Genomic DNA, 144,179 nt, shown 5'->3' on the forward strand with positions numbered 1-144,179 from the left:
TTTGTTGCAATATTCTGGTGATAATATGAATTAATATGATTTGGCAGATGATTTGAAATTATTGATACTGATGTAGATTGTTCGGCATGATTGTAGAACAGGTCCACATTGTTTCTTTTTTAATTCTTTTCTTTCATATTTCTTTCGTCTTGCACCTGCAGGTACCGTCATTAATACTGTCCCTATGACGGTTTTGTTGGTGTTTTCTCCTCTTCTTCTTTCTCATTCTCTTCTCCGTGTTGTGTGTATGTGTGTGTGTGTGTGTGTGTGCACACGCTTGTCCAGGTGCACTTGCGTGCGTGCATAGTGTGTGTGTGAGTGTAACAGCCTGTGTTTGACTTTCTTTCGGGGAACCTACTCCCACAAGCATCTGCTTCTACACTCTAAAAAAAAAAGAAAAAAAAAAAATCCGAGTCAGAACTGACCCGGAACTGGGTCCGTTGGGGTCACACACCGGTCCGGGTCAAAAATGACTTGGAATTAATTTTTGGTCATGGAGACCCGGAATGGTGTCACCCTGATCCAATTCACGACTCTGGATGGGATCATATCTGACCCCATTACTTGTCATTTCTGACCCGAAACGGTGTGTGACCCCAACGGACCCAGTTTCGGGCCAGTTCTGACTCGGATTTTTTTTTTTTTTTTTTTTTTTTTTTTTTTTTTTTTTAAAGAGTGTATGTAGGTTCCCACCACACACAATTTTATTTATCCGTCATGAATGTAATGTACTTGAGAATGATTTCAATTGATTTTGTGGCATGTAAGTGCTATTTGTATATACTGAACTTATAATTTATGTGTTACTTTACGTTGTCATGGATGGATGGTGAAAACAATAACACCGTATGATTTGTGTGGAAAACTTAAATGAAATGAAATGAAAAATGTATAAAACTGAGTATCCTTATCGCCAAGCACTGCTGTACATTATAATGTGCCAATGTTTTTCCCCTTCACAAAACTTGGTGATGAGTGGTCTGTGGAGCCAGAGGTGACAGATGACATTGAGGCATTCACATGCCCTAATTAATGTATTGCCAGGCCCGGGAGAAGTCTATTATGTCGCCTGCGGCATCATGCTGAGGCAGATGGTGGAAGGGGGCGAGCAACTGACGACCAAATCCAAGGTGGATTTGGACAGGCAGTTTTCTTTCGTTATATCGAAATTTCGTTATAACCAAACAGTTAAACAATAGAAAATAGCTGATAATGATGTGGTCTGAATTTTTAGTTCGTTGTAACCGGAATTTCGCTATAACTGTGTTCGTTATAACGGTACGTGCTCTGAATACAGCATGTAGGCCTACAATATAGGCCTGTACATGAAATACATGACATGTTATATGTAGGTCCTACATGTTTAGGGGAGAGTGGGGTGAACTGGGACGCGGGAGAAGTGGGACACCTCTCATATCTCAAAAAGTTTTGAACTAATCAGGGAGGTCCCTGAACTAATTAACTTTCACGTCTTATCGCATGTTAGGCATTTGGCATCAGTGAACGAGCACATGGTAACTTCTCTGCCACAACTCTGCGGGAAAGTTCATTTCTGAATTATTTTTTCGGACACTTTTTGTAGTTTTTTGCATTCAGTATGAAGTGCTTTCTGAATTCATCGTACAGCTTTAGCAGGCACGTAGCACGCTATATGTAAGCCTTGTACGTTAGTGCCAATAATTTGCCAAAAGATTTTGGAAAAATCAGCTACATTTTGATGTTGGCCGCCATTTTGAATTTTTGGAATGCTGGGGTGAACTGGGACATCATCGCTGTCCCACTTCTCCCTGTATTCAAAGTTATGCTAAAGATATCAAAGATTTTCTTATTTTCTTTAAATTTCAGATTATTTTAATGCAACTTTCACTTATGGACCATAATGGATATAACGTTTTGGGATGAAACGCTTCATGAGTAAGTATTCAAATACTCTCACACATAGGTCCTACACACATACACGCATTAGTACATGATTATGCTTGCAATACTGTCTAGCCTATTGCTACTGTTTGTCATACTTTACCCCAACCAATGTCCGACTTCTCCCAGGGGGTTCACTAAGCCTTTTTTTTTTTTTTTTTTTTTTTTAATAAAATCAACAATAGCACAAATATGAGATTCACTTTTAGCAACAACCCATCATGATGTGGCCTAGCGTCAGTAGTCTTTGGATCCGTGTCGTGAGTACCCAATTCTAAATATATCAGAAAAGTTGTAGGAGAAAATTCAGCAAAATCACAACTATCTCCCCACCCTCCCCTACTAACTTTACTGTCTCACTTGTAAAACACAAATCATTTTTTTTTCCCTGTTACCAGCCTACATCTATGAATAAAGAAACTATTTCATTAAAAAAGATATTTGCTGGCTTGGTATTTCACTTGTCTTCTCTTTGGAATTGAACAGTTTTGATGAGTTAGATTTTGTGCAGAATTAATTGCCATTGTTGTTACAGTTGTACAGGGTTTTAATTCGTCCTTCGCAGAATAGATGCGATGAGTTATGAGCAACACTAGCTAGACTCCATATAAATAAAAAAAAAAAAAAAAACACTAGCTAGACTCAATTACCAGTCGGTTCCCGGAAAAAAAAAATGTGCGCATAAACGCAACCTTCGTTATCGTTCGCGTTCACACCTGTGATTCACACGATCGAGTCCATGTGCATCAGACGGAACGCCGAGCATGGCCGCTTCCCTGAAATCGAAGTAAGATACTCATGTTTCTACTCTGTGATACTTAATTTGATTAACAAAATAATGAAAATGTGATCGAAAGTGTCATATATATTAGGTTAGTGTTTGTGGTCCGAGGAAATTATCAATAGGTGCTGTGTTGGATTTAGAGTCTTGTGTCGAGCACGATGCAGCATGTCAGTCCCACTCAAAAGAATTCATGTTGGTGATAGGTTTGACCACACTCGCTCATCAGTGGAATGTAGGTCTGACCACACTCGTGTTTTTATCTCGTCCGTATTCAGCATACATGTTCAGAGGTGTTAATTAGCCGAAAAAAGTTGTAATCGTATCATTAAGGTATCATTTATTTAGTACAGTACTTCAAATAACGAATTAAAGGGACCATTTTAGTTTTGCATAGTCTCTAGCTAAAATTTACCTCGTGCTCAAGCATTGTCAAGAGGCAAGACTAACTCAAGAGAGAGCCACAGTTTCAATTGGTTTGTTGTTATTTTGATTCGATTTTCAAGGTGTGTGTGTCACTCTATTGTGAATATTTATGCCCAGTTGTACTCGATGGATGACCTCGTCCAAAGTCGTTGTAAAAATTTACCCTAATGGCCGAACGCCTATGAATGATGGTCAGATGGTAGCCCGACCAGACACTGTTACGCTATGCGAAAACAGCGTCTGACGCGCACGGCATGCAGCCTCGAAGTGAGGAACCTCAACACAACTACAAAACTTAGGAACATGTATACTTTTCTCCTTTAAACAGAATACTACAACTCACGTTAAATGCATGTTTCTATTACAGAAGAATAGTTCGCCACACTGGGTCCATGGAGACCACTTGCGATAAGTCCGTGGAACAAATAAATGACACTTTCTGGCGCAATTCCTGACCGTTGGGCTTCGTCGTTGCAGGATTCAAAATGGCGCCTTGACTTATGCGCATGCGTGACCGGATGTGCTCCAGAGCGAGCGCGTGTGCGTTGAAAGTGTCGAACAAACCTTGGCGTCTGCTACACAATAACCGTGGTATGGAGCTCAATGTTCCTCGCCCGACCAGACGCCAGCCGCCGCCAAGCCCAGTACAGTTTATAGCTGTATACTAGTAACCGTGCGTACGCTGCTTGAGTGTAGCAGCACGGTCGACAGCGCGACCTTTTGAAAGGGCATTCACATCACGTGACCACCCGATATCTAAGCTTGGCCTGGCGTGAAAGATTGTGTACGGTGTGGACATGCTGGATATGATGATCAATTTCGGTAAGTTTCATTACGTACATTTGAATATATATAGCATCAGATGTAGAGTAAATATTGAAGAGTATACTCGATGAGTTTGAGGTGACAAAAATGATCGTAAGTATCAAAAATCAAAGCTATCGTGATACGATTACGTCGCTCTCCTAGTGATTGGTGGTCGCGCGCGTACAGCCCTGTCGCGACGTACCATGTACAGCGACTGGGCTGTGTATAGTTAGTCAGATGGTGGTGCGCCAGTTAGACAGAAAGATTCGTCTGTCCGGAGGACTCTTTTTATATTTTGCCATTGACGCTGTCCTCCGTAGACAGACGGAAGGTACCAGTACCCATTGCTGTGTGGATATTCTTAACCACTGTCTCTATGGAAAATTGGGCGAGGTACCTCACCCTTCTCGATTACGTCTAATTCACGGCCCTAGGTCGGCAAATTTAAGCTTTCCCTGCAACTGATTGACAAATTGCCCTACATCGACGTAAATAAGCACTGAATTGATCAGTGTTTAGTAGTAGCCATGATAAAAAATCATGGGCGTACATACTCGAGCAGGATTCGAACCTATGACCTCCTGATCACCGGACAGGCGTCATCTCCACTAGACCACCGAGCTTTCGCCCGACAGCAAGTGTTGGTTCTAATCCTTATAGCATGCAGCGGGTACTGCTTTGTTATTCAAATTCATGAAATTCTTCCGTCGAGATGTTTTCATTGCAACTGATTGACAAATTGCCCTACATCGACGTAAATAAGCACTGAATTGATCAGTGTTTAGTAGTAGCCATGATAAAAAATCATGGGCGTACATACTCGAGCAGGATTCGAACCTACGACCTCCTGATCACCGGACAGGCGTCATCTCCACTAGACCACCGAGCTTTCGCCCGACAGCAAGTGTTGGTTCTAATCCTTATAGCATGCAGCGGGTACTGCTTTGTTATTCAAATTCATGAAATTCTTCCGTCGAGATGTTTTCATTGCAACTGATTGACAAATTGCCCTACATCGACGTAAATAAGCACTGAATTGATCAGTGTTTAGTAGTAGCCATGATAAAAAGAAAAAGCACTCAATTCAGTGCTTATTTACGTCGATGTAGGGCAATTTGTCAATCAGTTGCAATGAAAACATCTCGACGGAAGAATTTCATGAATTTGAATAACAAAGCAGTACCCGCTGCATGCTATAAGGATTAGAACCAACACTTGCTGTCGGGCGAAAGCTCGGTGGTCTAGTGGAGATGACGCCTGTCCGGTGATCAGGAGGTCGTAGGTTCGAATCCTGCTCGAGTATGTACGCCCATGATTTTTTATCATGGCTACTACTAAACACTGATCAATTCAGTGCTTATTTACGTCGATGTAGGGCAATTTGTCAATCAGTTGCAAATTTAAGCTTGTATAGTTATATCAACTATGCAAGAATAGACTACACTCACCAGATTAATGAATAATCCAACATTTCGGTAGAATTTTCAACGTAAAACACACATCAACCAGCCCGTCGCATCGTCACGTTCAAACTGCAGAAACATACGGTATGAATCTATTAGCCAATCACATGCGAGGTAGTTTCTACGTGTTTTTTTTCACTAAACACGTACCTCGCATGTGATTGGTTTACAGATTCAAAATGGCGACTTACTGCTAGCGAACGGTGATGTTGCGATATGGATAAAATTCCTGCATTATAACCGAGTTACTGTGAGTATTTCGATTGCACAATGTGAGAAATTAACCCCAAATATTGCTGCATAATGTTTCATGTCATGTCAAACTTGTTTGAAATTGAATGTAAAAAAGCAGTCTGAAATTCGGTTTATCGTAACGTTTGATCTGTGCGCGTTGCTCCACACAGGGGCTGGGATCATTGACTTCGGTCTGTATACGGAGGGGATCCGTGAAGCCAGACGCAGTCTCCGCAGAACATTCCCCGACGGACAGATACAGACCGATCTTTCGGTCAATGCGCCAGTGTGCTCCTGTTCACTGTAGACCTAGTCCACAGTGTAGTGCTCTGTCGTCGAACCGGCCTCGTAACAAAGTCTAGTAGACGGGGTCTAGTATAGTCAAGAGCTAGACTCCAGAATTTTCAAACCCTGTGTGTATCCTGTACAGGCTGTAGCCTGTACATCGATATACAAGGATATGCTGAATGAGTGCAGCTCAGAGTCAAAAGGGTTGGACAAGAGGCAACAAAGTGGGTGGTGTTCTCTTCCGCAATGCCACAGAGTCTACAGATTGGGGTGGAAGACTTGCCTATGGTCATCAGTCAGTAATGCGTTGGGTAGATGCCAGTTGTAAGCTGGGAGCAGAGTCTTGAGGCATTACAGAGTTGTGGAGGCAGGGCAGCTGCAGCTTCTAGTACGGGTTGGAAGGCTGCTACATTGCTTCCACAGAGCAAGGGAGTACCTATTTTCTATGGCATCACAAATTTCAGCATTGTGGTGGTTATGGATAGCCCGATATGACACATCCTTTTCCAGTTGGGGTAGTCAAAGCTGGAGGTGCCAGAGAGGAGCGGGGTTAATTGTACTTGGCAAGGAGCTGCTTCCTGTAGGGGATGGAGGGAGTGTTGTTTGCCAGAGTGTGAAGGAGGATCCTGTGTTCAAATCTGTCCGAGGGCAGTGTGAATAGCTGTCATAAGGAGAGAATAGTAAGGAGATCTACTTGAAGGAAGAGAGGAAGGATGCCTGTCAAAAGGAAGACATGCAACTTCATTCACAGCACTTTTTGGGAGGCCAAGGAGTTTCTTGAAGAGGAGAGCCTGTGCAGAGTCAAGCTTTCCCCGAGAATGCTTGTTGAGCTTCACAACATCAACTCCGTACAGCATCCTGAGGATACAGTATGCGGACCACAGCTTTGCAATGGTGGGAGGCCAAAAGTTGTTCCACCAAGCTGATCCTCCTTTGAGGGAAAATAAGGTGTTACAACGTATATCCCTTTGTGATGATGTTGGGAGCCGGGTCTTGAGGTTGCATTGATTTGGTGATGCCTACATGAGGATGGTGGTTAACTTCCTGAATATGATAATTCAATTTGTTCAGCGTTCAGATACCAGGTGTGTGTAGTGTTGTATTTGTGACTGTAGACTAGGATGGCACTCTTCACTGGGTTGATCCTGTATTTCCAGGTGGTAGCATAGGTGTGGATGATGTTGATGTGGTCTATATACTGTATACGCTATATATTTCGCGTGGGTTTTATTTTCGCGAATTTCGCGAGTCGGGAGCTATTCGCGAAATTAACAACACGCGAAAATATTACCTTCCAAATAACTATACACAGCCCAGTCGCTGTACGTAGGTATGCGTACTTACAGCGTCTGGTCGGGCTACCTTCCAAAATGAATCCCTTGCCTTGACGAACATTTTACGGCTTAAACAGACCATACTGGCTAAGCTTGTTTACGTACATATAGCATGTCCACGTTTAACTGTATACACAGCCCAGTCGCTGTGGTAGCATTCGTTGCTAGTAAGTTGAAAATTCACACTTTCTTTGCCACTTCATATTTTCTCTGGTCCCCCAATCGCGAATTTAACCACTCGCGCAAATGTGTGACATCGGCAATTCGCGAAAATTTATGTACGCGAAAATTATAGCGTATACAGTATGTACATCCTTTTTATAGACAAATAGGGAATAAGTACATTTTCTGGGATGTATTATGTTCACTGTAAGTAATTTATCTTGACTCTCTTCTCCTTTTGTTGTCTGATTATTGCAAGTTTTCGGGTGTCACATCGCATTGAGGCCTTCTACACTGGTGGAAAGGTTCACATCTCATCAGACGGGAAGCACATTTTCTGTACCCATGGTGACGCGGTAAATATTCTCAACTCAGAGACGGGAAAGACAGCGCACAGCATCAAAGATGTGAGTAAGAAATTGTAAGGAGTAAGTGTGTAATTTCATCTGCCTATTTGCTGTGAAAGTTTGAAAGTATTTGATTATGAGCTGGTGTACCACAGATATGGTTAGCACAATGTTGATTATGATGTGATGGCAAAGATGACATGAAAACTTATTACACATGTACAAGCTGTTATGGTATTTATGGCAAAAGTCATAATGATAATGATAATGATAATGATAATGAATAGTGTTATAAGTAGTAAGAATGTTAATGATCTAGTTAAGTTGATGATGATGTAAATTGATAACAATGATGATACATGTAAGTGAATACTGATGATAATGATTTTGTCAGTATCAAATGTCGATCAGCCATGATTAGGGTAAGTAATAAGTACAGGAGTAACTCAACACTGGTACACTCTTTCTCCCACTCTATTACTTACACTTGGAAAGGGAGATTCTAGTCTATTGCCATGTAAGTAACTCTAAAAATGCATTCTCTTTTAGGATGGCGCTGATGAAGTCACATGCTTTGCTGTCAGTGAGGATGATGAGGTAAGGAAAAGAAAAATCTTTGACTTTTTTCGTTGTTACTGCATGCCATTTTTACTCTGGAGAAATGTAAAATTTGATGGAAGCTTTGTGCAAGATTGTCTTGTGGATACTAGTAGTCTAAATTTGCAACAATTTCTGTCTATTTTTCCATGTCGTGTACATGACCCCCACAATCCTTTGTTTCGTTAAATTGACACATTTTCTCATAACGTCAATGTGGCTCTACGATTGTGAATTAATTTGGGTTTTTTGAAAGTACACTTGTCAACAAGAGTGCCTGGTCACAAAGCTATGCAATGTTTTGTTTGTTTGTTTGTTGTTTTTTCCTTGAAAGTGTGTTGGACACATACACATAAGCATTTTGTTTGTCTTATGCTTGACTGTAGAAATACAAATTAGGTATTCTGTCAAAAGTTTTACCAAATGATAACTGTGATAATTACTAGTAATGACATATCTGTAGAATACATTTGATTATATGATTTGTGCAAATGATTTTATTCTGAAGGAAAGAAAGAAGGAAAAAGGCTACATCAATTAAATACTTTTCAGTCATGCTTATAGTGTTGAAGGAAGTGTGCTCAAAACTTTTCAGTCAGACAGCAGATGGATGCCAGAAAAATACAGAACAAAAATAAAATAATACTTTTCAGTCATGCTTATAGTGTTGAAGGAAGTGCACTCAAAACTTTTCAGTCAGACAGCAGATGGATGCCAGAAAAATACAGAACAAAAATAAAATGATATAAAATAAAATAAACCAAGACTTCTACATCAGGATGGAGGTTACATTTTTTCGATGCTATTACATAGGATAATCTACCCTTAGGCTATGATGGGGTTTACCGTTATTGAAGTACTGTTGTGTTCTCTTTTCTAGATCCTTGTGATTGCTTACAGAAACTCCTTACTCAAGCAGTGGGACTGGAGGAATGGAGTGTGTACAAGAACATGGCAGGTAGGTGTCGGGCAGTGCTCCACACTAAATATGCCCAAAGAGCAAGTAAATTTCTTACTTTTGGTAGTTTTTCTTGCCCGAAAGGAAAATCAGCTTGCCTGAAACTAGGAGTAAGAAAGGCATTTAAGATAGTAATGTATTTCTCATTTGTCACTGCCACTGAGGTCTTTTTGTTGCATTTCAAGTTTTTTGTCTTGGGTATGGGCAGTGAGTTTGTTCCTCATCATGAATTTAGATACTTTGCAACAAAGTCAGACATAACAGATAGATGGGCATCATGATGATTTTTATGAACATCTCATTTTTCTTTTCAATGATACTCCTTGTCTCTTTGTTTTTTCTTTCTCTTTCCAGAAAAGCTATAATGGATTTTATTATTCACAAATCTTGATTCATGAAAACTAGTCAAGTTATGAAAATCCCGTGAACTAAACCACCATGCAGTATTGGGTGTATACAACAGTAACAATTAAGTTATTGACATACAATTAAAGAGCCCTGTAGGTTAGTTACATCATGGTTGAATATATACTTCAGCTTAGGTAAGTGGAAGAAGGGCTTATATCTTCATGAAATAGCTGTTTTGTTTCATTTTTTTTTTCTTCACCCAAGGCTGCTTGTCACTCTTTCTAGTGCATTATAAACTGCAGTGCTGCACAACGTAGAATTGTTGTATGCAAGGATACGTGCAAGTGGTCACTCTTTGACTTTTTAATGTCGTGTTATTCAGTCTCTTCACAAAGGTCCTGTGGTCAGCATGGCCTTTGACCCAACGTCCACTCTCCTGGCAACAGGCAGCAGTGACAGCACCATCAAGCTGTGGGATGTGGTTCGCCAGTACTGCACCCACAACCTCAAAGGCTCCCGGGGTGTTGTGAGGTAATCCTTCATGGGGAGTGCTTTTATACCACAGATACAGTCAAACCTGTCTGCAACAATCGCTCGAGAGAAACACAAAATGTGATCATTGTAGACCGGCACAATGTAGCAACCATCGTGATGGACATCATCAGTGACCACGTATTACATGTACAGCACACCATGATACTACTACATATCTTTCTGTAGATGCAACGACCAACTGTGCTTAAGTAAGCTAGTCGCTGTGCCAATGTGCACTGCTAGGCGGTTGTTATGAGCAGTTGTAAATCCTCCAGTGAAAACCAAACCTGTGGTCTGTGATCACGTAAGGCAGATGGTCACTACATACAGGTTCTTAACTACCCATTTTCGTTGCTGGGGATTCCATGTGGTCGCTTTGGGGAGGTGGTCCTTATTGACAAGTAACTTGTAGTTGCTATAGAGCATTTTTAATTGTAATTCTTTGAAGGAAGGTCATATTGTCATTGAGACGAGGAGACGAGGAGTAAATGCGGATGAAGGCTTTTTATTATTTTGTTGCTATGTTGACAATTTATGCTCAGTGACTCTATATCTGCCTGCACAAAGTGACCATTTTTTCTGCCTTTGTGTTGTTCTCTTTTGTAGTCTAGTCCAGTTCCATCCAGACCCAGAGAGACTGCACCTCTTCTCTGTATCAGATGACAACCACATTAGAGTCTGGGATTTGCAGACTAGCAGGTGGGTAAATGTAGGCCCATACATGTTCCTTGCCTTTTACCTTTTATTTGTGCAGTGTTGTGGACAGTACCATGCATTGCAGAGGTCAGAGTGATTGAAGGAAAGCAGAAGTTATTAAAATGAGAAAGAGGCAGTTTTGAGCTTGAAGAGGTAGTGTCATGTTCATGCCACAACAAAGGTTTTCAGCTCCAGTTCATGCAAGTTTTACGCCACGAATGTGTCTGGTTTTATAGTGTCCAATTGGGATCCGAACCTGGTTTTACAGTACTTGATTGGGATTCGAACCCATAACCTCCTAATTGCTAGACAGGCATCACATCCACTAGACTACCGAGCCTCAGTCTGATAGCCTGTGATGGTTCTTACCCTTACAGCAGTCGGTATTGCACATTTATTCAAATTAATGATTCTGGCATCTTTTTTTTTTTTTTTAATTGCAGCTGATTGCCATTTTACCCTTCTTCGATGTAGATAAAACACATAAAAATCATTGATGTGAACTTGAAGGTTTGAGGTGATAAATGTGAATTATAATGATGTCATTATCTCACACCAGCTGCTTGTCGGTGCTGGAGAGCCATTATGGGGCAGTGACCGGTCTGGCTTTCACTGGGGATGGACAGACACTGCTGTCCAGTGGGCGGGACAGCGTGGTGGTCATCTGGGACCTGGTTAAGAGGGAGGCCAAGAAAACCATCCCAGTCTTTGAGGTATGGCTGTGGCTTCTGAGTAAACAACGGGAATAACAGAGAGTGAAAGACTTAATTTTAATTTACATGTATGTGTATGTGTGTGTATGGCTTTGGTGGTAAAAATAGATTTGAATTACTCTGATGATGTCTTTCTCAAATTGTGATTCTTTGTTATCTGATGTTTGGGAAGAAAAAAGAGCAGTAATTTTTACATGGGGTACCAGCTAATAAGGACACATTCTCTCATAGATTAGAAATGCACTGTACCATCAAAAGATGACTTTTAAGCTGATGATATCCATTCTTTAGGACTTTTGTACAGTGTTCACAATGGCAGTGTCCCGCAATGACTCCGCAGCTATTTTACAACATCTCTGCGACTGGTATGAAATGACTGTCAGTATGAACACCAGCATCCATCTTAGTTCAGTGCGGTGTAGTCGCATCCTGCATCAGTCTTGACAAGTACTAATTTACCCTAATTCACCATCAATTATGTGTTAAACAGGAAGGCATCCTGCGTCTGTCTCGCATAAAGTTCAAGGACCAATGTGAATAAGATAGAAGTTATGTTACTTTATGTGAAATAGAAGTGAATGGTTTTCATTTCTTGACTTGATGTTACTAACATACTATGATTGTTATTTTTTGCATACAGATATTTTCATAAATAAGATAACAGACATTTTTGCGGGTTGTTGTTTTCGCAATTTCAGACAAAGACTATTGTGCACTAATACTCTAGCATATTGTGAAATTCATGGTCCAACAGTCGTCTGCAAAATGGTGAAAGTTAAACACCGCGAGAATGATAACAACTTATGCAGTAATTGCTCCAATGAATCTTTTTGGTGTAGAGAGGTTTGCAGTGATTCAATTTGAGCATGTTTTATCCTTTAATACCAGCCCCTTGAAGCTGTGATTGTCCTCCCTGAAGGAGACTTCCCCATACTCACGGCTAAACGAGACGAGAAAGGTCCTACCTTCATTACTGCAGGTGCAAAAGGTAAATAATTTGTGTGTGTATACATTGCGTATGCGTGTTTGTTTGTTTGCATTTGTGTGTGTGTCTGTTTGTTTGATGAAGTGGTGCCAAGTGAAGAGAAACAATTTGATTTACTGTTATAAGAGAGCAATTATATATATTTCCATCTACAAATATGTTATCAGGTATGTTTTTCATGGAAATGAAAGGCTTGAAATGAAAGAAAAGAACAGTGTTGTATACTCCATATATTTTGCGAGTCATTCTTTTCACGAATCTGGACTTCCTAAACATTTTTGTGAGTGGTTAAATTTGTGATTGTGGAGTGCAGCAATGGACACAGCAATGTACATGAATTATTATTTTCATGTTTCTCAAATTTGTGAAGAGCACCTGACTCGCAAAATTCTCAAAAAAAAAAAAATTAACCTGCAAAATATATGGCGTATACAATATTTCATTCAAATGCCCTATTTGCCATAATTTGTTCCTTTCATTTGTCCTCAGTAAGCACACAGGTGATGCTTTTGATGTGTACCTACGTGAAACATGATATCTTACATTGCTTACCAACAGGAAATGGAAGAGAGTGCATTACCTCCATAATTTTCTTGATCTTGTAGGTATTTTGAAGGTTTGGACTTCCTCTGGTCGCTGCCTTTTCGAGCAGAAAGGGAGCCCTCTTGAGTTGACCAGGAGACAGGCGCATCAAGCCCCAGAGGATCAAGACGACCTGGCAGTAGTCACAGGGGCGATGCTGTGCCCAGAGACAAATTCTATCGTCGTGGTTACCTATGACCACAACATCCTTTTCTTTGGCATGGAAGAGCTCAAAATGAAGAAACAAGTAGGGAAAGAGACTTTTTTTTTTTTAGTGCCTCCATGATTGGTGGTATACCAATGGCTTTGCTGACGAGCCCTGTTTCATAAAGCTGTTCATAAAGTTACGAACGACTTACGTACGACTGGTGATCAGTTTTGATGTGCTATACTTATCAGAATTTCGATAATTCAGCACAAGAACTGATCACCAGTCGTTTGTAAGTCATTCATATAAACTTTACAAACAGCTTTATGAAACACCCTCCTGGGGCCCATATTGTAAAACTAGCAGATGAAATCAATTTCAATTATCATAAAACTGGCAGTAAATTGTAATTGCAATTGCCAATGTCAAATTGCGATAAATCTGTGAATGGTTTTAGTTTTATAACACTGACTTAAAATGTACACATAACTTCGAAATCTTCATTTTACACACACACACACACACACACACACCAAAAAATACTCAAACAAACAAAAAACAGCAACCATTTTTGATAACCTTGAAATCACTGCATGGTAAAGAGTCATATTTCTTCTATCTAATGATACCGTGTCAACCTGTGTTGGTATTATGGATTAACGTGTATGTACAGTGTGATATACCAACATTGCCTATGTGTTGGTATATGGATCATACAGGGTTTCATATACAACCATTGCCTCACTGTCGGTATATGGGTATATGGATTATGTAGGGTGTCGTATGCCATCGTTGCCTCCGTGTGGATATATGGATTATATACAATGTACGGTACCATATAACGTCATTGCCTTCAGGTGGGTATGTGGATTATGTATGGTGTCATACCAATATTGCCTTCATATTGGTTTATGGATTATGTACATGTACGGTGTCATATAGCGACACTGCCTCCTGTGTTCATATTTTATATGATCTACGTATGGTGCCATGTGCCAACATTTCCTCAGTGTTGGCATATGGATTATGTGTGGTGTCATATACCAACATTATCTCCATGTGTATAATGCCATATACTGTAAAACTAGGAATGTTTGCGTGCATTTTAATTTCACAAATTTCATGAGAGCCAAAGATGCGCGAAATTAAAATACACATGAAAGTTCTTGTCTACAATTTACACATTGAATGTTAGAGGCAACTCACAAGAATTTCAGGTTGCGAAAAAGTCCGTCGGCTCCAATTCACCAAAATTTCATTCCACAAAAATATAGTGTTTTACAGTACTAACATTGCCTCCTGTGTTGGTGTATGGATTATGTATGGTGTCATATACCAACATTGCCTCAGTGTTGGTGTATAAAGCATTGGTGTATTAGGAGAAGTATCAATGATTTCTTGTTTGTCTCCGGTAGTTTGTCGGTTACAATGAAGAGATCCTCGACCTGAAGCTGATGGGGAAGAACGAATCTCACCTTGCGGTGGCCAGCAACAGTGAGCAGATTCGGGTGTTTGACCTTACCTCTGGGGGCTGTCAGATTCTCACTGGACACACAGGTAAAGATTGACTACCTTAAACTTGTTAAAATGTGTGTGTCAAAGCAGGGAGGTGTTAGAAAAGGAGAGACAACTCCTGCTCTCCTTTGAAGTCATGCGCGGCACCGCCGAGAAGTTATGCGCTTAACTACAGGTGGAAATCAGGTGCTTGGACAAAAGAGAGCATCAATAATTGGGACTAGCGCTCTCACATCCAGAAATACTTGCCCCTACTGCATTTCGCTCTCTCTCTTTCAATGTGATGGCAACAAGGAGTTTGTGTACCTTGAATTGGAGCAGCGAATCAAAATGCAGTGTAAAACTGACAATTTTAACAGCAAATAGTTTAAAAGCACGCTGGAGCACGCTTTAGCGGAGTACTTTATTTGAAAGATCAAAATATCCCAGATTAAAGGGTAGAAAACTAACATGCGGAAATGTGCGGATTATAGAAAAATATTAGGTTTTTAAGATGGCCTAATTTTCATTTCATTTCAATTTGCGCATTACAAAGAAACTAGAAATACATGTTTATAATATTGAATTCTTTCCTAAACTACTCTTAATCAATTCGAGTATTTCATTTAAAATTTTACGGGGAAATAAAGCTTGTAATTCAACGAAACGTGAAATGCGTTTTTCGTCTCCGAACTTCGCCTTCCAACTAGAGCGGTGCAGCGCATGACTTCAAAACGTATAGTGGAATGCTAGACATCCCATTGTAACGCTTTGAACCAAAACATGTGTTTGCATGAATTACGAAGAGTTGTCTCTCCTTTTCTAACACCTCCCTGGTCAAAGCCACACTTGTATTTTACCATTCACACAAGCAAAACAATCTATAACTGTTTTGTAACTTGTTTTGGGTTTATCTACAAGTTATAGCTACCTTGCTGAGCACATGGTTTTTCCCAGTATTTTTACTCAGAAAACAAAGAGCGAACCACCCCCCCCCCCCCCCCCCGCCAAAAAAAAAAAACAAAAAAAAAAAACAAAAAAAAAAACTCACTCTTTGGGAAATACATATAGTCATTACCTTTGAGTTCTTACCAGCAGGTGCAATATTAGAGCAGTGTAGACTAATCTGTATATGTTTCTTCTTTAAATTTGCATTTGTTATTGTCCATTTATGTGTCAGTGTGACATGCAGTTCCTGACTCTGAAAAAACTGAAGGAAAATTTGTAGAAGGTGGCAAGTTTTGTTCACAATTGTCGTATCATTGAGAAATATCCTCCCTCAGAGAAAAGACAATATGCATTGGTGACTGTCTATATGCATACACATTAATCCCTTTTCCTTGTGTGATAGGGGAGGGAATTGATTTTGTATTTGAGCATGTTCCAGAAAAGTTTATTCATAAATTTTGCAGGCAAGTAACAAGGGAAAGCATATTCTTTGGAAGGCTTCTTTTTTTTTGGTGCTTTGTAAATGGGTAAAATCTATTTCCAAATCCCTCTATGTTAGTAATCCAGGTGATTAATAGTTTGTTTAGTTCTTCTCCTTGTTGTATTTCACCAGCCCAAAATCGGGATTGAATGTCTTTCATATGAAGTTCTTTACATTCTATTCTAACCACCTGCAGATATTATCCTGGCCCTGGATGTTTTCAAGAAAGGCCTGAAGCTGATCAGTAGTTCTAAGGTAAGAAGAGCATTTTTTGACTGACATATGACTTTCTACAAGAGACATGTATGTGGCCTACTTTCAGCACATTAGTTGTGCAGATTTTCGTTAACAAATGTTTGGTGGTGGTTTATGTGTTGGCAAGAAAGAATGAAATCAACTAACTATTAACTTACTCAGGATTAGAACCCAGTGTAATCCAGCTGAAGTTACCACAGACATATCTTATGTTTTTCTAAGCTGTATGGAAATCTACAGATTCTTCTTTTAAAGGAGAAAAATTGACTGTATTTTGTGAAGGAGGAAAGTCTTGCGTGATGGTTTTACAGGTTGGTTAAATTTGATGGTAGTTTTGAAACGCATGGAATTGTTGTGGATGGCTAGATTTTCATTGTGATGACCCAAGAGAATGTCATCATCAAGAAAAGTCTGTAGTCTAGTTTTGATGAAAGTTTTAGATTTGAGCTCTACAACTCAAGTGTCAAGTCCTCTACCTCCCACTAGGATAATACTGTGCGGGTGTGGCAGATGGATGCAGCAACCCACCTGGTATCCTGCCTGGCTGTTGGTGCTGGCCACACCCACTCTGTGGGAGCTGTGGCAGCTGCAAGGTGAGATGGTCTTCCTCCCCTGTGGACAGACGTTCAGCTTGTAGCGTAGCAGTGGAATGTTTTGTGCCTTTCACTGCTGAGATGTGAAGTCATTAGGGCAGCTTGGTTGTGGATAGTAGTCGTCTCAAGTCAAGTTGCTCTTTTTTCTTCTTTTTTTCATATCACTCTTTCTGACACCTGTTGTCATTCTACTTGTCACTTAATGTATACTACGTTCAACTTTGTGCTGGCAATACTCAGCTATGCAGTTGTCAAAAAATGGTGTGGTGTCAATATCAAGTGACAAATAAAATAAGCCAAAAACAGTAATGCTGCATGTGAATAGGACCATGAAAGTTAGGACCAGACTTGATGTCGAAGTGCTGTATTACATCTGCACATGAACTTTAGTTGCAAGATTAAGATGAAACTGCTTGCCCTTCTGGCCCGTAGAAGTAAAAATATTCTTTCATTTGTTTTCTTTTATTTTGCTCACTGCCTTTGCAGCCTGTTAAGCTATCACATGCTTTTTGTTTGATAAAAATCTGAAATGCCACACTCTATTTATTGCATGTTTTTAATGACATAAACTTTTGGAGTGTATATATTTTTTTTTCCCCAAACTCAAAGTTGTCTAGCAAACCTTACTTATGGAGATTACTATTTTTCCTATGCTACCTTTCACCTGTAAGAATGCTCATTCAAGTGGCATCCCAACTGGAAGATAATGTGTGTGGTAAGCTGTGAGTAAGAGGACATTCCTTTCGTGCAAGTAGGCTGTAATTATGTGGTTGTACCAAGATTTATTTGTTTTTAGTTATTATTTTTACAATGTATTCTATGCTTGCACAGACTGTCATCCAAGTTCTGTGTATCTGGAAGTGAAGATTGCACACTGAAGGTATGGAAAATACCGGAGCACGCATCAACAGACGAGATCAGCAAACCAGTCCACATGAAGGTTTCCTTTACAGAAAAAGCACATGACAAGGTATGGTTTGATTTGTCTTACAAATACAGTGTCTGCTATGCAGAAATTAGTAAATCTTTTGAGATCCAGTAACCATGGAGACCATGCTAATCTCATGTATACATACTGCAAAAATTTCTATCGTAATTTATTTTTAAAAAAGGAAACAAACAAACAGCCCGCAGTTGTGGAATTAATTGTTTGGTGGGGAGTGAGAATGTTAGAAGTCACCCTCCCACTGGAGGTTATGCATTTGTTTAAAGGCTATGTGGCACAAAAAGATTTAAAGAACTGCTGCTTCTTTACCTTTGCTTGCTTCTGGCTTATGTTGAATGCATGTGCCAGGTATGCGTTAATTTCTTGTCATTTTTTTTTTTTTTTCAATGATTGCTCAAATCAGCAATCATGTCACACTTGTAGATGTAAAAGATTCAGAGATCTAAATATATTAATGATAAAAGCAAGGCTTATATAGTGCAATTCAAACTTGAAAATGATTTGAATGCATATTGCAGCATAGTACAAATAATAGGAGTGAAAATTACAATACAGCATAGAATATGCTAACCAGCGATAATTATGTTACATAAATTTAACACAATGTTTTGATGTTTTTCTGACACATGTACGCTGTTTATTCTGTGTAGGATATCAACTCTGTTTGTTTGTCCCCTAATGACAAACTGTTGGCCACTGGATCCCAGGACAAAGTGGCCAAACTGTGGCATATGGAGAAGGAAGTACTTCTTGGGTCATTCAGGGGTCACCGCAGGGGGATCTGGTGCGTTCAGTTTTCTCCTACAGACCAGGTTTGTTGCCCTATTCAGTACTTTTTTCATGTTTGTTTAATAGCAAGTAAAGGATTGCTTCCATACACGTAAGAGGTTTTCTAGTCTTTTAGCCTGCAGTGACAACTACTGTTTTGATGACACTACCAGATGAATGTATGATGCTGTGATGGTTCTTGTGGGTAAGTGAAGAATTGTTTGTGCATGGTTCAATATAAGTGTAACCCTGAAAATTAGGTAAGGCATGATTGTGGCTTGTCAAACAAGTCACAAGTGAAACTAGATGTAAAGCAGATACAGTTCACTGTATTGAAACCAAATTCTAATTACCAGCTTACATTTTTTTCGTGTAAGGAGTGATGTTAGATACAAAGATATAGTTGGTTCAATATGCATCATTTCTTCCACACAGGCATTGGCGACGAGCTCTGCCGATGGAACCATCAAAATATGGGCTCTCTCAGACTTCAGCTGCGTGAAGGTGAGGAAAGATTTGATGCTTTGTAGTTCCAGCTAGCAGTTGTAGACATCCTTCTTGTGTGTCAAATGATACAGTCATGTATGTACCTTCTGAGGCTTGATCAGAATGATTGTACTTTGAATTGCCCTGTGACAGGCAGTTTGGTCCAATGGACTGAGGGTCGAGGGTTCAAGCCTCATCATGACACATGTGATGCTTGCATACAAAGTCCATTGCTACCCAGGGAGACATATCACAAAGAATTTAAGTCAATCTGAAAAGATCAGATCAACTTTAGATATGGTATGCTGTGTGTGTCTTCAATGATTTTTCTAACTTCCTGATGAGAATCAACATTTTGGAGACTTTTACATCCAGCCATTGAAATACAGAATAGAATAAACACATAGGAGTTTTCCTATAAGTTTTTATTACGATTTGAAGTGGCATCTGAAAGGCTAGTACAACTGATCACAAAAACCAGTGGCATAAACGTACCATTTATTTTAAGTCACTCTTTTAAGATCGACTTAAATTCTTTTTGATGTACCCCCAGGTATAGAATTAGGTGTCTGTGAGATATGATTCTTTTTTTGAAAGTTTAATATTTGGGGTAGGGGTTCTGCATTCACCATGCAAGCACTTTATGTGGCATTGGGACTATGATGCCTATGATTGCATAGTTTTAAAAGTATTATTTCATTTCAGAAATGGTTTGTGTTTGACACTTCTTATTGTTTTTCTGCAGACGTTTGAAGGACATGATGCCTCGGTCCTAAAAGTGATTTTCTTGACACGAGGGATGCAGCTCTTCTCAAGGTAAATGTTTTGCAAATATCATTTTACTGCATTACGATTACAACAGGAAATGTAAGTCTCAATAGCCAAGTCTCAATACTATGAGAAGATAATTTGATATTGTTGAATAGAAAACCAAGTTGTAATAGTATAATCTGGAACATGTACAATTTGATGATGATGATGATGGTGGTGGTGAAGAGCATTTATATGTCACCTTTGTCTGTGAAGAACATTCAAAGGTGCCCAATGTGTTGCATTACATGTAGGGTATGACTGGTGCAGCAGTTCTAGATTTATATTTATCTGTTTTAAGAGATTTACTTAATGCTGTCTAGTCTGTTAGTAATCCTCCATCATACTTCATTAAATTCACCAGCCCTTAAAGGTATTAGCCCACATTTGTAAACCTGCAGCAATTGGTCTCATAGTTAGCATGGAGTTTGGGTATGATTGCAGTAACACCTGTGCAAAATTTTGTTCCAATTAGTCCATTACTTTCATAAAAATAAATGAAAATGTACCGTAATACGTATGCATGCGTATAACGCTCGCTAGCTCCGGTCCACGTACATGTTACATGTACAATGTACGTAGCTATAGCCCGCGCTCGTAATTCGTTTTTGGGTCGGGTTGACCCGGCTTGAAAATTGATTTTAAAACGATGATTTTCTCTCTTTTATCGAATGGTATAGACAAAGAGCGACAGGTGAGGTATGTTACTGTCATAACTTGTACTTGAAGTCATATTGGACCTGTTTTATGCAGTTTTGATTTTCGTGGGTTTGCAAATGTGGGCTAGTACCTTTAACTACCTTGAAAAAAAGTGACTCTGGAAAAAAAAAATGAAATAAGAAATGAAAGAATAATGAAATTGCAATTAGGAATGGCTGTGGAATGCCTTTAAAAAAAGGGAGATATGTGCTTGACTGTATTTTTCCTTTTCTCCATAGTGATAGAATTTTTCTGTTGGATAGATGTCAGACAGTATAGGCAGAATAAAGCTTTTTGAGGGTGGATCGTTATCACGGTAATTTACAGTATTTGTTTGTAGATTGTGTGAAAGTGGCAGCATGAGTTTCACAACTTTTGTTTTATATATAGCTCGAAGTGTTTTTTTGTTCATTTTCAACATCAGTACTAGACTCAGGCGGCAAAGTTCAACATCTTGTTGAGATTAAGTTGTCACAATGTTAAATAGTGTCTTTGAAGTTTATGAAAGGACTCCATAATTTTGTTGCCGTTTTGACTAAATCTGACTCTTGACTGTCTCTAATTACTACCAGTGGGTCAGATGGTCTGTTGAAGCTCTGGACCATCAAGTCCAACGAGTGTGTGAAGACGCTAGACGAACACGAGGACAAGGTGTGGTCAGTGATTGCTGACCGGGCCGAGAAGAGACTTGTGACGGCCGGAGCAGACTCCAGTATTTTGATCTGGGAGGTGGGTACTTATTCTAAATTTGTCCCTTTCAATATCAAGTTTTCACTGTGAAAGATATGTCCATCCAAGGAGTCAGATTACATACCCTTACTGTGTATAATTCTTTACAATGATACACTTTTTTTTAAACTGTTGGCCAAATTAAAAGTTGAATTATTCAGTGTGTGTATTATTATCCAATGTTTGTATCATACACCACCTTTTTGTTCTTAATTACGTGCAAAGAAACTAGATCTAGCTCTAATCATAAGGATGTTGTTCTGCATTTAGTAATCTCAGATACACTCACACAATCCTATCACTAAAACTGCAGGATGTGGCATAAAATTTGCATAAATGTAATTGCTTCATTTGGACTGGAGCTAAAACAAATGACTGACACTTGTGCTCTAAATTTTGTTTGACGCTACCCTGAGGATAAGCTTTTACTCTCTGTCATGACACTGTGATGTATTTAATTAATACATGTTGTACGTCAAAAGCTTAGGAGAGCATGCCACTCGTGTTAAAGTCAGAAAATTTTGCATGGACATTTTTGACACCTCAGAGTGGGTAATATCCTGAGAAATGTTTGTAAGCTCATTGAATCTTGTGTTCATGTTATGCAGGATGTAACCCAGATTGAGCTGGAAGAGCAGGCAGAGAAGGAGGAAGATCAGATTCTCAAGTGAGTACCACCCCCTCCCCCCCCCCCCACCAAAAAAAAAAAAAAAACACAAAAAAAACAACAACAACAAAAACCAACAACAACAAAACAAATCAACAAAAAACAAACAAACCAGCCTCAAGGCATACTGCATGCCTACTTTCCATTGGGCTGCAATGTTTTGGTGGTATGCCATTTACCACATAACACATATACTTTGCAGTGAAAATGATTTTGTCCCTTTGGTTTGACGCGTTGGCCAGTTAGTTCTAATCAGCGTTTAGTTGTGCAGTGGTCGTAATTTGAAGAAAGGTGGTCCTCTTTTGAGATCAGTACTTATGCCAAGAAGAATGTGAATTGTGCTGAAACGCAAATCACATGGGCCCCAAACTTCTCACGGTGGAAAACCGGAAGTATTATGTGCATTATTGGGAGCCAAATTGCAGTCAACTCACAGATAACAGATTCTTCAAATGTCAAGGGAGAAAAATTCTTGCTCCTACTTATAGAGTGTTTAGCAAGGATCATCATCATCATTATCATCTCCACCACCACCATCATCATCATCATCATCAGCAGCAGCAGCATCATCATTATCATCAGCATCATCATTATCATCATCATCATCATCATCATCATCATCAGCATCATCATTATCATCATCATCATCATCGTCGTCGTCGTCATGAACGCTGAATGATTGCTTTTATTCTTTACTATCATACTCTACTGTATGCCCCCCCCCAAAAAAAAAAAAAAAAATTACAACGGGACCCTCCGCAATGATAACTTTAAAATTATTGAATCAATCTTAATACAAATTCAGGGTATGAAACAATAACTCATTGCCCATATCTTACAGAAAACCCCATTCGATTAGCTTCAGTGGTCAAAGAGAATTGAGGAATTTTGTAGAGGATGTCGGGGGAATTTCTTCCCTCCAAGTTCTGTCTATTGTATTCACACACAAGATCATCGAAGTGCTAAACTTGGAAGAATCAGACTTATGACATGCTTTACAACAATCCACATTTCTCTGTGACCGCTTTACCAAATCGAATGGGGTTTTCTGCAAAATAGAGCTAAAATGTTATATTTTAAGACCCTGAAGTAGCATTTAGACAATTTAATCATATTGGGTGTTATCAATGCGAAAATCTGATTGTAATTTTTTTGGGGACATACTGTACATTGATATTTTCATCTGTTCTCTCTGTGTAACTATATATCTTTTTGCGCTCCAACTCACTGTTTATCTTTTATCTGACCATCTGTCTGGTGACAGGGAGCAGGAGCTGTCCAACCTGCTTCAGTCTAAGAAGTTCACCAAGGCCCTTGGTCTAGCCATCACTCTTGACCAGCCCTTCAAGGCCCTGGGCATCATCAAGAGTAAGTCAGGAAAAGGGATCTTAATTCTATTTCTTCGTTTGATTCTGCCCTTTAAGCAGGCCTTCATCCACAAATCATCCCAGTTTTCATCTTTTGATGGAAAATGGTATCAGATATATGTATATGAAATGTTAAATATACATACAGTGGACTCCTATTAAAACAAAGTCCTCTGGACTTGCAATTTTCTTTGGTTAAATCCAAATTTTGTTGCAACTGAGCAAATAAACATAGAGTGGATAATGTTGCAGCCTGAATTTTTATTTTGTTGTAACCGGAATTTCATTACAACAGTGTTCGTTATAATGGGACTGCTCTGCACTTATTTATGCTTTGGTTTTTTAAATGAAAGCAGTTGTATTCTAGAAGGAATTAAGGCTCTGTTTACTTTCTCTATCAGTGCAAAGTGTGATGTCATAGCCATTCATTGCCATGGAAACTGGTTCTTAACAACCACACCTGGCCCGAACGTTTATGTTCGCACCTGGTTTCAACCTAAGCTATATCAAAAGACTGTGGCATCATCAACCCATCAACCCATAAAGATGTCTATTGGCAACTTGCATTCAGAACAATTAGATTTTTGTCAAAATTTTTGTGCATTTTTGCGTCAAAGTATTTCTCTTGTTCGTTTCCTGCGACTGGTAAAAATCAGCAATCCTGGAAGGTGCCAGAGGCCTCGATCAACTGGAGAGGACAATGGGAAAACTCAGGGCAGACCAAATAGGTAAGATTCAGATTCAATCCAATTCTATTCAACATTTTATTTGTATATAGAATTTTATGTACAAATAAGATGTTGAATAGAATTGGATTGGTTGAAAGAAAAGAATGTTCATTTTGTAATGTGTAGTATGTCGAGACTTTAATACATTTTTTGAGTGAGTGTCAATATGTTGATAGATTGTGGGTTGAAGTAAGAGAATGGATTAATGTCAACACGGGGTTAGAAATAACATTTACGACGGAAAATAAATTATTTGGTTTTGGGGGTATTAACAATTCGGCATTGAATTGTATTACCATGCTTGTGAGATATGAAATTTATGTTTGTAAAATAAGAAAAATAATACCTCGTTTTGATTTATGTAAATATAGTATAAGGGAATATTATGATAAAGAGAAATTTATTGCAAGAAATAATCAAAAGTTGCAAGTGTTTCAGAAAAAATGGTGTCTCTTTAGACACCTTTTTTCTTGATGTATATTATATTGTATTGAATTCGAAAAAGTATGATGTTATTTCAAATATGATGTATTACGTATACAGATGAAAGAGAATAATAAATATCCCAGTGAGGGGGGGAAAAAAAAGAAAAAAAAAAGATTCAGATTCAAATTTATCTTAATTGGTCTATTGTAGGACATACAAATATTGTTTCCTTTGACATTTTTACCAGAATAGTACAAAAACAAATCACACGACAGTTACTCATTTCCATGATAGTCAGAATTGATCAGATAACTGCAATACTCTGAAGATATAGGTGTGGTGCTTTTATGTGCAGTGGCATATGGGAAGCCATGCTTCATATTATTCTATTAATAGCTCTCTGTAAAATGAATTCTTTATTCAATGATGGCTTGGATCTCTTCATTCTTGTATCCTCCTTTAGCCGCCATCTTGAAGTTTGCTCAGGTCTGGAACACAAACTCCAAGCACTGCCACGTGGCCCAGTCCGTTGTCGCCATCGTCCTCCGCTCCAATGACCCGGACGACCTCGCAAAGTTCCCTGGCATGCGGACAATACTGGAAGGCCTCATTCCATACACTGGTATGATTTGAAGTGTTATTACTTGTCACAATTTTTCTTTCTTGTTCTTCTTCTTCTTCTTCTTCTTAATTTTTTTTTTTTTTTTTTTGGGGGGGGGGTACCCTGAGCTCAATGTTGACTGCATTAAGTGAGGAAAGTCTCAGAGTGATTTCAATCTTGTCTACAGTTGTTTTATTATGTAGTAGGTCAAATTTGAAAATCTGATTTCAATATTTGTAATGAAAATGGAACTGACTGTGTCTATTTTATCATCCTGATGTAGTATACAAATGATGCAAAGGACGGAGTGGATCGGTGAGAATTGGATGCACAAGTGTAACTTTGGAACTGTTTAAACCCAAGAGCGCAGCGAGTGGGTTTTAGACTGTTCCAAAGTTAAACGATAGCATCCAATTCTCACAGATCCACGAAATAGGCCTGTGCATCATTAGTGTTATAAAATGGGCCTGTAAATTCATGAAATACAACCATTTTCCCCATCATGCGTCTGGTACACCTACAACACTATACAAGACTTCAGCCATGCATTGGGATTTTACCGGACGCATGGCCAAGCATTCGGATTTTACCAGACGCATGGCTCAGTGTGCATCAGTAAAAAATGATGTATTACAATTGACCAATCAGATTGCAGAGATTCAAAAGCCCATTTTATGATAGAGTATCGCAACTAAACAAAGGTGTCTGCTTTAGTTTAATCTTACAACAAAGTAGAAAAAAAGAATGGCAATGTATGATCCTACTTCCCTTAAACATGGTACTCCTTGTGTTCCACAGTTTTTTATTCAATGTTTGGGTTGCTCCCCCAATGCTTTCAGTGGTCTTCATTTCTTGTACAGATAGAGGGAACTCTACTTGGTTTTGGTTCAGTCTTGAACACCTTTACATCTCACAGAGAAGAATGAACGCAGTACTTGGCTTTTGATCAAATTGCCAGTTTTATGATTCAAAATAAGTATGTCTTAAACCCTTCTTTTTATTAAAGGGAAGATAAACCCCAAGAACAATGTGGATTGAGTGAAAGCAGCAACATTAGTAGAACACATCAGTGAAAGTTTGAAGAAAATTGGACAATTGATGCAAAAGTTATGAATTTTTAAAGTTTTGGTGTTGGAACCGCTGGATGAGGAGACTACTTGAGGTTATGACGTGTGAGTGGACTACAATATCAAGAAAATATAAAGAAAATACTACAAAAATCCATTTTTCATGAAAATTACAAATTCCATCAACTTGATATTGACATATGTTAAGGGTAGCAATTATTCCCCCTGCTTTCTGAAAGCTTATGGTCCACTGCTCTTTCATAATTCTAGAAAAGTGAATTTTTGTTGAATATCCTTTATATTTTCTTTGTATTGGTGTCCACTCATACGTCATATCCTCTAATAGTCTCCTCATCCAGCGGTTCCAACGCAAAAACTTTAAAAATTCATAACTTTTGCATCGATTGTCCGATTTTTCTCAAACTTTCACTGATGTGTTCTACTAATGTTGCTGCTTTCACTCAATCCACATTGCTCTTTGGGTTTACCTTCCCTTTAATGGTCCTCAGACACTGAATAGACTGTATGTGTTCATTCAACTCTTTGTTTCAGAGCGACATTACCAGCGCCTGTCGAGACTGACCCAGCAGGCCATGTTTGTACAGTACACTTGGCAAGTCATGAGGAGGGCAACTGAATCGTGAGTTTCATCATTTTCCCCCCCTTTTTTAGCGATTGGATTGATGATTTTGTTGTACATGTACAAATATTGCGCTGTCTTTTCCTGTAAGGATGATATTTGTGCATGCCAAACCATATTTTGTGTAGTCATGAATGGTTACATATATTAGGAGAATGAATGATAATCAGTATAGATTATGAATAAAAAATGAAAATCTTGTTTTGTTACAGAGTAATTAGAAAAAAAAAAATTGTATATAGTATCTACTCTGTAAACACCAGTGTTTGATTTATGGTTTTCCTCCTTCACACACATCAATGAAGTTAAATATAATCATTTTTTCTTCCAATTTTGGCAGGTCTGGTGGACATTTGGAAGAGACTCCATCACACAGGAGGAACATTGAGGATAAATTGCTTGCAACTCTGCCACCAGATGACGACACAAGGATAGGAGATTTCTTCCTGGACAAATCTGGTGTTACTGATAGGATAAGAGATTCAAAGGACAATGAGGAGAAAAGTGATGAGGACGAAGATGAAGAGATGGAGGAAGAGAAGGATGAGGAGGAAAATGATGATGATGATGATGAGGAGGAGGAGGAGGCAGAGGAAGAGGAGGCGGAGGAAGAGGAGGAGGAGAAGAAGATTAGGAGAAGGACTAGCAAGCATGTAACACCTGCCAAAAGTGTTGAACCAGTCAGAATGAGATCTAGGAAAGTGGCGGATAAAGAGATGGATGAAGGTGGAGAGGAAGAAAACGGAGATGACAGTGAGAATAGGACCAGCAAGGGGAAAACATCAGCTGAGAGCTCTAAACAGGTGTCGACAGAGACCAAGGAAGCAGAGGATGAAGACTTGGATCCGTCTGATGAGGATGGAAGTGAGGATGAGCCGCCCGTAAACGCAGCCCAAAATCCCATCCCCTTGAGTTCATTGGACAGTGATGAAGATGATGAAGATAAAGATGAAGATGATGATGGTGATGGTGATGATGGTGGCGGTGAGGATGGAGGAGATGGTGCACACAATACAAGGGAGGATACAACATCTCCGAAATCGAGGAAGCCGACTGGCAGAGTGAGCTCAAGGACCAGGTCCAAACATTCTCTGAAGAGCCCAAGGGAGAACCCCAAAGGTGATGCAAGGCACAGTGATCCCACAAGCAAAGTCAAGAAGGCGATTAGAGCAGGAAAGGAGAAGGTATGACGTCAGTCTTTCTCTTCTCACATGACCTACCAAAAACAGCCACCAGAAATCTTGTGAGGCCTAGATGGCATTTAGTGTCTGAATAGTCAGTTTTATGTTTCCCTAAGCAAACTACCTCCTTGTTTACAATGAGAAATAAAAAGAGTTTATTTATATCTGTGAATATAGTTTGAATATATGAAGGTTCCACTTCTTTATGTACAATAGTTTAATCTTTTTCATTTGAAATGCTGCTGTGTGTTGAAAATATTAAAAAATGAAAGAAGTTTCTGCCATGTTTTTACGACTTCAAATTTTACTCAATGTGATTTGTGTTGGCAGCAGGAAACAACATATTGCAGACCAAGAATACATACAGTGTTTCATTTTAGTGCAATATATTAGGTCACGATTACTCACTGCTATAATTCTTTCATTTCGTTTCAAGTCACATTTTGCCCCACTGATGAAGTAGGTTCTCTTGTCGATCACTCTGCAGACTCCAGCACACAGTGGGCGAGCCTCGAAGAGGAAGGCATCTGCCAAGGCTACACCAGCATCAGAGAAAGTTGCCAGGAAGTCGACGCCCAGTCCCTACGGCAACAAGCTGAGATCGAGAAAGAAGGTCTCGTCGAAACCTTGAACTCCACAACTTTCGCATCAGCTCTGGGAAGATCATGTTATATTGTGATACAGAGGGAGACCAGCACATGACAATGATCTTTTTGTGTGGTCTCATGCCTGTTTTGGAAGGAGAAAACATTTGTCGGGTGCAATAAGTGAGGTTACCATAGCAACAGTTGGCATGCTCACATCCGATTGGTTCTTGGTGAGATGGGTTTGTGGTGGTCATACCTACTGTGGCTACAATCTTCATAACTTAACAGAGCCCTGTGGACTTTTTATTTTCTTCCTTTTTTTTTTTGGGGGGGGGGATTACTGTGCCCCAGGTGTAAAGGAAATTTTCAAATCATAAATTGGTAGATTGTGGAAACCTGTGTTCTAGCATGATAGCAATAATCAACTGCTGCTAAGAGCAACATATTTGGGATCCCCCCCCCCCCCCATCTCAGTCCAAGGCACAACTTTATGCGCCAGATTCGTACTGTTTAGTACAACAGAGTTTGGCTGTAAAGCCTCAAACAGTGATTCTTTTTTTCTTCTTTTTTTTTAATAAATTTCAAAGTACAACATTAAAGTGGAATACCTTGGGTATGTAATATTCCAATACCCCTTCCTATAGACACATGCCAGGCAACTCTCTGACTTGAGGAGGGAAGATTGATATTTGTTTGGACAGAACAACTTAAGTTGCAGTGCCAGACTACAAAATGATGCTTGAATTGTTTCACAGAAACCTTTGTTTCTTCTTCTTCTTCTTTTTTTTTTTTTTTTTTTTTTTTTTTTTTGGGGGGGGTGCTTTTTTGTTTATTGGTTATTATGCAAAGCTAAAAGATGTAAACCATTTCCTGAGTTGCCAACTAGTATATATTTATGATACTTACTTAGTTTTGTTTGTTTTTTTAAATCAAAAGCATTGAAAAAAAATCGAATGAACCCCCCCCCCCCCCCCCCATATTTCATTCATCACTCCTAGTGCGTTCCCTTTTGCCATTTTTAAACCAAAATCTGATTTATGGATTTCAAAGTGGTCACAAGAAATCACCTAGATTCCATAATTTCACAAAATAAACAAATGAAGTCTTGTTTCTTTCGTACATGAAATGTGGGTAGAAAATTGGACTTGACATGTATTTATGCTTACTGTACAAAACCACAACAATAAAGATAATCTTTTACACAACGTGATTTTGTTTCTGGAGAAATGTATTTTAATCTTGGCATTCTGATCATAATAGAATATTTATACTTATAATGTACAGGTAACTCTAAATGTAATCTTCTAGAATTCATGTTGTATTTGGTATTCTTTCACACAATCATTTTTCTGTGGAACACAATATTTCCAAAAGATGTGCATTTAATTGCATTGTACTCGAGGCCTAAAAACAAAATACACTTGCACACAGTAGTGTGTGATGTAATCATACACCACAGACACACATGAAGACAATATTTCCAGCTGACACACAGGACTGAAACCAGGACTATTCCAGACCAGGACTATTCTGCAAGTCAACAAATTTAAAATTTCTCTCATTCCGTTGAAAATGCACTTGCACTGTGAAAACGGCCAATATTTCATAACGTACATGGAATTTGTAAAAGATGTGTGTCATTAAAAAGTTTGGTAGGTATTTAGAGCATATTCAAGTAATTGTTTGTGTTTACAAAAAAGAAAGAAAGAAATAAAATTATTTGTTGTATACATGTGTACAACGTACCATAGAACGATGAGCATCAAGGCCACATACAGATGTACTTGTAGCAGTACAACGTATTCAGTTTGGGCCACAGCATGGCATTTACCATAACTTGTTGACCCTTTGATTGTTTTGCATTCAATACAAAAAACAAACAAAAAAAAACCTAGAAAAGTGTTCACACTTAATACAGCTTAACATTCAATTTGACCTTAATATGTAATAGAATACATGTACATGTATTGTCAGATTTTAGAAGGCAAAAGGTACATATGTAAAACCATAAAACATATTCATCTCATTCAGATGGACTTAGAGTTGTAAACAAAGTGGAAGGTTATTTCAATACACACACAGCAAAGAAAGTATACTGTGCAATGTGTACGAAGTAAAATCCTTCCCTCTATACAATTATCTATTGTTTTTGCTGATAGTAGAGTTATAAATTTTTATATTTTTTGTCAAAGCTAGTGGCTTCACAAGTCCTTCAAAACCTCTCTGCACCATTCCTTCTATATACTGATATCTTACAAACTACACTTGACAATCATGACACAAGTTTAAATGGAAATATGTAAGGCACGGAAGAGGTCAACCCTGTATAAAGACATTCAAATGTAAATGTAAGGAAGCTATATGTATAAATGTACTTTAATTTGATAGATTGTCATATAAATTGTAGTGATGTAGTGACATTGAACTATTAGCCACTGCCTGTTTTCCCATGTTAACGGCACATAGTCCCAGTGGTTGTGGGGGCGCTGTTGGATGATACTGCCAATCACCGTTAGCATTGATACACAGTGTACGAAGATTGCCGAAGTTGAGATGTCATCAAGAGTAAAGTGCGTAGGTGTTGCTAGGTAACGTTGCCTTCATTGTCTTCTCTGTGCATCACGCAGTCTGTAGTGATGCCAGGGTGTGTGCTTATGTGCTTCTTAGTATGACATCACAAAAGCAGTTTGCTCAAGCTGTCATCCCCCTCAGCCGAATCATGAGCCAAACTGTGATCAGACCACTGACTCCAGTGGATCAGACTTTTGGACTCAGGGAAATGGGTCATAGCGTAAGTGCTAAAGAGGAGTTGATAGCATGCAATGCAGATCTCTGTAGGAAACTTGCGCTGTGTGCCTGCGTACACATTCTACTAAACCACCAGGTCCATGTGCCTTTAACAGACTATTCTTTCTGATCATATGTGTCAAAATTCCTCCTGCTTTTACAAGAAAGCACTTTCTTTTTGAATTTCACTAATGTACAGTGTACCATGCTTCAGACATGGACACGACTACAATCACTTTGAACTTAAAAACTCATCTGTTTTATGACACAAATACAATGGTTAAATCAAGTAGATCCACATCATATTCACTTCTTCATCTGATATTTAAAAAAAAAAAAAGATTGTAACTTGTTCCATAATATGCCAACAGCAGAAGTGAGGTAAACATAATGAACAGAATATTTGTTACCCTCACGAATACCTGCATACTGCATACAAAGAGAACAAACAGTTCTGTGTTTACATTCTGACTCTCAGTCCTTTCCTTGCTTCATGAAGAATTACAATAACATTCTGCTCTCTTGGTTAACACAATAAGACTGAGAATTTTGCTTATAAAATACAGTAATATGTAAAGCTACATTGCATGTCACTGTTGGGTAGTAACACACTGGACTTTCTTTGCGACGCAAGCCCTTCAAATATAAGTCCGATCAAGTCAAAGAGTCAATTCTGGGAATGTTCTTTGGTTTGTCTTTTACAATTTTCTTTTTTTTTTTTTAGCTGCTTGTACTTAATAACTTTGTGCACATCAGCATTGATATACAAGGCTAGTTCCCTCTCTCTTTTATGGGGATTTGAAGAGAACAGTGCAAGAGATTACGATGAAATACTACAATGAAGAGAGAACAAGTCTCAAGAAATGTCTCGGCAATTTATTTCAGCTCTTGATTGTCCATTGCTTTCAAATGAAACTTGTCTTTGCAACAACTGAAGACGTTGAATGCAATTCATTGCCTGAGCTGCAAAATCAAACAGAACTGAGATAATACTGCATATTTTTCCTGAATAGAACTCAGTTCAACTTGTTTTCTACCTCAACATATTAAAAGAGTCCTCATTCCTATAATGATGACTTTAACAAAGACAACACAAGGGAAACTTGCACTGCTGTAATTGATCGGCTGTAATAGACATCTTTATGCACATAGATATCTACTAACACTCTCACAAGAGGTAGTCACACTGCTCAAACTTCCCTAATATACATACATGTTGCAATGTGGTGTACATTGTTACAAAATACAGTTTCCTCTGCTTAAGTCAAATCTTTAGGGACTGAAGAAAAAACTTTGGCTTTGAGAACATTTGACTAGTGAAGGATGAAAAACAAACAAAAAATAAAAAGGCATGGGTCCTGGAAAAGATGTTCAACTTATTCTAAAGCAATATTAGACCTATGTGACTTTGACTCGTGCAAAGCGTACTGTAAATGTTTCAAATGCAGCATATATAGGCCTACATTGTACAGTATGTCTCATGAATGAATGACCAGCCATGCACTGCAAGGCAACAACCTATGGCTACTTTAGTGCGAACTGAATACGGTGGGTCAAAAAAAAAAAAAAAATAGCTCTGGCCATGTGCATGAAAGGGTGCCCACACAGGGTGCAGACGGGGGTTCCATGGTATGGCAACTACCCTTGGTACTACATGTATAGCTAAGCATTCAACTTCCACAAAGTCGATGCATGTTAAGCAGGGTACTGTGGTAGTGATCATCTTGCTTCAGTTGAATAATACAAAAGTGGACATTTTCATGAATTTCCTGCAACATGAACATTTCAGCTGTTAAAGTACCATTATTATTCAGGTGCCATATTTTTTTTTTTTTTTTTTTTTTTTTTTTGGGGGGGGGGATTTGGTTTGTTTGTTTGTTTTTTTTTTTTTTTTTTTTTTTTTTTTGAACACATTAAATGGAGACCCAAAAAGTATTGTTTATATCATGGAACACGTTTTACTTTTCAAGGAAGGCAGTGGCTAGTGTGGAATCAAGTCTTTGAAAATGCTGACAGTATATAAAAGCACATATCAATGCTCCATGACCAATTAATTTTTAGAGAAAGCAGAATTTGTGTGATTTTTCTTTGGACTACGTTGGCAAAGGAGCACGGCATTTACAACATTTGGTACAAAACTCATCAGCTGACTGGAGTTTTGAGGGGATGTTAAAAATTCATGTAGAGTGTGTTGTCTTAGTACAATGTACATACATTTGGCTTGTCATGAATATTTTCATTACTACTTCAAGCCAATATTGCACAAAAATAAAACTGCTCTTGGCACATTTCTAGTCCTCATGACATTCAAAATAAAACAGTATCTAATGGTTGAATCTAATATTGCTCAAAAAGTTTCAGGGACTAGAAAAGTTTTGAGAGCTTTTCCCAAACAAGACAGAAAACATACATACGCACAGATCATTTTCGAGCATGAATTGTACATTGAAAAATGGAAGAATCACATATTACACAGAATCAATAGCAATAAATTCATTCTCCGACTTCTTTATCTTTCTTTCAAATTTTCCAAATAACAATAATGACAAAAAAAAAAAAAAAAAACTGCTCACTTTAAAGTAATGCTTCACCTGAAGACCAACAGCTTTTCCAACATTTCACAAATCGTGAACATAGTCACACACACTAAATTCCTATTATTGAATATCCCTGCATTTAAACTTTGAAAGGTTTACTTTCTGTGCGAGTGCAGAATAATGACAGGTCTAGAATAACACAAACACATGAACATCTACCGATCATTGTACTGAGGATGTGGTGGTATCATGAAGAACCTCATCAGGGACCTGAGAATGAAGAAATGTTGCTGTGCTCCCTGTCACAGTGCAGGAGGTATGATTTAATAACCTTCATCACCTGATGTCACACCTAAACAGCCCATCTACATTATCTGGATGTTTGCAAAATACAGTCACACAAATTGTGTTGTCTGTATTTTGTTGAAATACATGTAGGTGACATGTAGTAAGGATGCACAGGCATTGGACATGCTGCTTTCTCAGCCATCTGGTTGCTCTTGGCAACCAGAAAAGATGCAGTCACAATCCATTAGCAGGAAGATGACTGAAGTTTGTTCTACGTAGATCACTTACGTAAGTAGCACTGGACCTTATCAAGTTGACGGTTCATGTACACTGATCATCCATAATTATGTACTGTAATGTCAAGACTTTGCATTGTTCATTTAACCACCACTTATTTTGTTTAAAAAAAAAAGAATCCAATCATCACTGGCAGCAGCACAAATAACATTATTATCATACTCCCCATCATTATTATCATCATCATCAATATCATCATCAATAATTCTATTCCCATAATACATAGCATTACCGGCTTTACTATAATTGATGTTAACATCATCACTATCATCCCCGTGGATGCCATTACTAGAAACATCATTGATACTTCCATCAACCTCATCACCACTTAATCATCACTGGCATCAAAAAATCTTTTGACCGCTACTCGCAGCGTTATTAGCATCACCTTCGTTGATGTTACCACCACCAAAACCATCATCATCATCACCATCCTTATCCTCATCCTCCTCCTCATCATCATCCTCATCATCACCATCGTCATCATCACCATCAGCATCACGATCTCACCATCGTCATCATCAGCATCAGCATCCTCCTCCTGATTATCATCATCACCACCAAAACCACTACTGTCAACATAATACCATTCAAAACTTGCAAGATCACAGGTGAGGCTGTCCCATTCCCTACTTCTGGCTAGGAAGAAAAATGGACCCCTATGGCACCTGTTGGCTGGCACGGCTAGCTGAGTATTGCATTGTTCCCTGCACAACAAATCAAGATCTCACATTGACATCCCAAGGCACTATGCATGTGCTAGAAGCTTGCGGTGCCCCCGAGTCTCCTGATTTCCTCGTATGAAATCCAGAAGGTCAACGACCACGGTGCCTATCAATAAAAGACACACACATGGACAAAAAAAAGCCCATCGTCATTGAAGTGGGAAGATAATATCATGGGTACAGGTAGTTAGCAAGAGGAAATTTGTAAAACTTTGGCACAGAGAGGACGAGGGGAAGTCACTTTTAGTATTAAAAGCTAGCACAAATTGTGCAGGGGCGACAATTTGTGCCGTTGGCTCTCTGCACAATTTGTCGCCCATTTCAGGGGGCGACAATCTGTGCAGGGGCAACAATTTGTGCCACAACAGGAGCCTCCATAATCCCAACAAATGAATTTTCCACACCAAGAATTTTTTTATTCATTAATTCTTTTTTTACAAATCTGTTAATTTGTTTACCACTCTCACTTAATATCTTGAAGAAGCCTTATCACAGAGAAATTGTGCTTTAAAAGTTCCTGTAAAACCAGACACAGACTTCTTTCCATACACTGTGAAATTAGAAATTTTCATGTACATGGAACTTTCACAAATTTTGCGATGAGCCAAGGTTTGTGAAAGTAAAAGTACATGCCAGATTGTTTGTCTACACAATGCATTGTATTCCATTGGCAATTTGTGAAAGTTTTAGGCCTCAAAAAAAAAAAAAAAAAAAAAACTAGAAATGTCGCTACGGCGATTGGTGTATGCCTCCACCATAATACATGGTTCTCCTAATAGGTCTATAGTACAATGTCTTGACAATGTGTGATGACAGTTTCACACAATTGGCAAAATATTAAAATGACAGGTTTGCCACAAATGTGCTGAATGTTCACTTTCCTAGAACTAGGTTCAATTGGATGAATGATTAAAACGTCAGAGTGCAGGTATTTGGGGGAACTGATGATTTTCACTTGACTTTTGACCCTTTTACAAGTTTATGCATTGAGTAATTTTCAAGGTATTGAGAAAAAGTATTATTTCAGTATCAAATGGTAAAACAGTATTATCGAAACCTGGCCTTTGACCTTTGACCCCACAGTTCCAAAGAGAATCACTGTTAGGTAGAACATGCATAAATATGTAAGTTTCACGACAATACCTTGAGTTATTTTTGAGATATGGAGGAAAAAGTGCAATTTAGCACTTTCACTTGACCTTTGACCTTTTGAACTTTGACCTTTTGGCAAGAAACTTCCCTCAGAATATATATTGGGTTATACATGCATACATCAAGTTTTAAAAAAATCCTTCAGGCATTGCATAAATATAAGGAAAGTAGTTATATTTTGAGGAGTTGACCTTGACCTTTGACCCCCTGACCTTTGACCCATGACCCCCAACTTCCCTAGATAATCACTGCCCATCGGTACAAGCATATATACTAAGTTCCATGAAGATACCTTGAACCATTTGCGAGATATGGAGAAAAACATGAAATTTCAATTTTTTTTTCACAAAATAACCTGTGACCTTTGACCTTTGACCCTGTGACCCTAAAATCCACACAAAGTATCATCCCCCAAGGATATACCCTCATACCAAGTTTGATGCAAAACCACCACACGGTTCTTGAGATATCGACAAAAACAAAACGGGACGGACGGACGGACGGACGACCCGAAAACATAATGCCTCCGGCCACTTCGTTGGTGGAGGCATAAAAAAGCTGTCGGCTCAAATTTGTAAAAGTCTTATGGCTCAAATATTTCTGGTTTTATAGTACCAGTATATTTCAGTCTGTGCCTGCATATTTCAGAGGTTCTAATTACTCACCATTCTGGCCCAGATGGGAAAGAAGCCTTTGTACAGGGACCAGAAGCCTTCCTGCTTGACGGACTTTAGGAGACAGTCCATGGACGACTTGTAGAGGAGAGGGCGCCCGCTATGGTCGGTACCCTGGTTCATTATCCTCGTCTTGATGACATCGGCTGGGGTGCTCACTGTTGCTGCAACCAGACCTGAGCATATACTGTAAGAGAAGAAGAAATTGGTAATAGCACATGCACCCTTATGCAAGGAGAAACTAGTCCGACCGAACAAATTATGCATCACTACATTCACACACACTCACACATATATGCACACACACACAACTGCCCATACACAAATCTAGACCAAGAGTGACATCACAGCTTCAACATCTATTTGGGCCTTCTTCATTTTTTAAATCTACTATGGACAACTTAAGTAAATACCATCATCTCATTCTTCAAAATTTAATCTGCAAATGACAAATAGCACACATAAAAGAATGAATGCCATTTTGTCTCAAATGATGCGGATGAGCATAATTTGATACTTCCTCCTGACAGTGAATAGATGTTTATACATGTACAAGGTCTCTCTTTGCTGAAGAATTAATCCCTTCCCCCCAAAAAATCTCACGTTTCCACAGACAACACACAGGACCCACAATGTTCCTGTGGGTATTGTGCTAAGTGAGATATGCACACATTTCCCGAAAGAGGTGAAATCTTTTAAAAAAAGTTTTTTTCTTCTTTTTCAATAAAGAAAGTAAGTTTTCACACGTGGCTGGTAAGATGAATTTCATGTTTTCAATTCCATAGAATAAAAAAAAAAAAAAAAAAAGGCATTAAACATAACAAGTGAAAAATTATGCATGCATTTATTTTCTTGTTGCATGAAATGGGCACAAATTTCCACACCATAAATATTTCCAATTAACAGCAAATCCATCTTGATTGTCTGTTGCTTCAGAATTTCCTGGTACCCTTTGGAAGATTAATAATAATAATAATAATAATAATAATAATAAGTACAGCATTTGTAATGCGCCTTCGATCTTGTAGCCTATTCTGAGGTGCAGAGGGACGTAATTACAAAAAGAATAACATACATCGTAGTCATAATTGTACATAAGGTTGAAAAAGAAGAAAGAGATAGATAGAGATATACACCAATTGAAATTCAATCAAAACAAGATGCGAACATAGCTTTTTAAGATTCTAAACGTTTTGCAATTTGACAAGAGCTTACTGTAAAACGAGGAATGTTCAGTACATTTTGATTTCCTGAGAGCCAAGATTCGCCAAATCAAAATGCACACGAAATTTCTTGCTTACACTACAATATGCATTGAATGCTAGTGGCAATTTGCAAAAATGTGATGCCACGAAAAAGACAGTTGGCTCCAATTCACAAAAATTTCATGCTGCAAATATATCTTGTTTTACAGTAACTACCAAAGCACTCACCTTGAAAGACCGTGTGTGATGAAATTATCTTGTAAACTTGTGTGCTTCAGAATAAGATGTTTGGCTGTGTCGTATGTCGTCAAGTCTGGTTAAAGTATGGAAAAAAGAGCATTGCTTGCTTTGCTGCACAAACACATGATGGTTACATGGAAGCTCACATTAGTGAATTAAAGAACCGAGTGAAGAGTGAACATGCTAAAACTCAGGCTAGGTACTATCTAATCACACAATATCTATTATCAAGGACTTTGTTGAAAGATAGAGCTAGTAATGAATGTACACACTGCAGCAGTAGACAGCATTATTAACATCAGCACTGGCTGTGAGAGTCTTGAAAAAGATTTTAACAGAGGTATAGTAACATCCATTCCAAACTATAACATTGAGGTAGCAAACACAATGTCTTCTTCTACAGGTATCAGTATCCAATCAGTCTAAATTTCGATCCCGTTAGGAGCTTCACAGGAGTATCAGTGTTTTACCGTACTACAGTCTTCTCCCATTGTGTAATAAACATGATTATAACAAAATTCTTGCATCAATGAGGAAAAAATTCAACCCCCATATCATCATTAATATATCTTTATATACTTAACTACTCATCTATGATGAGATTTTGATATATCAAAGGGAAACCGCTGGTCTTCATGACTACATTAAAAAGGGAGTGCACTATATACACACATTCATTTCTATCGGTATTGTGTTTTTGTGTGGCATAATGTTGCTCCTACTAATAAAAAATACTTGACATTTTTACCTCCCATATTGACAAGAGCTGCCCTCTGTACATTGGGGACCCATCCTTTCCACAGTCCACGGATTCCTCCATCCGCTAGGATCTGTTTGAAACACTTGAAGGCTGTTTTGACCCTGAAACGAGGTAGAAACAAAACACTGGAAAATGCTTCATTTTCCAAAACATACAATGGATAGGTCTGTGTACAATCGAAGTCACAAATTCTTGCAGAAGAGCATCTAAATTTGATCCCAATCAATCAGTTCTGTACATGGGAACCATCTTTTTTTCTTTCTTTTTTTCTCAAAGACACTATCTGAACTGTGCATTGAAATGATATTGAATTACAGCTAGGCTACAACAACAATAGCTACAATAATGATATTTATGATAACTATTATTATCATCATCATAACAATAATGTGCAATTTTAATTAGTTAAGGACTGCTTCCCACAGTGAATGTATCAACAAACTCCTACTTCCGAGGCTTGTGCCTGATCTACAATTCAACAGTCCTTCCTCATCCCCACCTGCAAAGTGAAAAGTACTTTGCATACTAGTACCAGAGTATCAAACACTTGAAACAAAAAACAAACACACACTCTTCACTACACACCTATCGTTCAGTGACATAGAGAAGGTTTATCATTCTGTTCATTTGTGTGTTTGTTTGTTTTCTATTACCTCCACGAAGGGAGGAGGCTATGTTTTCATTACCATTGGTTTGTTTGTTTGTCCGTGCGCAAAATAACTCAAAAAAGTTGTGAACGAATTTGGATGAAACTTGCAGGAAAGATTGAAAATGACGGAAGTAACATCTGTTTAAATTGTGGCTGTGATCTGGCCATTTTTGTGCATTTTATGAAGGATTTTTGATATTTCGTCGATGAACTTAGGAGTTAAGCTTGCTCTAGTTTCTACTAGGGCAAGGCGTGCCGCACAGCTGGAAGTTGATGATGAACAAAAGGCTTCTATATTGGGAAATCGGGCAATTTCAGCATGCATATTTATGGGGCAGGTGGAAATCACTGATCTCTATGGAAGAACAAGATCATTAGCTACTTGGTGGAGGTCTGCACTCTCAGAGTGCTTTTCTAGTCTTGTTCTGTGGTGGCTGTCTCAGATAAAAGGGAGCCCCTACCTGGGTGGTTTGCCTTCCAATCTCCTCCGGCCCTCTGTCTGCATCTGTACTTTGACCAGGTCAGTGGGACTGGACAGGAACTGACCGAAGGCTCCTGCAGTGGACCCTGCTATGGCTGCCTTCCTGTAGATGAGGGGGGCGCCAGAGAATTTGACAGCAATATGTGACTAATTCATGACTAAGGTCCTATTAAGGTGCCCTACGTGACCTTGACCCCTTAAAAAGTGAACTATGCCAACCGGGAGTGAGTTGTGTTTGCAGTCAAATGCCTTTGATCATACTACCTGTCTTCCCATGTGTATCAATTGAGTATCTGAATATAAGAACGACCCAAGTCCATGGAAGACCATTTCGAGTAAACTTAAAAAAACTTCATATCTTTTTTAATTGTCCATTAATATTCTATTTAACTGTGATGGGAAGGCAACTTTGTATATACAAATTAGAACATATATTATTATGGCAATTAACATTTACATTAATTGTGGAGAGGCCATTTTGTGTGATGGACTTGGGTCGTTCTTTGAATCATATACATGATATTCTGCTATAGAGATGAGAGAAGAACGAGAGAGGGTGCTATAATATGAATGTAAGAATGACCCAAGTCCTTCATTTTTACATTCATATAAGATTTAACTCATTCATTTGAGGCACTTCCGGGGGTAATTAGGCTTTATCATTTATACACAAGATGAGTCCATGCATAAGCTACAATTTCCCATGTCAAACTGAATTTGGCCAAAAACTGGACTTGGGTTGGTCGTTCTTATATTCAGGTCTTCAATTCTTTTATATGAACAGAGTAACTTATTCTTTCTCAGCGATTCAAGTAGGCACCCATAACAATGCTCTTTCATTCTTTCTATCTCTCTAGCTGTCTGCCTATTTCCACACACTACTATATGTAATATCCATCTATCCATCTGGTACCTGATCTATCTCTATCTATCCAACTATCCATCTACCTACCTATCTATCCATCTATCTATCTATCTACATTCACATTTTAAATGCCTACCTGAAGAATTCACTTGTACTGTTAATGACATGGACTGAAAAATGTGAAGAGTGGCATTAGGGACCTCAAAGTAAAGAAAATACAGGCTATATACTTCAAATTTGTTTACTGACTAACTTGAACAAGATTTATGGACAAAGTCCATTCAGCTAGCTCAATACACTTTATCATATAGACTTATCATAATGGTCTGATAAACTTAAAACAGCAAAAAACAAAAGCATGGCCTAAAAACAACATTGCATGCTCACACATCATATAAGAGTGAATATCAATGACTTGTTAAGTGCAATTTTCCTAGTTTTTTTTTTTTTTTTTTTTTTTTTGCGGGGATGAAACTAAGGCATTGGGAAGCCAGCATGTACATCATATCACAATTAACACAAGCAACAAAATGTCTTCTACTAAACCTATTGAAGAATACTTGGGGGAAATAAATACTGATTTCACACAGTTTATGTTCTCACCAAACAGGAAATGTTCCATCTGGATTCTTCCCAAATATGTTGTCTCGGATGTACTCATACGCGCCCATGCGGCACCCAGTGTACACTGAAATTGTGATCACGCATTAACAGACATGTTGATCACTTTTGCTGAACTGATAATACCAGGTATTATCTGTTGCTGGAATGGTATCACTGATCCTCAAAGCAGTTTTGAGTCCTTTTGTTTTCCATAGGACAGAGGGTATCATCTTTCATATCTTATCTTTTCTTCTCTTTTTATCTCTCCTTAGCTAAATTACAACAGGAACTGATTGTTGCACTGTCTGTGAAAGTTGATGGTGTTGACAATTTTCGTCATTGGCATAGCTGCAGACTATCGCAATAACAAACAGAAACTTGTGTAGCATGAATTCCCTTACATAAATTCTGTGAGGCAATAATAAACAATGCAATGACTGTGATCATGCAATTTCACCTTCATTTTGCCTTTTGACAACAATTTAGAGACACAGCTATTGCACATATACAATGAAAGCTTTTAAATAGACCAATTCAAAATCAATAACAATGCACCATCTTGAGAGCAAAATCTTCATACAGAGAATGGAATTAAAAGACCAACCTTACAGTTTATCTACTTGTTGATCTCATTTCTTTTGTTAAGATTATGCCATGTCCTTGTTTACTCACAAACACGCATTTGCCTTTTGTGCATATTGGATATGAATGATCACATCACTTGGCATGAATGGGCTTAATGTCTATAGTGCATGAAACCCTTTCTCATTTTTAATTTTTGTCATCATTCTTTTAATAGCAGATCAGATCAACACTGGAGGGAAAGTACATGTTAGTGATCTACAGTCAATCACTAAAGTTTTGAAGACTTGAGGACATTAATCTTGTCAATGTGCTACTAGAACTCTTTGGTTTTAATTCTATGTGGCCAGGGAGGAAGTAATTAAGTGCCTATTATGAGCAAGCCACCACTGAAACAATGGCTCAAAGTCCTAATAAAGGGACTAGGCAAATGAGGATGAAGTGTGGAGTCCATGGGTAATACTGCTACTACCAGTGGACATAAAAAATACAGACTTCAGGATTGAATCCAAGTAGTCTTATCCTCTGAGATGTAAACCCTTTTTAATTGAGCCACTGTGGCTCCTCATAAGCTGTATATCAAACATCATACAATACGACAAACATACTTATAATGAAATTTTGTTAAAATAAAGCAAATATTCAGGTCTCAAAATAAATTCTCTGCCATTATTACAAAATTTCCATTTTTTTTTTTAATGTAAAAGAAAACTGCTGGTCCCGAGGACCCCAATATTAATGAAAGAGCTCTGCCTGCTGACGCTTACAGCCATAAATTCTGTATACATGTATCTCTGTCTCACAAATTTATGCACATGTTGAATGAGACCTGGTTAGTGCAGCAAATACACAATGGTCAATCACAGATTAATTATGTCAGACTGCTCTGGGAATCAACAAGTAATTGGAACTTGTCATTGATTGCACTCCTTATGCAACAGGTACCGGTTATTCAAAGCACTGCTTGTTAATCATGACCAATAAAACTCCTTTCATAAAGGGCAATTCCTTCCTCCTACATATTCAATGGGTCTCTCCTACTCACCTATGTGCCTGTAGATCGCAGGTGTCACGCCTTGCCAGAGTTTTAATAATCCTTCCTCCTCAACTGAAAATAGATAAAGAACATGATATAAGCAATGATAACACTATTATTTGAGTTGATATTGTTTTGAGTATTGTAGAATCATCTTGTATTTCTGTGCTTTTTGACAGCTTTATTGAGCATTGAAAAAAAAAATAACTGCAAAACAGTGTGATATATTTACATTCCCCCTACAAGAAACATACCCCATCAAAAGAATACCGAAGTGATGATGTCACAGTCTTTTGTTATACCTTGGGTTGGAACCAGGTGCGAGCATGGTTAGCAACAATAGTACATGTATTTCCAAATATTCAGGCCAGGTGAAGTTGTCAAGAACCAGTGTTCATGGTGATGAATGGCTATGTTATAAAATGGGTTCAAGAATGTAGCCAATTGGAAGCGCTGAAATGAGTTACGTGTGCGTGCATTAATTTCTTAGTAAATGCACGAAGAAGAGTCTCTCTTCCACCTCCCTGGCCTGACGTACGTCACAATGTTTACACTAGCAGTGCGCACTTAATCAGTTGTTACAAGTGCGTCACGCGCTACTATATGCGCTGTCAATCCTGTAAACAACTTCTAGTTCGGGCCGCGGGCTGCCACAACAGCCGGCGGCCTTTCTTGTGCATAACACGTGGCGTACGTATACTCTTATACGTACGTACAGTACTTATGTGTGGGATTTCCGAGTGCGACGTGCATAAATGTTTGGGACGAACATCTTCGGACATCTTGACTTTTGAGCGAGTGCTACATGTAGCTGACTGGTATTGACCCACAAAGGTACGTGAATAATGCTGTTAGTTTTCGACCCATTTTATAAAACAAATGATGCACAGGATTATTTCGTGGCGTTAGTGAAGGTGCGGCGCACTCTTGAGTATTGACAACGGTTGCAAACATGCACTCGGCTGCGCCTCATGCATGTCGCACCATTGTCAATACTCTCGAGCGCACCGCACCTTCACTAACACACTCTATCCTGTGCATCATTTGTATAACATCACACTTTTGTATTGTCTATGTCATGTATAGGAAATAAACAGGCTGATTTACTTAACCCTTTTATTTATCATGTTGAGGACAAGCTGATTTTGCGATCCTAACACTCATTTCCCATAAGACATCTTCCCGAGTACATTCTGGACCAGTCTAGATATTCTATGGGTGGAGAGCCAAGAGAAGGCAGAATAAACATCCCATCGCATGAACAGACTTTCCTTTTATACAAATGTCAACTTGCAACTTGAAAGAGTAAGTATTTTGAGACTGAGAAGTGAATTTCAAATGGCAAATATTATCTTACCAGGGCTTTCAAAACAACAATCATTCATGTTCTTTATAGGATGTGTTTCCCATTCAAAGGCTTATCTAAAATGTATATTGCCTATCAGCCAGTGTCTACATGGCTGTATAATATGACACATACAAAGAATGCTACCATAATTTATTGCAACAAAATCAAGAATCACGCAGACATAACATGGTTGGTTTATGATTACTTTTATTACTGCTGAAATGTCAACACTTCATAGGCATGTCAGAAAACATAGGAGTGTACACATAGCTCATTATGTCAAACTAATCCTTGTGACTTTGTGGCTGGAATAACCATGTGAGCAAATAATCTGCTTCAACTTACTGGCTTTAAAAGCATTGGCATAATTTCTGTGCATTTTGTCCTGGAAATTAACAAAACGAACTCTTCTTTGATACATACAATGTACAGTGTATATATGCAGATGTATCATCTGTAAAGATGACATGTATGGGGTGACTTTCTAACTTGAAACTGGTTTATAAAAACGTTGCACTGATTCTGCTTTTTGTATGTTTATCAATGTCATCACACTTTGCCTCTAATACATCTGTTACATGGGATTATGGTACCCGTGTGTGGTGTCATGCAATGGTATGTGTAATGTGTGAAGAGGAATTTGCTACTGCAGTCAGATGACCTCAGAAGTCAGTGTCAATCTGCAGAGAAATGATTCCCACATGATTCACTGAAGGTCAGGTTCTACAGCTTCATAACTTAACGCATTACACATTCACAGCACCACATATCAACTATAAAGAGAGAAGAGCATATTTCCGGGGCATCATGGTACACTGTGGTCCATTTACAGGTTTGTAAAAAAAAAAAAAAAAAAAAAAAAAAAATCACTGGAGATAGCAAGTGTATCAAATTCCACATTGAAATTGCATTTCCTGTTTATATTGTGAAGTAAAAAAAAAAAAAAAAAAAAGGAAGAAAATGAAGTTAGTGGCTTTCCTGTTGGAGGCTAATTTTTTTGAAAACCTTCATTTTGTGAGCATGTGTGTGTGTGTGTGTGTGTGTGGGTGTGTGTGTGTGTAACATTTATATCACTATAATAAAGGATAAAGCGAAGAGACTGCTACCAGCGCAAGTGAGAGCCACAAACTCTAACACATTTCTTCTGAGACTGGCATCATATGGGGCTTTGTGCAGAGCACACTAAGCTTCAGTACGTAAAGGATTAAAGTACCAGTACACATTACACTTCTGAATGCCATGATGCCACCATAATCAAGTTTGAGGGCATTCGCTGGAGTGAGATTGCTTCAATAAAAAAATGCATTCTACTTATTAAAGGTATCTATCAATCACAAGCCACTCTGAATCTGTAAATAATCCCCACAATCTAGTGAACGTGTCCCATCATAAACATATGTGAAGTGATAAATTGGTGATAAGTATACACAACTGTGGCATGTCAACTTCTTAACCTGCCAAACTTCACCATAAAATCTGCAAACACGCTGCGTGTCTTTGACACAGTTAGGCACCCTAACTGCTATCACGCCGTGATCACACGATACTGGTGTAAAGGATAAGATCGTGTATTAAAGTTCCTCTCATCTAGCTGTGAAGCAGCATGCCCTGATCATGCACCTGCACTATCCAAATTGCAGCAACAAAGCTAGGAGGGAATAGATCGTGGGTGATGTTTAAACATACTGTAAAACACAGCCCAATCGTGTTATGTTGTACGATGAGGAATGCACATCTCAATCATTTTAGTCATGGAATGCTATGTGACAGGAAAAGAGTTAAGTGCCCTCACCACTGAGCCATCATTCTGAATACCGAGTAGAGTTGACAAATGTCTAATCAGAAAGTTTGCATTTTTGAGCGGCTGTCATGGTTTTTTAATCTAGTAGCTGGGTAAATTTCAGTTATTGCAGTCATTTTTTTTTACAGGAATTGATGTTGGGTCGGTTTTCAGCAATACTTATTTCCAACTTAGTAATTGATTTTAATTCATCTTGCAATAAATGAGGAATAACAATCAGGGCTCGATATTAGTGGTGGCCTGATGGCCTGGGGCCACCAAAAATTAATATTGTGGCTACCAGATTACAAAAAAGGTTAATCTTTAGATGGCCTAATTAGGCAACTACATTGTAGGATTCAAAATCTATTCTTGTTTCCAACTTTTTGGGGCCAATACATTTTTTTCTTTTCAGGCTGCCAGATTCTAAAATTTAAAGATATTGGTGGCCCAAATGGGCCAACAGGGAAAGAAAAAGCTTAGTGTTTGGCCCTTGTGATGATAATGATAATGATGATGATGATGATAATGATGATGATGATCACTGTAATAGGCAATAACGAAAGCAATGATTATTACCATAATAACTATTATACTATGATAATATTATTGCTCTTACTTGATTCATCATTTTCTTTACAAGTGAAGAAATTTGTTTTTAATGATTATAATCATCACTATCATTGCCATCACCATTCCCATGAATACTGGCAGGGTTAATAAAAGATTTAAGTTTGGCTAAATATCATCAGTAGACAGCAAGAAAACCAAGTCTGTATAGGACCGAACTAATCATTACAGTCCCCCTGTTACAGCTATACTCACCAATGCCCAGGGCGGTTCTGACCATGCCCCTGTAGGGTATAGCTGCCTCATTCCCATAGTGCTTGGCGGCCGCAACCTCTCCCTGTATCTGCAGTCGTGTCTTGGTGATGTCCAGGGGATAGGTGACTGAACGGGTGAATGTGAAGAAACAACACAAAGTCATTCACCTTTCCACTCTTGTTTGGAACATAGCCTTTATCACTGGCACAAAATAATTTTACAAAACACAGAGGATCTACATGTACAAGGAAGGTTGTATACGGTACAAAATAGGTAGGGGCAAGCATGGTATTACCGGACACGCACATTTTTGCGTACTACTGACATTCTGTACGCGCGAGACTTCGTAGATTAGCCTCACAGAACTTTGTGTGGACCGAAATTGCAAAAAACGCCACATAAAAATGTAAAAACACGAAAAAATTCACATTTTACCTCAAATTTATAGTTGAGTGACCCGCACCTCGAGATAGCTAATATTTATGCATGTTTGAATCACATTTCGCGACTGAAATTCTATGAAATCCCACTCACATACAGGAAAAATGCTGAAGATTCCAATAGAATCAAAAGTTAACTGATCGATAGCGGAAATTTGTAGCTATCGTCCTCAAACACGAACGATGCGGAATAGTTGTGCGCTAAGGGGCCCGCAACTCATCACCCGCGCGTGCAGCTCCCATAGACAAAGCATGTAAACTAGAAGTAGAGTCTAACCAGTTGTCGATTTTTTCACATGGTTTTATTCTGTGAACTGTTCGAAATGTTCAAGACAGACATTTTACCGTAAAATACGAAATTTTAGCCTCATTTGCCAATTTTTTCTTTGTCATCCGCTCAGTGATAATGTGTACGATGATTTGTGGGATAAATTGTGATTCTTGTGCAAGGATTACAGTAGGTGCGAAAGATGTCGATTATTTCATTGCGAAAATCGTGTCCGGTAATATAATGCGATTTTGCACCGCGCAAAAAGACAACTTTTGTAGAGGGTTATGTTTGAAGCATATTTTCTAAAAACTGGAGTGAACAATTGACATCAGTTGGCTGAATTCGTAATTTCCAGGAGTCTGTGAATAAGTGATGTTATTTTTAGCCCAAATTTCATCCTCTGAGTACGGAATTCAAAGCCACGAAAGAAAGCGTCCGGTAATTGGATGTGCCACCCTACTAGTTGAAAGTCAACTGGACAACAGTATTACATGAAATAAATCACTAAAACTGTGTGAACTAGAAATAATGCTTTCTTCACATTGTGAGAAAATCATAGGAAGACACAAACGTAAAACACTAATTTAAGGCTAAAATTTGTCTAGAATATTATGGACTCTAAAAACCTAAAAATCAGTTTTACTTGAGAAATTGAAAATTTTGATAAAGTTACACTCTCTGACTTTAATATACTCCTTCAAACTACCAAGCAAATCTTTATCTCATGCTTCTTACTAAATGGCCAAAACAAAACAAAACAAAACAAATAATATCTTAAGTTTGAGTGAATGATGAAAGAAAAAAAAAATGCTTTTGGAAACTTAATATGTAAACAGATGCAATTTTTGAAGTAATAGTTGAACTTCCTCTTCTGGTGTGCATGGTCCCTGTGGGCGTTTGTGTCGAACTTGCTCTTTCGTGCATTTGTGTACAGTCCACAGATTATAGACATCTGTATACGGGACTAAACCACAGTTTCTCTGATGCACTGTTATTCTTTGTTGCAAATAGCCATTCATGTGCACATGTGCCAATCTGTGATTTTGCTTGACTATCATACAGACAGCAAGACTGACTAGACCGACTTACAAATCTTCTTGAGGAAACGGTTAAACAGCAAAGTCAGCAAACCTCCTGCCAACAAGGCCACATGCAATGAATGGAGACAATAGACACATATATCTAAATCTGAGCAAGATAAGCACTATCAACTGTGCAGACGTTGTGTTTACAAACATCAAAATAATGTTGAGTTTACAGGACTACACACTCAATGAACCATGTACACTACCACTCCAGAAAGCAAAACATCCTGAGTGTACACAAGAGTCATGCAGAACTTACGAAGTACTATGTACAAATCCTAACTTGAGAACATTGATTTAATCACGCAAATTAGATTCTAGTCAATCTTCTTGACCTCTGCTTCAAGATGATGTATACACGTACCAAAATATAAAGGACAGAGTATAGGCCTAACGTTACTGTTCTCGGAAAGAAGTGGCTGTCTCACTGATGGGGAGCTGATTCCAATAGAATAATTCGACTGGTCATTCCATATTTTAGAATACTAGCAGTAGGCATAGTAGAATATACAGTATAATTCCAAGGAGGTGTTCTCTCATAGTACATTGTACCTCCTTGATAATTCTAATTGTATCGTTGAGGCCACTGCATTGCAGGCGCAGTCGGCCTTCTCGAAGTAAAGCTGCTAGCTGCACTGCACTGCACTGTCGCGTCCCGGCCCGCCTCTCCCCGCGTGATTGGCTGTCGGTCTGATACACCTGCAGCCAACCTATCTGTGTGTCGTGTAGTGTTGTGTCGAAAACAGTGATTTCAGTTTCACGTCATAGACCAATCTATATAAACTCACCAGTTTCTGCAACCGTGGCAGCGCACGCAGACAAAACGTACTTGACGAGAAAGCTGTTTGGATTCACAAATCCGCCGTTTACCTCATCTTTTTGGATAGCCATCGTTTGCTGTAGACGTTGTCGTCGCCTTCCAAAAAGTCAATACAGCATGAGTGCATGTTTTAGTGTGCGGACACGGGGGTTTCAGCATATTATTTTTCAGTACAGACAGTAGCACACGACGCGTCGTCCAATCGGACGACGCAACAGCGCGCGCTTTGGTTTGTTTACTACCCTGACTTTTTCTGGAGGTATGACCCTTGATCACAATGTCGCCAGGTACTGTAGGGCTCACACGCACGGGTAACTAGACGTGTGTTAAAATTCAAAATTCAAAACATTTTCAAAAAGAGCTGGCAGAAATGAGGTGCTTCATCTTCACTAACCTGAAAAAGTGATTTTTACCCTTTCATCCATCAAATATCCAAGGAGGGGGGGGGGGGGGGCGTCTTCAGCTCAAACTCTGTCCAAGGGTTCGCAAAGCCAGACTACGAGTTATTTTCACTAAAAAAAAAATCACCTATTTTCTGTACATGCACCCAATCAAATATACAGTAGTCCTTTCAAATTCCATGAGAAAAGCTTTAATATTCCAACTAAAATGCAGTTTGTAGAGGAATTCATACTCACTATCTGCAGCTATTCATTTTTTTTTTTTTGCCAAACTGCTTTTCTGATTTTTAATTATTATTTTTTTCTTCATTTCGGGACATTCCATTATATTTACAGGTGTGATCCCTCGCAGACCGGAACCAACTCTCATTTATTGTGGTAGCATAAGTAGTATCGAGGGCCTACACTCTAGTCCGTAAGTCGCTAGAACATGTATTCCCTAAGTGTTCAGGGAGTATTCCCCTCAGTTTTGCACAATCGGGGTAGGCCTATTATTTTTTATTTAATGTTCTTGGTTGATGACAGTTAGCAACTACAACATTATGCTATGCAGATCAGTGTAACACACACACACACACACACACACACACACACACACACACACACAACTTTGGAGAGAGAGACAAAAGTACTGTATTTCTTCTTCTTTTTTTTTTTAATTCAGGTGAATATCAACCTTTAAAAAAAAAGGAGGGGGGGGGGGGAGTAACGTACGTAATGTGTCCCCGTATACCAATAATTCATTTGTCATTGCACTTTTACATCCTCAACACAACTTCAACTAAATTTGGTGAAATTTTATTGCAGACATTTAGACATTTTTGTCCGATACAGCTGGTTGCTATGACAACTGACAAACATTTTGTCTGTTTTTTATTTTTCTGTTCCAAATAAGGTTTCTTTGTGATATTACTTTAGTACATGAGACGGGATTTTCTAGGCTCTATTTGGTAAATTCAGTGATCAATTCAAGTCAATTCAATTCAATAATGGTTTATTTGAATCGTATAGTCGGTAACTGATTTACACGATGTTACAATAAAATACTGTAAAAGTGGACATTTTCGCGCATTTCGCGCAAACAGAAACTAGCGCGAAAATAAAAGCTCGCAAATATTTTTGCTTGCCATAATTATGTTCCTGCACTTCTTGTCTTGATTCCGCGGAATTAAAAACACGCGAAACTCTTTTAACCTGGCCAAGCGCGAAAAATTAGTCGCGCGAAAATATCCCCTTTTACGGTATAAGTTCAATACGGGTAAAAGAATTATAACATTACAAAAAGCATTCCCACATTTCCGTAATTATCACATTATATTAACCTGGATATGGACTAGAGAGGAAGGGAGGAGGAGAAGAAAGGGTTACAGTTCGTTAATCCGAAAATGTGATAAGGTTTGTTATTCCAAAGGTTCATTAATTCGAAAATGAAAAGGTTCGTTATTCCGAAGGTTCGTTAATCCGAAAATGAAACAAAGCTCGTTATTCCGAAGGTTCGTATACCCTATATTATTGTCGGATCAACGAACCTTCGGAATAACGAACCCTATTTCTATTTCGGATTAACGAACCTTCGGAATAACGAACCTTATTTCATTTTCGGATAAACAAGCCTTCGGAATAGCGAACCCTATTTCACTTTCGGATTAACGAACCTTCGGAATAACGCCACAAAATAATGTTCGGATTAACGAACCCTTTTTCATTTTCGGATTAACGAACCTCTATATAGGTAGGAATTTGATCAAATGTGTGTTTCGGATTAACGAACCTTCGGAATAGTGAACCTTCGGAATAATGAACCTTCGGAATAACGAACAGCACCCGAAGAAAGAGGGAGGTATATACTAAGAGGGGGTTAGTGAGGCAGAAACGAATAGGAGAGAGAGAGACAGACATCGTTGTGAATGACCCTGACTAATGGTCTTCTCATTCGATATCCTTTATTCTTTTATTGCGACAAAAAGCATCAATACAATGAATTGTGATTATAGAAATTACAGAAATGAAATATAATAGAACTAAAAACAGTATATTGTCCAGGATTTCCCTTTTGATCTATTTCATTTTGAATCTGCAAGATTTTTGATAATGGAAACATGAGAGGTCCTACCTATTCTCAAGCAATACATCGTATCATGACGGGATGAATACCGCCCCAGATGTCCTTGAGAAATCTTGACCATAACGAATAGTGAAGTTTGAATTCCTATTCTCAGTGGCAAATATAAAAGATATTTGTCAAATAAAAAGGACATAGATATAGATACAGGGGAAAACATGATTTTCGCAAATTCACCATGTATTTCTTTATATTTTAGTGATGAATAGCGCCACCAATGGGTGACATTCAGTAAGAGTACTTTTCAAGAAAAGGTTAAATTTTGTAGAATTCTCCTTTATAGGTACCATATTTTCTTTATAATTTATTATTCAGATTAATGAAAAAACATCTCGATGGTGTCAATTTGAATAATATACGAAGTATACCCGCTGTACGCTGTACATCATAATTATTAGCACTGGTCAGCGCTATCCTGTCGAACGGAAGCACGGTGGTTTTCGTGTAAAGGAGGGTGCCCATCACAAGTTGTGATAAAACAATGAAAGAGGAAAAAAAGCCAAGAGCTTTTTAATGTTTAGAACTTTATTCACAGCAATATCAAATGAGAAGTGAAAGTACCTATAAATCTCTGTAGCGAATCTATTTGAGTTCATTGGGATATATCATAACTACAGTCTATTTGTCAATAGGCCCGTTCACAAACAACGAAAATCGAAATTTCAATCGCGATCCAAATTTCGATTTTTTTTTCGACCGTTCATACACAGGGAAAAATCGCACTTCGCAGCAAGGAAAGAACGATCAGTGGCCAAACTGCTCATGCGTGAAACTTGCATGACCGAAGACTGACCCCGTCCGCAGTCCCAATAGAGTTTCGCACGCGCTACGAACGATGGGATTAAAAATACCGATTTCCGAATCTCGATCGCGCTCACACACACGACGCTTGGCAAAATAATCGCGATTATTCTGAAAAATCGCACTAATAGTGCGAGTTGGATCGCGATAAGGATCGCGGTAATTAGTGAGATTTTTCTGTCCACACTGGAAAAAATTTCGAAATTTTGATCGCGATAAGAAAATCGATTTTTAAATCGCACTTTTTCCCTTGTGTGTGAACGGGCCTATTGTTGTCTCTCCTATTTTGTACCGCTATAAGAGCCATCCAGGGGACCCGTTTCATAAAACTTTTTATCAGTGACAAGTGCCACATTTCTCTGACATCAATAGCCGGGTTCACACGTACATCAATTAGCGGGATACAAATCTCGAGATTTGCATCGCGATCGTCATCCCGAGTTTTTTGCACGTGTGGACAGAAAAAACCCGAAAATTAGCGGGATAAGCATCGCGATGCTAATCCCAAGAAATCTTGCGCTGGTTCGCCAATTAGCGGGATAATTGGCCCCGCGCTGGTATGTGTGAACGGTCGGGATTAGAATCTCGAGTTTTTACATCCCATCATGCAATGCGCACATCACAACAGCGAGGCCTCTGCGAGGAGGTCCTTCACCTCTTTGGAGAACAATAACAGCAGCGCGCGAACCACACCAATGACGCGTAAAAGACAATGGACAAAGGAAAGTGCGCACAGGTGGTGATAGAGAAGGGCGCTGTGTGACCCAGTTTGCAGGCTTTGCTGTTATCTCTATCGGCAATTAGCGGGATAATTCGGTACGTGTGGACGCTCGCCAAATTAGCGGGATACCGATCGCGATCGCTATCCCGCTAATTTGGTACGTGTGGACGCTCGCAAAAAAACTCGGGATGAGCATCGCGATCGTCATCCCGCTAATTTGTACGTGTGAACCCGGCTAATGTGAACAAGAAATAATATTGTTCATACCTATAAATAGAATTGGAAATCCTCTGCTGATGGTGTCTCGAACAACTGAGGGGTATTGATATGCCACGGGTCCGGGGAAATTGCATGCCATTATACTTTTATGATCTATGATATTGTTCAATTCATTGTGTTCCTATACCGTTATCACATTCCAGTGTTTGAAATCCAATCCGTACGTTGTCATATCATTATTGCGTAGTCGTGATTGCTACGTCGGGAAAGTCATCCGTTTGGCTGTAAAATCACTATGTATTCAAACAACTCTATAACGTGCTATTATAGATTGATCTACTCTCTGTATGAACCAGTGTATCTATTTTTTATCATCATTTCTCCTCGTTTGAGGATTGAATCCGTCACTCTTTTCCCAGCCACGCCTGCCACATCTTGACCCCGATCATTCCCGCTCCGTCGGCGTACCGTTCCTTCACCCGCTGCCTCACGTAGTCGCTGGTGCCGTAGCGAAGAACGGGCTTCTCGGCCTGGAGACATTCCAACAACGTGTCCGAGACGGCGCTAACGTCTTGCATCGGAGGCCCGTTGGTTGATCTCATCCACTGAGCGCACTCACCAATTATCTGTGTTATGACGTCATTATTGTGAGAGAAGATTGTTAATATTGTGCATTTAACAAGATTGTGTATTACGCTTTGATTGTTTGATATCTTTGATACGTTGTATTTTTCCCTGTCCATCAATAATTATTTTGTATGTTCCAGTACTGCAGTATAAGTACATGAATAAATTCAATTCAAATTTACAATCAAAGAGAAGAAAAACGATAACAAATTGGCAGTGATCATAGGGAAAATGAGACTGATTTGCGATGAAAAGAGAAATACAATAATGATATCTAGGATGGTAATGATATAAGATGCAAAAAGAATAAAAGTGGCCAAACTCTTGTATGGTCATGATGGACCTCATAATGATAATATACCAAAAACAAAAAAAGTGACTATTATTGTTATAACGTTGTTACACTGTTCCGGACCGGTAGTCAGCTCAGCGAATATTACATAGATAGTGTTTCTATCACAGTGAGGAACATCAAAAGGTAATCGTATGTATAGTTTCAATCAAGGCCTACAGGTATTCAAAACTGTCAAAACAGCCAACAAAGCACAAGGCTGAGGCATAGCATACATCATTATTATGATGATTATACTAGTATTTGCTTACAAAACTATAATGGCAGGTATTGTCTGTCATTCCTCTTGATAAAGATGAATGAGCCAGATAACAATTTGCAATGTTGCTTCCAAGATGAACACAATCTTAAGCCCTACTTTGTGGGTTTCTGGATCGGCCTTGGACTTGCTCATCGTCTCGGGTGTGGGCATATCTACGGCGGCTGTGGTGTGGAACGCAGTCTCCACTGGTCCCGGGTTTACCGAGCTGATCCTGTGATGTTTGGAGGGAGTGAACGAGGGCAAATTGACAGAAAATAACCAAAATGAATCATCAACAACAACAACTGAATGATAGTTTCATTAGCCTTTTAATTTAGGACTATCGATCACATGTGCATATAGAATTTGATTCATGATGCAATTAATAATACTTAATGAAATTTGAAATATATTGATTGACATCATGCAGGTCAATGCAAACGTCGCACTTAATTCTAAGGAAGTATACAACAAATTAAAATTTTCAGTGCTTTGTCTTTCATCAGATATCAGCATGAAATATCAACAAGAAGATATCAACGAGAAGTTTCAATGCAGTAATTTTGAGCAAAATTATCAGAAACAGCGTATATTTTTGTGTGTAAGAGGCACATCTGATGTATGTTTTTGAATTCTACTGCGATTTCTGTCTTTATTTTAAAGTCCTAGACAGTCATAACAGGTTGGAGGCTGGGCCCCACCACTTACCAGACTCCGAACGCATTTAGTTCAGGCCACATGGATTCGCAGAACCCGTCAACAGCAAACTTGGAGGCGCTGTAAACAGCGCAGAGAGGGAAGCCTTGTAGGAGAAATGGGTGTGTTGAGACGAATAAGGTCACAAAATAGTGTGTAATATTGAAAAATGAACACGAAACTGATTTTCTGCATTAATTTGAGATATATTTTTCACTTCGATGCAACATAACCATGCGCCTAATTCACTCCGATAAGAGTGTGCATGAAAATGTAATAGACATGCACTGCAAAACTATTTGCACCGGACGCAGAAAAATAGGGGTAACCATAGTTATTCCGAATGTTGGTTAATTCGAAAATGAAATAAAATTCGTTATTCTGATAGTTCGTTATTCAGAAACACATGAATTCCCTCTTTCTGTATAGATGTTCGTTAACCCGAGGATGAAAAAAGATTGGTTAATAACCGAATATTTTTTCTTTTAGTTTTTCCGATTTCCGAAGATTTACTAATCCGAAAATGAAGAGAGGCGCGTGCTAACGAGGCTTTGATCGGAATAGCGAACATTTTAGCATTTTGGGATTAACAAACCTTCGGAATAACGAACTGTAACCCTCGCACAGAAACCAACATTACAAAATGCACCTAGTTCGTTCGTTACTTAATATATTGATGAAAAGTAGACTAACTTTCACACTCTCCCTGTCCCATTTTTGGACAGGTAATACGAGCGATTTCATGTTTTTCCAATCCTTCATTACACATCTTGTTGTTCTTCTTTTTTCCTTCTCTTAACCTTAAAGATTATAAAGCGCCGTGAGCATCATTCTCTTTGGTGGATAGTTGCGTTTTAGAAATGTACACTATATTATTTTTATTATTGCTGCTGTCATTATTATTATTATCATTATCATCATCATTATTTTGTTTGTTATGGTCATTTCAAAACTTTATATTGTTACTGTTAATGTTCCCCAGTCTATCAACTTATGTTGATTCATATATGGTGATATACTGAGAAGGAATTCTGTTGAACGACAGTGTTGCAGTGAATAATTTAGACTATGAAGACAACGCTATTATAGATTCTTACCCATAATCCCTACCAAGCTGCTGATATTGACGATGCGGCCTGACCTCTGGCGTTTCATGGCAGGAATCACTTCCTGGGTCATTCGAATGAGTCCCACGACGTTCGTGTTCATCATTGTTTGCATCTTATCCTGAGACATATCTTCAAGAGGGCCGTACCAACCGAAGCCAGCATTATTTACTGTATATGGGGAAGGCAGAGTCCAGTAAAATCATTAACCTTTCCCGGATGCGTTTTTTTTTAAAGACGGCACAGATTGGGGCATGGCGCGTGTTAAACCTATGGGAAAAACGTTGGGTTAGGGTTTATGGTTAGGGTTAGGGTTAGGGTTAGGGTTAGGGTTTGATGGTTAGGGTTAGGATTAGGGTTAGGGTTAGGTTTAGGGATAGGGTCCCCAATCTGTGCCGTCTAAAAAAAAAAACACGCTTCCCGGATCATAATCAAACAATGCCATTGACATCGTATACGAAGAAGTTGCCAATGGGAATGCCATCAGAGTCAAACTGCAAACATGGATCACAGAATCTTGGGTTGGTGAACTAGACATAGTATCCTACTTGGACTGTTAGTTTTCCTTTCTTTCACTTTATTATTTCTCGTTTATTTCTACATGTTTGTAATCCATGCGTCTCTGCCCGTTTAATATGCGATGCCAATCCGTGATCATTTCACTATGAAATGAATTGAATTTAATTGAAAAAAGTAAGCTGCGATGCCGTAAGCTGAAAATAACCCCACCCTGATCCAACGGCGTAGCCAGGATTTCATCTTAGGGGGGCGGTTAGTCTGCGAGGGAGCGAAGCGACCGAGCCCGAGCGAGCGGAGCGAGCGAGGGGGGAGGGTGTGGGAGGGGGGTGTCCCCCCTCCCACGGTAAGAACTTTTTTGCATTTGGATGTTGCAAATGGTGCAATTTGATGCATGTTTTTGCGCGTTTTATTGACGTGAAACAGTCCCACTTGTTTATGGTAGCAGTTTATTTTGATGTAGATTATTATTGAACAATTTACCTATAAAATGGTATAATTCCAATACACTTCTTGTATTAATTCTTTTCACTGAACATCATGAACGCGACTGGACCCGGGCGAGCGGAGCGAACGAGGGGGGAGGGGATTGTGTGGGAGGGGGGTGTCCCCCTCCCACAGTAAGAACTTTTTGCATTTTGATGTTGCAAATGGTGCAATTTGATGCATGTTTTTGCGCGTTTTATCGACGTGAAACAGTCCCACTTGTTTAAGGTAGCAGTATATTTTAGTGTAGATTATTATTGAACAATTTGCCTATAACATGGTATAATTTAAATACACTTCTTGTATTAATTCTGTTCACTGAATATCATGAACGCGACTGAACCCGAGCGAGCGGAGCGAGCGAGGGGGGGGGGGGGGGGAGGGTGTGGGAGGGGGGTGTCCCCCCTCCCACGGTAAGAACTTTTTTTGCATTTGGATGTTGCAAATGGTGCAATTTGATGCATGTTTTTGCGCGTTTTATTGACGTGAAACAGTCCCACTTGTTTATGGTAGCAGTTTATTTTGATGTAGATTATTATTGAACAATTTGCCTATAAAAGGGTATAATGTAGATACACTTCTTGTATTAATTCTTTTCACTGAACATCATGAACGCGACTGGACCCGGGCGAGCGGAGCGAACGAGGGGGGAGGGGAGGGTGTGGGAGGGGGGGTGTCCCCCTCCCACAGTAAGAACTTTTTGCATTTTGATGTTGCAAATGGTGCAATTTGATGCATGTTTTTACGCGTTTTATCGACGTGAAACAGTCCCACTTGTTTAAGGTAGCAGTATATTTTAGTGTAGATTATTATTGAACAATTTGCCTATAAAATGGTATAATTCCAATACACTTCTTGTATTAATTCTTTTCACTGAATATCATGAACGCGACTGAACCCGAGCGAGCGGAGCGAGCGGAGCGAGCGAGGGGGTAGGGGAGGGTGTGGGAGGGGGTTTTCCCCCTCCCACGGTGAGAACTTTTTACATTTTGATTTTGCAAATGGTGCAATTTGATGCATGTATTTGCGTGTTTTAACGACGTGAAACAGTCCCACTTGTTTAAGATTGCAGTATATTTTAGTGTAGATTATTATTGAACAATTTGCCTATAAATACAGTTCTTGTATTAATTCTTTTCACTGAACATCATGAACGCGACTGGACCCGGGCGAGCGGAGCGAGCGAGGGGGGAGGGGAGGGTGTGGGAGGGGGGTGTCCCCCCTCCCACGATAAGAACTTTTTGCATTTTGATGTTGCAAATGGTGCAATTTGATGCATGTTTTTGCGCGTTTTATCGACGTGAAACAGTCCCACTTGTTTAAGGTAGCAGTATATTTTAGTGTAGATTATTATTGAACAATTTGCCTATAAAATGGTATAATTCCAATACACTTCTTGTATTAATTCTTTTCACTGAATATCATGAACGCGACTGAACCCGAGCGAGCGGAGCGAGCGGAGCGAGCGAGGGGGTAGGGGAGGGTGTGGGAGGGGGGTGTCCCCCTCCCACAGTAAGAACTTTTTGCATTTTGATGTTGCAAATGGTGCAATTTGATGCATGTTTTTGCGCGTTTTATCGACGTGAAACAGTCCCACTTGTTTAAGGTAGCAGTATATTTTAGTGTAGATTATTATTGAACAATTTGCCTATAACATGGTATAATTTAAATACACTTCTTGTATTAATTCTGTTCACTGAATATCATGAACGCGACTGAACCCGAGCGAGCGGAGCGAGCGAGGGGGGAGGGGAGGGTGTGGGAGGGGGGTGTCCCCCCTCCCACGATAAGAACTTTTTGCATTTTGATGTTGCAAATGGTGCAATTTGATGCATGTTTTTGCGCGTTTTATCGACGTGAAACAGTCCCACTTGTTTAAGGTAGCAGTATATTTTAGTGTAGATTATTATTGAACAATAACACTTTGCCTATAAAATGGTATAATTCCAATACACTTCTTGTATTAATTCTTTTCACTGAATATCATGAACGCGACTGAACCCGAGCGAGCGGAGCGAGCGGAGCGAGCGAGGGGGTAGGAGAGGGTGTGGGAGGGGGTTTTCCCCCTCTCACGGTGAGAACTTTTTACATTTTGATTTTGCAAATGGTGCAATTTGATGCATGTATTTGCGTGTTTTAACGACGTGAAACAGTCCCACTTGTTTAAGATTGCAGTATATTTTAGTGTAGATTATTATTGAACAATTTGCCTATAAATACACTTCTTGTATTAATTCTTTTCACTGAATATCATGAACGCGACTGAACCCGAGCGAGCGGAGCGAGCGAGGGGGTAGGGGAGGGTGTGGGAGGGGGGTTTCCCCCCTCCCACGGTGAGAAGTTTTTGCATTTTGATTTTGCAAATGGTGCAATTTGATGCATGTTTTTGCGTGTTTTAACGACGTGAAACAGTCCCACATGTTTAAGATTGCAGTATATTTTAGTGTAGATTATTATTGAACAATTTGCCTATAAAATGGTATAATTCCAATACACTTCTTGTATTAATTCTTTTCACTGAATATCATGAACGCGACTGAACCCGAGCGAGCGGAGCGAACGAGGGGGGAGGGGAGGGTGTGGGAGGGGGGTGTCCCCCCTCCCACGGTAAGAACTTTTTACATTTTGATTTTGCAAATGGTGCAGTTTGATGCATGTTTTTGCGCGTTTTATCGACGTGAAACAGTCCCACTTGTTTAAGGTAGCAGTATATTTTAGTGTAGATTATTATTGAACAATTTGCCTATAAAATGATATAATTTAGATACACTTCTTGTATTAATTCTTTTCACTGTATGTCACGAACTCGACTGAACTCGAGCGAGCGGAGCGAGCGAGGGGGTAGGGGAGGGTGTGGGAGGGGGTACACCCCCTACGGTGAGAACTTTTTGCATTTTGATGTTGCAAATGGTGCAATTTGATGCATGTTTTTGCGTGTTTTAACGAGTTGAAACAGTCCCACTTGTTTAAGGTTGCAGCATATTTTAGTGTAGATTATTATTGAACATTTGCCTATAAAACAGTATAATTCAAACACACTAGTCTTCTTGTATTAATTCTTACATTGAATATCATGAACGCTGTCTGTTCAGCAATCAAACAGAAACAGCATGCACACGAGGGTGTAGATAGGGGCATATCCCCTTCCACACGAAGGTGATTTTGCGTTTTCAGACCTGAAATTCAGCGATCTGGTGCAAATTTTTGGTGCAACACTTTTTCATCGAAGTGTTAAAATCACGGAATTTAGCTCTTATTCCGAATGTGCACCATCTGTGCGTATGTATTAAGTCTAGTGAGGTAGAACTTAGGGGAAGGGGGATTCCCCCTCCCTCTCGCGGAGCTTTTGCGTTTTTAGAATTGAAATAAAGCGATCTTGGTATGTCTAGCCACAGTCTACTTCTTTGCATGGCGGGGGGGGGGGGGGGGGGGGGCGAGCAGGGAGAAGGCGCTGGCGAGTATTATCTCCACTCTTCCCTTCCGATGGAGCTTATATCTTTTTAAGGTTGAAATTGAGATATCTCGTATACGCATAATACGCATATTTGATGGAATCAACATTTGGGTAATCAAAAAAAAAAAAAAAAAACAACTGATGGGGGGGGGGGGGGGGCTGAGGGAGGAAAGGGTCGATTAAAAGGGGAAATTCCCCTTATACATGAGGGAACCTTCAGTTTTCGGAATATTAGTGAAAAGTCTTGTGCACTCAGAATTATTCAGATTTTTTTGTAAATCTAAAAAGTGTACTTAGCTATAGGGAAAGAGGCATAACGTTAGAGGGGGAGGGTTTGGGAGGGGGATACCCCCTCCCAAGCACGAGAGATTTTGCATATTTTGAATTGAAATTCAACGATCTGGTGCACACTTTGAGTGAAATATTCAAAAAAAAATATCTTATTTGATGAAAGGTTGCAAAGGAGACCCGCTTCATGTGCATGCATACAGTATACACGCATTTTTTTTTTTCCGCCTCCCAAATCCTCGGTCCAAATCTTAGGGGGGGCGACCGCCCCCATCGCCCCCCCCCCTGGCTACGCCAGTGCCCTGATCAATAAAGAAAATGAAATAGTTCGTCCGCCTGTGAATTCCAATGAACGACCATAATTCATATTCTAGTCGAATTTGTCTGTAAAGACTTGAAACCGTTACAACTATACTCTTTTGTAAGAAAATCATGACTTACTGAGAATGTCAATGCATTGGTGCTTGTCGAGGATGAACTTGACCGTGGCAACGATCGACCCCTCCTTGGTGACGTCAAGTTCCCGGATGAACAGCGTCTTATTCAAAGCACTGCCAGCCTCCTTCTCAAGGTCCGCCTTCTTAGCAAGATTCCTCATGGTGGCGTAGACCAAGTAGGACTGTTTGGGATCCTTAGCCAGCCGGACCGCTACGTGGAGCCCAATACCAGCAGAGCAGCCGGTGATGAGGGCAATTTTCGGCGCCATGTTTTCAATCAACGATGGAAGGTGATGGAGTCCACCGTAAACGTCTGAGAGTCCACAACTTCGGGATATGAAGCGTCAGCTCAGCTTTGAATAACGTCTGGCAAAGGTATGATTGCGTGCAACATCGACTGCGAGATAGCTCGACAAATTACTTCCTTGTCTTTACTATAGTAAATCTGTTGTTTAAATAAAACAGCGTCTTTAATGGTGTTATCTTCCAGCGTGATCACGGTGATTAAGAGACATCGTATTTCGAGACCCTTGTTAAAACATTGTTATGTAATCGATTTTCGAATTGCAAGTCACTCGCATGAATTGCGGGTTTTATACTGCATGCTTCCGACGTGTCCGTCGATCAAGTTGAGATACTTCTTTGGTACATTTGTTTCAAAATCATGATCATACATTCCGTTTGCGAATCTCACCTAACCTTACTCCAACACTGTTTTCACCGTCATCATTTTCCTCTTCCCTTCCGCCTCCCCTTCCTCCTCCCCGATATCCTTCTCCTTGGAGTGCAGTAACAGCAGGTGTGAAATTGTGAAAAGTCTGATAGTCTCAAAAGTGAATATAACCACGTATAAATATTTATTACATTGAAATATCAATATCATGCACTCAATTTCTGTAAAAGGAATAAATCCTATTTACATGTTTTTGTTGGAGATGAAATGTCAATATGCGCTTGTTTTCTGTAAAAATCATGTTTGCCTGTTTTGTTGGAGATATGTCAATATGAGCTTGTTTTCTTTAAAAAAAACCCAAACAGCATATTTACATGTTTTTGTTGGAGATTGAAAATGAATGAATGACAATGAATGAAAAGCATGGGCTGATGATTTAAGCACTAAATTACCAGATATGCCGACACTAAAATAGCTGCTTTCTGTGCTTCACTCGTTGGCGATGAAATGATGACTCAATATACGGCTACCAAGAGAGACAGGAAGAGAATGCGAGTCGACCAGACGTCAAAAGAGCTAGGCCCCTTCAATGAACTAATATGGAGACCGAAACACGGCTCAACAGAAGTATAAAAATCGTAGTTTTGTTTTTGTTTGTTTTTTTTAGTACAATTTCATATCATTTTCAAGTTACGGAAGTAGTAAATACTACCAAATATAGAATACAGACAGACGGGTAAAGGTCTGGTAAAGGTAGTATAAATGGGACCTATAATATATGCAATATGCAAAAAAAAAAAAAAAAAAGAAATAGAAAAAAGGAAACAAGTTGAAGAATTTGTAACGTTTACATAGTTATAGATAATATCGTATTCATGAAACAGCGTTAGGGCCTATAATCGTTTAAAAGTTATGATCCGTTTTAGTTTTGATGTTCCCCGATTCACTCGACATGTAGACACATACGCATACACAAACACGCTTGGTCACACAGAGAAAGACATAGAAACATCTTATTCTTATTTCATGTCAAAAGTTATTTCTATTTTCAGTAGGCCTATGTAGTTTCTATATGGGGCTGGGAACAAGAATTTCCTCATTCTTGAATTTGTAGTGACCATAAAGAACAATTGTCTCTCGGCAGTGCTTGCAGGGGCCGAAGAATGTCTGTGAGTACAGTCTGTGTGTGTGTGTGTGTGGGGGGGGGGCTGTGGGGGAGGTCCTGCGAGCCAACGGAGGGAGGGTATATACTATAGAGTACCTCCTCCCCCACCCCCCCCCCTTACACACACAGATACACCATCGCAACTGGGGCTGGAGAACGTTTCAGGAATGGGGGGGGGGGTGGCCTGCTGGACAAGGAGGTCAAGGGTACCTCGATCCCCTACCTCCCTCCTCACCCCACTCACCCCCTCCCCACGCACACGCACTCGGCCCAACTTCATGGGATCATCTCGAGGCAGATTCCTCTGAGACTCAAGGGATTTGTTCTTGGCCTTTTTTTTTGTTTTGTTTTGTTTATAATCATTTCCGATTTTTATACAAACAAAAAGAGGGGCCTTGGGGGTTGTGATGATCCCCATCCCATTTCCACGGCCCCTGCATGCGTTCGGGATAGCCCCACAGATAGTTCTGTGGATAGCCCCCCCCCGCCCCCCCCCCCCCCCCCCCCTTCACTCTGAAGCCAGTGCGCGCCCACCCACGTCTTTTCTGAGCGAGAGGGTCTTCTGCACACACACTGCACTGGTCCATAATACATTGAAACCATTGACGCTCCACGGTATTTCCGAGGCCCGTTGACGATACCATGGCTCCTTGGTAACTAACATTCTTTGCTTTTCGTTCATTTACCTTTTCTTCCTCTACATAGGATAATGTGTTTCATGTGATTAAATTGCAGAAGAAGTTAGCATTAATTATCGCAATAATCTACGGAAAGGGTGGAAAACTGCTGAATTTATATAAGGCTTTACTGAGAGGGAAAACTGCAATTTCGTTCCAATGTATAAGTGTAGTCCCAACCTAGCCTTTCCGTGTTAGTGCAGTGTCAATGCGTACTGTCAAATATGAAAAGGCAATCATGTGGGAAGGTCTGCAATAGATTTTAGGCCCTACTGTTGTTCGCCAATAGGCATCAATGAATGTTTGTCTAGAGGAAAAGTTGTGTCTCAGTTAGTGGATATGAGCAAATGATGCACATTCATGATTCTCATGTTTTGAAGAAGCCTCTCCTCTTGCTCGAGCTCTTTACTTTAGTCTTTACTAGACTAGTTGAAAATAACCCTGCTCAGTGCTGGGTAGAGTCTAGAGATCTAACGTTAGAAAATCAATGGAATGCAAGGATTATCAATAAATGAACCGCACCAGTGTCTGTTTTGGGGCTTGAGTTTATCCGCCAGGCCGAGTTTACTCATAGCCATAAAGTATCATAACTGCAGTAATTATCAGTGTGTGTTTGTGTTCATTCATCCAAGAGTGAGAAGATATCCAGCATCAATTGGCCTAAATGCAAGTATGGTAGGGGTACCACCTATCGGTAGGGTACCTTGGCATCGGCACCCTGCGTATCATGGCTGTTTGTGCGTAGAACGAAAAGGTTCGCGCGGGATTGAGTGTCATTAGCTATAAAAACAAAAACGAAGAAACGAAAATCAAAGTCAAAAACAAACTAACAAACCAAACTAAACACGTTTCAATTACACATCCGCTCAGTAACGACGCATGGCTGTGAAATTCACGTGTATTACCTATGGAGGGGAAGGGGTGCCGATCACTAGGTACCCTTTTAAGCTGCGTGAAGAAAACCGATTGCATGCACTAAAATTGCGCTATTTTAAAACGGAGATTCATAATCAACGAGATGGTCACGACATTCAAAACTGCAGTATTTATGGCATATTTGAGGTAAGAATTAGGCGAATTTGTTTTATATTTTTAGAATAAACAAGCTACAGATCCTTAGGGTGACGATAGGTGGTACTCCCAATGCTACTCTCAATTTCCAACGTTACATGTATCTCTGTCTTCCAATTGCTGTTGATGGCACTACATATCTAGAAATTACTAACAAAAAGCTGTGTGTTATATAAAGCCAATGCCTTTCACTTTGAAGTTTCTCAATAATTCGGTATAGAAATCTACTATCACACTTAGCCTGACCAGACGCTGTGCAAAGCACGGCGTCAGACAGACGGGGCCTTTCCATCAAATCGGGGAACCACAACACAACTACAAAACTTATAAGAATTTATGTGTACATTACTTATATAGACATTTATACGTTACTCACATAAAGTGCATGCTTACATTAAGGTATGTAAGTCCATAGAGAGCCCTCGCGAGGAGTCCTTGGAACAAAAAAAAAAAAAAAAAAGACACTTTTAGCGCAATCCCTGACCGTTGGGGTTCATCGTTGCAGAATTCAAAATGGTGCATTGACCACTCTGCAAATTATGCGTGCGTGTGCGTGGCTGGAAGTGCAGCAATCTATTGCGTGCGTGCACTCTTTAGTAGCAGCACGGTCGACAGCGTGACCTTTAAAAGTGCATTCCCGATCGCGTGAACTCCCGATTATCAGATGTACCGTTCGCACATGCTGCATATAATCTTCATTTTCGGTAAGTTGTGAAATGTGTTTGTCAATATCGATAACATAGAACTCTATGTAGTGTCATTTATAAAGATTACATTCAATGAGTTTGAGGCGACAAAAAGTGATGTCAAGTATCAAAACTCAAAGCGATCGTAAGGCGATCGCTGAGCTCTCTTTGTGTTGTGGGCCGCTCCGGTACAGCCCTGTCGCTATTTATACAGCGACTGGGTTGTGTGTAGTTACAGTACTATCACACTGTGCTGTTTATTGGATCTTCTCGTCAAACTTTTAAATGTTTATGAGTATATTACAATGTACTTTCACTCTGTCATTGTCCTTCTCTCTTACACCTCTGAATATTTTTCAGGCTGTTGCAATACTACCGGAATCGTCAAGAGCATGCCATCAAGACAAGCGTTCCATCTGAGCCTCCGTTCCCAATGTTAACCAGAACATTGAGCTTCTTCTTTAACTTGGCATACAGGTGCCGTCTGCGTATTCCTACATTTGTTTTCTTGGGTCTGCTTGCATGTGATGTACGTCTCCAACTTCAAATCAATGTTGTCCAAATCGGATAGTGCACTGTTCTTTCCAACTGCATTTGAATTTATACAGCAAGGACTTCGGCATTGAGTTCCTTGTCAGATCTTCCTTCCAGTTTCTCAGTGACAAATAAAGCTGCAAGATGACTCGTAGTGTTAAGGATCTGCGAGATCTCATCTGCGTGTCTAGACTGACAATAAGGGACAGCGATGATGAGGATGACTTGGATCTCTCCAGACCGCTCAGCTCATTAAGCATCTTTGGTGAAAAGTCAAGTGGAATTGGTGGAAATGGAGACTTTATTCAGATGCCCAACCACCAAGGGCGTCATCAGAGATTTACAAATGACGGGTTTGCCGTGCCTAGACCACCACCTGGTAACAAGGGAGGAGCCAGGGTGAGATCTGGAAAGCGCCCCCAGTCGGCCAAGAGCAAGTCTCTCTCGAATAACTCTGCATTTAACTTCCGCAAGGACGTGGCCCCTCTTCCACCTGTCAAGGGAACATCGAGACCTGGCTCGGGCAGCAGCTCGGGCAGCGACAAGTCTGGGAGTGGAGAAGCAGCCCAGACCAACTTCGACACCATCCTGCAGTTCATCGCGGAGGACGTGGTCAAGGAGTGGCTCCAGCGGACCACTGACATGCTGAATGATCTCACATCCTGGTGCAGCGATGTGGATCACTTTGTGGACTTTGCCCAGTTCTGGTTGACCGAATTCCCAGACAACCAGCGTCTTGAGATCTACAAACTGGAGATTGGCATCATTGCTGACGAACTGATGGCGGCCTTCGGGGATGCCTACAAGAAGGGTAAAGTTTGCCCTGCTGACTTGAACAAAATTATGACTGCTATCCTGAAAGAGTACCCCACCAAACTGTGCAGTGGGCAGGGACCTCATGTTTTCCTCGATATCCTCGACACGATAACGTCTCAAAAGACTCAGGCATACAAGCAACTCCTGACGGCAGTGAGAGTGTCGACAAGAAACCGAACCCATGCGCAATGCTTGCTGGCTCTTCGTGCATTCGCGCTCCTTAGCATCTGGACCAGTATTGTTGGTTTCTACAGGCGTGTCACTGGAAGTATTAGTGCCGGTTTGGCTGGAGAGAAAAGTGCTGCCAAAGTGGGAGATAGTGCTGACTGTGTCGCACAAAATCGGCTCTTTACGGCTGTGAAGAAGGGCTATGTTAGTGTCATCTACTACTTTCTTAGGAACGGGAGGGTGAAGCCCAATGTCCGGGATGATCACGATAGAACTTTGACGTTTGCTGCAGTGCTGGCGAATCAGAGTAACGCTCTTCATTACCTGATAACCAAGGTATGAGATTACAAACAGATGAGGAAAGGTGATTTAAATCATTTAAAAGAGTGAAGACAGAGAACTCACACTATTGAAATCTGAAATATATTAGAAGAATACTCTGAAAAAAAAGGAGATAAAATACCTAAATGTTGCAATTACTAAAAATTAGCAGGTAGCAACTAAAGTACAGTCTACTTTCAGCGGATAAAACTTGTTATTGACCAGGTGATACTCTGGAACCTATGGGTGTAGTACTGTATATTATATGTGCATGTAAATATTGCAATTGTTAAAGCATAGATAACATATCTAGACATGCATATTCATCCACCACTTCCCCTCACAAACACATGCACACACTAAATAGCGATTTGATCAGGTACATAACGCTTGCTGTAATTATTGCATAATTTCTGTATTGGTCTCTCTCTCCCTCCTTCACAGCATAAAGACTTCCTACCAGTCAATGAACCGGGGGAGTCCGGCAACACGCCCTTGCACACGGCAGCAAATTGGAACTATGTGGACTGCATACAGGTTCTCCTGACGCGGGGCAATGCCGACGTCAACATTCCCAATCCTCAGTGCGATGACGCCACCCCTCTGCACCTGGCAGTGATGCAAGGTGAGACACTGCTGATGCACAGGCAGGGACTGATCCTTCAATTTTGACAGGTTTTTCACATCCTAAGAGCAAAACCTGACCAGTTAGAGATAACAGTGCTGTCGAAATCTGCTGAAGTAAGCAGCAAAATTCCTAAATTATACAAGTAATAAGAAGTATAATTAGAATTCTATTAGTAATAATGAAGTATAAGTCGAAGAGGTTAGCATTTCCCAGGTGTTTAAGGCAGTGAAGTCACATAATGAAATTCAAAGTAGGTAAAAATTCCAGGCAGTCCCAGTTGGCTATAAATACCCGTGTCAGTGAGCAGTAAGCATCTTTTCAAAGAGAATACGGCTTTAAATAGACAGACCAGCAACACCATGCAGTATTGGGTGCAATGCAGACAATTAGCTCACTGGTCCTTCTCATCATACAGACAAGCAATAAATAAAGCACAATTGCTGTTCCAAAGGCACGGAGCATTCTTATACGTATGGACATCTCAAGTCAAGCAATTAAGCAGAACATCAGCATACAGTATAAGGGCCCACCAGTTTTGACTTCTGTACAGTGTTGTAAAGGGAGGGTTCAGAACTGAAGAGTATCGATCAAATGAGATGCTGGGTGGGAACCTCTTCGACTTATACTTCATTATTACTAATAGAATTCTAATTATACTTCTTATTACTTGTATAATTTAGGAATTCTATTACGTAATACTCGTATAAGTCTTCAGAGGTTAGCATGTTCAAAGTTCCGTACAGAAGTCGGTCTAGTCGCATGATGAGTGAGGGCAAGAGGACAAGAAGGATGATGGACAGTTTTCACAACAAGGTTGAAACTTTGGTCATGACTCCTCATGCATAGAGAATGTCTATCGATGGTGACACACATTGTCGCACACAAGAGAAGAACTCGAGCAAAGTTTGCTTGAGAACCTACTAGTATAAGGTGCAAGGCATAGGTTTTGAGTATGATATCATTTTGATATCGTGCGTGCTTTAACTGGAGCAGGATTAAGCATGATAGCGCACAGACAAATTAATCAAATACAATGGACCTCTTGTACCGATTTTCCAATCAAGACATAATACTAAACATGTTCCTTAATATTCATGTACATTTGAAGGAAGAATACCTATTAGACATTAACCAGTTCATACTCGGCATAGTAATATTGCAGCAATAATTAGAGGCAAGTCCATTGCATTTTGGGTTAATATTAGAGTTTAAATTCATCAGTTTGGTGGACCGAATCTCCTAAACGAGTGGCCGAATAATGTGTCGCCATTTTCCAATGCACAACGTAACGTGATTTATGGTCTTGTGTCTTATCTGACTCGTATTATGACATTGTTCTTGAGATACTAATATACAGGTATACACATACTATCACAATTTACATGTATCTTTCTAACTCAGCAGAACTGAGAATTGTTGAACTAATGTGGAATCAATTGTTAGAAGGTAGAAGGTTCAAAATGTACCAGCGTTCGTCCAGTCAGTTGTGGACAAGATTTCATTATGACCTTTATACTTCATGCGCGAAAGTTTAGAAGTTGCGGCGCTTCTGTAGCTATGAGCTGAGAATGTGATACAACTTTCGTATCAGCATCCGTGGATGTCTTACCAGACCAGAGTCTGGGATGAACGCGGGATGACTGTGCTCCCAAATCCCTATGTATATGAACACGAGGTACGTCCTGTGGTACCCTTTCGTACTGATCTCGAAGACAGAATAAACTCGGTACATGTTCCCATAGCAACAATACATTCATACCTAATTGTACGCAGCAGTCAGTACAGTGTACAGGGATGTATACGTACAGCTATTGACAGTATATTAGTTATATTTTAAGTGTTTATACAAGCAGCTGCGAGGGACTGGCTTTCAGCCTCTGCTCCAAGATGCTTGTCGTCACCGATTTGTTGGGATGTTTCGGAGAAATTATGGGTTTGCTTTCTTAACTTGCTCGTTGGAGATGTTCTGTGCATTTAATATACTCATGAAGAGTTGATCGGAACACAGAGTTTAGGGTTGGAGGTAAAAGAAGGCACTTTAATTACCTGGTTAGAGATATACCTTCCATATCTCTAATGTGCAAACGTGGCATCATCTTCCGGTAATGTCATAAGAACTAGATGTCTCAGCATTTGTGTACGTTTTGCCGAAACGAGCTAGGAAATTTGTTTTTGGCTCAAGGCACTGATGGAATCTATAGTTCATAGGTAGCTTGAAACGATAAAAAGTGATTCAAAACAATATTGAAACATCCCAAGTGTTGTTGTATTTAGGCTTGCGAGGGTCGGAGTTAGATACGCCCTTCATATACTAAAGTCTGACTATAGGGGCTGTTTGCCTATGTCATAGCTCTCGGTTTCAGGTAGTATGGAAGACCGGGCAGGTCTATGAGTAAAAAAAAAAATCGTGGAGTGGGCTTTGTTGAAAAGCTATGCTATAGGCTTGACAACGTGTTCTGTAGACGGGTTAAAAAGGATCACAAGATTGTTCAGAATACAGACATTGCTACTGTCTTCAAGCACCCTCATTTGTTTTGTTTATTGGTATTGTCTCGCCATGATGATGAAAGGAGCTTTGCAATGTGCTGCGATGTGTCTGCCATTTGTCATCGATAGCAGAGAGCACCCATGCAGGCGGCTAGTGTGAGCTGGAGGCTCGTCGGTGGGTGAGGGTGTGGGGCAAGAATTTTCTCTTGGAGTAATAGAGGTGGGGCTATTCGCATTTTGAGCGATAATGAGACCCATGACTGCCGCCACCATTGGGGCAGTGAGGATTGCTCAGGTCACCTTGTTCAGTTGAATCTTGTGGAGGACTGAAAACGTTCTAGGGTAAGGAAAAAGGCATCAAAATTCAGGGCAATAAAACTTGGTTTCCATTTGACATGAGGAGTGTTGCTAATCCTCTAGAGTTTGTGGATTGTGTGGTGAAAAACATGTAAAATAGTAATTAGTTGTTCATGTCTCTCCGAGACAAGCAGAAAACTTCAGGATTATCTACATCTGTTGAATGTGAAGCTGATATCCAATTGCTAGACACCAATTCCAATGTTGGCCGTGAATTTGTTCGGGTCAGGTATGCTACTAGCTGTAGAAATGTCTGACCGAATTATGAATAAGCACATTTTTTGTACACGAGCCACACAGGGCTTCAAGACCGTTCTGAATTGCAAGAGGTTCACACGCATTGCTATGCGGGGAATTCTGTTTGGCACTCCAGACTCTCTGAGCAAAGGAATTGTCATTGTTCAGAATTAACTACTCTCCATACTGAGATGCAAGCATCGCTTGAAATTATCATGCTAATGAAGGTGGAAATAATTCTTTGTCTTGCGAGACAGCCACCACCAAAGAATGTTTTGTATCGCATGACTAAGTGACTAGATAACGACACCAAACTTCGTGTTGATGTCATCTTCTGCTTTACGCAGAGCATTAGTTGATTTATTTTTTCTAGTCCCAAGTGATGAGAATGTAAATTTCTATGTGGAAGGCATTAAAGTCCCGAAATTTGGTTTCGTTGCCATACAAGATTGAATTTCCAAGGTCAGTAACCTTGTCAATCTTGTTCTGAGGAAAAAACTGAAAATCGTTTGCTGGGAATTAATATGAGAACCAAGGAAGGTCTCGACGTGCTTTGGGTTGAAACTGGATTTGTCGAAATCCTTACTGAAACTCTTTAAGGGTGACAAGTTGATCATTGGCTTTGTCAAGACACTCTTCTCTGGTGTGAGAAAGAATATGGATATCATCGAAATAGGTGATTGTTCTAATGCCACTACTGACCGAGGCAAAGACAGGTTTCATAACTTTAAGGAAATTCTGTGGGGTCGAATTAAGGCACTGAAGGAATGCAGTGAAAATACTACTTACAGTGTAGTATTTCCATTCGAAAGACTATGCTTGATGAACAAGGTGAACGGATACGGATAAATATGCACCCTTTGGAGGGGCAAAATTAAGGCCGTAATCAAGCGAAACTGTTCCACTCGGAAGTATTCGTATCTTACAAATTTGTTCAAGTTTTTCATATTTATGATTGGACTTAGACCGCCAGTCTTTGGTAGCGCTAGAATAGAGTTGATACTCCATGTGAGGAATCTCTCTAATATCTTGCTTTGCGAGAATGTTCGGAGACAATTCTTCATGGGTTGCCTTTTCCTCCTCGGTAGAATGTACACTTTGTAGAGGAAAAATTTATTGGTATGGGGTTAAAATGAAATTATTGGCTTCATAGCCAAATATTGTGGCCAATATCCAAGGCTCGGGAATTATTTTGACCAGTCATCTTTGGAAAGCTTGAGATTTCCAGCACTGAATGGTTTTGGACAGTGCTCATCCTTTTTTTTTTTTTTTTGCTGGCTTGCGTAGAGACATTCATGACACACGATGTATGCTTATGTGACACTTGTCAATTTTTCTCAGATGTCTTTCTGAACAACTTTCTACCAAGTGGAATCGACTTGCTGCGCAAGTGTTGTTGAGAGGGGGTTTCAAGATACCTCGATGGTGCATGCTCAGATCATACGATAAGCAAAGCCCGGGAGTGTCAGGCCATCGATGGTGACATGAGTTGTTAAAATTCTCGTTGTGGCAATTGCATGGATGATTATCCGTGCATGATCTGTGAATTTCAGAAAGGATTTATCTATGTGGTAGAAGTCCCTGTCACTACATATTGTTGTAGAAGTTGGGGGCTCACAAGACCCAAGGCCTCGTGAAGGAGGATCGCCCAAATTTTGCTCTCGATTTTTGGTGTGAGAACAGCTTGGGCATTCGATGGCAATTGAGCATTTGCTTCGCGATTTTACCTTCTGATATGGGCAGTGTGACTGCCTTCATTAGCAAATCAGCCAATTTTTTAATTTGGCCCAAATGAGATCAGAATTTAAGTTAAAATCAAATTTGGTACCAGGCTTTGAAAGAGTTTGGCTGTAAGGACGTGGCATCCGGATCAATTCGGTTGTCAAAATGACCATAACCACAAGGGCAGAGTCAAGGCCACCCATACAGGGCAACGCAATCAGTTTTGCCAGGAAGGAGACTGACATGAGAATATCGTTGTCTGTTGAGCTGCCGATGGGGATGGCTAGCTCGCTGAAGTCTTCGATGGACGGGGCAGCGCCCCTGTCCCCGCGGACATGGCTCGCATGTCCAGACTAATCGCTGGAGGGAGAAGCTCTCCTGCACCAGCTGGCATGGCTCGCATGCCGTTTGTCATTACCACGGTGTGCCGCCGCCCTATCCATGCGGGAGAGTATCTGGTCTCTCTAGTTGAGCTTCAAGGCGGCCTTCCATGCCCTGATCTCCCCGCGGGGATGGGGGCTGAGAGGTAGCGTCATCTTCCTGATCACTAGACATTGGAGTTTGAGATGTACATGTATAATCAGGGAGGTGTCTCACCTCCCTGGTATAATTCACTGCCGTCACACTTGAAAAAGATGCTTACTGCTCACTGACACGGGTATTTATAGCCAACTGGGACTGCCTGGAATTTTTACCTACTTTGAATTTCATTATGTGACTTCACTGCCTTAAACACCTGGGAAATGCTAACCTCTGAAGACTTATACGAGTATTACGTAATAGAATTATGAACGACACCACATTACATAGTGATCTCAACTTTAATATGCAAGGGTTCATGGATGTCTTCTGATGTGCGACAATCTTCCTTTCTGGCTTGTGTTTCATTGTGCTGTCGATGAAGTAAAGTTCAAACTCCAACAAATTTTCTAAATGCATTTTTTTTCAAGATCTACTAGATAGAAACACATTAATTTCTCTCCATTTGATAAGAGTTATTCCTGTTTATGGTTGATAAAGTAATGAAAGAAGAGCAAGAATTACATTCTGTTATTCTAAATTTTATGATAGCATATAAAGGGATGCTGTAACTTTTGCAGGAAGAGCAACAGTTGTGAAATCATTTCAATTTTTCACCATGTGAAGGTCATCTGGAGGCAAGTGAGGCTCTGGTTTCTGCTGGAGCTGACATCGCAGCAAGAATGAATGGCATCACGCCCCTCCAGCTAGCGGCAGACATGGGCCACAGAGATATTCACAAGCTACTACTGCGATGGTCAGGGCAGGCGGAGGGGGAGGAGGCTATGGACGTTGCTGAAAGTGCAGCAGAGAAATCCTGAGGTTGGAATTGTGAGCCCCTATAGAGTCGTACAAAATGCCCTCAAACATATCCTGCTCTGTATTGCTTGCATGTCATATTTATTGTAAAGGTGGTCGTCTTCTTTTCAAAGCCTGCCCATATCCGTAAAATCTTTCATGCCACTTGGATATGAGTCATAGTTGAGGAGAGACTGTTTCTGAGCTAGTCATTCAGTGTTTAAAATGATTTCTTGATGACATTTTTCTCTGAAATGTTTTATTATTGGACTGTTAAGGTGACATCTATTCGATGTGATGTAAGGATGTACTTTCTCAATGTGGCCACAACTAAACTAGAGTCACAGTGTGAGGTACAAGTATACTGTAGGATTATCTTTCAGAGGCATGGTGTCATGGAAACAAACTGACTGCTCCTAAGTTACTCTCCTCCTGTAATTCATGTGATATGTGTACCTCTCATAAATCTGAAGTTACAAAATGTTGTTCTATTCACTTGGGAATTTTTTTTTTAATTCTTAACTCGGTTGTATGTGGAAATTAAATTAGTAATCAAAAACACCCTTTTTTTCTTTTTTTTTAAAGTTATCTCCTCACTGCCTGTTTCAAGTCCTTGTATCCAAGTTATAAAAAGAATTAGCTACAACAAAGCACCCGTGATAACTTTGATGATGGCATGTATTGCAGGCATAGTCAGAAAACCTAGTCTTGCCAGAAGAACGGTGGTGAGGTATGCTGAGGCATAAGGTCAATAAGTTTGAACACCATCTTCAAAGGGTGGGGGGGGGGGGGGGGAGGATGGATGGTGATGGGTTTTAGGGGTGCATGTCAATGCCATGCTGGTCTGTGTCCAAAAGTATTGTGACATAGTCTAAGGAATGAGCAACTGCCTCAACTTTAAAGATTCAGTTTTTGTATATTCAGAGTAGCACCTCTGATTTTAAACCACAAATCGAAGTAAATTTGAGTTTAATTACTTCGACCACAAACAGTTCCTGCATCAACATCTCCGCTTCTCACCTTGATACAAAAACAAGTATATTTTTGTCACCATCGTTGAGTGGAGACTGGATGTAAAGAATCATCGCATGATTATCAAACTTATGGATAAAAGAAAGTAGGACATCCTTTAATTCAATGTTGTTTTTTTTTTTTTTGTATTTTAAGTATATTTTCTATGATTTTTTTTTTTCTGTAGTTGACATAATTTGTTGTTCATTGATTATGACTCTTACACCAAGTTGCGTGCTTCACATTCTAGTTTAACTACATGTACATGTTAATGTGACACTATGTATGGACCAAATATCACTACTTAGCCAAGGCAAGCTATTTTGCTACTTGATAAATCCACGAATAGTCTAAGGACATCAATCCTTGGTATGGTGAAGATGTAAATAAAATGTAGGAAAGCAAGTTTTGCACTGAAAGTAAACTGCAATGGATGTACTCTGCTAATATCATTTTCAATGCCAATGATGGACTTCTTGTTCTTTTTCAAATACTTGTTGCACTTTATGTGCCAGTGTTGATCATAAGACAAGTCTGTGAGTAGTTCATGGCTGTTTATGTGAAAAGAGGGAGTCACAGACAGAAGTGATTTTTGTTGTTGTTGATTATTAAAAGTGCAAACATCAAACTCCATTCCTGCTATGTCTTCCCTCTCTTGCACTATTTCTTTCTCTCTAAAGACCGATTCGGGTTCGTTGAGGGCAGCAGACAAATTGTGGCTCTGGGCGCAGCCATTAGCTCAAATTGCGGTGTCCCAGCCTACCCCCCCTCCTCTCCCCCACCCCACGGGCAACATGTTTATCGCGCACTTGTAGCAGGAGTACACGCACTTGTAACAAAGGTTCGCGCATCAAGCAAGCGTTCGCGCACTCAGTACGAGACGCCTATTGGTGAAAACAACCATGCATCAGTTTTTCATTCCGTGCTCGTGCTAATGTAGGGAGGGGGGTGGGGGAGAGGGGGGTGGGTCAGCGGAGACACCGCAGTAATGGCGCTGCCCATGCCAATAATACACAAACTGCCTCACAGAATCGGTCTATACATACAATTTTTCTTTTCATCTATCCAGCTATCTATCAGTCTGTCAAATTGTCTATCCATCCATCTGTCTATTTATCTATTCATCCATCTGTTTATCTATCTGTTCATCCACCTTTGATCTGTAGCTGTACATAGTTTAAGCATAGACAGTGGTACAGAGTGCATGGAGTACATTATACAGAAGAATTTGAAAAGGTCGGTCATTTAGATAAAACCATAGCCCATAGTTTCAGCAGTTCTGTCATATGCCCAGCATCTGTGTAAATGCAGTAGTTTCCCTTACAAAATGTACATACATCGGCCATGACCCACCCCCATGGAGAGTTTCAGTGAAGATGTGGCGGTATTACAAATGTCTTGATTGTCATGACAACTAATGATATATTTTACACTACAGTGCACTCCTGTAATAACGAAATGCTCGGAACCTGCAGTTTTCTTTCGTTATAACGAAATTTCGTTATGACCGAACAAATACAATATATAATGAAAACAAGGAAACCACATATATAATATTCTGTTTGCTGAAACTCATCATACACTGGAAAGCTATGTGAAATGTGATGGGATAACTGTATTACAATAATAAATGCAAGTTCCCCTCAGAAACTGCATGACACAAGGAGCAAACACACAGTGGTATGAAGCGTTCACCCATGCAGAGACGCTATAAATGCTTGTTCCGCTATGTATTTTCGAAAGCAATTCGCATTTCGTTATAATGGAGCACATTTCTTTTGTTTTTCTTTGTCTGTGGCGCTCGGAAAAGACTTCGTTATAACGGAAATTTCGCTATAACCGTGTTCGTTATAAGCGAATTTTGTACCATAGACTTTAATGGTGATAATTTTGGGACCAGAAGATTTACTTTGTTATAACGAAATTTCGTTACAACCGTGTTCGTTGTAACGGGAATGCACTGTAATTAGCACTTTCCATTATTGATTCCTCCAAAGGATTTCTGCTGAAACCAAAAGAATGTTACCAAATGTAAAGACCGGTTGTCCGCCAATGTCCACTATGACTCCTCAAGACGTGTAGGACATCATAATTAAAGATACCCTCAGTCCACATGTCCTGTTGGACATGTCCTTGTCCTGGCCTTGACTGTGAAAGGAGGACAATTGTAGATAAGAGTTTAAGAAATTCTTCAGTGTGGCCACGAGCCCTCTCTTCAAATTTGCAGTATATTTGAATGGAAAAGATGAATGACTGCAGTGGATATATATGAGGTTTATTTGATTTACATTTTTTGCTTTGTTATGCCTTGATCTTCAATCATATGATTTGGATTCACCAATTGGTCTTGTGCATGATTGAATTGTGAAACTTGTTTCTGTTACAAGTGTAACTAAGTTGTGTGAAAAAAAAAATCAGTCGTAGCTTGTGTGTACACATTAACAATGTGCATTCCTTCTGTGATAGAGGATGCATGCACAATTGCAGGGTGAGTTTATTAACGATGTGTTTTCTTGGTAAGATAAATTATATCCTTCTCACTGAAATAAGTGTGGGTAATAATGTCTATTTCTGCCTTTCACTGTCATGCATTTGTTGCCCACTATTGAGATATGTTTGCTGTAGTGAGTAGTACGCTGTTACATCCTGACCCACATTTGAACAATCATTAAATTTGGAATTTGCAGATAATTAGCAAGAACTGAGCATGTGTATGACATGAGAGAGTACATTGAGGGAAAGTGATTCAAGATTTTACTACCATTGGTGACATCTGAAATCAGTTCCCATCATTTATGTTGCCTTTCAGGCACAGCGTTTAGATGGCTACGTCCTTAAAGGGTTGCTTTGACAGCAGGGCCCTTTAACCCTTTGAAGACGAGTCCTGGGAATACTCGGGCAGGTGTCTATGGGAAGTGCGTGTTACAGCAAAATCAGTCCGTCCTCAACAGGTTAAAGTGGTATGATTTATCTTACAGAGCCTTATCACGGAAGATGACAGTTAACTTGCCACTGCGACATGCACTTGTCAGCTATCTTGATGCGAGAGCATCAAGAGTGAAAAATCAATATATGTCACTGTAACAAAAGTTGAACAAATGCTCCCCTTTCAAAGTATTGTGAGTGAAGGATAAAACAGTCTAGGACCTTCATTGTTTTATGTCCAAGATACAAGATTATTGATTTAGCCTTGGATTACACTGCACCCAATCTTATAGACTGTGGGGAAAATAATGGTTGTTACAGAACACCATGTACAAGTGCAGGTCCTTCGATATCTGAGGCAGACAGACAATCATAGCACCAGATCCGGCACGGCACCACGGCACGGCATCACGGCAACCCGAAAAATCGCTCCCCAGTAAATCCTATGAAGCCGTTTACACTGCAACGGTACCGTTCCATTTGTCGGATACGGCATTTTTTGCCGTATTTGTGAATCGATTCGAGAGCCATTTTTGGAGCACAGCACACGGCATTTATCACTTTTGGCCAATCAGAGTCCAGGGGGGTGTTTTACAAAGCCGTTCTTAAAGTTAAAGAAGGACTTAAGTGCGACTGGTGATCAGTTCTTGTGCTGCCGAATTATTGAGATTCTGATAAGTATAGCACACAAGAACTGATCACCAGTCGCACTTAAGTCCTTCTTAACTTTAAGAACGGCTTTGTGAAACACCCTCCTGAGATATTACGTCACTCTACAAGACTTCTCGAGAGAGCTGCTAAAAATCAAGCGGTGATCGAGCGCTGATTGTCTAGATGGCAATTTACATGTTATTGAAACCCCCCTTTTTTGCACGTATATCAACGGAGTAATTTGATTTTGAGTTTGGCGCTGATTGTTTTGCCTACTAGACTTGTAATTGTATTACCTCTGTTCTGACACTTGCAAACAGGAAATTGGTAAGAACAACTCCTGAAATATCGTGTTTATATTGATTGTATAATTGTGTTGTTCACTTCGTTTTAACTCCTTAAATTTAGTTGCGTAGGTCTAGACCTCAATGTAACGAACTATGTATGCTATGGCTTAACTACAGTGTACGACCAGCAGCCCCATACGCATAGCGTCGCGTATGGGGCTGCTGGTCGTAGTTAGCTATGGCTATGCCTATGCATCAATCATGATTCATGTCCATTGCATCCAACTGCCAAGTCTAAACTAATATGAAGACATTAATGAATACACAATGACATGTCATGACCTGGACAAAGCTTATAGACCTACAGTGTATTTGAAGGTCTAGCTCTAGATCTACTGTCTATTCTCTAGTCTAGACATTATTGTTCTCACTAATTTGGATTCAAGAACACAAGAAAGGCAATAGCAACGTCACGACATTCTCAGACAGAGTCAGACTCAGAGTCGTACTCGGTATCACGTCAGTTACTGCAGACTCGGAATGCAGATGATACTTGAAAGTGATGGGGCCTAGCCCGTTAGGCCTACGGCTACGCCTACGATAGATCTATGTGTAGACTGTAGTAGAAGCAGAACTTTGACGAGTAGAACTAGTGTTATCGTTAGATCTATGAGTGACTAGATATGCTATGATGTGATGAATACTGTATTCAGAATAACGCTAGATCCAGATCCTTGCCCGGGGCCTGGGCCAGAGCCAATGGCAATGCCAATTCCCTTGTTTTCGATCTTGCAAATATTACAATGATATCAATTATTGGGTCCCGGACTGTGACTAGATTTTGTCTAGACTGACTAAGTTAAAATTTTAGATACTCAGATTTATCTACATTTATAGAGTCAGTGTAGATCCAGATGAAAATACTGACAAAATTGCGATGAACCGAAGGCGACAACTGATGACTGTCCTTTGCTTTTCTTTAATAAAATCTACAGGCCATGGAGGAAGACCTCATCCTCGCTGTACAGGAGTATCCGTGCCTTTACAACAAGACACTGGAGTGTTTCAAGGACAGCGACAAGAAGAATGACGCCTGGACCAGCATAGGCGCCCAGCTTGGAATCACTGGTTGGTAAAATTCAATGCCATAACTAAAAGTTGTTGTTGTTGTTGTTGTTGTTTTTTTTTTTAAACCAGAGTCTATCAGTATCAGCAGATAATCAAGTTTTTTACACAGATTATTTGATTAGATCATATCACTATCAGTAGACACTATTAAAATAAATATCAATTGCTAAACATGTCTATTAGATCTACTATTTAGGCAAAATAAATTGATAACTTGATATTACAGTACCGGGTATTATTAAAGATAATACTGTATGATACTGTGCAAAATTGTTATTTGGAATGATCATTTTTCATGTAGATCTAGATCTCTATATCATCAACATGATTTAAACAATTGAGAAATAGCTAGATCTACAAAACAAGCGTTAGGTATAACCTCAGAACAGAAATGCGACAAAATATGCAAATTAAGAATTTCGAATAGACTGAATGGAGAAAAAAAAATCATTGGGTGCTTGTGTGTGTGTGTGTGTGTGTGTGTGTGGAATGAATGTAAAAAAAAAAAATCTATCCTTTATCTTTATTACTGTACCTGAATGTTAGTAGTTTCTTATAATTCCTTCCGTGAAACCATTCTACACTTATTTAAAGAGAGAATTCAGTGATTTAAATAAGAATTAAAAATTGTCGCCGGCGACAATTTGTGCTGCATGTGCTGTCTTTAATTTTTGACCTCACTGGCGACAATTTGTGCTGGCAAAATGAAACTTGGCTGCACAAATTGTATGTGTATACATTGTATACATGTTTGTGCGTGTGTGTGGACTGTTTGTGTGAGAAATGTTCTTGTATGTATGCATGAGGAGGAGGGATGTGTGTGCAGGGGGTGTGTATGCCTGTGGTTACAGGGGCTTGTATTTGTGAGTGCTTTTGCAAACGATCACGTTCGGAGACATTCCTGTATGTAAATAATACAATCGGGGACATTTGAAAAAGCAGGGACGTCCCCAGTCATAAACCTATTGCAATCGCGTGGTGGTGTTTGTGTTGGTGGTGGTGTTGGTGTTATGTGTGTGAGTGTGTGTGTGTGTGTGTGTGTGTGTGTGTGTGTGTGTTTATGTGTAATATCCACAAAGCAGCGTTACTTTTCAGTCGGCACAGATTGATTCAAGTTGCGAGTTGAATGCAGTGAAAATTTGCAATGATTGCCTTTGTACGACTGATGATTATTATGAGCTTTATAAGTACGACATATGAGACATTAAACATGAAATATTATCATAAGACATTTTCATGATCATATATTTTCCAAGGATATTGATATTCTCTTTGTATACACATTCCACATGCCAGGGTAACGGTGTTCATTAAAAAGAAAGAAAGAAAGATAGATCGGCTACATAGTTTGTGGCGGTCTTTTCCAATGCTTTCTATGGAGGTAAGTACAAAATTGCAATCAGCCCCATTAGTTTTAAGGAGACTTTCGGATGATTTTCAGACATTTGCAATTGAACACCTATGAATTGGTTATACTGGGTACAGAGTTTCGGAATTTACAGTATTTGGGGCTAGGAATAAGAATGTTTTCAAAATTGACAACAAACTACAACGAAGAAGAATGGGTGACATAGCACCGTGTTTTTTTTTTTTCGTTTAATATAGTGTGATTACTCCATTATTTTGCAAGTCAAGGTTTGCCAGAAAGTTGTCTCTCTTCCTCTCCGTCTATGAATGTGTGTATGCACGAATATGATGATGGTAATGATAATAAATGATAATAGTACGATGATATAATTATAAAATATACATATTTATACTTATAGGCCTATACATTATATACATGTCACATGCATGTGAGTGTGTGTGTATATATGTGTGTGTATAAGAGGAATAATGATTTCAAAGCTACGCACCAATTTCTCCTTCCTTTCTCATATCTCATAATGTTATATATATGTTTACATAATATATATAGAGAGAAGGGGTATTTAATGACGAGCATGACCCTCTGTTAATCTGACATCGTGTGTAAAACTCGAGAATACATGGTATAGTGCAGTCCCTCGTGTCATCTCTGGCATTTTGAACAAGATTATTTTATTATGACACATCTCGTTAAACATCGAAATTTCGCGAAGCATCGAATCCAATGTGATATTAAAGTGCAAGCATAAGTCCTGGGAAGCACCAGAAGACAGCGTGGAAAAAGTTTAGATGTAATTTCAAATTAATGTGCAAAAAAAAAAGTGTCAATGCCCTCTGTGCATTCAGAGATATGACAAAAAAAAAGAAGAAAGATATGTCACGTGTGTGCAGGTATATGTACCATGCACAATATCCATTTTCTCTCACCGTTGATGAGTAAGTTTGCCTAGATTTTACCCCGTTAACCTTGTCAACCTTTCAACCCATAAGTTACACAGTGTCTCTTGATGATGTCAAACCTATAAGTAATATTCCCACACGTCTGCACAAACGATGGCAGAATCTCCTCAAATACACGTGCATCACAGGATTACTGACGATGTCATAGGGCCTAAAATGTGTTGTATGGTGAAGTATTAATGTGCACAAATGTGTTGTGCACAGGTTCTATACGGATTACGTTGCCATACGCCAAGGAAAGGAAATTGAACCTGGCTCACTGTTGATTCAGTATGCATTCTAATTCTTTATTACGCTAATAAAGAATACTAGCATAATAACGACTCATCCACTATTTATCCTTTACCTTATTTACCATATCTTTCTTCGAATGCTACTTGGATACCCGTGGTTTCCGCAGTTATACATCCAGCAAACCAAGGTTTCAAATAAAGTCTTGTGCTAGCTTTAATATAGCCAGCACAAGACTTTATTTGAAACGTGACAATCACTACATGTATCACCTAGGGCTTAGAAATGCGTCCTTTTGAGATAACATTGAGAAATTTTGTATTGAGTGGGTGGGGAATGTTTTAAGCCGTGAAAGCGCCACCAGAGTTGTTGCCAGTTATAGATGGCGTGTCTTGGTAGTATCCTATTGTCGAGTATGTCATTTTAAAGCTGTTCTAGATCTTTACCAACATACATGTACTGTACATGGAGATTTGCGGGTCGAATTTAAGTTGAATTTAGTCTCTGGATATTCATGTTGTATACTATATATATATATATATATATATATATATATATATATCCGAAAAGGAGGAACAGTAAGAGAAATGATGTCAAAGCCACGCACCGATTTCTCCTTCCTTTCTCATATTGTCGAGTATATCATTTTAAAGCTGTTCTAGATCTTTACCAACATACATGTACTGTACATGGGGATTTGCGGGTCGAATTTAAGTTGAATTTAGTCTCTGGATATTCATGTTGTATACTATAATATATATATATATATATATATATATATCTCCGAAAAGGAGGAACAGTAAGAGAAATGATGATGTCAAAGCCACGCACCCATTTCTCCTTCCTTTCTCATATCTCATATATAATATATATATATATATATATATATATATATATGGTATATATATGCATTGATGTGTGATACAGTATTACCCTGGTGGGAGGAACACAGTGTCCCGCAGTGTGAACACATTGTGAACACAGGGTGAAATCTGTTCACGCTGTTAAATTCGGGCGTTTTTACATTGTGAACATATAGTTATTGTGAATCATCAATTCACAAAGTGAAACGGAACATTACTATGTGAAATGTCTGTGAAAAAAACAAACAAAAACCCTACACCACAGTGTGAAATCATCTTCACCCTGTTACATTCGAGCGTTTCCACAAAGTCAACTATGAGAACACATTGTGAGCACACTGTGAGACACTGTTTTTTTTCCAGCCACATTACCCATTCAAAGTAACCAAAGTAACATTACTGTATACAGGTAATTTCTGAACCACTCCAAGGCCTTGCCGCGTATTTGCCATAATGAGACAGCTTGTGAAGCAGAATATCAGAATTAATAGTATCAAAGGCCATCGTTAAGTCCAGGAATAGATTAAGCCGGGGTAATTGTTTTCCATGCGCTACTTCATCAATAAGATTTTAAAGAGCTTAAAGGGCCCCTAAGATCCAAATGCATGTCGATTTGTGTTGATTTATGATAACCTCAACATCACTTTTGCGGTGAAACGAATATCTAGAAACATTCTATATATTTTTAACGATTTTTCTTCCATTTTTCTTCAGATTACTTGGGAACGCCCACAAAAATTCGTTCCAAACCAATATTCCTCAGATGACCTCATCTGTTAATCATTGCTAAAGTACTGAAATGTTTAACAAAAGACATTGGAATGCACCTTCCCCTCGACTCAGCACAACTTGCATATTTCTGTGATATCAATGTGGCTAACAAAGACATGGCGAGGGAACATGCAAGTTATGCTGAGTCGACGGGAAGGTGCATTCCAATGTCTTTTGCTTTTTAGTTGCTACGATATGTAGGACAGTTTAGGCTCAGGTGAGGTTTCCGCTTTTCAGTAACAAGCTCTGTTAAGAAGATAGACATAGAGTTTGAAGCAGTACATTTATTGTTCAATGGCTTCATGCAATTCGAGTGACCAATCTCAGCAAAGTGTTTGGCGATGATGTACTGTAATTATCGACAGCCATTGATCAGTCTTCGAGGCAGTATTTTGTTCTGAATTATTTACATTCGGACGGTGTACTGACTACCGAGTTGTATTGATTTGGAAATCCGTAGGTTATCATATATCAATATACAGTACAGTTACATGACTGCCTACACGCAGTTTGAAGATTGCATCCATGCAGTCTCATGATTCTTTTTTTTTTTTTTTGCGATTTAAGTTGCGGAACAGCACCCCTCTTCCCTCTTCCCTTTTTTGTCTGTCAAAAAGAAAAACAAAAACACCTTTATTGACTTCCCCCGCTTCCCTCATGCCGTTCCCGTCGTCAATAAGGACACCTGTGTGAAATCAGAGGAGTTGCCATGGTTACTCGTTATTCACTCACGTCCTCTCATCATGCATGCATGTGCAGATGCCTTGTCGGTCGCGTACAGGACAGAGCCAACGCGGTTGTAGGAAAGAAGGGGCGCAAAATAGGGGTTAAATTTTTGTGTCTTTTTGCGATTTATATGCGTTCTTTTGTGGCATGATATCACCTTAAAAGTATCATTCATATTGATATTTCTTCACATATCAAGAAAGTATGATTCACTTTCTTTGATAGAAATATACTTAAAACAAAGAATAGGTTTTTACGCTTGTCATGCGCATCACAGTTGACAGTTCAGTGATTTGAATATTTTATTCAGTGTTGTCATGAATTTGTACTTCAAAATACTTTCCTTACCTTCACTCGTTTGATCGAGAGAAGCAATTATTTCTATCACTATGTTTATCGCTGTAATATTGTAGTCGCATATAGACTTTCATCGAGGTTCATAATGAGGCGGATCTAAAGACATTTTGACATTATCCTTGATCAAAAAAAGGTGAATTATGATACCAATATGTACAACAATGCGTTGTCCTTGCCTCTATTAGTGCTGTATACATACTAGCTCAGAGCTCAAAATACTTGTGCCAAAGTAACTTATTGTGTCAAAGGAAGTCGAAAAGATTGGAGATGTGGCCCATTTCCACTTGGGCAAAATCTATGAAAAAAGTAAAATGCTATAGATTTTGTCAGAATTGGAGTGTTTTAGAAAGTTAAAACAATACCAGACATTTTTGCTTATTTTCATTCCATTTTCATGCACTCATTTTGGATACTTTTATCTTATTTTCCCCTGAATATTCTTTTAGTATACATGTATTTATGACTTTAGCCTCAAATCATCCATTCTATGTATATCTATATTATATCTTCATATACACACAATTCATGAATATTGTTCATAAGCCAGGTAAGTGTGGAAAGCTTTTCTGGCTGTTATTCATGTATATAGTTACCTATAATACATGGTTCGACACTAACTTTTTTGTTTGGTGGCCCGATGGGGCCACCAAAATCCTAAATTTCACATTTTTGGTGGCCCGAGAGAAAAATGTGGTGTCCCGAAAAAACAATAAAAAACATTAAAAGTCTTTTTTTTTTTTAAATGAGTCAAATATTTAAGATTTGTGATAGTAAGAATTAGAAGTTGGACATATCTGCTCATAAATAAACTTCAACAAACTTGCAACACTCACTCTCAGGCATTCACTCAGTCCTTTTCATCCATCCTTTGAACAAATTTAACTGCTAATTTTCGGCGCAAAAAGTTACGAATTTATTGACATACTTTTCAAAAAATTTTGCCCTTTTTTGGAAATTTGGTGGCCCGACTTTCATTTTTGGTGGCCCCGGGCCACCGGGCCACCGTTAGTGTCGAGCCCTGTATAATGATATAAAAATATGCATTTGATGATATATCTCTGTTTATATCAATGTGAATGCAGGTACTTGCACGCAATGGCCTCCGTAGGAGAGAATGGCTGCGGAAGTCGGGACGCCGTTGCGAAAGGCCCGTCAGCCCGGGCAGTGAGCAGGCGTTCGAGGTCGGCGTCTGCAAGTGGTCGCTCCAAGCGTACATACTGTCAGCATCGAACAACTCGTGGGGAGAGTTGCGAGAGAGACTTGAGCCTCGACAGATCGAATGGACATCGCGGTGTGAGGTTAGACTCAAACAACGTACCAATGTTGAGATTTTCCCCTCCCAAAGCATCTACGCCCAAGGGCAAATGCCAGAGTCCAGGATCCCCGTGCGAGAAGTTTGGGGACACCCTTGACTCTCCTGCGAGTATGTCAAGTGCGTCCTCAACGGCAAGCTCGAGTGGAAGTACCGGTCTTATCGGTGCTCCCAGAGCGTCGGACATCATGAACACACTGAATGATTTTAGGAAAGAATGTCGCCTCAATGACTTGATCTTGATTTTCCACGGGGGAAATTCACTGCCATAGACTTGTGATGGCGGCGAGTAGTTTGTATTTCCGTGGAATGCTGTCTAGTGAATCAGGTCGCATATCAAGACGTGAAATCATCCAAATGCAAGGTGTTGACATGAATATCATGCAGTATCTGACAGATTACGCGTACACTGGGTCAATTAGTGGAGTCTCCAGAGACCGTGTACGCAAACTCAAGGAGCTCGCAAGCGTCTTCCGTTTTCCTGAAATCGGTGATGAGTGTCGCATCTTCCTTGGACGCTCGCTGAGAGAAAACCGAAGTATAGGTCAAGGACACCCAGTGGCACTCCTGGAAAGCAGGTATTTTACCCCGGTAGCGGAAGATCGAGCAGTGGAAGTGGATTCAGTGGTAGCGAGACATCGGAACTATTCTCTCCTAGTCCTCTAGCAGTGTCTCCGTTGATTGAAAGTCCGAAGTGCGTTGCCGAATCCCCACTCCACGACCAAATAGAGACAAGTCCCACCGGAACTAAAGAAATCCTTGACGGTATAGCTAACTTGACCGAATCAATGTCTAGAAACCATCCAGAAGTCGGTATGGCTTTCCTCCCGGATCGCGTAACAACAGTCGCCAGACGACCTTCCAGTAGCACGAGTGAGTCATCGACCGAAACCAGCAGTCAAGCATCTGTTGAATTCAGCATGGAAGATCCCGGATTTGCAATCAGGATGCTAAGAGAATTCAACAAAATTCGCAAAGAAGGTCAACTTATCGATGTGGTTCTGCGGACAGCCACGCGGGACTTCCCCTGTCACCGGGTGTTGCTAGCAGTGGCGTATCTAGGGGGGGGGGGGGGGGGCAAGGGGGGCACGTGCCCCGGGCGCCACTCCTTGGGGGCGCAAAAAAACGAAAAAAAAAAAAAAACGAAGAAGAAGAAGAAAAAAAACCCCGAAGAAATAGAAGAAGAAGAAGAAGAAGAAGAGAGAGAGAGAAAAAAAAAACAACAACTCGCATGGAAGGGGGGAGGGAGAATGGTGGGGGGGGGGGGGGCAGAAAACCAAATAAAACAAGATAAAAACAAAACATGATGATGACGCGGACAAAATGACAATGTTTATTGTGTTCACACAAAAATTCCATGTTCTGCACTGTTCTGTGAGCTGAAATACAAAAATTTTCGGCTCACTCGCTGCGCTCGCTCGCCAAAATTTATATAAGAAAGAAGGTAAGAACAAAACGTGATGATGACAAAATGACAGTGTCTATTGTGTTCACACATGTCATTTTATATTTAGCAGGCAAAATGTTTCACGGAGCAGCGGCTGCAATTTCTTTCGTTCTGAAGCGATCGCCGATTGGATCAAGAGAGGACGCCAACGGTTTCGAACATACGGGGGAGGGGGGCGCAAAAAACCCCGAATCAAACAAGATAATAACAAAACGTAATGATGACGCGGAAATACAAAAATTTCGGCTCACTCGCTCGTACTAATTTAGAGTATTTTTTCAAGTCCTCACTTTGTTGGTATAAATCGTTATCTATAAGGCCGTCACTATATCTTGATTAGAATTGTAAGATTTAATAAGCAAAAAATGACAAGAGTTTCATGATTTGTAAGCTGAAATACAATAATTTTCAGCTCGCTCTCTACGCTCGCTCGCCAAAATTTGTATAAAAAAAGAGAAGAAGATAAGAACAAAACGTGACGATGACGCGGACAAAATGATAATGTCTATTGTGTTCACTCATGTCATTTTATATTTAGCAGGAAAAATGTTACACGGAGCAGCGACTGCAATTTCATTCGTTCTGAAGCGATCGCCGATTGGATCAAAAGAGGACGCCAACGGTTTCGAACATAATATAGACGGGGGAGGGGGGCGCAAAAAAAAATCAAAAAAGATAAGAAAAAAACGTAATGATGACACAGAAATATACAAATTTCGGCTCACTCGCTCGTACTAATTTAGAGTATTTTTTAAAGTCCTCAGTTTTTTGGTATAAATCGTTATCTATAAGGTCGTCACTATAATTGTGAGATTTAATAAGCAAAAAATGACAAGAATTCCATGTTTTGTAAGCTGAAATACAAAAATTTTCGGCTCGCTCGCTGCGCTCGCTCGTCAAAATTTGTATAAAAAAAGATAAGAACAATACGTGATGATGACGAGGACATATACAAATTTCAGCTCACTCGCGCGCACTAATTTAGAATATTTTTTAAAGTCCTCAGTTTTTTGGTATAAATTGTTATCTATAAGGCCGTCACTATATCTTGATTAGAATTGTAAGATTTGGTAAGCAAAAAATGACAAGACTTCCATGTTTTGTAAGCTGAAACACAAATTTTCGGCTCGCTCGCTGCGCTCGCTCGCCAAAATCTATCAAAATTCATTACATTTGGTTAATCACCCTCAAAAGATCCCTTTTAAGTGATTGAAAAGCATCATGTGGACTTTGTTTAAAGTCCCTACCGGGATGGGGTTGGGGTTGAACACTTTTTCAGAAATTAGGGGCGCAATTTTCGTGCTTGCCCCGGGCGCCGTTTTCCCTAGATACGCCACTGGTTGCTAGAGGTCCACAGCTCCTCGGAGCAATTTGTCAGAGAGAGCTGTGGATGGCTCGAAGACAATGGACGTATTCGTCAAGCGGATTAACCCAGAAACCCTGCAGAAAATCCTCAACTACTTTTACACTGGGAAGATTGCTATATCTCAGCCGGACGTGAAGTCGGTATTCAAGGCTTCCAAACGTTTTGGACTCGACGCGGTTCGTGAGGCCTGCGTCACCTTAGACGAAACCTTAGACTCCAGGAGTACCATTCAAACAGACGATTCTGGAATATCTGCTCCGACCACGCCCAATTATACGCTGGAATCTCCTGCTACGTGTATATAGAAATTATGTACCCCTTATAGGCTTAATTGTGGGTAGATCTTAATCCCTTTGAGTGAAATTTTTTTGAAGGAGAAATGAAATCATGATTAGGATTCATTGAAACATACACTGTGCACCATTATAACGTGGTGGAAGTAAATGAGCAAGAAAAATAAAAGTTGTGTCTATCTAATTACCAAAGTGATATCTCGACTATGTCTCTATTCCCAGGCTGCATTTGCATTGTTGGATTTATCTCTATACTGTAATGTGTCGTATCCCTTCTTTGGGTCAATCTCTTAAGCCATATCTTTCACCCAACATGTATGTTCTCAGCTGTTGAACGAGCGTTTCATGATATGTACATAATGCTGTATTTTGTTTTTACGTTATATATATTATTTTTTTCCCGATTTGATGCGCTTAGAAACATCAGTATTAAGCGCTATATAAATGTTATTCATTATCATTATCATTATCATTTTCCCGTACCTCAATATTCAGGACCTTTGCGTCGATTCCAGTAAGCAAACAGGTGCCGTTATGGCTCATCCGCCATTTGATTTTTGCTCTATTCATGATTTCAGAACGAAATGATTACCGAAAAGTATCGGTTAATCGGGGACGTCATTCAGTGTTCGATGGTTTATGTTTACATAGTTGCACAAGGAAAAAAAATCTTGTCAGAAACCAATGAATACACCAGCATATTCCTGTTTTCTGTACGGTGTTTGGGGATACAATGGAAAGCTGATATGCTGTTATCATTTTTTTTTTTTGTGCATTGTTAATACATAAGTAGTTACAAGTATCTTCAACTTGAGCAACATGCCCATTAGGTTACAACAGTTTATAAAAACCATATCAGGCTGCTGCCATCATTCCAATTTATGCTCGTATTTCTTAACAGTACAGTTCTCTGTATGATAATAGGCATGTAACGATAACTTGTTAAGGATATGGAACAGAAACCCTGAAACTCTTTATGAATTTAATAGTCAATACTAATGATGGAAAATGACAGCACCCATATTCAAATGTACAGAGGAATTCTACCTCAAGCTTGGTAATGCTCTTTAAGAAATATGTTGTGCAAGATCTTTTGTTAAACAGTTAATTGACGTGGTTTTACAATTATGAGGACTTCGTCAATAATGCAAGTCGAGAGATCTGAGAATGCTTGATAAGGTGCGACTGGATGATCTTAACTGAAAATTGCGCGAAGGATATTGCGAATTTAGTAATGTTCTCATAGTTTGTGTGTTTGTCTTTCAGTCAGAGTTTAGGCTGTTCCCTCGTCTCTGTCTTCACCGGAGCTGCTTTAGTAATATCCAAAGACTACGGAAGTATATCAATGAAAACAGAAAAATCTATTTTGCTCGCATAGTCTTGGCTTTGTAAATCATAGATGCGTGTAAATGTAGATTCTTGAATCAGTAAACGCCTTCCCATTTGAGAATAACGCCGTAAAGCTTTACATGTCATTCATAATTATCTATGTACGTACTGTATCAGTTATGATGTATTACATATTCCATTCATCTCCATATAAGGAAGAAACGGTCATTCAATCTTATTGATCGAAACTGCCAAATCATATTGAAGTGAAAATTCCAACTAAATGACGTTTGCCTTTTAATCACTGTTACTATTGCAAAAACCTAGTGTATGCGGAGTATCACAACGCCCACACTACATTTGTCTTTGAAAGTATCAGTTTAGTTGTGTTCGGCACGTGGTGCATGTCTACGACTAACATATACATAAATGAGCACAAGTTCACCAATGCTCATGAAGATACACGTATTCTTCCTTCTTGTATTTTTTCCCTCAGTAATAGGTACAAACGTTATAATGTGATGGAAAGTATGACAAAATCTAAACATGGCTTGCCATGTGTTTATGTGTGTGTGTGTGTTTTTTTTTCAAGCTTCGGTTCGGCAGGTTTTACTTTCCTCTTCCCTGTCGTTCATACTGACAGAATCCACCATATAGGATGCTGGCTGTCTCCATTATCAAACATAAATGTTAACAATTCTATTGATACATATGCAAGGGCGTGCACCGCAGAAAGTATGAAATGCAAGCGGTGATTCCATTTGCCGTATCACCAGTCAGTTATGCGAAATCTACCATAAAAATGTCATCTTTCCCTGCGGACCTTGTACAATTCTGTTAACTTTATCTGTTTATGCTACCTGATTCATAACTTATGCATAACATGTTGTTAATGTTGAGTATGATTCAGGCAAGCTTCCATGTCTCTAGAATATAAAACTGTCTAATAATCATGATCAGATTTGAATTACATAATTGTATAAGTAAACAAATTCTCTCCGATCGAGGACCTGTTTTCTGTATCGATTAGTCGTAATGTGAAACACAAAAAGATTCCAGTGATAATAGTAAATAGTTGTAAAAGAAAATGCGTAATATCTGTGCGAATTAACCCAAGAAAGTGAATAACAGTGAAAACTGAGATCAGTATTTACATAAATGTCAATATAACCAAAGCCTGCACTGTATTTTATTGATTGGGAAGATTTTCCGTAGTACTGGTGCTACTTAATTTTGTGGATAATCCTTTCACGAAATAGCTTAGTTCCACACATATTTCAAAAAAAAAAAAGAATAATCATTTCGTAAAGACGGCATGATATCCCTTTATACGAAACCAAATAAAAGATAAATGGTCAAAACCAATTTTAAAACTGTTTGATGGCGTTGGTTTCCTCTTAATGCGACAAAACGTTAGTAATATAGTCAAGAATGCAACTTCTTTTCCGGAAATACAAGTTTAACACAAATTTTGTCTTAAAACAACAACAACAACAACAACAACAACAACAACAACCAGAATTAGTGAATACGCAGATGATATCTCCACGTTAACGAAGAGATCAATAAAACATCGTGTGTTCAAAATTCACTGCTTCTCAAATATTTTCTCCTTTTTTCAGACGGAGTTCTCGTTCGCACTTGACACACGTTTAGCAGAGCGACAGGCTCTAACAGGAGAACAAAGCAAAAGATCATGGATAGAGTGAATACAGCAATATTAGTAGAACGCAGTGAAGTGTGAGGAAAATCTTACCATCCATCCAAAGTTTAAGAGTTTTAAGAGTTTCTGTGCCGCCATTTCTATATGACCTGTATGAGAAGACTACAACACTTCTTGACGTTATGCATGGAGAACGATATAAAGGAAATGTAAAGAGAATGCAAATACTTTTATTTTTCGCACATAATGATAAAGCACCTGACTTATTTCTTTCAGAAAACGGGGGGGGGGGGGATTTATTCTTGACAAAATTTTGTCGTTATCAAGAGGAAAGTGTGTATACTTTTCATTAAAAAAAATGACAGCTGTATGTAGTCTTCTCATCCAGCGATGGCAGCACCAAAACTTTGAAAATTCATAACTTCACAGGGGCGGATCCAGGAATTCCGTAGGGGGGGGGGGGGGGGGAGGCAAAGGAGTTTATAATATTTCCACTTCCGGGTTTCATCGGCTGACAAGCAAAACACACACACACACACACACACACACACACACAAAGAGGTCTTGACAGGAAATTTCTCTTTTGGGGTAAATCGGCTGACAAGCAAAAAAAAAAAAAAAAAGGCTATTAAAGACGCTTCTAATTGGTAGGACATTTTTTGATAATTAAGAAAATAAAAAAGAAATAAGCGCACTGTTCCATTCCTATTCATTTATTTCATTAAAAAGGGGGCGCGCGACCGGTGCGCCCCCCCCCCGATCCGCCACTGCTTCATAACATTTACAATATGAACGGATTGTCCGATTTTCTCAAAATTCATTGATGTGTTCTTTAAATATTGCTGCATTCACTCAATCCGTATATTTTATATATTTGGCTTTCATTCCCTTTAATAGTCTTAGAGTCGACAATGGTAAATGTCATGCGCATAATTATGCATCTCTCTGGTGCAAAATTCTTTCATAAAGGAGATCGAGTATTGTTACGATCATAACACATTATACATATGAGTCATGACGCGCTATGATAAATTCATAATGTCATGGTCTCGCAATTCCGTCATGTCCGTGACAACGAATACTCAAAATCGCATGTGTGCAGTATACTTAATATGACTTCGTATCATTTCAGGGGGCATCCATGTATTCTGTTCTATTGTTTTTCCATTGTCGCCGCTGCAATTGATGTTTGATTCTTACATGAAAATGCTATCTACGTTGACATCCTTTCATTTTATTCTTCGTGAAATTGAGCCTATAGAACTATTTAGATATTTAATGTTTTAACCATGTCACACAGTGGAATGTGAAGAAAACTGTCAAATAAACTTGGCTTTATATTCCAATCTAGCATTTGCGTCTACACTTTGTTTGTATTTATTTGTGTTTGCACATGACTGTGTGTAATGTCACTGAACGCTAAGCTGCAGTAGCTTGAGCTACATGGTTACTTGTGTATGTTAATGTTTGGTTTATGGGTTGGGTAATGGGTACGTTCCGGTAGAACCATGTCCTCGAAACTTCAGGGACAGAAAAATAGGACTTTTCGATTTCTTTTGCCTTTAGAGAACTGGAAAGATTTGTTAGACAAGACGATGATGTCATCTCTGGCCTTTTTAACAGAACCGATGGGTAGGGGAGGGACGCGACTATACCGTTCCTTTCCAAAGTGGTAGTGTCTTACATGGGATTCAACCCCCTCTCCCAATATCCGGGTTTAGTCTGTAATTCTAACTTCCTTTTCTATAGAAACTTTCCGTTTTAATCGTTTTCCTATATGGTAAGGTTTCATCTCATTATTTTCAGATTAACCGCATCCCACATGCTTGATAAGTAGATTGATCATAGATATCTGTAAATAAACACGGAAATGAATAAAAAAAAAAGTTAAACAGACAGATTGTACCTAAGAGATGCCGGTATATTTCCAGATTTGTATTTAAAGCCTAATGATGCTTTTCACACCTCGAGTGCAACACTTTGAACACGTTACAATCTGCTGAAGGTGAGCAATGGACCTTTCTGTTCATCGCATTCAAAAGAAAATTCAATGCCATATTCAGAAAAAACAAGCAAACAGACTAGTAAATATATTACAAAATACGAATACTGAACAAAGTCAAAAGATAGTCCATGGGCCAGGCCAGATATTGGTACCATCTGAGGTGGCAAAACCTTTTTGGTGTCATTTTGTTTGTCGGGCATAGATATGCTTATCAAGCTATGATAGCATTTCCAAATGAGTAGCTTAGTCCTAATAAATGAATTTTTAACCCGTTTGGTTTCGCTGTTATATCCCTTCACTTCTGAATGGAAACTAACCGCTATAGAAAGAAGAGCACTGTCTTCTATGTCCACAGGTGTTCTGTTGTAAACGCGGTGCGCTTAGTCTTTATTCAAGGCAGCGAAGGGAATATCCAAGGGTTATGATGTCCACAGCGCTTAGTCTTTATTCAAGACGGCGAAGGGAATATCCAAAGCTAATGATACAGTGTATATCCCTTTATCTAAAAAGCAAACAAAAAAACAATTCCTAGTGGAAATTTTCAAAGGTCACAATCTGCCTGTCTTTGGTCAAAGAGCGTCAAAAATATTTGGCATTGGTCGGGTTGATGGCTGAAATCTATGACTAAGCTACTACTCTGGAAATGCTATTATACTTTTATAGCAAAATGATATTCCTTAGATATATGCCATTTCAAAATGCACAACTAGAACTTGCCACCTCAGGTGGTACCAGTAACCCATTTTTCGGGTCTTGGCCCATGGACTAATTGTGTGACAATTGTTTCCGTGTCTGTCTGTGTGTGTGTGTGTGTGTGTGTGTGTGTGTTTGTCTGATTAACAACAATATCAGTTCTGGTAAACACTGCAAAAAAAAAAAAAACCCAACAAAACAAAACAATGTACCGTTATCATATCTAAAGTTACTAATACAAGGAATTATCTATACTGTTTTTATACTACCCTCTCAACAAATACATCAGTTTTAAACAAAAATCACTCTACTCATTTACAATAGTATTTATTATTACGTATTGTAGTGTACCGGTTCATTGTTTGATGGAAATAAAGCTACATTGGCGTGGCATTAGTGTTTTCACCTCAGCTTTTTCACCGGAAAATGATGAATAATCAAAAATACGGCAAAATCCACGAGGAATTGCTTTTTTGTTTGTTTTTTAGATAAAGGGATATACATTGTATCATAGGCTTTGAATATTCCCTTCGCCGTCTTGAATAAAGACTAAACGCACCGCGTTTAGCTCTGGACAGCATCACCCTTTGGATATTCCCTTCGCCGCTTTGAATAAATACTAAGCGCACCGCGTTTACAACAGAACACCTGTGGACATACCATGAGCTCCATGGACATACAGAAGACCGTGCTCTTGTTTCTATAGCGGTTAGCCTCGATTCAGAAGTATAGGGATATAAAAACGAGACCAAATTGGTTAAAAATTCATTTATTAGGACTAAGCTACTCATTTGGAAATGCTATCATAGCTTGATAAGCATATACCTATGCCCAACAAACAAAATGACACCAAAAAGGTATTGCCACCTGAGATGGTACCAATAACCAATTTTTCGCCTCTTGGCCCATGGACTAAGAGGTGTATGGATTCTTAAGTGTCTAATCATTTTACGAAGCAGTAATCAAATACGAAAATTGAATAAAGTTAATGATGTCACCGCGCGAACTCTTCCAAAATTTGAGTATAAAATGTTATCAAAAAAGTTAGCAACATTTTGTAAAGGGTTTATACATGATTAAGTAACGTTATGTCCCCCGTCTCAACCCCCCCCCCCCCCGAAAAAAAAGGAAAGCATTTTTAATCACTTCCTCTCTACAATATTTTGATGCGTTACTAGTATATTTCGATTTCAATATTCAATTCAATTCAATATAGGTTTATTGACAAGAAAAAGAACATGCAGCTCAATAGCTGAAATTGTTCATTTTACAATTAAAACACATATACGACATTGTAAAAAAAATATATATATATATATATATATATATATATATGTAGTTGAAATTGAGTATCGAAATGAATACTGTATGAATATTGCAAACGGAAACACTGTTCAGGGCCTGTACAAACAGATGAAACCTTAATATTTCAACCCGGTCTCAAATCCTTGACCTTGGACCCCAGACCCAGAGATTACCAAGAAAATCATCGACAAAAAGTACATGCATCTTTGTACTGATATGATAAGATACAGCGAGGGTTTTGACACCACCTCGTATAATATGTATCTAAATATCAGCTGAGGATCGATGTCACTGTTTCGTTATTACATGTCAATCTAAAATTACATTTTTATTTTTATTTTTTTATATGTGTCTAGATATTAACACCAAAAAGACACTTATAGAGGAATTTCACAATGAAGTCCAAAATCACATAAGATATTTCATCAAAGTTGCATAAGAAAATGGAACAGCAGAAAGGACAAACGTGTGTTAATAATGGTACTCAGATGCAAATTGAAAACTGACAAAATTCCCAAATGACTGAATTATTGCCTACTGAGCAACCAATAAGTGCTGTAAAACTTTATAGAGGTTATTGTGTGCGTATAAAAGTCCCTTTCATAAAATGTAACTTGGCATAGCCTAAACAAACTACCAACAACAATTACCAAAGAAACTGTTATCGTGGTTATGGTACAGTTCTTGGTACATTAAGTATACGCTTCATGTCAAATCTGACAAAATTGCTTCTCTTTGAAGTGGTACGACTGGTCGAATATCTTAACTTTTATTTTAATCGATGCTTACCTGTCAAAGTAATCTACAAATTGATTACGCGCTCAAAGTACGATGATACTCCATCTTCAAATCCTTGTCTTTATTAAACGAAGTTAATCACATAAACAGAATAGTAAATGTGTCATTAAAAATCGGATAAGGGTACAAAAGTTCTGAAATTTCAAAATTTGCCAATGCTTTCGCAAAACATTGACACTGCAGGTAACCACAATAATCTCATAAGCAATCAAGGAAGAAAATGCTATGATTATTTCACAACACTCCCGTGGCTTGCACCTTATGCAGATGTCATACAGACTATAACCCCTCCCCTCACATGCGGGTGCCCTATAAACCCTCAAAAGCCACCCTGACTGCATAGTCCATGGGCCAAGAGGCGAAAAATTGGTTATTGGTACCATCTCAGGTGGCGATACCTTTTTGGTGTCATTTTGTTTGTTGGGAATAGATATGCTTATCAAGCTATGATAGCATTTCCAAATGAGTAGCTTAGTCCTAATAAATGAATTTTTAACCAATTTGGTCTCGTTTTTATATCCCTATACTTCTGAATCGAGGCTAACCGCTATAGAAACAAGAGCACGGTCTTCTGTATGTCCATGGAGATCATAGTATGTCCACAGGTGTTCTGTTGTAAACGCGGTGCGCTTAGTATTTATAGGGCACCCTCTACCACGTATACGGTGAAACATTAGACGGACAGTGACCAGTACAAAACTGAGATATCGAAAGGAATGTGATTCTTTCGCCATGATATGAATATAGGTCGACTCTTGCTCAGCCAGCGCATCAGTTTGAGAGTGTGAGTACAATCATCAATCGATATGATTTTGTGTTGATTATCATCTATATGAACCATCGATATGCTTAATATGACAGCCATCTGTGAATCGTAGAATGTCATGATGTCTGCCTTCTTCCAACCTTAAATCGACAACATTAGCGATTGTGAGAATATCAATGCTTGCCGCAACCTAGATATATGTGTATGAGTGCTTCATTCATCAAATTTTCAGAAGGTTGCATCATTCTAAAACTGCCAATACTGCAAACGAAACAACATGGCCACCAACATCGAAAATGCCCTCAACGCCTTCATCAAAAGCGATAAATTCCTCGATGCAATTCGAAAAGCTGTATGTGAAGGCATTCAAAAGGAGCTAGCAGAGCTAATCGATCGCAATGAAAGAAGTGAGGCGAAAATAATGGAACTAGAAACCACAATAGCCCACAAGTCCAAAGAAATAGACCACCTGAAAAAGGAAGTCGACACTCAACACCATGCCTTAACAGCCCTACAGAGGACAATGAACGCACAAGAACAATACTCGAGGAGAAACTGTTTAAGAGTTTTTGGTGTTGAGGAATCTGCCAACGAGGACACCGATGAACTCATCTGCAGACTTGTAAATGACCGGCTTGATGTCCCACTTCAAAAGCTTGACATAGAGCGCTCGCACCGGATTGGAAGAAGGCAGACCGAGCCTAACGCCGGAAACAACCGCGTCACAAGGAGCTCAAAAGGAAAAGAACAGAAGCCACGCCCCATAATTGTTAAGTTCGCGTCGTATCGCATGAGGAAGCAGGTGATTGGTCAACGCCGTCGGCTGAAGGGATCTAGAATCGCAATCGAGGAAGATCTAACAAAAGCAAACGCGAAACTTCTGCAAGAAACAAAACAATACTCCAAGGTTCTCGCAGCATGGCCGTCTGATGGCAGAATCATAGCATTAATACCAGCCTCGGGAAACAAGACGATCAAACGTGTAATCACGTGCGAAAATGACCTAAACTTGATATGATTACTGCCAGTTTCTTAGTTATATGAGTGCATCATTATACCACAGTCTTAAATTTGATGCAGCTAAATATTGCTGTATTTTTAGTCGTATTCCACTGTTTATGACTTTTTGGTAACCCCTGTTCAGTATTGTACAACATAGTTATACCATACTTGCTGAGTGTGTGTGTGTGTGTTTTTTTTCTCTCTTTTTTTCCTCTTCTTATAATTTGTAGCTAATGGGCAAGAAATATCCATGTACCTTATGCTCTAAATGTGTCAAAAGTAATCAAAAGGGTCTTTTATGTACACATTGTGAAAAATGGGTGCATATTTCATGTGCAAGCATCCCTTTAAATGTTTACAATGATTTATCAGAACGGTTTTTCGACTGGAAGTGTCCAAAATGCTTGATGAAGCAATTACCTTTTTATGATGAGAAATGCATCAATGATTCAAATAGTAATACAAAACGTAAACCTCCAAGAGTAACAGGTGGAAACGGTTTATATGGATGTGAATTAAAATTCAAGTCATTGTGTGAGAAAGGTTTGAAATGTATACAACTGAATGTTGTTAGTATAATGAAAAATTTTGATGAGTTGAAATCTATCATCCTGCAAAATGATGTTTATGTTTGCGCTCTCAATGAAACCAGGTTGGAGGAAGGGATTCGAGACAGTGAAATAGAAATCCCTGGTTACTCGATTATAAGAAAAGATCGAAACCGAAATGGTGGAGGTGTAGCCATTTATATTCGGAATAGTATTTGTTACAAAGTCTTGGAACACCGGTCTTTATTTGAGTTGGAAGCTATCTTAATTTCGATCGAATTGAGAAATTCTCAACCCATTCTTTTTTTGAATTGGTACAGACCGCCTAATTCTGGACGTGCAATCTTAGATAAGTACGAAGACTTACTAACATTCATGGGAAATTTCAACTGTCACTCAATTATCATGGGTGATACAAATTTTGATATTTATAAAGGACCCTTTTCTTCACATATCAGCAAATATAATCAGATAAATAGTATTTATGGATTTTATCAATTAAATAGTACCAAATGCACCAGAGTTACTGAAGAGACAGCCACTCTAATTGATCATATGTTGACAAATAATACTGACTGTATAAAGACCTCAGGTGTTCTCGAGGTAAGCATGGGCGATCATTTCATGAATTATCTGATCTGGAAAACAAATAGTTTAACTACCCATGACCACAATTATGTAACCTTTAGAAAGTCAAAAAATATTGACTGGAATATATTTCGTAAAGATCTCATGGAACAAGACTGGAATGAAATTGAAACTTGTTATAATTTGGAGGATGCTGTTAAGAAATGGGAAGAAAAGGTATTACTGGTCACCAACAAGCACATGCCTATAAAGACAAAGCGTATGCGTAACAAATACTCTCCTTGGTTGAATGAATCGATTTTTGAATTGATGAGAGAAAGAGACAAGGTTAAGAAGAAAGCAATTACACAAAATAGTGAACAGTTGTGGAAGGAGTATCGACGGCTGAGAAATAAAGTTACTAATGTTATAAGGAAAATGAAAAAACAGTATTACATCAATTGTCTGAATGTTCCGGAAGAAATGAATCCTGAATGTTTTAAAATCTTTTCTGCCAAATAACGACACATCGTCTCATCATCTCTCTTGTGACGATGCATACAGTAAAGCCTCCGAATTTAATGAACACTTTGCCAGTGCTGCTTTGAATTTGTTAAATGAACATCAGATGGAGAAAACGGACGTCACCGAAGTAGATATCATTACAGGATCCGTATGCTATGATAATATGGACACATTTGCAATTGTATCTGAAGCTCAGGTTATGAACGAAATCAACAAACTGAAAAATAAAAAATCGACTGGAATTGATGGTATATCGGTTGAGATTTTGAAAGTATGTGCTGATATATTGAATAAGTCTATAACGTATTTGATAAATAAATCAATTATTGAAGGAGTTGTCCCACAGTCATGGAAAATAGCCAAGGTAATTCCGATATACAAAAAAGGAGATAAGTCGAACCCTGATAATTACAGGCCAATTTCCCTGCTGCCTTGTATTTCGAAATTACTGGAGCGCATAGTCTCGTTACAATTATCACACTACGTATCTTAATGCGAACAATGTTTTAACACCGGTTCAGTCTGGATTCAGGGCAAATCATTCCACTGTAACTGCCCTTGTAAAGGTTACTGATGAATGGCTTTTGGCCATGGATGAAGGTGAATATACTGGGGCGATATTCGTCGACCTACGGAAAGCGTTCGACACTGTCGACCACAATGTAATGTTAGACAAGTTGTCGAGAATTGGTATAAATGGAGGTACACTTGAGTGGTTTAAGAGTTATCTGACGGACAGGAGGATAGTAACTAAGGTCAACAACGCGTTGTCTGATGAAATGTACTTAACTCATGGTGTGCCCCAGGGCTCTCTTCTTGGCCCTCTACTGTTTTGTGTTTTCATTAATGACCTGCCTCGCATTTTTCAGTCATGTCGTGTTCATCTTTATGCGGATGATACAGTCATTTACTACTCAAACAAAGATGTTAAAGTCTTGGAGTCCATTTTAAACAAAGAAATGCAAGTTTTTGATCAGTGGATGTCACAGAACAAACTCTTGGTGAATTATTCAAAGACCGTCAGTATGCTTTTTGGTACGAAATGTATGCTCTCAAGGTGTAATTCACTAGATGTAAAAATAAAAGACACCCAGATTCGAAATGTTGAAACGGTAAAATATCTTGGAATTCATATCGACGCTGAGTTGAAATGGAATATTCATGTAGATAAAATGTGCCAAAAAATCAGTAGATTGATTGGTTTTCTTGGAAGATTAAGACATGTTGTAAATGAATCAAATTTGAATTTGATATATAAATCTGTGATTCTTCCACATTTTGATTATGCAAACGTTATCTGGTATTCCGCTCCACAAGGTTCTCTGTCAGCCCTTCAAAAGCTACAGAATAGAGCGGGTCGTATGATTATGAGAGTAAATCCATATTCTTTTGTATCTACTCAACATATTCATGATATTTTGGGCTGGGAATCTCTTGAATACCGATATAAAAAGAATATGAGTATGATGATTTATAAGATATTGCAGAACTTTCTCCCCAATTACATGTCTGATAATATTTCTAGAAGATTTCTTAATTATTCACTGCGTTCAAACCAGAATTTGAATCTTCCAAAGCCAAATTCGAATAACTGTAAAAGGACTTTCTTTTACAGGGGAGTATCAATGTACAATCAATTGCCCAATGAAATTCGTAACGCATCAACTTTAAGATCTTTTCAAATGTTATTATCTGATTATTTAGATAGAGTATTATGGTAAAAAAAAAAGACTCAATAGAGTACCAAATGTAACAGCCATTTTTGTGTGTTTTTTTTTTTAGGGGGAGGGGGGGGGGTATATAAGTCTTGCCTTTTCTTTTGTCAGTTTGTTCTCCTCCTCTTTTTCTTTTCCTTGATCTGCTCTTCTCTACCTATCTCTGATTATTGCTGACTCTCACTGTACCAGTTCGGTAAATGATTTTCGTTATTTTTTTTTACTTATGCTTTGTATATACAGTGTTTATTATTCTTGTATTGTACTGTAAATTAGGGACCCTGTGGAAGAACAGACATATTTTGATAATATGACTGAACAGGCAATCCCCCGTTTCTTCTGTAAGCATATGCAATGTATATGCAACTTGTAATGTGTGTATTTTTATATGAAGACGGAAATAAAAACAAACAAACAACAAACAAACAAGGCGGCGAAGGGAATATCCAAAGGATGATGCTGTCCAGAGCTAAACGCGGTGCGTTTAGTCTTTATTCAAGACGGCGAAGGGAATATCCAAAGCCTATGATACAGTGTATATCACTTTATCTAAAAAACAAACAAAAAAGCAATTCTTCGTGGATTTTGCCGTATTTTTGATTATTCATCATTTTCCGGTGAAAACGCTGAGGTGAAAACACTAATGCCACGCCAATGTAGCTTTATTTCCATCAAACAATGAACCGGTACAATACAGTACGTAATAATAAATACTATTGTAAATGAGCAGAGTGATTTTTGTTTAAAACTGATGTATTTGTTGAGAGGGTAGTATAAAAACAGTATAGATAATTCCTTTTATTAGTAACTTCAGATATGATAACGGTACATTGTTTTGTTTTGTTGTTGTTTTTTTTTGCAGTGTTTACCAGAAGTGATATTGTTGTTAATCAGACAAACCCACACACACACACACACACACACACACAGAGAGAGACACGGAAACAATTGTCACACAATTAGTCCATGGGCCAAGACCCGAAAAAAAAAAAGGGTTACTGGTACCACCTGAGGTGGCAAGTTCTAGTTGTGCATTTTGAAATGGCATATATCTAAGGAATATTATTTTGCTATAAAAGTATAATAGCATTTCCAGAGTAGTAGCTTAGTCATAGATTTCAGCCATCAACCCGACCAATGCCAAATATTTTTGACGCTCTTTGACCAAAGACAGGCAGAGTGTGACCTTTGAAAATTTCCACTAGGAATTGTTTGTTTGGTTTTTTTTTTTTTGCTTTTTAGATAAAGGGATATACACTGTATCAGTTAGCTTTGGATATTCCCTTCGCCGTCTTGAATAAAGACTAAGCGCTGTGGACATCATAACCCTTGGCTATTCCCTTCGCTGCCTTGAATAAAGACTAAGCCCACGGCGTTTACAACAGAACACCTGTGGACATACAGAAGACAGTGCTCTTCTTTCTATAGCGGTTAGTTTCGATTCAGAAGTAAAGGGATATAACAGCGAAACCAAACGGGTTAAAAATTCATTTATTAGGACTAAGCTACTCATTTGGAAATGCAGCGAAACCAAACGGGTTAAAAATTCATTTATTAGGACTAAGCTACTCATTTGGAAATGCTATCATAGCTTGATAAGCATATCTATGCCCGACAAATAAAATGACACCAAAAAGGTTTTGCCACCTCAGATGGTACCAATATCTGGCCTGGCCCATGGACTAGTAGCTAGGTTATCACAGCCCTATACAGTGATTGCATAACAGGAATGTTTGATAATACTTCAGAGGCTATTCTTATAGTTTTGTGTGTGTGTGTGTGTGTGTGTGTGTGTGTGCGTGTGTGTGTGTGTGTGTGTGTGTGTGTTTGTGTGTACATACTCTCGAGTACTAGTACTTTGTTTGAATTTCACTCCTGCCAAAACAAAACCAAGACAGTTTCTGTCGATAATAGAAAATCTAAGTAATTATCTTGTGTTTCAATGTGAGTGGTGCGTGCAAGAGCCCTGAAACTTTATATCTATTTATACACTTTCTGCACATTAATGTACTAGTATGATAGATCCATAAGACGCATAGATGTATTATATTACACAGGATGATACGATGTGTTGTGTAGTGTTTGTGCATAGTGCTGTTGTTCGCAAATACTTTGAGTTTCTACAGACTGCATTGTCATCGCAAAAGGAAATTAAATGGACAGGGTTTGATGCAAGCACATTGCTAATTTGCCCCAATAAAGAATAATAGCGTGATAACGACTGCCATTTATGTTCTCTACAGTAACTGTTTCTTTCATCAAATCTATAAAATGTACTACTTAACTGGATATAGTGGTTTCAGCAGCTATGTATATTAAGCCAAGGTTTGCACTTGCGCTAGCTGCATGACAACCATTAGCAGTTCAGAGTTTAGGAATGTGCTATTTTCGTAGACCTTGTGTGCTAGTATGCGATACCGAGAGTCATGTGTTTTGTGTGTGTGTGTGTGTGTGTGTGTGTGTTTTAGGGGGGGGGGGGGTGGGGAGGTGGAGGGACTTCATAAGTTTTTATGTAAGCCCTCGAAAGCGCGGCCATACATTCTTTTGTCCGTAGATGGAGTGTGCCGGCATTGTAGTGTCAAGTGCATCAATACAATCTAGTTCTAGCTCTCTATAATGACATGTCACACACGGAAATCTGCAGGACTATTTCCAGTTATATGCCTGCTTACTCCCTTAATACTTGTTAAACATAATAATTCAATACAATTTGTATATATCATGTAACTATTCAATGGCATTGTATGATTTTTGTTACCGTAGACATCTTGCCTGTAATGTAGGCCAATTCGGGGTCATCCCATGAGACCGACACCCACAAGTCATACGGTCAACGAGACCGACATCAAAAATAGGTCCATGAGTCATACAGCCCATGAGTTATTCCAGCTCACGAGTCACACAGCCCATGAGTTCGACACTACGCACAAAAGGCTCACGAGACCGACACTAAGCAAAGAAAGCCCAGGAGACCGACAGTACGCAAAAGAAGCTCACGAGACCGACAGTACGCAAAAGAAGCTCACGAGACCGACAATACGCAAAAGAGGCTCACGAGAGCGACACTAAGCAAAGAAAACCCACGAGACCAACACTGCACAATAAAGGCTCACGAGACCGACAGTACGCAAAAGAGGCTCACGAGACGGACACTAGGTAAAGAAGGCTCGAGCACGAGACCGACACTAAGCAAAGAAAACCCACGAGACCAACACTGCACAATAAAGACTCACGAGACCGACAGTACGCAAAAGAGGCTCACGAGACGGACACTAGGCAAAGAATTAAGGCTCACGAGACCGACACTAAGCAAAGAAAGCCCACGAGACCGACACTAAGCAAAGAAGGCTCACGAGACCGACAGGATAAACAGCGTCATCTACATGTCAATTACCTGTACAGGGTATTCCATGAAGGGGAAAATTACATACTGGCGGGTGCAATTTCGTCACGCTATCGAGCGAGAGATTGTAACTTACTGAACAGCATCATCAACATATCAAAGACATCAAGTAACTATGTAGTTCTTCACGTGTGGCTTTTAGAGGGAAGTTCTGTCACGCTACGGGGAGCGACATTGTTACGAATTACGAATCTTTTTAAAAATAAAATTACCCTCTTCATGGGGACCCATCCCCCCCAAAAAAAAAGGTATGAAAAAATAATACAGAACAAGAACGATGTATGGTTTGATTTTAGATGCCATCGTGCTATTTCAATAGGCTTTCCCAATATCTAGATAGACAGATAGACATAGATATTAGGTATCCCATCCTCCTGCTTAGATCCGCCTGCTTAGAGTTCAATTTGTATTTTTTTTCCTGTAACTATAATGTATGACATTTCAAAGGATGAAAACTTTTTTATCGTAGCAATTCACTTCGATTTGTGGCTTGTATTGGTAAAATTATTCTCCTCAAAACTGTACATTTTTCAATGAAATAGAATAGTTGTTTTAATGGATGCATCTTCTTTTTCCGAATCCTTCAGGCTACTTTAATAGACGATTATATCATTTTCTGTGAATTTGTACTAGATCAGCACCATTGCAGATGACTGCTCCCCTTCCATATCATGTAAAGCAACTGCGCACTGCAACATTGACCATTTTGTGAAATATTTTCTTGTAAACATCATTTCACAACTGGGTATTATTCTAGTTGGTTGATCTGAATGTCCACATCAATTTGTTCTATTTATTTTTTCTAAGTAGGTGTATACCGGTATATGTTTTGCGGAAAGTGAAACGAGCGTGTTTTGACATTTTCGAAATTAATTTTGAAACATCTCATGCACTTTTCCTGAATTTTGTTTATTATTATTGTAATATTTTTTTTTTTTTTTACAAACACTCAAACACACAAACACAATTAAAAATCTTGAACAGTTCAAGGGGTGAGGGAGGGCAATAGACGGGGTAATCCCCTAGAAACTCTCCTTTTCCATCTCTCATATCATCCTTATGCCATTATCTGGACACCCTTTACAATAAATTGGTCTATAGGTGGCGCTCTTCATACTGTCGGTCTCGTGGGCTTTCTTTGCCTAGTGTCGGTCTCGTGAGCCTCTTTTGCCTAGTGTCGGTCTCGTGAGCCTTTTAAGCGTAGTGTCGGTCTCGTGGGCTTTGTTTGCATAGTGTGGGTCTCGTGAGCCTTTTGTGTGTAGTGTCGAACTCGTGGGCTGTATAACTAGTGGGCTATAAGACTTGTGAGCTGTATGACTCGTTGGCTGTATGACTTGTGAGCTGTATGACTTGCAGGCTGTATGACTCGTTGGTGTCGGTCTCGTGACGTGCACCCGTCGATACTAGTGCCAGTGAAATCGTCAAGTCAACTTAATTCTTCAACAAAACGCGGCCTGGAACTACACGTACAATATATTGCAATATATTGCTAACACGTACAACATAATATAGAAAGTGTCAGTCCAGTTTTACAGAATTTTCAAATGAGCATGACTGTACAGACAAAATTAGAATCATGGACAATTATTAGTGCTTGAATGCTGTAGATCCTTGATGAAAATCTATAACGGTAAATGTTTCATGGAATCTACATGATAACAGATAGATGGAGGCAGCATACTTTGTCATTATTTTTGTCTTTGAGTATATTACTATTAAAGAATATAGGTTCATAGCCACTTAATCTTATTCCCTATAGGTAATAAGAGCTTGAAGTTGACAGAACATCCTATACTATCACAGTCTAACAGTGCAGTGGCTTGCTGTCCGTTAATAAACTGTAAAACGGGAAATGTTCGCTTGCATTTTAATTTCGCAAATTTCGCGAGAGCCAAGATTAAAATGCACGCGAAAATTCTTATCTGTACACTTTAATGTATTGCCATAGGCAATTCGTAAAAATCCCATGCCGTGAAAAAGACCGTCGGCTATGAATCGCGAAATTGCATGCCTCAAAAATATCTCTCTTTAAAGTAGGCCTACCAACTCCTGACTCGTACTCAACCCCCCCCCCCCCCGAAAACAAACAAACAAACAAACAGAAAAATGCGAAGCACCAACCAATATCCATCTGCAGTGATCAATGCCTTCATGCAAGGGCCTTGATTGGACAGGAGCTTGGTTTAATAGGGGAGGTTTCGGTAACACCTAGCAGGTGCATCTCTGGCCACATTCTGAGCAAACAGTTTCGGAACAGTTCGAGTCCTCACTAGTCAAATGCTTCCGGAATCAAGCACGTAAACACACACACACACACACACACACACACACACACACACACACACACACACACACACACGCACACGCGCGCGCGCACACACACACACGAACATACATACCTGCACGCACACAGGTAGACACTCACAAGTGAAATGATTATGTTATGGTTGAATATTCCTGTAAGGTTATTATACACTATGTTTCACATTTCATGTTGGTATGTATAGCACGCAATTAGAAGATAATCGTACTTTCTTGTCTTACGTGGCTATGATCAAAGCGATGACAAAAACTAAGGGACGGCCAAAAAAAAAAAAAAAAAAAAAAAAAATCTGAATCTCTGCCTGAGCATCTGTCTTCTGTATAGCATCAATAGGAAAGTTCCACCTGCCTTCGGCGCCATGGAAGAGTATAGAGAAGAGTAAAAGTGTAGAAAGGTATTCGAAGGCCAAAAAACCTGTAAGACTATCCGATGTTATTTATGATGTAATTTCAATATTGTAGTAAAATAGAGTGAAATCTATAAGATACAAACATAACTGTATGTTACATCCGTGGTGAAATCTATGTTAAAAATATAATTCACCTCTCGCCTTTCATGATCTCAAATTTCCACAATTATTGGTCGATAGGATTTTTAAAAAATAAAATGTAGTATATGAATTTGATAACTAAAACCATACAACTGGATTATATTTTGAAAATGCGTCCACAAAAGAGGTCAATGTAAAAGTTAATCTTAACCAGACGTCAACTTGTATGACGGCAGAACTTGTAACTGCAGGCTTTATTAGGGAAGAAAATTTGATAACAACGTATGTCTTGCAATGAAGATTGGACACAAAAAGCTGACAGATTAGATATTATTCTTAACTCTCTCCAGTTGCGTGACACTACCGCAATACAGATTAAACGTAGGATACGTGTGTGCTACTGTGTATGAATTAAAATTTATACGAAGGCGAACACCGTATACGGAGATACAATTACATATAAGATAGCGAATGACACATCTCAGGGAATGATATATCTCGCAAAACATATTCAAACCTACATCTTGGATCAAATTTGTTTCCTCTTGGGATTGGTGAAAGGGGCTGATTATAGCAGAAATGTGGACTCTTCCCACCTCCCTGATTGTAGATATTTTCAGCTACAGTGTATTTCAGAATGTTGGCGTGTTTGACACTCCATGAAGTAATATTGCAAAATTATGTCACAAAGCACCTTTGCACCATCACTCTGTAAAGTGTAAATTTAACAAACGGTCGTGACATCACAATCAATTCTGACATCGCACACTATACATCGTACCATCACTCGATGAGTAACAGTTATATCTAACAAGCCGGTTGTGACATCACAATCAATTCTGTTATTGCATACAATACAAGTACCATCACTCTGTGAAAATATGTATCTAATTTGTGACAAAACAATTGTGACGCCACAAAGCAATTTTGATATTGCGCGCTGCTTCGTACCGTCACTTAGTGAAAAAAAAAATGTAACAACTTCTATCAAAACAATTTGACGTCACAGAGCAGTTCTGACATTGCGTACTTCTTCGTACCGTCATTCTATGTAATGTAACATTTTCGAACAAAACAATTGCATCACAAAGTATAGTTCTGACATTGTGCACTGCTTCCTCAGGGTTAGTGTATGGTCCCTTCACATCACGTAGCCTCTTGCAAAGGCAGTTTGCAATGGACTCGCACACAGCGAGCCATAAATATTATTGCGAGCTGCCTTTGCAAAAGGCTATACACAACACGCGAATTGTCACCTCGCATTTTCCCCCATTCTTTTGTTAAAATTTTTGGTCGAAAATATAAAACAATTATATTTTACCTAATTTCGACATTCTGGTTAAAACTATACAGGCCTCGGTGCCTCCAAAATAGATATTCACTTCAGGGCTGCGCCCCTCAGTGAATAGTTCTTTTGGAGTCAGAATTTTTTCAGCCAGAAATTCTCAAGGCAATATTTGTAAACTATATTCATCTGTTCCTTTAACCCACCCAACACTTCCCATCTTCCTCTTCGCTTGTTTATATCTTGCTGTCAACTTCCTGATCTCGCTTCGTATACGCAGGCAATCAAAAGTACTGCATGTTTGCCGCGGATCAAGCTATGACGAACTTCCATTAACAGATACTTGTAATAGACTCGACGAAAAAAAAAAAAGCAACAACGAACAATCATTAATTCGAGAGCAAAACTTTGCTACGTAATTTTGCGTTCTTATCACTGTTCGCACCCCGAAACTGAAATTATGGTAAGAATATAGTCCTGATTAAAAAAACAACAACAATGACAACAATCAAAAGATAAGGATATTCTTAGATGGCATCATTTACACTAGTGCAACAGTCCAGCATACATTGACTATACTCCCGTGGTTTGAGGAATTATGTTTTCATATTATAGCACATGTTCAGGAAGTTCCAGTTGTTAAGGCAGCGTGTTGCACAAAAGCGGTTTAAAGTGATCAAAATGTCAAATGAGCTCTCTTTTGTGTCCACAATACTGGGATAGGTAGAGCTGGCACACATCTTTTCATGTGTGACTGCATGGCAGTGAAACTGGTTCATCGATGGATCCCGCTGCAATACTCGATTATCAAAACATATAGGCTCGAATTCACGAAGGTAGTACAATCTTTGTCCATGGTTTAAACCATGGACAAATACCGTAATTTTGTATGGGGCGCCAAGTGTCGCATGGCTTATGTCGTCGACGAAACGTTAACATTTCGTCACGAAAAGAATGATTTCGTAACGAAATAGATTATGCGAGACTTGGAGCCTCATACTAAACTACGGTCTTTGTCCATGGTTTAAGCCATGGACAAAGATTGTACCACCTTCATAAATTCGGGCTACAATGTACATAGGAATAAGAATAATTTATATATGTATATATATATATATATATATATATTGACATTATTTGCTCATCTACTCGTAGAGAACAAAATTGCAGATTGAAATAAAATCGAGGCAACATTGGTTACTCTTGTGTAATAGGCAGTCGTCTAATTCATTCCCATTATCTATTGACAAAATTAATACAAATTTTCGACAAATGAGTCTTTGCGCGGATTTTCCCCCCCGCGATTAATACCTCTTTGTCAGTCTTTTCTTCAGTTTTATCTCATACAGACAAGTATTAAAAAGATACAAAGCTACTTGACGTAAGACTGATAATAGATATACGTTAAAAGCAGCCCAAACTTCTATAGGTATGTCTGACAAACTTCAACTTGTAACTACGCTGCACCACACTAATCCATAGTCCCTATTTCAAAAACATATCATAAGACGAAATCTTGTTACCATGTATAGTTGCATTAGTCATTGTTCAGACATGACATTGTCAGATAACACAATCTTTGATGATCGTGGATTTAGTCACGTGTAGTGCTTTTCGGTGCTTTTCACAAACAACTTCGTCAAAGAAATTGCCTGAATAATTAATCAGCTGAAATTGAATCATTCTCATCAAACCCAGTGCCTGTTACGATCCAATTTCCATAGCGCATTATTTCCCCGTCTATCAATGCGCCGGAGTGTGTTTTTTGGCATTGGTTTATCCCTCATTAACATTATGATATCTATCGCAAACTTTATAATCAGATTGAGATAATATTTGAATTTCTCTGTTTACTAGGTAATACTGACATATTATTAGTCATGCCCTTCCTCATCACTTTTTATCTAGAATCATACAAAATGCTGTTATTTTTAGAGGGAGATAATATAATACTCAAACGTGTTATAGTCACAATAGCTATTCAGAGTCATCAACAGAGCATTTTTATGGGTTACAGCTCGTTATTCCGAAGGTTCGTTATTCCGAAGGTTATTCAATCCGAAGATCGTTATTCCGGAGGTTCGTTAATCCGAAAATGATATAAGGTTCCTTATTCCGAAGGTTCGTTAATCCGAAAACGAAATAAGGTTCGTTATTCCGAAGGTTCGTTAATCCGAAAACGAAATGAGGTTCGTTCATCCGAAAATGTAATAGGGTTCGTAATTCCGAAGGTTCGTTAAATCGAAAATGAAATAAGGCTCAATATTCCGAAGGTTCGTTGCTCCGAAAATAAAATAAGGTTCGTTATTCCGAAGGTTCGTTAATCCGAAAATGAAATAAGGTTCGTTAGTTCGAAAATGAACGTTCGTAAATCCGAAAATAAAATAAGGCTCTTAAAATTCCGAAAATAGAGTAAAGTTCTTGTTGTGACAAAATATGGTGTTGTAATTACTGTCTTATGCGTTCGTTGATACGTATGCGCATATGTGTGAGTGAATGTATGAAGGTCAAGTACATAGAAACTTTGAAATTATTGTTTAAATGCCCATCTTATCCGCTCTCACCCCATTATCGTCGCCTTATAGCCTCACGTTTATCGGTAGTCTAAAATTCATCATCGTCATCATAACAATTCAGGAGAGGCATGTTCACTTTGAAAAGAGGATGCTAGCATACTCACAATCTCTTTGGACACATAAACACATACGAACACACACACGTCATGTAAACAGGCACACACAAACACACGCAATTCCATACAAACTTTTATCGGCGACGTATAGAATGCCGTCGTAATTTGTAATTTTATTTGTACATAATTGTATACTAACGATGAAAGGAGAGGTATTTTCTCCTCCGGAGGATGAGCTCGCCCCTTCCCACTCCTTCACTTCTTCATCATTGTCAGAATAATACATTCATTATTGCTGTAATGCCTGGACGAATTGCAACCAGCGCAACAGGTCGATACTGATCAAACAACATAAACAAATGGCAAGGATAATACTGAAAGCAAATCCTTTAACACCCTCCTCTCAAATGTTCAAAACTTTGCATTGGATTCCTATGGAGGAACGTTGGCGGTTCCATCGGGCTAAGCTCTTATATGATGTAATTAATGGTTCTGCTCCATCCTATTTGATTGATCGCTTCACGCTATGCAGTAGTACACATCGGTACAGGACAAGAAGGGCGGGTACCCATGGGCTTGTTTTGCCAAGAGTCACCTCTGAGAGTGGGAAAAGGGCTTTTTCTTTCTCTGGAGCTATGCTTTGGAATGCACTTCCTGCAATTATACGCAGTTCTCCTTCAAAAGCTACCTTTTGCTGTAATTATTTGAAACATTTCGCCTCATAACCTGGGTTATTTGCTATCTGATATATGTAGATCTTGTTAGATCCATTTTCTGTAATCTCTGTTGTATATTTCTGTAGTGTTATTCGTCTGTTTCGTTTGACTTTTATGAATGAGTTTGTGACACAGGGCCTCTAGGGAGAACAGTGCATTGACTACTGATAGGGCCACCCTGTATAAATATGACTAAATAAATAAATAGATAAATAAATTATTTGAAATAATTACCATATTCTTGCGACTCTAACATGTCTCAAGCAGGAAAAAAAAATCACACATGCGTGGACTTAAAAATAAAGGCTTTTAAACAAATAAACAATCAAATATACTCAACAAGCAGATTTCGAATGTAACATCTCTTTTAATAAGCTTCGCTGTGAAGAGTGGAATGTAATCGAACTTGTCCTTCTGATCAGTCACTAGGTAAGTTATTATTTTTGCATGAATTCAATGAGAAGTTAAATGCAGTTCTCCACTTTTTTGTGTGACATGGTAACACATGGAATTCATATCGTTATGGTAACTGACAAAATGTAAGCCAGTGCTTGGTATCATTTCTAGCTATCGTAAAGTTAAGTAAATTGGGTTTTATACTCCATTATGATAGTCTTTGCCATGACACTAGTTTTATTACGTATTACCAAAAGAAACTGCAACTTTTTTGTGTAAAACCCGATTTTGGACACATATTTAGGTGTACTGTTTGTATATTCAAGTTACGGTACCCATTGTTAGAAGTGAAAAAAAAAAAAACGAGTTGTCAGTTTGCATATATTTCACTTTCTATATATATATATATATATATATATATATATATATATATATATTATATATATATATATATATATATATACTTTTTTTTTTTTTTAGGGGGGGGGGGGGGACCAGGGTCACCATCTTAATATAGGGAAGGCATTCAAAATTAAAGGGATGGTATAGTATTGGCTGAGATGGGGCGTCAGGTTTCCAACTACAATTGGTACAATTTATTAAAAACAAACAAACAAACATATACGTACTGATGTTGGCGATTATATTGATCGTTATCATACATAATTCCAATTTTCCAATTTCAATTTATTTCATATTTCTCGATGAAAGAAAATACATCAAATATAACAAAATTAAATGAAATACATGATATCCAGCTGGAGACACACATAGAATACTAGTATTGCAAATATATAAAACATATAGTGGTCGATCTATGAAGTTTGGAATCTGTGAATGAATGCTAAAGAAATATGAAGGAACCTACTTAAAAGCGAACTTGTTGAGCGTAGGTCCCAGTTAAAATCGAGTTAAAGATTAAAATGGGGATCGCGGTGCGTGCATGTACTGTATCATGGCCACCATGAGATTAGGGAGAGAGAGAGAAAAAAAGAATCGCTTTGTACGGTCCGGGTCTCAAATTGGCAACTGTGTTCGATTGGCTGGTTAGAGAGATTTGGAGAAGTTCATTGGTTGTGGAGGGAGACTGGAAGAGTACATTTTACTGAAGGGGTGTTTCCCCATTACCACTTTGTATACATTGTACGGTAGAGACCCGGATCTAATCGAATTCCTAATGGTTTGATTATGAAATGTTCTAATAAAGAAAAACAAGCATATTGAATATGATTTAGGAACGATATTTAACTCTAAGAACTAATATTTATCTCTCAATCACTGTAACTCCAGAAGAGTTTGATACGTCTACAATACAATTTCATCTCTTTAGATTCAGTATAGGTTTTGATATACACCACCTTGTCTATGAAGAGTTTCTTTCCAAAGCATGCTTCAATAAAGGAATTTTCACGCAATGTTTTTATATCCTGTTATAATACCCCAAAATGTGCCTCGGGAAAAAAAAATCTACCTGTCTTCGCTGATTTTTTTTTTCTAGAATTCCCTTTTTTTTTTGGGGGGGGGGGATGGTGCGCCGACTCACCACCTTTTGGAATAGTACGGTGATGTACAACACATAAATGTTGGTTAGTTACTAGTTTCTATGACTTCGAGTATCTATCTAGGATGATTATGTCATATGATCTACACATTTTCTCTTATTTCTTTCATTTCTCCAAATAAATTCACAGCCAATAATCATGTGATATGCGGGTTATCTGGAAAGTCACACAGGAAGGAAAGCTGGTCGGCAGTCGACCTGGCCTTACTCTGGCATCAAAGTGCGGTCAAGCACTCACACGGGCTTCTGATTGGATCCTGCTGGATCTAGCATCTCTTGGAAACTCAATTTTCAGCGCTTGATTTCTCTACTTTCTCACAAGAATTTCACTTGAACACTAAGCTAAGCATAATTAAATTAAAATTTCCCGCAAGATGATAGTAAAGTTTTCTTCGACGCTAGCACCTGCGAAGTATGTTTTAAATTTTTGTTTGTTTGGTGTGGTTTTTTTTTTTTTTTTTTTGCACTTTGTGGTAAGGCATTAATTTGTCTCTTTCTCAAAAGATGTCATTTTCGATGACTTTGTTTAAGACTTATGGGGAATGTTAATACCTAATGCATCTTATGCTTCCAAGACAAGACGAATGTACGCAAATTGTACAAATGCATTTTTGTCCAATTTTATGTTTCGAAAATGCTTATGAGCATTTCTACGCGTCGCCCATCTTATTTTGTATGACTTCAAAGGTTGTTTCCGAAGCTGCCATGGATTGCAATGTTATGAAGTACATAACTTTCAATGACCACCGGTACTGACATTGTCATCGACTTATGTTGAAAGAATTCAAAGAACGCAAAAGGAAATTTTTTCATGGTTATGAATAGAAGAAGTTGCAAGCGGAAGTGTCGCAAAATAAATGTACAGACCTATATAAATGCATTGCTGGTGGCATTATAGATAGATAATGTGTCATTACTAATGAAACTGGTGTGATACGTTCCCTGCCCTGTCCCCTTATTTGATGCTTCTCATTCAGTGTTGTTTCGTTGCACTCCGGATATGAAGATAAGTAGCTAAAGTTTGATGCGCTGCCCTATGCGGACATTTAAACAGCGTTTACAGTTCGTATCGTCAGCTGTGTGTCTGCTGACCTATCCTTTTACATCATTACATATTCTACACGCAGGATGAAGTGCTCAGCAGGAAGGGGGGGGGGGGGGCTGATATCAGAAGATCACGAGTCCGCAGACAGAAATTTTGCCAGCAATCATGTCAATAAGTTGTATGAATGTATGCTGCTGCTTTACATTCTGTGTATAGAGATTCACAGGATGTACGATCTATCGAAAGCAAAAGCACGATGGTAATTATTAAGCGAGGAAGTGTAACTGTATACTCTGCCCATTTTCCATAGAGCGCCTTTTAGACCAATAGGAAAATATCTCGCCTTCTAAAGAAAAGCGGAATTGTGGCGCGGAGAGGGTGAGCGGGTGACATGATCAGATCCGTTTATAAACCAACGTGCTGTTGTGTTGTCAACATTCTGTAACTGCGATGACTGGGCTCATCAACAACTGGACGTACTTGTAACCCGTTATTCGTTTTTGGACAGTGTCGAGAATAAAGCCGCAGTCAGAATTGCAGAGATGTCAAAACAATTTTTTTTAGGACGTCATCGTGCAGAGTGAATGAATCATTATTTTAGGATTATTTTGAGGCACGTAGAAGGTGATTAACTATACTCGAAGTTTTCATTTTCTCATAGTTGATACTTTTCCTCTATCACTGCATATATCGGTGACACCGTAATCCTGTTTCAATATGGCGAGTTCACGTCAGAGAATAGCCTCAAAGCGTCCCAGCAGAAATGATCCAGGAAAGCCAGATCCCCAAATCAAAAGGCAGCTCTCCGTAACGACCGAGATGTCACGGCAGCTTGAGTCCTCTTTGCACCTCCGGACGGACGCCCCCCACTACCATGGAAGAATCAGCCAGAAGAAACGCCATGGGCAGCGCCAAGGGAGGAAGACTTCATTGCGCCGACAGTCGAGACCCAAGCAAGACAGTCCTCCTGCTGACCAAGCGAAAGAGGAAACATTCCTAGATGTCTTTAACACCAACATGCCGACTGACGAAGCAGATGGCGTTGTGGATGCCATTTTGATGGCTAGGAACGAGATGAAACACTACGCGCACAACTTGAAGGAAGTCTTCATTCACGCCGCTGAAACTGTTGGTCACACCATTGTTGGGTGTGTGCTGTCACACCAGGTACACAATTTCTCTCTCTCTCTACCTCTCTAAGTGTAAGGCTACGCCATTATCATATTAAAATACATTGTGTAGTGAGCAACCAAACAGTCAGAACGGTAGAAGTTTCATTAAATCGGACAAAGAGCATAAACTAAGAAAACTGCGTAATTTCAAAGCTTTTTTTTTTTTTTCTAATTGTTTGCACGAAGAAATGAAACTGTTTTTGTCACATGGCATGACGAAATGCAAGACAAGCAAAAGAGTAAATACGACTGTAAGAAGGCTTCCAGTTTTGGAACTCACCCAGATTTGCTGTCTTATTGACTGTAGAGCCAGTGCTGGGAGAACCTCGGTACTGCGCATGCTGCGGGGGAGAAAGGGACCAAGTGGGCGTCAAACTTAGAGAACGCTTTCTGCGAAACAACGCTTATTTTTAGAGTCGTAACAGGACCAACAATACATTAAATAGTGTTATATGAACATGGGGTGCAAAATTAAGCAGCTCTAACTTACAGAGTGGCAAAATGTTGCATAGAAAGTTGACATCATCTCGAAGCTATGACTCTTGGGGGTTGCTAATTTGAATTTGAATTAATTGCAAGCACAACAATTTGCTACGAATCCTCTAAAAGTGTACCATTAAACAGTTCCTGCAATCCAAATGTATATGTGACTCCTTTTGATACGTTTTGGTCTGTAGGGCCTACATAACCAAATCACAAATACTTCACGGAAATATACAGTATCTTTAAACAATTTGCGAAATTCTTTCTGCACCACTTTAACCACCATCTCTTAAAATAAACTCGTCCAGATCATCTATGTTCATTTAAAATGATTTTGTAATGATAAAGCTTACCTTATCTTTTAACCAGTTAGAATCAGAATGGACTGAACTGAACTGAACTTAATTGACATCATCCTCCTGTAACATTTGAGCGGAACTATAAGAATAGTCATGTGCTTAATTATTCATTGCTACGTCGAAAAAAGAAATGTCAGAAACATTTACATGAAAAGGCACGTGATGTAATGCTTCAGTGAAGCTAGGTGCAGGTATAGTAATAGCAATGAATAGTAAGGGGCGTACTAGTAACTGATGTGTTATTGTTACATAAGGATGATCTCACAACTAGAATATAGATAAAGATGATCTGGATGAGTTTTGCACGTAGGGCTTAACAGGATGCAGAAAAAAAAACACACAAATGTTAAAAAATATATAATATGCATATTTTCATATTATATATTTAGTGATGTAGTTACGTGCAGACTACGAGGCATCAAAAGAGTTCAACATCTTGTTTAGACTGCAAGGACTTTTTAAGGTGTTGAGTTTTCATTTGAAATAAGCTATGGCGATAAACTTTACCGTACTTTCAAAACCGAATAAAGTCATTAATTGACTCACAAAATATTTGTGTGAATTTGTGATTTAAGAGACAGTTATCTCCTGGGTCGCGTATAAATTTGACATTCATGGATATACTCGCTTTAAACACTCTCTTCTTAATAATTATGTGCAGAACAAAATTATTGCATAAGAATATTGGCATGTCTACCAGATATGAAAAAGCTGAAGAAGTGTAAGTCACACAATGCCTAATTTGGCGCACTTTGGCTTCGCCCTACATGCCCTCAGTAATGGTACAGTGCCTTAAACCCTAGTTTGCAACACCTATTTTGCAAGACTTTAACTGTGTTCGAAGACTGTTTCCAGACGTGGTTACGGAGGATATCGATGTATATTATTTTCTGCATTTTATAGAAATCGTCGACAAATACTAGATTTACAAAGTGAGAGAAAAGAGACTATCCTAATATAAGTGACATGATACGGTATCATCAATTACCAAGCACATACACTGTCAAAGGTGCAGCATTAATGTCTGCAGTTCGGCATATACTTTAGAGGACAGAGGTATTCATTGATTGTATATCGTCACTAAAAGCTGTCTGATGAAAAGCTTATCATATTCTTACTGAACTTGTCGAAGTAGGTACTCGGTGTCATATATTCCGCATGACTTTACTGCATACGAAAGGTTAAGCAGAGTCTCAGACACATTTTTTTTTTTTTGGGGGGGGGGGGGTTGTTTTGTTTTTGTTTTTGTTTTTAGTTCTTATGGATGCAACCAAGCAGTTCTGAAGATGACACCTTCCTATTTAGGGACCTCAATATACGAAAACAGAAGAAAACCGGGGGGTGGGGGAGTGGGGCTTACATACCCTGCCCTACCCATATAGGCCTACCCTAGATTTTCACCCCATCCTACAAACGTGATACACACTTTAAAAAGTTTGATCTCTACACTAACCCTTCACATTACATGACTGAATAGGAAAATTATGGACGTACTGCGTTAACGGCGCTACACCGGAAATTATTGAGGTAAGAGGTTGGAGTGTTGACCAGTATCATATTTCTCTGTCTCACTGTCTTATCGTCGTCGTAACTTTCCCACTATTATCTCTCTCTTCCTCTCCCTGCTTACATCTCTAGCATTCCGTTGACGAGACAGAGAATGATCACGATGTGACGACAATTGATTCTCTCGGAAATAATGTCTTCGTGGCTCACCCCACCAACAGGGACACTCCCTGCCGTCTGGGGATGCACATTTGCTACCACAATGAGGGTCTGGGCTATTGCATCGCTCGCGTGTTCCAGGACTCGATTGCTGACAAGGCCTGTCTTTTGTAAGCGTGCTATGAGTTTACCAACTTTGATTCACATTGTCCACTTATCTTTTCAAAGGCCTGTCGTGACCGAAAATGTCCTGCTTCATAGTGACTCCTCTCCGTTATGGGACAGTTGGTGGCTTAAATTAATCCAAGAAGGCGGTTCATAAAATCATCTGTAGGCTTACATGAAGAAGCAACATCCCATGTGACACTTCAGGAAAAGTAGCAGTATGATAGGAACAATAAATGGTGTTGTAGCAAAAGAAAAAGTATTGTATTATTATTGGAATTTCGGTACTAGCAGTTGTAATATTAGCTGTAGCAGTAATGCTTGGCTTGCATATCAACCTTATATCATTATTCACCATCATAAAGATTACGTTGTAGCTAAGTATTTCATTGACAAACGTATACACAATGTGATTTTCTGTAATTGTTCCATATTTTGCTGAACATGATATTGTGTCAAACTTGTCTTTTATTGTCATGCCATGCATGGAGTATTTGTTAAAAACGAATAGAAATTTATGGTATTATTATCTCATTCGCAATTGGTTATCAGCTGTGTTCTGTTGAAAAATGAAATAATTTTGAAAGTGAATTAAACTTGATTTGATTTATCGTTTACTATTACTATTTACTATTACTTTAGGGCACCACCGGCTGCAATACATGATCTTCATACCCTCACACTTGCACCATTATCTTTATCATGAGTCCTCATCACTTCCATAGATACAATAATATTCATGCTCACCTACACCATAGTCATCATCATCATCTGCTCTTATCATAAACCATCATCACCAGGATCGTAACGATAGATCAGCGCTACACCAAAATCACAGGCACCACAATCACCTGGTAGGAGTAAAAAAAAAAAAACAAAAAAAAAAAACAAAAAAAACAAAAAAAAACACACAAAAAAACACCCAACAACAACAACAACAACAACAACAACAACTCTGTCCTCATGGAGGTTCCCAGTGTGAGTTATCCATAATAAACGCACGTAACATCTCAGGTGCTCACAACCGAACTCGAAAGGTTCTGTGATGGTGCTATAACCCGATGAAGTGGTCTCTACCCACCCACGCAAAAAAAAAACAAAAAAACGGTCGCATGATGCCGATCCCTCGTGGTTCGCCCCATGTGACTAGCAACAGTCAGCAAACGGTTCAACCATGCCATTCACACCTTCATCGCCATTACAATCACGAGTGAAATTCACCAATGTCTGTCATGTGGTTGTCGTAATGATGACGTTAAGGACGATAAAACGGAATCCACTTTCTCTTCACAGGAAATCTGACATCCTTACACACGTGAATGAAGTGGATATCCGCAGCAAAAGCATAGAAGATGTCCTCCAAATATTTCTGCGAACCTCGGAAAAAATCCAATTGGTAAGACAAATCTTCATCTCATGAGAGTAAATAGATTTCGAATGGACAAGAAAGAGGGTAAAGGCAGTCGTTTTAGTGGCAATCTTATTATTGTGGTGTAAGGGAAAAATTCCATGAACTAAGAGTGATTTCCCGGCTTCTTCCTACGTTTGTTTTGTTTATTTTTTTCTTAATCTACTATCGATTTGGAGATGTTGAATTGAATTCAGTGTGATGGGTGATGCTGATAATATGAGTTTGTATGATTTACCTCTATTATACACGTTAGCTTTAAACGTATATGACTTTTAAATAACACAACCGACAAACTCGTCATCTTCGTGTTCTCCGGAAGTGACCAAATTCACTCCCTCTGGATATGACATCTGAACCCTGTCTCATCAAAACGGAAAAAAAAAAACGAGTTGCCAGTGATATCAGTGGTAACTTTCAAACATGCAGACTTGATCGTAAATCTGTCAAAATTTGCGACTGATTTTAAACCGATCGCTCATTTATTTTATTTAATTTTGTTTCATTTCAAACACTGCAAAACATGTATAGGCTTAGCACCTAATAACACAGTGTAAATGCCAGCACATAACACAATATCTATAAACGAAGAAAAACACTGTGAAATCAGCAACCCTACGCATCACTTTCTGATGATAACGAATTAAAATTACAGTTGCGGGAAATGGAGGAGATATACTGAAAATTGTTTTATATTTTGCAGTCTCGTGTACATTATAACTACTCACAGAGCAAAAATATTAACACTAAGGAAGCAAGTTGTTTGCATGAAAAAGAAACACGTAGACAAACATACATACCTATACCAGGGCTCGACACTAACGATGGCCCATCACAAATGAAAGTCGGGCCACCAAATTTCAAAAAAGGGCAAATTTGATGGCCCGCCTTGGGCCACCAAATTCTTTTGAAAAGTATCTCAATAAATTCCTAACTTTTTGCGCCAGAAATTAGCAGTCAAATTTGTTTAAAGGATGGATGAAAAGGACTGAATGAGTGCCTGAGAGTGTATGTTGCGAGTTTGTTGAGGTTTATTTATGAGTAGATATGTCCAACTTCCAATTCTTACAATGATAAAACTTAAATATTTGACTCATTAAAATAACAGGACTTTTAATGTTTTTATTGTTTTTTTTCTTGCCACCAAATCTTTGAAATTGAGGATTTTGGTGTCCCCATCGGGCCACCAAACAAAAAAGTTAGTGTGGAGCACTGCCTATACAATCAAACAGACAGACAAACAAACACGACGAAGCTCCCCTGATTAAAGAGAAGGAAAGAGGGAAGAAACAGAGTGAAAGAATTATCTCAGAAGAAGAAACAGAAAGAAACGTGAAAACAGGAATACAGGGAAAAGGCATGAAGTGAAAGGTCAACGCCGGCATGCACAGGCGAGATACAAGATGCGATGGATCATCGAATTAAAAAAGAAAAAATAATGAGTATGACGAATAAGAAAATTAACTCAATAAGTTCAAGCTCACTAAGAGGGGGTAGCTCAATCCCCGATATAAGAATTTATGAAATCAATTCTTCATTTTGATTGTGAATTTGTTTAAATTTATAGCTTCTTTCATACTATTATCGAGAGAATTTCAAAATTTGGGGCTAGTTAAAGAAATTGCTCATAGATTAAACAAAAATGGTCATAGTTAAGGCAATTTAGATTGTCATGGAATTTTCAATTAATCATTTATTCTAAATATCAAAACTACGAATAGGGAATCGGTATTATTAGATGAAGGAGATATGACCCTTATGACCTAACGTAATATGATTTTTAATGTTACCGGGAGTTCAAATTTGCAGTGAGGGCATTTCAAAGTTAATTATTTGTGTGTGTGTGTGTGTGTGTGTGTGTGTGACGATGGTATTATCTTAACTAGATTTATACACTTTTATTGCAATTTAGTGCGATCTTTAGATTTAGACGGATATTATAGTAAGTTGAAGTCAAGCCCAAATTTTATGACATCTGAAAATGATTTCTGAAAATGATTTCTAATATCTGAAAATGATCTCAGTGGGTAGCCAAAACATCTGCCTACGTTGAACAATGTCCCGTTACTTCCGTAGTGTCAAAAATGTTCCAGTTTTCCGACAACGACAAACAAAATCCTGTTATTGGTTATTGAAGAAACCTTCATTAAATCGACGATTTGGCTCGTCCTCCTGGTTATTCCATGGCTTACTACTATTTAGCAGAAAAAAAACCCTCATTTTGAAAATAATACATTAACATCTCTCTATCTCTAACATAGTACACATCAGCAATTAAAACAGCCTTTGATTTAGCTCAAAGCCCTAAACCTATAGTTGAATTACGAGATCAGCAGAAGGAAATCAGTTTTTTACGATGATCTCCTCAATATTTGGACTTTTTGAAGGTAAGGAATTATGAAAGCATTTTTTTTTTTTTAATTTTGTTCTTTAAAGAGATGGTATAGTTTCATTTGAGACCTGGTTTCGGGTTAGCTTTTTTTTTTTCAAATGAGATGATGACAAACCTCTTGTGAAATTTGAAAGAGCATGTAATTCCAAGATGAATTCAACGTTTATTTGATTGAAATATTATTGGTTTCGAAATGGCCAAGATATCCAAAACAAAGCGATTAGGATTGCTTTGTTTTACAATGTTTTTGGATATCTCAGCGTTTTTAAAAACCGATTTTCATCAAATAAACTTTGAATTAGTCGTAGAATTATAATATGCTCTTTGGCATTGTCATGAAAGTGGTTTCTTAGTATCTCACAAAACGTTAAGAGCTCAATCCTCATCTCAACCAATACCCTACCATCCCTTTTGTTTAACTAGTGCGCCTCGCAAATATTCTTACCAAGGAGCCAGATCAGCCAACGTTAGTAAACAATTATTAAAGTGTAAGACACCATCCTAACAAGAAGCAGTTGTCATTTGTAGAGTTCATAGAAAACGATGAATAGTAGCTGTATATCAATTATGCATATTTGCTATCTCTCGCTCTCTTTACTTCCTATGTGCTTTATTAATCGTTCTAATCGCAGAGACTTTTGCGACAAGACATGGAAGGCGCCCCCCACATGGAAATAACAATCGAGCTGACAATTATGGGTACAGGTAGGATCACTGAAACAGTGCAGGCCTGATTTGTTTTGATGAAAGTATAAAAATGACAAAAAGAATGAAAAAATCGATTAAATTGTTTTTAAACTAATTGAATCTATGTAAAACTTGATAAATATCATGATTTGTAAAATTCTAGTTCAGTTCCTCCTCAGCACAGAGTTCAACGCTTAATGCATTGTCATGAAATACCTAACGCCAGTAGAGCCCAGCGAATTCATTGTGATTAACACCTTTCGAAGGTTTGTTTCACGTAATTTAAAACCTTTTTTTTATATTGACCTCTGACCCCGTACTTTGCCTGTCCCCAAATTCGATGAAGCTATGACAGACATACAAATAACCATATTTTTGTTTGTTTGTTTGTTAGTTTATTTGTATCTTTTTCATTACCATTTGCCATATAGACGAGACCGTTGCTGAAATCGAAGTGGTTGTGTATTCGCAAGCCATTTTTTTCGAAAGCCCATTGCCGAAGAAATTTTTTATCACACAAAAGCTTGACCACAACGAACCTCAGCAGCGCATGCGCGCTAAATCTGACGACTTTCTTTACATGGATGTAGGACGCCCGGAAAAAGCATCCCATGATGCAGGTATGTATTAGCCATGCACCCCCAACCCCCATCGTATCCACACACTGCACACACACACACACACACACACACATGGACCCCATTTACAGTGCAGGGCCGGGCCGAGCCGCGGCCGAGCCCTGCCTCAAATATTGCGGTACTCGGCCCCGCAATTTTGTTATACAGTGCCGGGCTCGGCCCGGGCTTTTAATTCAAACCTTTCAATATTTTGTCGTAGTGGCGCTCTGCTTGGCGCCGGTCGGCCGCCGGTCGCAATGTGGTAAAGTCTGGTTTCCAGACCCTTTGCCAACTGGACTCCGCGGCGACGAAGTCGCCGCCTTTGCAGAAGGCAATTAAAGACCTCTGCAGGACAAAACCAATTAAAACTATACTCGTTTTCGACGTTGAGGGCGTTAATATCCTAAGTAGTGAAATAGTACGGGCAGAGGGTCTGGAAGCCAGACTAAATTTGGTACCGCATTTGGCCCAGTTTGCGTTTACAGTGAGAAAAGGCCGGGCTCGGCCGCGGCCGAGCAGCGGCCGAGACTACCTCCAGAGCTTGGCCAATTTAATGCGCGGCCGATTTTGGTACCGCATTTGGCCTTTCGCGCGTTTACAGTGAAATGAAGGCTGCGTTCGGCCGCGGCCGAGCCCGGCCCTTTCCGGCCCTTTCACTCACTGTAAACGGGGTCTTAATGTAAGCAAGAGATGATGTAACAGTTAATTTATGCTGTAATAATTAATTTGTCAAAAATGTATATGAATGTCACACGAGTCTGTTTCGTATTTGTCGATATTCTTTCCTTAATGCGGAAGGGAGCATAGGTGAGGCACGTTACATGGTTTATTGATACAAAGATATTGTACTTAAAAAAAAAAAAACATACTTATGATATTTGTATATACAATCATGTAGTCCTATGTGTATATATATGTATATATATATATATATATATATATATATATATATATATATGTGTGTGTGTGTGTGTGTGTGTGTGTGCGTGCACATGAATGTGTATATTATGTATTTATATATCAATATCCAGTTTTTTTCGAGACATTGTATGGAGAATACATAAAGCATCGTCAGCAGTAAAGCATGGATTTAACATGACATGAAAGTAAAAAAACGTCTCCTAAAGACCCTAACACTGTAATTATGACCAAACCGTTTTCCCCAAAGCTGGGTCCATAGTTATTGATATAATTATGTAAATAGGGCCTGGGGTTACATAATTATACTTGTATTTAGAATACTGTTACAAAAGTCCCTTGGTTATTCCATACTCGTTCTGAAAACCGTATCAAAAGGATGCGTGAATTTGACTGACTCACTCCTTCTCCGGTCTGCCTTTGTCGGGGTCACCCCACAAGCCCGACACCGACGAGTCATACAAGCCCACGAGTTCGACATTGAAAAGCGGTCCATGCGTCATACAGCCCATGAGTTCGACACTAGGCAAATAAAGCCCATGAGTTCGATGCTAGGTAAAACAGCCCACGAGTTCAACAGATACAACACGGGGTTTAAAGTGTCGGTCTTAAGTTGTGGGCCTTGCTAACTTATGATAGTGTCGAACTCATGGGCTGTATGACTCGTGGGTGTCGGTCTCGTGACGTGCACCCCCTTTGTCAATGGCCATCACTGAGTCTATAGAGAGACCAGGGAGGTGAGTGAGAGACAGATTCAAAACCCCTTTTGATAATAGCATTTTAAACTAGAGTCACCGCGACAACATCCCGGGGGTAATCTCCCTCCCCCCTTTTTTAAAACCCTGCATGCCTGTTAAAGCAGTCCCCGCAAAATCTTGCTCGGAAAGGTGTCTTCTGTCAAAAAAGATAACTTTTGCCAAATTCTACCCTAGGCAGCTAGGATAATTACCCCGACTTTGACAAACATATTATTTTGTCGTGACTTTTTTTTTTACCGAATACGTTATCTAAAAAAGAAATATAAAGACAGCAGTTTTCCACTTATTAGCAGTAAAACGAGTCTGCTTATTTTTTTTTTTTTTTTTTTTTTTTTTTTAGATGCCTTCGTCTTGGATCATTACGTCTACCCACGTGGTAGGCGCCACGTCGACTTATACGCTATCCGGCAGTCGTCCAGCGGCCGTGTATTTGACTGCAATTTGGAAAAACTCAAGGTATGTTCTCTTCAGACATGAATTTTAGATAGTTTAAAGGGATCGTATAGTTTTGGTTGAGACCTAATTTCAGGTTTCTAACATTTTTTGGTGAAATAATGAGAAACCTCTTGTGAAATATGAAAGAGCATGTAATTCCATGAGAAATTCAACGTTTATTATTAATTTTGATGAAAGTTGGTTTTGAAATGGCTGAGATATCCAAAACAGAGCGATTCTAACAAAGTGTGGAACCGACCTTTTATACAATTACTTTGTTCTACTTTGTTTTTGGATGTTTCAGTCATTCCTAACCCGATTTTCATCGAATAAACTTTGAATTGCTCTTAAAATGGTATGCTCTGTACTATTTTCTTGGTATCTCGCAAGAAGTTAAAAGCCCAATATTCACCTCTATCAATAGGCCTACTGTACATGTACCGTCCCTTTAAGCAGGGCTCCACACTAACTTTTATATTTGGTGGCCCAAAGGCAAACTTCCGACCTTTTTGGTGGCCCGATCAGGCCACCAAATTCTTCACTTCTGAAATTTTGGTGGCCCGACGTGCGTTTTTGGTGGCCCCGGGCTACCGGGCCACCGTTAGTGTCGAGCCCTGCTTTAAGTATACGAAATCTGGATGGATCATCTAAAGACTCTATGGCTGTCTTTTGAGGTGCACATGTCAAAACGGACCCCCCCCCCAAACACACATACACGCAATGACGATGAACGAAGTGTGTTCGAGTAAATATCCAGAAAGCGCGAAAAGTTAATCTGCTGTGTATGTTTAAATGGAAGCTGAACCAATGTTCTGAAATCTTAGGAGGTTAGGGCGTCAAGCTAATGATAATTATTATCAAAGTCACGGGACAACAATGATTTAACTTTTCCCAAATCCCAAATGTTTTCCCAGAGACAATGTTCTCATAAGACATTATTTCATGATGCATCAGCAAGTTGTATCAGTTACATCTATCAACAACTGGGCAACCAATTTACTGGTTAAGGTATACCTAGAGGGCCTACTACCATGCCGTCCTATCATCATTCGCTAACGGCCGGCCATGCGCCGTCACGTACGTGATCACGTGTTCACTCTTCACAAATCATTGATTTTTATTGTCATTATCAATGGTGGTTCAATATCACTTGATCGTGTTTATTTTACACTAATCCAATTGTATCATGTATACATATATATATATATATATATATATATATATATATATATATATATAATAGGCCTATATATTATAGTCTCCCCCCTCCTCTATCTCTCTCCCTTTCTCTCTCTCTTTCATTTCCAGGCACGGAGAGGTAACATTAATAGGAGGGGGCCCGAGTGTCTTTTTATCCGGCAGAACTTCACAAACAATCGATGTAGGTTCGAGTCCTTTTCTAACCCTGGTAAGCATTTGGTAATTTTCAATAAATCTAACTATAGTCTTTCTTTCTTTTTTAATTTAATTAATAATAATTTATTTGATGTAGAGTCACTTAAAGCAGCAATCGGAACACAAGTTTAAAGAGGCAACCTCATAATTGACCTCGAGATGGAAGGTTCATGGTCTTATCCACCGAGTCCGCTCCTCAAAATTAGAAGGATTTGATTGGTTGATTGTTTCGATTCATTCAACGTGTTGACCCGTGGTACCGTAAAATGGCTGACTTGTTCATCTTCAATCTTCTTGTTTGTGGTTCCTGATCCGTCATCCCTTTTCTTATAAGCCCGCTGCACACTACACGATTTTGCCCCGATTCACAGGTCTTAAGACCTTAATACTAGAAGTGTGACGTCACAGTCTTGCCATTTTCTAGTCGTACGACTGGGTCTTAGCGCCAGTCGTAGAGATTTGACATGTTGAATTTCTACGACCGGTCGTAGGCTTTCAGCCATTCACAATGCAGTAAAATGCAAGCGCACGCAGTGCGCACTGCGCGCGCTTTACAGTCGTAAGCCTACTAGTAAGGTTCGGTCGTATAGTGTGCTGTGTCCGGTCGTACGACTGGTCTTAAGACCCAGCTTGGCTTAAGACTTTAAGACCAGTCTGATCGTGTAGTGTGCGGTGGCCTTGATCAGTGAAGGCTGCCATCTTCCAGCCAGGACCTGGCAGCAGCAGTGAGTTGAAATACTTTCCAGCTTGAGTGCATGAAGTCATTTCTCTCAGTGGCTTCCCGCCAGCGTGCCTTGCGTGTGACGTCAACATGTGATTTCCCCTGGGCTGCGGTTTCTGCTATACATCTTCTGTGTTTAGTAGAGCTCTTGAAGTAGAAGTAGTGGAGGGCGGATGAGGCTGCGGATGAGGCAGTAGCAACGGTAAAGTGAAAGAAGATGCGGGGTGCTGTTCAGGTGCGGCGGAAGGGGGTCGGGTTTCATCAGGGTGTGAGATCAGCAAGGAAAGCAGGAAGAGTAGGAGGGATTTGGCGGTGGAGGCAAATAGTCAAAGAGAAGGAGGAGAACCGGTTTGCAAAGCGGCATAGCAGGGAGTACAAGAGGTGTGGACTCGATGGAAAGGGGTGGATCAGAGGAAGGTTTCATGGAGTAACCTCAGGTCACTGTCCTCTAGAGCTGTGCGCTTCATGATCAGTACCCTCTGTGATGTTTTGCCTTCACCAGTGAATTTGAAGAAGTGGAGCGTTTTGGAGGACAATGGGTGTGGGGTTTGCAAGAAGGCAAGGGGCTCGCTGGAGCACATTCTGTCAGCGTGTGGCTGGTTATTGCAGGCTCATACATGGAGGCATAACCAGGTGTTAAAAGGCGGTGGTGGGAGTGGCAAGGGTGGCAGTGGAGGCGGGAGAATGGACCCCCATAGGCAGCGTGAGGGGAATCCGTTCTGTGAAGGAGGGAGTGAGATGCAGTGAGAGAAAGAAGGGCCAAGGGGATGATATTGGAAGGTTGTTTTTCATGAAAATTGCACGTTCTATCAACCTGATAATTTTATTGATACCCGTTAAGGGTAGCAATTATTCCCCCTGCTTTCTGAAAGCGGTTAGTCAATCAATCAATCAATCAATCAATCAATCAATCAAAGTTTATTTCCAATCAACGAAAGTCAAAACATAGTACAAAGTAACATGCCATGAAATAATATTGTTCAAACATTTGCAAAAGATTCATGTAGTATCCGAGAGAAATTATAAAACACACACACACACACACACACACACACACATATATATATATATATATATATATATATATATATATATATACAATAATTAGGAGGAACAATGCATGTATACTTCGTGGGCGTGCGGAAAATAGATCCGTTTATGGAAAATAGTGATCTACTAAAAAGCAAAGCTTGTGGGACGTGGATCGCTAGATAATGAGTAAATAATATATTATTCGAGGTTTTTTTTTTTAATAACTACATGTATTGTATTTAATATAGATTAATTAAGTCATTTGTAAAGATATACATGTAGTTATAGTGAGATACGCAGGTCGGAAAAAAAAATAAAATAGAATATCAGTGCTAACGCCCGGACACTGTTCGCTGAACTACGTGTACCGGGAAAATATGACAAGGACAACACACACGTACACACATTACCCATACACTAAGACGTGAGACAGTACCGAGAGGAGAGAAGACGGTAACAATACAAGTCTACGAAGAACAAAAAAACAGGAAAGGAAGAGGAGAGAAGAAAGAAGAGAGGTCTGCATACAGAACACGTCAAAATGCTCTTTCAAATGCTCTTTCATTATAATAGAAAAGTGAATTTTCGTGGAATCCCATAACCTCTAGTAGTCTCCTCATCCAGCGGTTCCAACACCAAAACTTAAAAATTCATAACTTTTGCATCGATTGTCCGATTTTCCTAAAACTTTCACTGATGTGTTCTACTAATGTTGCTGCTTTCACTCAATCCACATTTCTCTTTGGGTTTTGGTTTCCTTTAACAACTGCCTGAAAGCAAACTTGTTCAGTTTTGCGTTTGCATAGCATCAGTCCCCCCCCCCCCTCTCTCTCTCTCTCTCTCTCTCTCTCTCTCTCTCTCTTGTTTTGCTTGAGCTTTGAGCGGATGATTTTATCTTGCTTGGTTACGTTTGCGCATCAGAACGTTTACTATTGTCAGACAGCAAAGCTGATTTAGTAGAGTTTCCTTTCAGGCAATCTCCTCCTTTCCAGTCTCAGTTCGATTGTTATATAGTTCAGTTTGTTTAGGGTTTATAGGCTGTTCCACGTTCTCGTCGACCTGTATTCTGTACTTTCTTATCACTCACATTCCTTTCCCATTGGCATCCAAGTTTACAGTTCTCACCCCATACTTGTTGTCACATCTGATCCTTTTGTTTAACATTCCATGTTTATCAAAAACATGGATTGTTGACATAGTTCTCCCTTTGCTTGTTGACACTTTCTTCCAGTTTGTATGTGAATTGGGTTCTTTCATTTTAGTTGGTCTCTTCCATTCCTGTTACTCCCATTGGTCCTCGATCTTAGTTGATTTGAATGTTTATAAGTATAGTTTATGCAAATTATGCTCGTTATGTTGAGTTTTGCTGAAGGCAAGTCAAACTGCAAAACAAACAAGTGTTCCTTATAGGACTTGAAGCCTGCAGGACTCATGTTTACAGTCTGCGTCCCTGAACCTGTAGCTATCCTACACTATCATCGTTTTTATGTTTATCATGTCTTAGGGATCATTTTCTTTTTACATTTTCTCCTTTCCAGGCAAATACCTCATTGTAAATAAGGACAACGGAAGGATTCAGCTCGGAGAAGCTGGCAGTCGTGCAATGTTCCAATTGCACGACGTTTAAACGTCTGCTCCTCCTAACAATAATGTTCCCACATCCACGACAAGAGTGATATATCGATGTAGATTTTGATTCATCCAGGTAGTATGATAAAAGCGTGGAGTCAAATCTCTTCAACTTGACTTTCTTGTGAAAATAAAGGAGAAAACATTTTCGTGACTCGTCCGAGTCACTTCTGAGAACAGCTCTGTTTGGCTGGCGATAGGAGAATGGGCGATGTTACTGCCCATATCACATGTTTATTTTTTGTACGTCGAGGAATATTCCGGATCACGGACTTGTATGTTGATGAAAGGTTTACCCATAGGGAGATCTTATAGATGGCGTGGCAACTCTTTGTAATCCATGCAAACACAAACATGTTTGAGTTCTAGAGCATAACAATGAAATGTCTAACATTCCTCTTCGCTTTATTGAAGTTATACTCGGCGCCGCTCCAGCTCCAAGACAAAATTTGGAGAGTTTTAGTTGTCATTGAACTAAGGGATGTATTTCAATGCAAATCTTGAGCGAAATACTAAATTCATTTATAAAAGTTTAAGAATCAAAAATCAAAATGAAATGAAAATTAGGTCCTCGTAAAAATTTGATATATCTCCGTAAGATGCGCATATTTTGCACATGTTAGTTTTCTATCTATTTGATATGGCACATTATTTTGTTCTTTCAAGTAAAGTTTTCGTCTAAAGCGTGTTGCAGCGGGTTTTTCTAATTTTTGCTGTGAAAGATGTTTTTACATTACAGTGCATTTTGATTCGCTGCTCCAATTCAAAGTATACATATTGATTGTTGCCAACACATTGAAAGAAAGCCAGAGAGCGAACTGCAGCATGGGGAAGTCTTTTCTGCTGTGAGAGCGTTAAGGCCGTGTCACACCAGCCTTGCGTGCGACTTCCGAAGAACATTTTTGCTATCCGGAGGTCCCCGCAGATGACCCGCACATGACAGTACCTAGCATGTATCTCAAAAGTAGTTACCCGGAGGTGCGCACGCTGGCTCTATTTACCCGCTGCCAAAAAAAGCCCTGTCACACCAGCTAAGCGGGCTTATTGCGTATGGGGATTTTTCAGCACGCAGAATGATTTCTGCGGCCGGACAAGGTTTAGGGCGAGTTTGGCGTGGGTATTACATGGTAAACGCGTGATACCTAAGTCCTTCTTGCGTGTATTCCGTTGAACTGCATGTTAGGCGGGTGGGTGTCACGTGATAGCTTCGTGATAGCTTCTTTTATGTCAGTTGCGGGCGACATACGGGCTCTGCGAAGTACCTGCGCCACAACTGCGCGTTATCTGCGTACTAGTCGCCTGCGAGGTGAGTGCTAGCCTGAACAATAGTCTGGTTCGAGTGGATGGGCAAACAATCATTTGTCTACTAGCTTTCAAGAAGTGAAGATGCCCCGTAGACGGAAAGTGCACAAGGGCAGAGAACGTCCAGTGGATGGACAGCCACAAAGCCCGGAAGATTCACAGCAAATGCATCAAATTGCTGCTGAAGTCCATTCGGCGGATGAAGTCCTGTCCGAAAGGGACCAGGTAGTCCTCGACGCCACAGAGGACAGAGGACAAAGAAGAGAATGAGCCCACAAATGACATGCACTCCCTTCACATAGGCATAGATCAGCGGGCAACTTACCTACTTCAAGTGGGTCAAATGCCTGTGAATTGCGGCGGCTACGGCCCTCCTACGGGTGTTCTGCGTGGAACTCTTTGGGCAATCCTCGCGACTCATCCGGAAATAGTTTTGGTCATGCTCAAAACTTTGCTGCGGGAAAATTGGACTAGCGTGCGCACCTTCGGGCAACTAAGGACGAGATAAGTGCTAGGTACTGTCAAGTTCGGGCCAACTGCGGAGAGCTCCGGGTAGCAAATTTGTTTCCCCGCAAGTCAAGCCGCAAAACTTCCCTAGATACGGTATGACAAGGCCTTGAGCATGCTCAAAACTTGTTCCGGAAGAGTCACGGGAGTTGCCCGTAGAGGCACGCGCAGAACACAAGTAGGAAACCCTTACCGGTAGCACCTCACAGGCAACTCCAAAGCAGGTACTTCGCAGTCCCCGTAAGTCGCTCGTAACAGAAAATGGATCGGTTTCAAAGCTCCCACGCGAGTCACACGGAACGCACGCGAGTAGAAGCTAAGTAGCACGCGTCTAGTAAGTAAGAAACAAGTGCGAAAATTGCAAACATTCTTGTCCGCCCGCGGAAAATCTTCTACGTGCTTTAAACTACCTCCTCGCCACAAGCCCGCGTAGCTTGCCCGGACAGGTGTGACACCGCCTTAAGTCCTGATTACTGATGCGCTCTTTTCTCAAAGCACCTGGACATACATACCACCTGCAAATAGGCGCATAATTTCTAAGCGGTGCTTAGCATGACTTCTAAGGAGAGCAGATAGTTCTTTCTCCATTTCAACTCCCCCCTGGTTTACCGCAAAACCACACACACAGGGGAATTAATCTGCCGTGTTCAACCACCTGAACAACAAGGGACACCATTTTGAAGACAAAGAAGTTGACATCATTGACCAAAAAAAGAAAAGAAAAAAAATAGAATTGGAATTTGTCAACACTAACAAAATAAGGTGATCCGATATATTCGGAAATAAATGTTTTGAGTCCTGATATCAATACAGATGACCCGATCTGTTTCATCTGTAATTATAGGGGCGATTGGTCATGTGATGTTGAGATTCTCATCCAGAAAAGGAACCTGGCAAGATCCTTACCTGTGCAAAATGTGGGGAAGATTGGACATGCATTCACCAAGACACAGGATTAAACACTTTCGACCTTTGACCCTAATTGACCTACCCAAGATGTTTTGGAGGAAGTAGTTGTTATTTTATGAAATGATGGTCGTGACATGAACTAAACATGTGCAAAATGTGAGGTTGATAGGACTTATTGTTCTTGATCTGTTGCTCAGAAAGTGATAGAAAGAAAGAAAAATATAGAAAAAGTTAAGGTATTGTATAGAAATTTGAAGGAGAAGAATAAAAGGATCAGAAAAAAGATAGATTAAGATGGGAAGGGAGAATAAGACTAACTAAAGAAATAGGAAAAATATAAGGGTTTTTTAAAAAAGCAAAAGAATATAGGCTGGGGTGAGCCTCGGACACAGGACCCTCAGATTAAAAGTCCGATGCGCTATCCACTGACCTATTTCATCTCCCATAAAGGTTCTGTGTATTAAGGAAAATGACGCTACATCGAAGCAAAGTGCCAATTTCAACCAAGTTTTTCGACATGATCCCGACGTCCTATAAAAAAACGGAGGGCACAAATCAGATAGCCCCAGGTCTCATCTACAACATAACTATTCAGATCTGGGAGAAATTCATTGAGGGTAAGTGAGCTATAGTGCTCGATAAAGACAGTCATGTCAATTTTCATTTCCAGAAAAAAATGCCCTCCCATAGAGGGCACGAACGCGTCCGTCGATTTTTTATCAAATGCTCCAAATGACCTGAAACGTGTGCAAAACAATTTTGAGCTCGATTGACGCATGTTAAAATTCAAACGCATGCTCGTTTACTATGAACATGATCAAATTTTATGAAATGAATCGCTAGAGCTTAACGTTAACTGTACGAGATGTAAGTTTCATTAAGAAATTCCATTTCATTAATGAGATATGATTGTGAACGTGATTTCAGATAATGACGTCATAATGACGTCACGGTTGACTGATCACGCTGATACATTAGCTCTGTCGTTCTTAGGACATGATACATGAAACATATGGTTTAAGTTTGAATTGATAGCTGAAGGACCATTTGAGTTAACCTCTGTACAAGATTTGAGGAGAAAGAAATAAGAAGAAAGAATCCATACAGATACAGAAGGTGATCCGAGAGGATACTCGGATCACCTAAAAAAATAGATGGTTTGAAAGAGGAGTCCGTGAAGCTGTTTATGGGAACGCAGAAAATCCTTCCCTGAACAGAGGAGGGGGACTCCGACACAACATTTTACTAACATACAAATCCTTGATCTAGAAAATTCCTTCGACATGCACAGAAATAAAGGCAATAACATGTTCGCCAGCTAGACAGAGCTGAAGGAGTGACTTGGACGAGTCACAAAACTGTTCCCCGTGATTTTAGCTAATTAAGTCCTGTCGAACAGATGTGATTGCACCCTTTTATTTTTTTATAAGAGTGATATTACAATAATTTTCTTTATTCAGATTTGAGGCTGAAAATTCTAAGTAAAGCGTATAGCGGGGAGCAGGTTGGCTTATATTTTAGCACGGCTTAACGATAATTGAATTATGATGTATATAGTACTTCTTTACTTCAGTGAAAGCCACGTGACGTATTGCTTTCGTTCACAGGGTGCACTGTTTACACAAAACAACTCCGGGGAGCTTTCAGTCCAACCTGTCCAGAACTATCGAATGTAGCAGCTTGTTTTGGCTAACATTAAATTTATAGGACTTAATATCCAATGTGTTAAATGGCTTGCGTTACAGAGAAAAGCAAACATTTGTGTACATGTAGTCTTATAACGCGCTATGGAAGTTTAACTTATCATCATCATCATCATTACCATCATTATTATATGAATGTGTGCATGTGTATGTAAATATCTTTTGTTTTGTTTTGTTTTGTGTTTTTATGTCTTAATGGTAAGATGGTAAAGATTTTGTTATTCGATGGTCACGTTATTTGTAATTCTTCTTGGATGTACACCAATGGTAATATAGTATTTCTGACGTGTACACAGGCACACACGTATTAAGACACCGCTTTCCATTTATTACATCATATTGTGAAGTATGAACAATGATAAAATTGTACCATCATAATTAGGATGATCAAAATTAATTTTGTACATAGGGCCTATAATTCGTTTCATATGTATCAGACTTTAACGTTAGGAATTCTCTATTCGACATTGGCAGACGCATTTTCATTTAGAGCCTCAAGTTCCGAAAAGAGACTTGCTGTACATAGGGTGAAATAAAGTATGTTAGACTGCTCTTTATGATTCCATGAATGGACTTTTTTTCAACAACATTAAAGGTGGAATACATGGCAATGTGATTTTACCAAGAGAAACCACTAGAGAGCAATCCGACGTTGACTAACATATTAACTATCAGCTAAGTTCTGATTATGAATATTTTGTTTTCACATAGTAGGCCCTAGTTGGATTTTCTCTTTACTCATTTCCATCTTGAAAATTTGACAACAATATGTTCGAGCGAAGTTGGCTTTGATGATAAATGAAAAAAGAACTTGAGAGTGGTTAAATCAGCGGTAGTTCTAAATCAACCCGACAGGCTTTCCGACACTGTTCAAGATGTTTCTCAAACTTTTTTTTCAGTCATACATTTATTTACTTTTTGTCATATTGTATTATTGTCACGTAATCATCAAAGCTTGTTATCGTATAGTACCTACGCCGTTTGACATGAAACAATGATGCATAGTGTGAACCTAACAACACGAAATGATGTTTGTGTAATGCAGACATTTGGTTGTAAATGCAGGCTTCCAGAAGGTGTGAGAAAAGGGTACGGAGTATCAAAGTGCGATGTCATAGCCACATTCATCGCCATATGGAAGCCGGTTCTACACAACCTCACCTGACGTAGATAGCGCTTCCGGAAAATAGTTTTAACCCCCGCCCGCACCGCCCCCCCCCCTTCTTAATTTCCAAAGCGAAAAAATATAGCTACAAACGGCAGTTTTTGGACTGTAAAATGTCAAAATTTTAAAGCTCACTCGCTCCTCTCGCTCGCATTCAATCGCTATGCCATTCTCCTGATGTTGCTGCCAGTAATTGCCAGCAGTTGCGCCTGGTGCGTCCCCCCCCCCCTTAATTTTCAAAGTGAAAAAAAGTATAGCTACAAACGGCAGTTTTTATACTGTAAAATGTCAAAATTTTCAAGCTCGCTCGCATTTAATCGTTATGCCATTGTAAAAGAGAATGTTACTGTCAGCAATTGCCAGCAGTTGCGCCTGGGCCGCCCCCACCCCCCCTAATTTCCAAAGAGAAAAAAAATATATAGCTACAAACGGCTGTTTGGATACTGTAAAATGTCAAAATTTTCAAGCTCGCTCTCTTTGCTCGCTCGCATTGAATCGTTATGCCATTCTCCTTATGTTGCTGCCAGTAATTGCCAGCAGTTGCGCCCGGTGCGCCCCCTTAATTTCCAATGCGAAAGATATAGCTACAAACGACAGTTCGGGGACTGTAAAATGTCAAAATTTTCAAGCTCGCTCGCTCCGCTCGCTCGCATTTTATTGTTATGCAATTCTCCTGATGTTGCTGACAGTAATTCATCGTTTCAAACCGCCATTCCATAATCCATGTAAGGAAAACTTGCAATGTTGCTCAATGACAGCGTTGTTGAATGTATCACATTCCGTAATGTATTGTAGTCCCATTAAGTTTGCAGACTGACAGCGCACGCACACACGCACAAGCATACACACCCTCACAATAACTTTTCCACAAGGTGCCCCCCATGTCTCGACCCACGGTACGCCACTGTATATATATATATATATATATATATATATATATATATATATATATGTGTGTGTGTGTGTGTGCGTGTGTGTGTGTGTGTGTATTGTGTAACATATGTATGGTCTATCGTGGGCCCCCTCCAGTATTTGCCCCCCCCCCCCCCCCAATCCAAAACTGCTTCCGGCGCGCCCGGCTAGAGCTGCATGTATCGAGTCAAACAAGAACCAGCGAATGTGGTCCATTATCAAGACAAAGTTCCCAGGGGCAGCATTGCAGACCCTGACTTTCCAATCCACGATTTGTAATATACCTGAGCAACCCGCCAGTAATGTGCCTGTAATCCTGCAAACCAGCGTGGATGTCCCCTTGTTAAACCCACAAATGTAAACACGCCCACAAATGTAAAAATACATCTCCCATAAATGTAGAAAACCGACCACAAATGTAAAAATTTAACATCGCCCACAAATGTAGAAAACGCCCGCTAATGTAGAAATGATTTCAAACGTCGCCCACAAATGTAAAAACGACATGTACTATAGTACGTTGATATGAATAAACTCACTTTTCTGGGATTGCAGTGCACTTCTTGTAAAATTATGTGTACGTGTACGGAGACCAGTGCGTGTGTGTGGGTATAGTAGTGGAGAGTTCGGCGAAGGAGATGTGTGTGCGTGTATCTGTCTGTGTGTGTTACGGTGTGCTGCGTGTCACACTTTTCAAACTGCTTTTCCGGCGGGCAGCTGCGCCTCCGGGCAAGTTACGCGGGCTTGAATGTTGCGAGTACGAGCAGTACAATTTCTGCAGGTGGACAAAGATGCCAAAGAGTTCCGTACTTGCGTTTTACCTGCTAGACGCGTGCCACTTACCTGCTACTTTGCATGCCGACCTGCCATGGAGCAGGGAGGTGGAAGGCTTTCCACCTCCCTGCATGGAGTATCGTTGCATGTACTACACTGTACTACTACTACTACTACTACTACTACTACTACTACTGTGATTACAGTAACATGCTTGTCTTCTGTCTGTGTGTGTGTGTGTGTGTGTGTGTGTGTGTGTGTGTGGGGGGAATGAATGTAAGAAATATATCCTTTGTTATCTTTAATACTGTACATGAATTTTAGTAGTTTCTAATAATTCCTTCTGTGAAACCATTCTACACTTATTTAAAGAGAGAATTCACTGATATAAATAATAATAAAAACATGAGACACGAGAGAATCCTAGGGGTGAGGGAAATAAACAGGAATAGCTGAGTTTAAGAGGGTACGTGTGTATAATAGTATTTTCTCATTTTGTTTCAGGTGATTTAGCCAAGAAGAAATGGACAAATATGCGAGACAGTTTCCTCAAAAACAGGAAAAAACTGCAAGAAAAGAGGAATGGGGATGGTGCCAGCCCATTCACCAAGATGTACAAGTACAGTGACGCCATGGCGTTCCTGATTCCCCATATACATATTAGGGAGTGAGCACTTGTTCCATTCATTATTCATCTTTTTCTCACCCCCAAATTCGGAACTGAAGACCCAATGTCACACGATGAATGAACAATCAATGAAGAAATTTTATAAGGGCAATACTTAAATGATGAACAAATTAGTTAATTCATAAATACGGCCCTACTTTGGCCAAAGTTGGCCAGTAACAAACTACTGTATCAAGTTCTGAGTTATTCGAAGGTTTAGATTTTAATTTCAGGCCAGGTGTCAATCAGAAAATCAATTGCAAGTCAAAGATATATTAATATCTGACAAGGCATTGTGACATTGCATTGTTGAGAATACAGTACGCGCATTTTGCTCTTTTATAGGAAATATAGCTTTTGTCAGTCACCAACTATATACATGTATGTTAGTGCTCATACAAAAAATCAATATTTGTATACATAACACGATTAATGGTCATTTCGGAACTTCAATGAAAATGCGGAGTCCCACTATAATTTTGTTTAAGTTCCAAAGTCTCAGCCACGAAATTACAGCGTATTATTTTGGAGTTGTCAAATGCTAATACTATACATGTATTGTTCACCAATAAGCTAGTTTGATTTAGTAAGCATTTGTAGCATGTATTTCCTAATTGTGAGAAGTCTAAGCCATGAGAAGGTGAGAATAAAATGCTGTCCAATCTAACCAAAATATAAACCAACTTTTTCCAAAGTCTGCACAAAGCTGATAATAACCAGAATATCTTCCTACTGTTTTATGACAGTGCTACTTCGAAAGGAAAGTACAGGTTAAAGGTATATTTGAGAAAGTCTCTAAATTCCATGACATCAGTACCTACCAGCGATAATGTACTTTTGATTTTAACACGGAAGTGTACGATTTTCATTAAGGGGAAGTTCAGTAGTGGTTAAAAGGGCTCCCTTTGTTTGTTAGAGCGAATTATTGTAGTTTAGGACCAATGAAAACAAAAGAAAATGAAACATTGAATATCTGAAGACGGCGCGGCGTCGCGTTGGTGTAATATCGCTAAATATTGTTCCCTTTGCATAGGCTGCTAGAGAGAGAGGGGGAGGGGGGAAAATGAAAACTTTTGGGGGCATTATAAGGGATCGCCTTGTAACGCCACTATCGCTATGTTTTCGGAACGATCATACATAATTTTCAAAGATATTTTGATAGTGAATGTGTTACGTTCATTATTTTTGCATTCTTGTCTGTTTTCAGCAATCTTAACATAAGCAGACATGTCAGGCATTTCAAATTTTTAAATTATTCAAATTAATCAACGAAAATGTTAACCAGTGGTTGAAACTGACGTCTGTATTGATATTTTTGAAAATCTGACGCGAAATGGGTCGATCATAAAATGATCGATTGAACATTATGTCCTATTTTCGCCTCAAATGTGTCACTAAGCTAAAGCAAGATCGTGAATTTCGTTGTAGAATTACTTGTATGTGTTTTGTCTCCAAAAATACATAAAATGGTGTAAATTCTGCCCACTACTATACCATCCCTTTAAGCGAAATACAATAAAAACAACAATCTCGTTGATTTTTTTTGTTTTTGTTTTAAAGAATATTTTATTCTTCATCAATGGGAAACATAACATACAAAAAAAAATTATACAAAATTCTCCGGACCAATTTCATAATCCTTTACATACAAAATTTATACCAAAACTTTACACTCTGATACATTTTTTTTTCCACAATCCATATACACAATCCATATATAGACGTCACTTTTTTTCTAGTTTTACACTATTAATCCCTCATTCTCTTAACAATTTTATTCTTTCATTACATTATAAATTCTATTAACTAAATCACTTACCAAAAAATAATTTCTTTTCAGCTTTCATTCAATCCAACCTAAAAATATCAATATCCATTGATTGAAGTTTATTGTAAAAAAAAAAAAAAACAAACAACCCCTCCCTCGCAACCCCCCGACCACTCTATACCCCCGTCCATTCTCCCTCTTACTACCCCACCCCCTCCCCCCTCCCCCTTCCAAAACCCCCATCACAACAAAACCTCAAAGGCAACTGAAACCTGTGTGTCCTGACTTACATTATAACACATATTACAATACGAGTGCGTGGAAAAGGCATTTCCTGGTGGATGTGCAGCAGACCCTACTCTATTAAATAAACGCAAAACAAATTCTTATTTTTTTTTTTTCCAGAGTTCCCACTTTTGTAAATGTATTGACAACGTATTACGTATAACTGCTAACTTTTCTTCTTGTAACATATCCTGCTCTATAGACCTTTTAGGGCTTGTCATCTGTGTTGTCATCTGTGTTGTCATTTGTGTCGCGCATGTGTTGTATCTACCCTATTGTCATGATTAAAGGCATTGGTTAACATTTTAACAAAAAT

General features: G+C 39.2%; 5 protein-coding genes and 1 pseudogene across 5 annotated transcripts; 4 read left to right on the forward strand and 2 right to left on the reverse strand.

Moving 5' to 3' along the window:
* The first annotated feature begins 10,047 nt into the window (after nucleotides 1-10,047).
* Nucleotides 10,048-29,583, forward strand: LOC140231894 (transducin beta-like protein 3). The gene is made up of 20 exons (XM_072312047.1): nucleotides 10,048-10,196; nucleotides 10,806-10,898; nucleotides 11,455-11,608; nucleotides 12,497-12,596; nucleotides 13,199-13,422; nucleotides 14,739-14,880; nucleotides 16,443-16,501; nucleotides 16,988-17,094; nucleotides 17,926-18,064; nucleotides 18,691-18,852; nucleotides 19,244-19,312; nucleotides 20,040-20,110; nucleotides 21,376-21,532; nucleotides 22,141-22,199; nucleotides 23,464-23,567; nucleotides 24,223-24,294; nucleotides 25,184-25,342; nucleotides 26,941-27,028; nucleotides 27,369-28,212; nucleotides 28,697-29,583. The coding sequence occupies exons 1-20, from the start codon at nucleotides 10,075-10,077 to the stop codon at nucleotides 28,838-28,840; spliced, it is 3,069 nt and encodes a 1,022-aa protein (XP_072168148.1). The 5' UTR covers nucleotides 10,048-10,074; the 3' UTR covers nucleotides 28,841-29,583.
* A 5,257-nt stretch (nucleotides 29,584-34,840) lies between these two features.
* LOC140231895 (mitochondrial uncoupling protein 4-like) lies at nucleotides 34,841-50,332 on the reverse strand. The gene is made up of 9 exons (XM_072312048.1): nucleotides 50,215-50,332; nucleotides 47,631-47,756; nucleotides 43,687-43,749; nucleotides 42,060-42,144; nucleotides 40,572-40,694; nucleotides 39,450-39,562; nucleotides 38,690-38,774; nucleotides 37,248-37,443; nucleotides 34,841-35,536 (listed from the first exon to the last, which is right to left on the reverse strand). The coding sequence occupies exons 1-9, from the start codon at nucleotides 50,315-50,317 to the stop codon at nucleotides 35,465-35,467; spliced, it is 966 nt and encodes a 321-aa protein (XP_072168149.1). The 5' UTR covers nucleotides 50,318-50,332; the 3' UTR covers nucleotides 34,841-35,464.
* Nucleotides 50,333-54,914: 4,582 nt separating this feature from the next.
* LOC140232175 (retinol dehydrogenase 8-like) lies at nucleotides 54,915-62,982 on the reverse strand. The gene is made up of 5 exons (XM_072312315.1): nucleotides 62,718-62,982; nucleotides 57,524-57,703; nucleotides 56,439-56,532; nucleotides 55,848-55,962; nucleotides 54,915-55,136 (listed from the first exon to the last, which is right to left on the reverse strand). Exons 1-5 carry the CDS (start codon nucleotides 62,980-62,982, stop codon nucleotides 54,915-54,917), a joined length of 876 nt encoding a protein of 291 aa, XP_072168416.1.
* Nucleotides 62,983-65,147: 2,165 nt separating this feature from the next.
* On the forward strand, nucleotides 65,148-76,332 carry LOC140231812 (uncharacterized). The gene is made up of 4 exons (XM_072311964.1): nucleotides 65,148-65,204; nucleotides 67,346-68,839; nucleotides 69,269-69,449; nucleotides 75,402-76,332. Exons 2-4 carry the CDS (start codon nucleotides 67,664-67,666, stop codon nucleotides 75,593-75,595), a joined length of 1,551 nt encoding a protein of 516 aa, XP_072168065.1. The 5' UTR covers nucleotides 65,148-65,204; nucleotides 67,346-67,663; the 3' UTR covers nucleotides 75,596-76,332.
* A 5,134-nt stretch (nucleotides 76,333-81,466) lies between these two features.
* Nucleotides 81,467-91,458, forward strand: LOC140231885 (uncharacterized; annotated as a pseudogene).
* A 35,488-nt stretch (nucleotides 91,459-126,946) lies between these two features.
* Nucleotides 126,947-133,869, forward strand: LOC140232176 (uncharacterized). Its single transcript, XM_072312316.1, has 4 exons — nucleotides 126,947-126,986; nucleotides 129,000-129,115; nucleotides 130,403-130,502; nucleotides 133,781-133,869. The coding sequence occupies exons 1-4, from the start codon at nucleotides 126,947-126,949 to the stop codon at nucleotides 133,867-133,869; spliced, it is 345 nt and encodes a 114-aa protein (XP_072168417.1).
* The last annotated feature ends 10,310 nt before the right edge of the window (nucleotides 133,870-144,179 follow it).

The sequence above is a fragment of the Diadema setosum genome, chromosome 8 (genome assembly GCF_964275005.1).
Source record: "Diadema setosum chromosome 8, eeDiaSeto1, whole genome shotgun sequence".
Taxonomy (NCBI): Eukaryota; Metazoa; Echinodermata; class Echinoidea; order Diadematoida; family Diadematidae; genus Diadema; species Diadema setosum.

Coding starts and splice junctions, on each gene's coding strand:
- LOC140231894 (XM_072312047.1), top strand. CDS start 10,075: ATGGCCTTTGACCCAACGTCCACTCTCCTGGCAACAGGCAGCAGTGAC. Junction 18,065..18,690: donor CAGAAAAAGCACATGACAAG/GTATGGTTTGAT, acceptor TATTCTGTGTAG/GATATCAACTCTGTTTGTTT. Junction 22,200..23,463: donor GAGGAAGATCAGATTCTCAA/GTGAGTACCACC, acceptor GTCTGGTGACAG/GGAGCAGGAGCTGTCCAACC.
- LOC140231895 (XM_072312048.1), bottom strand. CDS start 50,317: ATGGCTATCCAAAAAGATGAGGTAAACGGCGGATTTGTGAATCCAAAC. Junction 43,750..47,630: donor CAGAACCGCCCTGGGCATTG/GTGAGTATAGCT, acceptor ATCTATTTTCAG/TTGAGGAGGAAGGATTATTA. Junction 39,563..40,571: donor TTGGAAGGCAAACCACCCAG/GTAGGGGCTCCC, acceptor ACCTCGTTTCAG/GGTCAAAACAGCCTTCAAGT.
- LOC140232175 (XM_072312315.1), bottom strand. CDS start 62,982: ATGGCGCCGAAAATTGCCCTCATCACCGGCTGCTCTGCTGGTATTGGG. Junction 56,533..57,523: donor CAGCTTGGTAGGGATTATGG/GTAAGAATCTAT, acceptor TTCTCCTACAAG/GCTTCCCTCTCTGCGCTGTT. Junction 55,137..55,847: donor CCGATCCAGAAACCCACAAA/GTAGGGCTTAAG, acceptor GTCATAACACAG/ATAATTGGTGAGTGCGCTCA.
- LOC140231812 (XM_072311964.1), top strand. CDS start 67,664: ATGACTCGTAGTGTTAAGGATCTGCGAGATCTCATCTGCGTGTCTAGA. Junction 68,840..69,268: donor TTCATTACCTGATAACCAAG/GTATGAGATTAC, acceptor CCTCCTTCACAG/CATAAAGACTTCCTACCAGT. Junction 69,450..75,401: donor GCACCTGGCAGTGATGCAAG/GTGAGACACTGC, acceptor CACCATGTGAAG/GTCATCTGGAGGCAAGTGAG.
- LOC140232176 (XM_072312316.1), top strand. CDS start 126,947: ATGGATGTAGGACGCCCGGAAAAAGCATCCCATGATGCAG. Junction 126,987..128,999: donor AAAAGCATCCCATGATGCAG/GTATGTATTAGC, acceptor TTTTTTTTTTAG/ATGCCTTCGTCTTGGATCAT. Junction 130,503..133,780: donor CGAGTCCTTTTCTAACCCTG/GTAAGCATTTGG, acceptor TCTCCTTTCCAG/GCAAATACCTCATTGTAAAT.